This window comes from Rhipicephalus sanguineus, chromosome 4, assembly GCF_013339695.2.
Source record: "Rhipicephalus sanguineus isolate Rsan-2018 chromosome 4, BIME_Rsan_1.4, whole genome shotgun sequence".
NCBI lineage: Eukaryota > Metazoa > Arthropoda > Arachnida > Ixodida > Ixodidae > Rhipicephalus > Rhipicephalus sanguineus.
This window is the reverse complement of record NC_051179.1, coordinates 18,916,696-19,060,405: the sequence shown is the minus strand read 5'-3', so window position 1 is coordinate 19,060,405 and position 143,710 is coordinate 18,916,696. Positions and strand designations below refer to the sequence as shown.

Genomic DNA, 143,710 nt, shown 5'->3' with positions numbered 1-143,710 from the left:
AACGTGTTGCTCCAAACGATGTTTCAGGGAACAAAAGTAAACATGGGAAACGTTAAGCGGAGAACTAATACTGTTTGCTCCTTTACGCGGGATGAACGTTACTTGAGGGCAAAAAAGGAGGAGGAGGCGGGCTTCTGTACAAACTATAGAAGCAGCTCATATATACTAGACAAGTAAACAAGCATCGCGGTCACCGTGAATAAGGAAACTTTTGCAGGATCACTGTTGTCTTTCGGGTTAGGTGATGGAAAGTTAGGGAACCGGCCATCTCCAGACCTAATCAAGAGCGCATAACATTAGAGGCACTCGTTAGGGGAGCAAGAAGAAAAGAGAAAGAAAGCAAAAATAAAAAAAACCGGGGGCGATTAGGTATAAGTGCAACTCTCATCGAGCGCCAGACTACAGCTTGCCGGGTCATTCTGTGGCAGCGATTAGCAGCGCGGAGGCGCCAGAGGATTCGCACCTCTCTGTCTCTCCCCTCTCTCTCTCTCTTTCTCGCCCTCTTACATCCCTGTGTCACTCGGACACTCGCTCGATCCTTTCACGTGAGGCGGCGGCTGCAGCATTGCATCTGCTGCTCTGCACCCATCAATCAGTGTGTGTGTGCGCGTATGTTTGTATGCGTGTGTGTGTGGCGGGGGGGGGGGGCAGCTGTCTCTCTTTTTCTGCACCAAATCATTCTTGTCTTTCTATAGTGCGCGAAGATGCGAGCCACGAAGGAAGGCAGTGCTGCCATTGTTTGACGCGACGGCGCGATGGCCCGCATCGCTGACGCCGCGATGTAACTCGCCGCCTCCCTCTACAAAGGCACGACGTCGCGGCGTGCCCTAAACACGAGCGCCCGACGAAGCACGCCAGCGGAGCAGGCATGCATGTGACACTGACGGAATGCCAGCCACGGAGAGAGCGGCATACCCCACACAGCCTCGATGAAGAGATATTTAGTGCAACAATTGCCTCCGCCGCGGAGTGATATATAGATGGATCGCCCTTACAACGCGCTTGGCGAAGGTTGCGAAAGAGCTCTATAAGCGGCTTTTCGTGCATTTCGCGTGAAAAGTTCGCGCTGTTGTGTGTCGTTTCGAGAGTCTGCCGTAAATACCCTGCTTAGAGTTCTGCGGGGAATTGGGTGGTTGATACAAATTCATAGAATACGGGATGAATTCAAGAGGCAGCAGACAGTCGCAGTAGCGGGAAAGCTATGCTGAGACAGTTTAAGGAGGCAAAGGGTGAGTACGGTTTTCTTCAAGCACTTCATATAGAATGATTTTTTGAATAATACCATACAATATTTTTTTCAAATTCGTCCAAGCATAAACGTAAGTCGATATCCAAGATATAAGCTGCCAGCAAAAGCGCCTATTTGCCATATTCCTTTGGGAAATTGTATTTTAGAACAAAATTTTAATGCAGTGCCTCAGCAGAAATTACGTAAGATAGTGGATACAATACTTAAAACATGCTGTCAACGCGAGTGTGTTCGCGTGATGTCATAGAGTCTACTTTTTTATGTGCGCATCTGAAAACACACGTGGAGGCATTCGGATAAGTGGATCGTTATAACGTACAGCCTTGCACCGTATTACTTGAGCAACAAACTGGTGGCAGTGATGACGTAAGCGTATGTCTGCAAGAGACGAAGGCCTTCGCGGAACGCAGTCTGATCGTTGCACTGCCATTTCGACCGTCATTCACAGGAAGCCTAAACCTGGGTACAGAGTCACTGTCATGCACGATTACAGGAGCAAATCCGCACTATTTTGGTTAACGTAAAGATCTTTCCCACGAACAGAATGGCATTCACCTGATTACTAGGAAGGGCGCAGCTTAGGAAAGACGATCTTAGATCCGAGCTTACGCTGCATTCCAAGTAACGAATGCAAATCCCCTTTGCCAGGAAAAGAAGCGCTAGCGTTTCGAGCTGTTCCGATTCGAAAGTGAATCTCGCAACAAGAATTTCCGTCTCATCTCGTAAAGCGAAGCAGGTCGCTTCCCAGAAGGAGTCAAAGGTGTTACGCGCAGCGCTCCACGTGTGTGACACAACGGAATTCTCGCCAATCAGCGGATGTCACTGTGGAATCAAATCGCTTGATCTTTCTAGTAGCCTGCGTGGCAGTATTACCGATAATGTCCTGTCACATAGGAGATAACACACGTCTTAGAAAAAAAGAGAGATAGACGAATCGTCGCAGCCTGAAGCGCAGTTAGGTAGACGTCAGAAGACCAAATCGATATTTCCAATAACACCGAGAAAGCTGCTCCATCGTTTTCAGCACAGCTGTTCTGTCATGCGGAACGTAGGCAAGGTCTCACCCGGCTATATCAACATACCACACGAAACTGAGTGTTCCGACGGACGCAGCCTGCGTCAATCTATATATTCTTGCGCTATCAACCATAGAAGAAGTTAGCTCTCCAAACTAGTGAGGGCGTCCGACCATACCCCGTTATGAAGGGCGCGTGGCAGAGGCCAAGGAAAATACGCTCGAGTCGTGCGCATGCGCGCTCGGGTGTCAAGCTTTTCAAGGATTGGTCCACCAGCGTTTAATATACTCACCCCTCTCTTGGCTGTTTCTATATGTATACACATAACATATTGTAGAGAGAAAACGGTAACACACACAATTTATAGTATATATAGGTGCTCAGGTGAAGCGGACGAACAAACGAAAAGCGATGTATATTGCCATCGTTTAGGCCGGGGTCCGGCCTTCCCTTCATCAGTGAATACTTACATGTGACAGTGATGCGCACTTCTTAAATGAGAAAATGGTATAGGGGGGCCCCCGAATGTGAATATTCTCTGTTAGTAGAATTCCCAAGATATAGTATATACAGACACGCCGACATGCCAAGCATTCTACATGGTGATAGCAGTGATAGCCGTAAAAAATCGCTTTTCGTTTGTTCGTCCGCTTCACTTGAGCACCTATAACACTACCGAATTAGGGAAGAGCTTCTAGAAAAATAACTCAACGGAGTTATTCTCCGTTGAGTCAATTTGCTGACCATTGAGGGCGACGCTTTATTCGGGGCCCGAAACATTGTGTATAAATTGTATACAGCGCGCGTACTCGGGTGCATTCGGTAGATCTCAAGCTCTAGCCCAGAGCCAACATAACGCAACAAAGCAAAACAAAATAAAGAAGGAAAGCTTCTAGAAGCGGGCCCTCCTTGGTGGTCTGGCACAGGAGCTTGCCTTCCAGGGTTATAAAGGAAGGGGCGATGAGGAGGCGGTGGGCAATGATGGGGTCCGCGTGTATGGCAGTGCGAAGATTGGCGCGCGGCGCACTTCGAGACGAGGTGGTGCCCTTCGTCTAGAGAGTGTGTGTGTGTGTGTACTGCGTCGGCGGCGGAATAATGCATGAGGGCCCCTAATTGATTCCACGCGTGGACCAGGCAGGCTGACTGCGCACGCACGGCGGGTTCGGCGAAGAACAACAGAGGCAGGTAATTAGATATCGCCGCTCTTAATTGAAAGCGATCGAACTGCTTGGCCGAGGAGCGCCGTTCCCCCGGCCGATGGGCGCCAATGAAGCCCCATAGTCGAGCCGATTTCCTTTATACACTCTCCGGAAGAAGAGTCGTCGACGTGTCCACGGAGGCCGCGAATAAGAGAAGCAAACTGCGGCTCCCGAGAATCGCATCTCACTGTTTTTTCTCTTTGTTTTTGTTTTGTTTTCGTGTATTCGATACCCTCCATGAATGCTTCGGCGCTGTATTTCTGCCGCCGTGGAAGAAAATGCTGTATACAAACCGTGACTTGATTTCCGCACGTGGAATCAATTTGGTTGCAGTCGTGGGATGAGGACCACTAGTGTTACGACCGGAATCCTGAAAGCCCGAAAGCCTCTACTCAGTGCATTCAGGGTCACACCCCTTAAAGATGCACTAAATTGAAACAATGAATCTGTTTTGGTCGATCATTTGTACTGTGAGAACTTTATTATCTTATTTCAGCATTATAGGTTTGTCAGTAGAGGAGAAAATCAAGGTCACAGTATCATTTTTAAATTTCGCGCCGAAATTTCCGCGCGCGACGTCACGGATTTCAAAGCGTATTTTTTGTATTTTGGCAACATTTGCTCAACAAAATCTCCCGAAACTTGGTATGTTAAGTTTATGGCCCCCTCAGAGGACAATGTACTTTATTTTGCTGGTTAGTAACTACGTAGGGACTAGTAGATGCCGCCAGAATATATGACGTCACGAAGTTTTGCGCGGGAATTTGAAGATGGCGTCGCCACTCGCATTTTCTTGTTGCGTGTTTTCTCGCTTATCAAGCGTCTTCTCGCGTCAAGTGTGGTGATTTTGGAATTGTGAAAGAGTAATTTACTGATATGAGCAAATTCGTTCTTCCCTTTAGCGTCGCTTTAAGTCACTTGACATAGAACTTGAAAAAATGATCTTGAAATCCTTGGTGGCATCGTGTGTTGAACGACGTGATGTCTTTAGAGATCCTTTTTGTCACGAAACACGGAACCGCAATTCTTCAATTGTTCGGTTAAGGAAAACTTGTATGATAGGTCGCGTAATAATTCTAGGGGATTTGCCACGGGTGTACTCCGTTTCATTGAAACTAAGCAGCCTGGAGGCTGCTAAGCAGTAGCAGTGACCCTGAGTAACCAGCTGGCGGGCTACTCCATACACGTTTAAACCTCTCAGAAATCGTTGTAAAGGGCACTTGACATTTTACAACCTTCAATAGACTTTGTTGAGGAATGGCACAATATTGTCGCATATTTTTCAAAGGCAGAATCTTGGCCCTTGTAATAACGATGTCTTGCCACTCGGGCCACGAAGGCACCTTTACTCGACCTCAGAGGCCGCTTGTCTCGTTGACGTAGTTTGTTGAGTTAGGGCTACTTTTCGCGTATGTTATCGCACTGTGCGTATAATCTCATTTTTCAAGGAAGAAGGAAAACAGGACACAGAGGAAAGGCAGGGATGTTAACCAGTATAGCATAACCGGTGTGCTACCCTGCACAGGGGAAAGGGATGGGGGTGATTTAAAGAAGAATAAAGAAAGAGAGGGGAGGACACACACACACAGAACGTCACAGAGCAGAGTGGCGGCTTTGTGCGGCATACGGCATCGTAACGAGTCTACAGCAGCTCGTACCAGTCTGTTGTCCTTAGAAATTTTAACGCCTTGATTGCTGGAATCCTCAATGACTTCTGAGGATTACATTCGAGGATAATTGCTAGCGACGTCAGTCTGTGGTCAAGGCAAGAGAGGGCGATTGCGAGTGATCGTCTCTGCACAGCGTAGCGAGGACAGCCGCAGAAGATATGCTGCAAAGACGTCGCAAAGAGTGTGGTCGGCCATCCATATATACGAAACGAAAATGACTTTGTGAAAGCCACTCTTAGCCATAACCGGCATAACAGAGTGGCCTCTCTTCGACGGAGTGCAGTTGGTATTTGAAACTGTATAGCAACACGTGCAGGTGGTGTTGCCGATGGTTTTGGCTGCTTGTTGAAAAGACCGATCTGAAGTATACAATCCGCTACGCGCGACACCGGACAAGCCTATCCAGTATTTGTTAGAATACATCTACCTCTCGAAGCAGTGGCGTAGCCAGAAATTTTTTTTCAGAGGGCGAGGGAGAGGGGGTTCAACCCCCCTTTCATGCGTTTTTGTGCGTGCGTTTGTATTTGTGCACGTGTACATACACATGCGAAATTGAAAAATTTCGGGCGTTTGAACCTCCCAACACCCCCTCCCCCCACCTCCCCTGGCTACGCCAGGGGGTCGAAGTTATAGGACTTCTTTTTTAGATTTACGCCTTTTCTTTTCTAACTGTTCTTTCTCATTTTCCATCGCTACCGCAGAGAATAAAATAACCAACGATATCCTTCGTAATCAAAACGTAACGCGATGCGAGCCGGAATCGAAAGAATGATAAACATAAAGTGCAATTGTTGCTTCGTTCGACGCGCCTTATAACGCACGCGAAATAATACGCTAACCACACAAAGGCCAACCCTGTCGCTGCTCGCCTCATTGACCTGACAAAGCGCGACCAAGGCACTGCGACGCCCGGCTTCCACGATAGCGGAGCTGCCGACTCGGCTAAGCGGCTTGCGCCGGCGCGCCAATCTGACAAGCTGCCGAAGTGGCGCGCGCGCGCGCCGCTCTCTCGGCCTTGTTACGCGGCCGTCGAATCAATCTGGAGCCCACACTTGAGTTGTTTACCCCCGCTTCCAAACCGAGGCACAACACACAAACAGGAAAACGAGGCGAAAGCTCCTTCCGGCGTCAGGAATTCCAAGGCCCGCGTCACTTAGGCCGTCAAGCTTGGCAGCCGTTGTATCGCTTGGTCCCGGGCAGCAGCGGTATGTAGTTCCCTCCGCTGTCTCTCTTGGAATGCGAGTTTACTGGCGACTGGGGTCTTAACATCATCGAAGGTATGTTATAAACGAAGGCGCCTGTGACCACGTTTATAAAATCACAGCATATCCACGGAGTGAATGATGATGAGTGGGCGAAGCTGCGGAGGTTCATCGGTAAACCGTGAATCTTCCGTGAATTCTGCCCAGTACATCATCACCGACGTGAGATCGGGCGCGTTTATACTAAAGGTTCGATGAGTTATGACGACTTGCAGCTCACTTTAATTTTACATGTACGCTGTGAATTTTCATTGTTTAGAAAACCATTGCTCTTGCGTCTTTCGTTAAGCAGCTGGCGTCTTTTTCGTTTTGCTTTAGAAACAGTTTACAAACATCTGGCGTCTTTCGTTGGTTTATTTCATCTCAACGGCGTTTTGGTTTAATCACGCACTCTACTACCATCATGGCTGCTAATGGGAATATAGTTACATAGAATTCGGCTTTTAGTTAACGCGCACGCTGCTGTACCACTTGTTACTTACTATATAAACGCTTGACACCTATTCGAAAGAGAAGAAATCAGCCTTTAAATGAGAACTATGTGACTTCGGCACTCGCGCTTTTCACGCGTGAAACATAACACATGTATGTGCGCTGCAAATTCGCTAACTTTTATAGATATCTAACTCGCTAAATACTTTACCTCGACTGGTGCTGTATACGTTCTGTTTGCGGCACACAAAACCCATAAAATTGTCCATTCGAACAAGAACCCGTTAGACTGTAAAGTGTGCGGGATCTCGTAATGTCTCGCAAAATGTCGTTTGCGAATTGTCGTTAAGTAGCAAAGAAAAGCGAAATAGACTGATTTAAATGCTGTCCAAAACCGCCAACAAACTTGGGGCTCTTCGATTACGAAAGCGTTGCTCTCTCCTAAATATGTGGGCTACATGATTTTTTTATTTTATTTTATCATCGCGATACCAATTATATGGTCATTCCCGTAGTGTTCTTGCTGTCATCACCGGCGCCGTCGTAAACGTCCGTATAAAGTTCAAATCAATAACATCGCTCCGCGCATCGTATGTTCGATGTGCGAGTATATTCAATACATCGACTGAAAAAAAAAAAAAGATTACTTTCACATTCGAGTCGTCATAGGCGAATACATAAGGGACCCTGTGAGCTTTTATCACAAGCAAAATGTGCGAACCCTGCTTGAAAATTGGGATATATTGGTCAACCTAACTTGACCTAGTTTCTTTAACGTCCCTCTGCGCACAATACTTGCGCTTTATCTCACGTAAGTACATGGAGCTGCTGTGCCCTTTCCTTTCCCGCTACGTTCTCGCGCGGTTAAAGACCGACGACCGCGAAAACCAGAGGCGTCGAGCGAGACCTTTCCGACGGAGTCCGAACGAAACATGTTGCTTGATGTGCAGTTGGCGTTTCTCAAGTGTGAAAGCGGATGATAAAAATGAGGAGGAAAACGACGCAGCTGCCGTGAGACGCGATTGCCAGCTGCTCTTATACATCGCGCTACTGGAACGTGCGCTCACAAGATGCGTCGTTGGTCACCACCGCGTGAGAAAAACATGGAAGGCAGACACCAAGGCGTCTCAACGCGCTGTCGTTATAAAGTACTGCAGTTTCAACGACTTAGGCTTCAACCACACCAGTATCGAAACAAGAGATTCGCATTAACACATGAACATCTCATTATATAAACCGTATGTTCCTTTACATCATTGTTTGACTGATCTTAGCGCACGCAGACGAAGACGAAAAAGGGGAAGACAACAGTCAAACCATGCATTTCAACCAACTAGCCCAGTTGTCGATTGTCTTGCCTTTACATCATACTGGAAACCCTCTCCAATATTCTCTTCTCTCGCACTCTCTGACTTCAATGATTGAAAAAAATCTAAAAAGCAGACCTGTGCAACACTGCAGAACCGCTGAACAATTTCCAGGGAAGCTTTTTAACAGCCAAGCTACTTATGCCGAGCATTGGTCTGTGACGAGTGAACAGAAATGGTCACCATCATGCACCGGCACGCGCTCTCTCATTGTCCAACCTCTTCGTCCACTTCTTCATCGTCTTCTGCTTAGTTCCCAGAACAGGTGCGCCGATTTGACCGGCGTGGGATGCAATAACTCTGATGGGCGAGAGAACGTGTACAGAAAGAAAGAAAGAAAGAAAGAAAGAAAGAAAGAAAGAAAGAAAGAAAGAAAGAAAGAAAGAAAGAAAGAAAGAAAGAAAGAAAGAAAGAAAGAAAGAAAGAAAGAAAGAAAGAAAGAAAGAAAGAAATTTTTGGTTAAAAAAATTTCTTGGCGAGGCGGAATTCAAACCTGCGTACCACGATCCGAAGGATAGCGTCTTAAGCACTCGGTTATCCAGGCACGCCAGCAGACCATAGCATAGCCTTGTATAGTACAGCATAGCAAGGGAGGGGAAAGGGAAGCGATGGCGAGGAGGAGGGAAAGGATGAGGCGAGAGAGTAAAGCATAGCATATAAACAATAAGAGAGAAAGAGAGAATCACAGAAATACAAAGAAAGAAATGAAGAGCGAGAGAGACAAAAAAAAAAGACAGAAAAAGCAGAGAGACTAGAGAAAAAGAAAGAACGAGAGGAAGAGAGAGGGAAAAATCTAACGAGAAACAAAGAAGGCCGCCCAGTTCCGCTGTTCAGGCTTGACGCCATTTGTGCGAAGCTGCGTAAAGTTTTTTTTTCTTTTTAGAGTCTTTTTCGAGCGCTGTATTAAGAACTTCAGTAACCTGTATTTAATCCGTACAACTAAAAAAAAAACAATTTTTGAAGACGACCCTAATCCTTCACTTGGATGCCTGGTGCATAGTGTCATTCGCACGTCGGCGTTCGTGCGCGACGGTGTATTTGGGTTAACTTCGTGCCAAAACCACGATATAATTACGAGAGACGCCGTAGTTGAGGGCTCAAAAAATTTTGACCACCTGGGGTTCTCTAACCTGCACATAAATTTGAGCACACAGGCCCTCCGGCATAACCACAATGGTTAACTCAACAAACAGTTGAGGTTAGCAAGCACGAAGTTCCCGTGCTGAACATGCTTTAACAAACGTTTATTTTAATTGGTCAATCTCGAACCTCGATTTACTTCGCAGGCGTTGTCCGCCTCTTCCAGTAATGCAGCTCAAGGACTGCGTAGAAATGTGTCATTTACCGCGTTATTTGAATTTATCGGTTGCATAAATACCGCGTTTCTCTTTGTCCATAAATGTGTACATGTTTGTACATAAATATATGTCCATAACAACAAAATATAACAGCGTTACAACAGGCGGCGTTCTTATTTTCGTATTGAAGGAACGAAAACGAAGAAGAATGAGAAAAACGACGAGAAAAAAGTGTTTAAGCCGTCTATAGCCCTTTTCGTTTGCCAACAACCACCCGATCCCGCAGCGCAGCCGATGGTAAACGGGGGCAGCGTTGTATTGCTTGCACCGACGTGCAACATTGATTCTGTTACTCGAAGCCGGGACCTCCACAAAGCGTGCTGCGGAACAGGCTGTCGCTCCGAACACGAAGGAAACGAACTATTGCCGTCGGGGAACAGGAAAAAAAATAGAAAAAAGTTCTTCCCACGGCATCTGAGCGCCCGAGCTTTACGACTGAAAAGAGCAAAGCGCCTTAATAGAAAGCAGCCAAGATGGAGTGTATGGAAGGACGAAATACTCTACCACGAAGACGCCACTCTTTCCATCTTTCTTTTTGTTTCTTTCCTCCTTTCTTAAGTGAAACTTTTAAGTTTGTGTGCGGGATAGGGTTTTTCACTTTATTTCTTTCTTTCTTTCTTTCTCTTTCTTCCTTTCTTTCCTTCTTTCTTTCTTTCTTTCTTTCTTTCTTTCTTTTTTTTTTTTGTCTTTCTGTCTTCTTTGGCTTCTAAGTCAGGTTTTCGTGCCTAGGGGTCGCTGATTGCCGGCATACTACCGCGTCTTCTTGTCTCGAGATTTTAAACTGTTTTCGTTGTTTTTGTCAGCGCCCTCACTTTTTGTTTGTCTCTGCGACGGCCGCCCCCTCTAGCGGCGGCGAGATCATTTCTGAGCCGTGTCTCGCGGTCGGTGCTCGCAGATTCCGGTGCGCCCCGGTTGACAAAAGCTTGAGAGGATTCAATAATTGGTTTTTCAGGCTCGATCCGCTTTCGTAGTGATCCTCTCCCTGTCCCCTCTGACTTAATTCTTTTTTTTCTCTTATTTTGTCATCAAGTTGCCTTCTGGGGGATTAAATACCAGATTTACTTCCTCTGCTTCTACTATTTTTCTACACGCTCGTCCCAATTCCACCGTCCTCTTAAGCAGAATACTTTTTTTCTCCCCTTCGTCGACCGCAGGCTTCGTTTGTTCGTTTGTATCGTTTTGGAGATTGACTCCAACCGCGCAAGAACCTGCCGGCGCGACACAGTACTAGAGTACAGCACCTCAGCCGATGTAATATAGATCGCAAACGTGAGAACCTTTTTGCGTTTAAGTTTAGTTTCCAATTTTTAGTTTCCCATAAGTTTACAGTTTCCAATAGCGCACGCCCACGACAGTGTACGAGGCAATCACTCAAACCACTCGGACACTCTGACTGAAAGTTTAATGACTACCTTTGAAGACACCGCCAGCGTGTATAAGTTCTGAATAGCGGTGAGTCTGTATAACGAAATAAACCGTGGGTAAATTTGAACTAGTTCTTTTTGGTTCTATTCAGCCAGCTACTAAGGTGGGTGTTCTTCACACGACAATAACGGTATGCGTGATCCTGCTCACTGGCAAAATCAGAAAGAGCACGGAAACTTTCGCATGATTGTAGTGCCTCTCATTTTGACCACACAAAAAGTCGTGAGATTGGGCCGCGTGATCAATCCTTCTGGTATCGGCCGCAATCATTACCGATGCACCGGGCAAATTACAAGCGGTCCTATCGAAAGGACACATCTTGCAATGGAATCGTCTATGTGCTCACTCCTCGAAGTGATACCTCGAACAATGAATGAGGGATTCATTGAGAGGTGCGCTAGGGCTTGCGTCACTGTTCGCAGTTAATATACTTATCCAATTTGTTCTTTATTTATCCCTTCACCGTACAGTATCGTGGCAGCTTCTCCTCGCTTGTAGGCCCAGTTCAATGTAAGATCAATATTATCGGCACGTTGTCGAGGCTTTCCGGGATAACGGGATTATCTGTTTAAGATAAGGTAGTTGTTGAGCCCTAAAGCTCATCATTCACAAGCACGGCCATCTGAGGGATGTATAAAATGGCTTTGAATCGAATTTCCGTTGCCGTTCGTGGTGTCTTTTTTTTTACCTACATATAGCCGTCATTACCAGAGAAGCAAGTGTGAAGTTAACATGAATGACATAGAACAAGATGGACTTGCTTAGATATCCACTCAACTTTCAGCAGGTAGACGTAACGTGGAGTACGTTGTTTATGTGAAAGCGGGCCCGGTGTCCAACACTTCAGTTTCTACAGGCAACAACGACGGTCATGAGTTCATATCCAGGCAACAATGAAACGTGGGAACGTTAACTGACAAGTGACCTCGATAAAAGGTCGGATTGCCGCATCAGAAACGGCTGATCGCCAAGAAGCCCCCGATCGAGAGAGCATCAGTTATTGGAAAACGGCGCATACAAATACGCCTGTGATTGGCGCACCTTCGAGGGCCGCATTTCTGCGCGCTCGTTGGCGCCGTGTTTCTCGCGTACGACGCCGCCACCGAAATCTGTGTCTCAAAGAAGTGTACGGTTATGAGAGGGTGGCGGAGGGTGTCATTAGTCAAACGGAGAGACAGTGCTGTGATCTGCACAATGAGTAACGACCGCCTATCACCCGTCAAATAAAGTGCCTCGGTGTGTCGCATCGAGTTTTTCACGCGTATAAGCGGTCTGTCACGTCGCGTTCTCATATGTGCGGGTCGAACAATGACAGATGGTCGGTGACAGATCGAGAATGGCTGTCTCTAGCGCAACACCACTTATCTACCATCGCACTGACAGCATCTCGACGTCGGCTCAGAGATCAACACAGAATACTGCAACATACTTCAGGTGGGGTACTTATATCTGTTGCCATATGGAAACAAGGGCTTCGAGCTCTGTGTACGATTGCATCGATTACATTTATAGTTACTGTTATTTTATTGATTGCACTACTTTTTATTTATCATGTATTGCTATTTGCAGACCTTTGCTACTGCATGCACCGGCGGTTATAGACTGATGGCGACATTGTGACTAGTTTTTACTTATCGTATATTGTCTATTTGTAAACTCTGCTATTTCCTGCACCGGCGGTTATAGACTAATGACGATATTGCTATTAGTTTTTACTTATCGTGCATTGCCTATTTGTAAATCTGTGCTACTTCTTGCACCAGCGGTTATAGAGTAATGGCGACATTGTGACTGTGAAGAGTGTGACTTTGTGCGTATGTGCTCGCCCCTATCTCCATCTTTCTCTCTATCTTTTACTTTCTAACTCCAGTATCTCTTTTCCCAGTGTATAGGATAGCATACCGGTTTTCCTAGACAGGCTAACATCCCTGCTTTTCTCTCTCTCTCTCTCCTTTTCCTTCCTTCCTTTCTTCGCTATTTCTATGTTGACCTTCTGTTATGCCCACCTATGATCTCGTTTAATAGCAGCACCATTCAAAATAATAAGGCTGCAAAATTCATGTGGCAAAGGAAATATTACTATTTAGTTTAAAAACATATGTTCAATGGACAAAGAGGGAGATGAGGGAAGAAGCAGGTTGGAAAGTTCAAATTAATATATTATTTACCTTAAGGTGTCTCGCGGTGTTACCCTTTAGATCCTAATGGAAAAATCCACTCACTACTTGGCCGATCCCTGTATTGGGTATGAGCCATCTTCTGAGGTTAAGAAGTGCCGTACAAAGAGGCACTACGCTTGCCAACATTACTATTCAGAAAGGAGGGCAGGAACAAAAAAGTTTAAATAGGGGAGAGTAACAGTAAATAGGTAATGCAGGAAAAAAATGACAGGTCACAAAGACTTGAGAAAAAGATAACGACGAAATGATATCATTATGAGGAGTGAAACGCTCACGTTAAAACGACTGAAAGCGTTCGCGTAGCAACAGCTGTTTCCAGAGCCAACGTTTTGACAAGAGAATGACGTAGACAAGAAGCACGGTTTCGCACCTCGGGCTTTGCGTGTTCTTCAGGCTAAAAAACGAGTCAAGGTCCAGTGCTCGTTTGGCTACCGCGACAAACAGTTCAAGGCCGAGTAGCTGCGGCAACCTAAAGAGCTTCTCCTTTTGGTTGTCCGCTGCTCTTTGAGCCTTCTCAGTGAACAGTTGGTCAGGGAACGCAATGAACGCAATAGTGGATAGATAGCTAGATTGAAAACGCGCATTGAGTAATGTATGATTATCAGTACGGACAGGAGAGGAAGATAAAGCGCAAACATAGTGGGCATCTATCTATCTATCTATCTATCTATCTATCTATCTATCTATCTATCTATCTATCTATCTATCTATCTATCTATCTATCTATCTATCTATCTATCTATCTATCTATCTATCTATCTATCTATCTATCTATCTATCTATCTATCTATCTATCTATCTATCTATCTATCTATCTGTCTGTCTGTCTGTCTGTCTGTGTGATGAGTGGAGTGCGCGTTCGAATTGTGCACCTTTGAAAAGTGAGAGCCATAAAGACAAAGACGACAAGGTGTGCGCGTGCGGAGATGAGCACGGCGCCGAAAGGTAGACGACAACGACGACGAGAACCTTCACGAGGGCGCGAGGATTCGACGGACAAGTGACCCAATAAGAAGACAGCACGGAGCATGTCAGGAGCCAATCACCTGTCAACGCGGTGATCGAGCAGTGTCCAATGAAAAGTAGACAGGTGGACCGGAGAGCGAGAAAAGCCTTGTGCACGGAATTCCAAGGGGGAGTTCGAGGATACGTGGCGAAGAGAAGGTGTCACCGGACCGGGCGCTGAAGACGGGCAGTCGGGTTGCGGACCCGAGCCTCCAGGGCTTCAACCGGCCGGAGCATCCTGCCGCCTCGCTCCTGTGCGACGAGACCTTAACTATGGTACTCGCACACTACCTCAAGGCCTGCGGAGTTGGGTTCCGACAGGCAAGCAACAGCAGTTGGGCTACGGGCCCGAGCTGTGCACCCCAGTGCCTGGGCCTGCTCCTCCGGGCATCTCAAGGGGTCGCCCAGTAGCCACTTTTCCACGTCGCAGCAGCCAGACCCGTCAACTCCACCTGTCAAGTCTCCGCGATGTGGTGAGACCGAACTCTTATTATTCCCCGCTTTGCCGCCCAGCTGCGTCCGAACCAGACTGTCTACTTTAGGTCTTTGAACTGAGTTTTGTTTGTTGTTAAGAGTGTGCTACCGTGTGCAGTGAACTTTTTATTAAGTGTTTACTTATGTATAGTTATCTCGCCTTCAGTGTATAATTAAATGTTGTGTGTGTTCTTTGTTAAACCAACGGCTTTGTCCTTATTAAAGCTCTCCGACGCTCAGTCATAGAGAGCTATCGTAAACAGAAAAAGAACCTGCATAACAGTCTGTCTGTCTGTCTGTCTGTCTGTCTGTCTGTCTGTCTGTCTGTCTGTCTGTCTGTCTGTCTGTCTGTCTGTCTGTCTGTCTGTCTGTGTCTGTCTGTCTGTCTGTCTGTCTGTCTGTCTGTCTGTCTGTCTGTCTGTCTGTCTGTCTGTCTGTCTGTCTGTCTGTCTGTCTGTCTGTCTGTCTGTCTGTCTAATTATTTATTTACTTACTTATTTATATCATGAGTCACTTAGTGCATTCAACAAATGTGCGAACATTAAACCACTACTTTTCATGCATTTGTAAGCGTCCTCAAGGCGATGGCGAATCAGGGCTCTTCGGAGGCAGCTCTTGGACTTCACGCTGTCATTCTAACGGACGAGGACACAGAAAGAAAGACGACAGACCGTTGGTGTGTCTTTCACTCTCGGTGTTCGTCAGCGCGTTTGGCTGGAAACCCTCCTGACTATGCGTAACGAACCCTAGTGTAACTAACGAGCTCGGGCAAGCGTTTTTTTTTTAAGTTCTTACATTTTATTTAATATCTTCACAACTGCGCCTCTGTAACAACAACAGTATATACTTTCTGTCCTCATTATGACCGCTGAAAGGGGAGAAACATGAACCCAGCGAAATATGATATTTGTTTATGTATTTAGATATATTACACTAGAAAAGAAAAAAACGTGACTTCAAAATAAAAAAGCTCGAAGAAAATCGGGGGACTCTTAAGCTTCGCCTCGAAGATCATATCTGGAGTTTAACGTCCCAAAACCTTGAAGCCTTGACGAGTGGAACGCCAAAGTGTTATCTTACGCTCCGTCACAGTAGCGAAGTTCCCACTACATTTATGTAAGTCAACACGCGCAGCTGCATAGAGGCAGGCTTGATTCAATTGAATTGAATTTATTTGCAATTTAATTGCGAGGATGAACATGCAATAAAAGCTGCAATTAGCGACTTGGCCACCACATACACAGGGCAGCTCCACAGCAGGCAAATAAAAGAGGCTAACGCATTACAGTACGCACAAGCAGTTATGGTTCAAACAACGTACAGCATTAAAAAGAGAAACATTCCGTACAAGCGTAACAAACAAGGTTAATCAAATGAACATGAACCTCTTACACGAGTGCTTTCAATCATACAAATATATGGCGTAGATCCTTCAAAGGCAGAACAGATATACTTAGGTTATATTCTTTTTGTATCTGATTTAATAGACTCAGTAAAAAAAAAAACTTGGAGGACACTTGATCTTCGCCTGCAAGAGTAGAAAGCGATAGCGTAATCGGGCTCCGTGCGCATCGCCTTCTCAACTGCTAGCCTAGCTTCGGTTTTCGGTGCATGCCTCAACCGTGCTGTAAGGAAACGCACGACTGTGCGCGTAGCATTGGCCGCTTCAAACTATCCTAGAATGCCTAATGCAAGTACTGTTGTTAAGTGCCCACTACGCCATAATTCTTCCTTTTGCGAATCAGCGAAGGGCCCACTGCGCGTCCGTAAGGCAACATGCGAACCTACGCAGCTGCAGGCTTTGTTGACGCAATTGCTGCTGATGATGATTAAATATGTCTGAGCGACTTGGAATGGGTGGGTCTTTAAAACACCCACTCGTTGCACAATTCATGTATTTTGACGCCTGGCGCGATTCTACGCTGCTGTCACGCAATATTACATGCGTTAAGGAGACTCCTTCCACTTCATGACATTCATATAGTGTTTTTTTTTTTCGAAGAAGTTTCAAGCAGTAGTGTAGCTCTCTACAAGAGTACACTAAGCGTTGCACAGAAAAAGAAGTTTCAAATGTAGAGGCGTCCTTGAGTATTTTTGTTCGCTATGTATGTACATTACGCACATTTGTAATAAATACACGTGAAAAGACAAAAAAAAAGCAATATCGTAGATCAGTGGTAGAGTATCTGCTTGCCACGCAGACGTCCTGGGGTTCGATTCTCGCTCGCACCGAAGATTTATTATTATTTATTTTCTTTACATCTTTCTTGATTTTTCGGTCACGGACAAGATGACGATTTTTCGTTCACAACCAACGACACCGACGCAGGAATTTCTGCGAAATTAGCTCTCTCACGCTATCGCGTTAATAAAACTGCAGCATCTTATCGCCGTAGGCAGTTCTACCAGCGTTAACGTTCCAGCTTTCTGGTTCACGTACGTTATAAATGGAGATATGATGCTGTAAGATAGCCAGTTTGGTTATTGTGTTCTCATTCTTCATTTCTGCCAATTCTGTATAAGCGACAAAGAATATATTGGTACAAAGGTTATATTTTTATAATTTCGAGATTTGGAAACAAAGGACCTGTGTGACAAAGATACGGTGCCTCGGATACGAGGCGTATTGCCCTTTTTTTCTATGTCTCATGATGATTGTGATGTGTTATTGCTGAGCCCTTTGTAATGAGTGAGCAGCTTTAAATCACCCACTAGTTACGCAATTCACATGGTGTGACTCGTGATGTGCAGAAACGTTTTTACACATCAAAATTCTGCACATCAGTCGTCACACCACGTGAACTGCGCAACGCATGCCGGCTTTACATCTTGTCCTAGAAAGGACTTTATGCAACTACAACAAAACTGAGCGAATCCTTCGTAGAAAGCGTTCTCTTTCTTCGTTTGTTTTGCACCGCGGTTATGACGTATTCATGTGGTTCAGATTTATTCACGTCAGGCAAGCATGGTTGTGTAGCACAGTGGCCAAGACACTCGCCTTGGGGGCGTGGAGTCGCTGATTCAAATCCAGCCAGGCGAAAAAAAAATATTTTGTTTTATTCATTCATTTCTTTATGGCGACGATTGTCTTACGTGACAGAGCGACAGACAGACGGACGGAGGGCCGGACAGTGTCTTCATTGAATCGGCTTAGAAATGCTTACTCATTTATTAAAGTATGCATTGCATGTGGTCGCTAGCCGAAGAAAAGGAAGAGCGAGTCCGATTCGACGGCGAATAACGAAATGGACGGACTGTCAGCATTTGAAATTTCCATGGAAACCTCACTGGAGTCAATCTAGACGATCGGAAGTTGTGATAACCAGATTTCGATGCCGTGTCCCCCCATTAAACTTATATTTACACAGGGCTGGTCTGGCGATATCGCCTCTCTGTTATTTCTGTCAAGAAATATAAACTGTTGAACATTATTTTTTGTCATGTCGAAGGTATTCATTATTAGGAAACGACTTCTAGTTATTCCATTTTCGAAAATAGATTTAAGTTTATCTGCAGAAACAGTACTAAGCTTCGGTGCCTCCGTTTTGGGACACTGCAGCAAGGATGTATTCGATGCGGTGTGTAATTTTATTCAAGCTACGAAACGTATCCCATTTTAATCTCTACTTCAATAAATATTCTTACAGTAATTAAAAATGTGTTGAAATCTAACAATCTAAATTGAAATCAATTCCAAATTGTTCGGGTCAGAGGAATAGAGCTGTCTGGTCTGCTCAAAACTGCACAATTTTTTTTTAAATACCTTAGCTATCATTTGCTTTACTTATTTTTCGATCTTCTTCTTTAATTTAGTTTTATATTATTGCGATAGCAATTATATGGACAGTCTCGGCTGGATTTTGCCGTCGCCGTCGCCGCCGTCATGCACCGTATATGTATAAGTATGTATATATATATATATAAAGGCCCCAAAGAAAAATAACTCAGAAAAATGCTTCCGAAGCGCGGAATCGAACCAGGGACCTCTTGCTCCGCAGCGAGCGGCGCTATCCACTACGCCACGAAACGCAGATCCTCCACGTAGCTAACGGCGAGCGTTATATACACACCATTTAGCGCTGGACGGACTCAGAGACAGCAGGCGATAATAAGCGTTTCTTCATTACCAGCGAGGTGGCGCTAGGAGCCCGACGGGCGCATTTAAAAGTCGTCGGCGCTTCTTCTTATATTTGCGCATGGGAGAAGCTTGCCCTTCCGCTGTCTGCTCGCGCGGTTTTCTCGTGGCGAGGGGTAGAGGAATGTTTCACGCTTTCACCGTGATGTCCGCGCTCATGTTACGGCGCGTACGAATGTCACTCGAGCTCAGGGACGCCGCCAAACGAACAAACAGAAGATGAGCGCGAACTATCAAGTGTCACAGCTCGACACTTGAAGCACGCTAGTTTCCTTCGCTGCTTCGGCCGCCTTTGCAACAGAAGCGCTGTTCAAAATGGGAGTATCCATTGGCGAGCCTCACTTCGTATAGCATTAGTTCCTTGCTATCGCATTCATTGCTTCGCCCTTGCGGCGAAACTGTGACTTTTTGTTATTACTAATAATACGCATTCTTGAATTTATCAGAGAGAAGCTACGATACGCAGTCTTGGCCAATCCCCCAGAGTGGGTAAGTGCCATAATTTTAAGGAAACAAACAAACAAAACAAACAAAGCGAGAACTCATGCCAACAGCGCAGTTTCTTCTCCTAACCTGTCTAATAATGTGCTCCGGGCACGTCGCGAACGGCCACGCACGTAACAGTGCTACGCAGCGTTCCTAAAAAAGACTTGATCAGGGCAGCTTTAAAAGAAATCGGGTGATGTACAGATGATTTTATAATTGGACGAGATAAGCTCCAAAAGGGCATGGAAAATTGTTAGACACCAATCGCCACGTGGCCGGCTTTGACAAAGAGATAGGTGCACCTAACGAAACGTCGCCTAATGTGTTTCAGGCATTTGGGTTCATGTGATTGTAGTATTTTCAATATATCGTGAACGCGATATATACAAACGCATCACGCATACACAGCCGTAAGTACTTCCCGCTTCATTGTCTGTTATGAAAAGAAGGGGGTAACTCCCGGCCACATTTTGTCGATGGCCGAGCCATTGAGTATTGTCGTGTCTGAATGCATGGCGGTACGTGCAGTATGACAGCACAAGGGACTCGAAACTCGGCAAATGGGAAGTCGTGGCCAGATGAAATGGCAGGCCGCGCAAAGCGAGTGAATTGAATGCTGGCGCTGTGCACGACAGTTGCGTCGGCTGAATGAACTATAGTGATGATGACGTATTATTATTATTATTATTATTATTATTATTATTATTATTATTATTATTATTATTATTATTATTATTATTATTATTATTATTATTATTATTATTATTATATTAGTAGTAGCAGCAGTAGTAGTAGTAGTAATGATGATGACGATGACCATCCTCATCATCATCATGTTCACTTCTAGCGGTGGTGGTCGCCTCATTGGCTTGGTTGGCTCAGAATAGCTATTGTGCCCTGTTAGTGACGAAGTCGTGGGTTCGATATCTGGAAGTGGTCTCTCAATTATTACGAATGAGAAGGGAAAGGCGCTCGTGCGCAAAGGCACCATAAATACATCAATATTTTGTGAAGGTGCTTCGATCTCTCTCTTGCAATGCGTGGGTTGCTTTCAGAAGTTAAATCCCACGAATAACTTATTTTTGCTTTAGTAGTAGTAACAGTGGCTGTAGTGTAGTAGTAGTAGTAGTAGTAGTAGTAGTAATAGTAGTAGTAGCAGCAGCAGCAGCAGTAGTAGTAGCAGTAGTAGCAGTAGTAGTAGTAGTAGTAGTAGTAGTAGTAGTAGTAGTAGTAGTAGTAGTAGTAGTAGCGGTAGTAGTAGCAGCAGCAGCAGCAGTAGTAGTAGTAGTAGTAGTAGTAGTAGTAGTAGTAGTAGTAGTAGTAGTAGTAGTAGTAATATCAGTAGCAATTGCAGGGTGGCTCCAAATTTTAGTAGAGTGGCTTTGTACATCACGTATGTTGATCATTGAATGCGTTCCGCCCTTACTCCAAGTAGCTCGCGCAGCTGAACCTAATGCAACGATCTTTTTGATGGCCATGAGTCCATTCACGCGCGAAGTGGGGGAGATCATAATGCACAATGCTCGCAGCCACACAATGGCGTGTTCGCATTCCAAACCAACATCCATATTTACATAAATTTTAAAATACCGAACACTAACAAACAGATTACAGTGTAACGCGTCAACGCGCCCTGTGTTGGTAGAGAGAGGGAGATAAGAGGGAGAGGGAAGCTTCAAGGAAGAGGCAGATAGATTATCCAGGCTGAGCCCGATTGTCTGTCGAGAACTGTATGTAGGAAGGGCACTGAAGAAGTTGAAGAGTATCAAATGTGTAATGCTCCTATTCTACAACCTCCCTTATTCTAAAGTGCTATAACAGTATATAAAACCACTCAATTCTTGGCCAATCCCACACAGTGGGTGTGAGCCACAGTTGAAGGTGAACAAGAACAAGAAGTTCGCCTGTTTCATGGACGCTATCACACAAAAAAGGCATCTGCATGCCTTAGGAGATTGCACATGAAGATGTTCGAGCCCTCCTCAAAGCTGTTATGTGTACTGAACGTTATAAGCAATTCAGGAGGCGTTCTGATCAGGCCGCCAGAAAGGAAGAATCACAATTTTTTTTTGTTCCTCTGCGTTCCGTACTGTCAGCATAAATCGAGACGGGAACAATTCCCAAACTACTCTAGCGGATCATTCCGTTTCTAGGTTCGGTTGCTTTCGTTACACCGGCTTAATTGAAACAACGGCTATGCAAGACAATACTCAGAGCTTCGCAATAGGTCACAAATCGATTGCACGACCCACTTGCATATATAATTACACGCAACACGCGTTTCTCTGCTGTAAACGTCTTAATTTATGCCGTTACTTTTACCGCTCTCGACAGGAAAAAACTTGCGTTGAAATATTTCGAAACGTCGCCGACGTGACCCCTTTTCTCGACGCCGCAGAACAAGAAGAATATGAAATCATGGGCTCGGCTTCCGGCAGTGGTGGTCGCATTTTAATTAATGGGGGCTCTCCAACGCGAGGTAAGTGATATAAATATATAGTAAAAATTTCTCGGGCAACCGCCACTACATCGCTTAACCCCACGAGTCAATCAAAAGAAAGACGACGCGCTCTCTGTATTCACGCGCAAGGCCTAAGTTTTTCATCATCACTCATGCGGCCGGTGTCGGCGCGTGGCGATAAAAGCAAAGCGGGCTGAAGGAGCGTGTGAAGAATGGCGCGAGTGATTAATGCGTCACTGTCCTGGTGGCACGCAGCGGCTGCGCTAGATGCATCCGCACCACCGTCGTCGTCGTCCCTTTGTTATCTCTGCTTCGTCACCTTTCTGTGGCTCACAATGATGCAAGCTTTGTGAGCCGACTGTATACCGAGTGCGGTGCATGAATTCAAGCTCGAATTCGCAGCGCTGAATCAGACCTTGTACAGCGATGAGCACTGTTAGGGTGAACACGCGAGCGCGTTGCCGATGGCACTGTCAGCGCCGCGTAACAGCCATCGTTGGAAACATTGCAGGTGCGCAGCATGTGCTTTTCGATACACTCTTTCCACCGCGCCCACCGCGTCATGGATACGCTTGTTGTGAATACGCTTGTGCGCGCGCGATGGAAATATTTTAGTTCGTAGAACGCATGATGCGCAATGCGCAATGTTTAAGCGATGACTGTTACGCGGTGCTTACAGTGCCGTCGGCCACGCGCTATTCTAGCCACCCAGGGGCGTAGCCAGAAATTTTTTTCGGGGGGGGGGGGGGGGGGTTCAACCATACTTTATGTATGTTCGTGCGTGCGTTTGTATGTGTGCGTGCCTATATACGCAAGCAAAACTGAAAAATTTCGGGGGGGGTTTGAACCCCCCCAACCCCCCCCCCCCTTGGCTACGCCCCTGTAGCCACCATAAACGCGCTCGCGTGTTCACCCTAACTACCCTAACTAGAGTGTACTGGAACAGGGGAGTGAGTGCTCGGAACGGCCGCAGCCCCAACGTACAGAAAGTGAAGCCCAAATAGGGTCAATCCACCTGTGGCGCTGCGATCGGTAGCCTGCAATGTATCGTCGTTTAAGAGTTGCGCGCGGCTCCGCCAAAGTGGTACAGGGGTGGAATGCCCGCTTCCCACTCAAAAGGCCCGGGTTCGAATCGCAGCTATAGATGGTGGGTTTTTTTTTCTTAGTGTTACCTTTTATGGCTGTATTGGTTTTCCTTTATTTCTTAAACCTAGGTTCAGTTGCTACGTGTTACTTCAAAAAGTAACGCAAAATATGAAGTAAGATAGAACGATAGATAAGACAGTGAGCGTAGTTATTTGCAGCGCCACCACCCGGGATTCGACAAAAACGTCAAGTATGGCCTCCGAGATTATGCGACTACGAGACTCGAAACGAGATGTCACATTTTACGTCCCTTTTTGTAGCAATACGTGGCATCAGAAGCTAGTTTTAAGAATCAAAGGAAAACCCACACAGCTATAAAAGGTGACACTAAAAATAAAAACCCACCATCTACAGCTGCAGTTCGAACCCGGGCCTTTTGAGTGGGAAGCGGGGATCCTACCCCTGCACCACTTCGGCGGAGCCGCGCGCAACTATTAAACGACGACACATTGCAGACTACCGATAGCAGCTCTGCAAGCGGATTGACCCTGTTTGGGCTTCACTTTTCGAAGCTCGTCAAGAAGAACACCCATGTTCTAGTACACTCTACCCTAACAGTGCTCATCCCTGTACATTAGTGACGGAGAGTTACGTGTGTCTTTATTAGACGTTTAACATTTCCCGTAACCCTGAATTGTGCCGGTATTTTGCGTAAAACGTTTGGGCGCCGCCACCTTGGGCTATTAAACGAATGTTTTCTTATTTCTGCATATCGCGACGTGAATTGTCATGAAGCATCGAATGCACCAGCCCAACCATTTTCATCCGTATATACGTCCACAGTTGCACTGCTGACCAAAGCTGGTCCACAGAGAGGAGGACCAGTTTATTTTATTCGCGCTGCGGCTCATGGGCCGAAAGCACAGCGCTTGCTCAGTGTGGCAATGGCGACTTTCAACGAGGTTGTAGTCGCTCCTTGCGAAAGAACCGTGCAACGCTTATTTATTATCTCTGTGTTTTATTTGAAGGCTTCGTCAGGAGCGAGGCATACTTGATCCTACAACGAAGATGTATACAGCCAGCAGTTCTCGTATGCAGATTTCTGCTAGCGCGCTGCCACGGCCGGTAAGGGGGTGCGCGCATCTCTGCAACAGTTTTACTCCGGTAAGCATGGCGTCTGAATGAAGCTTTTTCAAGAACACTGGGCCATATATTTCAGTAGCATCCTGCCCGCGAACAAGGCAAGAATGAGCGGCGCCGATAGCGCGGCACATCTGGAATGGCCCGGCTTGTTCGCAGACGGTCGCCAGCAGACGAAACTTGTGGACAACATCCGACGCGATTCGGCGTACGAAGGTCTACGCAACTCGGAGGTTCGCGCCAATTAGCAGGTGGCGACCGGGGAAAGGTCCACGTCTGCCGCCAGGGTTTCCGAAGACGGCAAGGTTAGACTGGACTCACCCTGAGGCGCGGTGAGCAGCACGGCGATCCACAGCAGGTTGGCGCAGAAGCCTAGCTGCAGCGGCGACAGTCCTCCGTTGCCGGGGCGCATGGTCCGCGTCGTGGTGCGCCGCGAGTGGTGGGCCTGCTGGCCTCTTCCAGCTGCTGCTGCCGCCGAGAAGCAACAGGCGGCCGCGGCGGCGCGTGAGCGCGGCGTCAGCACAGCAGCCGGCGGTGGCCGGCAGCGGCGACAACAGGTGCCGCCGCCGCCTCCGTCTTCGCCGCGGCGGGTGAGGGTCGAAGCAGCGCGGGGGGCCCGGCTCCAGAGCAGGGCCCCGGGCTCGAGCCGCCGCCGCTCATCGGCCCCGCGTTGGGCGGCCTTGTCGCGTCGTCGTCTTGGTCGTCTCAACGCTAGGCGCCGCCGACGCCGCCGCCGCCGCCTCCTCGCGTGGCTTCGCCGCTCGAGAGCGCCGCGACGCTGCCGCGTCCGGCTCGCGCGCTCGTTCGCCGGGAACCGCGGCGCGGCGCTCGACTGCGGGCGCATGCGCTCCGGGCCGCAAGGTGCGCGCACGCCGGCGCGATCTCCGACGAGGGCGGGCCCTAACCTTGTGCACTGGTCTAGTTTCGACAGGCGAGGTTCACGGGGCACTGGGTCGAACTTCGTCAGCAACGTACAGCTGCCTCCAACAAAACCTCCGAGCAAGACTGGAGTTCGGGCGAAGATGGAGGATCAAGGTGATGAGCGAAGTTGCTGCTCAGACGAAGACAACTTGTCGAAACGATCGCTCCGGCGATATTCCTTGATAAATGGCTTCTCATAAATCCAACAAGACGCTGCGACAAAAGTAGATGGCGCAGTGATGATAACGTGTCCTGTGAGCACCAATAGACACGCGCCACTGTCTTTGAGTCAGAACACCATGCACGAATTAATGAAGCGTACAATAAAACGATTCCGGCAGACCCCACGCCTTGCGGCAATAAATTTCGTGTGAAGCAGTCAGCGATGAACAGCCTATGCCACATTTTTTTTTTTTTTTTGCTGTGAACCCAGCGTTAGGAGAAGTGAATCGACGCCTTTGTGTAAATTGAGGTTTCTTTTTATTGGTATGATGTAAAAGGAGATGTTGGTGCACAAATAAAACGCCGGCTACTCCTTAGCTCTTGAGTGGACAGGCGTTACTAATTCAACAGGCGTTACTAATTCAATTCGGATTTGTTTTGGTAAATCAGGTAAGTTAGTCAGTTGCGAGCTACAAAGGGACTTCTTGGCTCACCTTCGCACTGAACTACGCTTCTGAGAAATGCGAAGTGCGACTTTGTTCTGGCTTCTAATTAACATTTCAGCTGAGACAATGCCCGGAAATGAAGCTTTTAGTGACTGCTACAGTATACAAGAGGCCTTTCGTGCTTTTTTAATGAAGTCCAAACACACCAACAGTGATTCCTTCAGCTAACTGAACCGGCACTGTATGTTTGCATACTTTCCTTCTGAACCCGCGACCTTCGAAGGTCGCGGGTTCGATCCCGGCCGCGGCGGTCGCATTGTGACGGAAGCGCAATGCCATAAGCCCGCTTACCGCGATGTCAGTGCACGTTGAGAGCCCCAGGTTGTCGAAATTTCCGGAGCATTCAACTACGGTGTGCCTCATAATCATGCCATTGTTTTGGCACGTTAAACGCCAGAAATTATTACTGTCTCTTCAGCTGTCATTTGCATCAGCGGCTTTCGTGAAACCATGGCGGTAAATCAACGCCGCTCAGCGCTGTATAACAAAACCAAGATGCGGGCAGAAAACGTTTTGTAAATAACCATATCTTGTGAGCAAACATAAATCATTCTGACTGCCGTATAACTGAGTTTTATGAATACTCAGCTTCCTGATGCCGCGTTGTTTTCTGTCTTTTTTTTTTTTAGGTTTCTGCAGATTGACGTCGGTGTCTATAGATTTATGCTGTTACGTAGATGGGTCGCGTAATTATGTGTTCTGTTATGTAGCTACCTGTTGATACGTCAGCCGCCTCGTCTGCGAAACTATCAACTTTATTGAGTGGGCATTTTCGGATTCCTGCCTACTTTCCTTTATTTACGAATCTGTCCATGTATCTGAGTGTCATTTTACCATTCCCTGTGCTTTTCTTTGGTCCTGGGAGGAACTGCGCAAATTTTCGGGATATATCACAGTATTCATTGAATGAAAGAAGGGGAATGAATCGAGAGGCACGTATCTTTGCAAGACACAACGTAATGAATCAAACATATAATGCAACAAATGAAAGCATAGGGGGGCTTATTTGTAGTTTTTTAATTGAAGAGCAGTAATTATGATAATGCGGGTGATGGGAAGTCGTTGAACAAATAATGACGCTGGAGTCGGCGTTTCGACATTACTTGATAACTTATCATCGCATCAAGCCTCCGTCTTCCTCTAAGCTTCTGCCTCGTTTGTATGAGTGTCTTGGATGTTCAGTGTTATCAGTGCCTTCTATCTACGTCTTATTTTTGTTTGCGCTGTATCAAGAAATAACCGATGGTACTGAAGGAACGAACATCTTTAAATTATTGTCGGCGTAAATAAAAGAGAGAAAACTGTTCTTCCTATATTAGTCTCGTGTACACTAATTCTCTCTTTCTCTCTTTCGTTTCCTGAAATCCCGAGACCATCACTTGTCCTATAAGAAATCTCCATTTTCATCAAATTCGGTGCGGCAAGTTTTTGAGTAAAGCGACTTCTTCCTACCAGCGTATACAGATTGGAGCCCTTTAGCTAAAGCTTCTTTTTCTCTGGCTCATCAGTAGAACAACGTTTGAGTAAAAAAGAGGGAGAGAGAGAGAGAGAGAACAGCAGTACCGGTCATACACACAGTAAGCGTTGCGCAGTGTATCCGTCCATAGTCGGGCACTTGTCTGTCACGTATACATTTAAAGAGCTCATACAGTTCTCTGACCTGATGAGCTGTGAGGCCAGGCTACTAAGACATTTGCTTATGTAGAAGGCCGATCGCCCAGTCTACTCAAGGCACACTGGAGAGTCTGGCAATGTTTATCGAAGCGGGCAGCAAAAGCACAGTATATGATCGATGCCCCCTTACCACCAGCACTCGTAGCACCTATACGGGCGAGTCAGCTAGTCCAGTGCTGTAGCTGTATGTGTTGCAACTCCGGCCGATATGAGAAACAGCAGTGTTGCGTCACGTCTTGAACGTTTTGTTGGTAAGTGCAGCTTCAGTGACGGATCGGAGCTGTATAATCGACGTATGCAGGAAGAACGCGAGAAAACATCGCACTCCATTTCGCACTAGGTAAAGCCTTGTCTGGACTTCTATAGCCATTCCGTGCACTGTCGATTATACCAGATATGCTTTTATCTATCTATCTATCTATCTATCTATCTATCTATCTATCTATCTATCTATCTATCTATCTATCTATCTATCTATCTATCTATCTATCTATCTATCTATCTATCTATCTATCTATCTATCTATCTATCTATCTATCTATCTATCTATCTATCTATCTATCTATCTATCTATCTATCTATCTATCTATCTATCTATCTATCTATCTATCTATCTATCTATCTATCTATCTATCTATGTAGCTGCCTGCCCGCCTGCCTGCCTGCTACTTCTTTTTCTATCTGCCTTACACAAACCAGGCTGGGCGGTATGGTTTTGCGCTGGTCATTTAAGACTCCCTGACATTGTTTTAGAAAAAGAGAGGGGTTCCCACTCTTCAAGGTTCTGCAACGTCTCGCCGAATCGTTTCGTCACCACTTACCCGATGGCAAAGCGAAACAGTACACTCTAGCAAAACGAAGGGAAATATTGATCTAGCCCAGTGCCATTTTAGTCGGTGAGGTACGCGCTGTATCGACGATATGATGATAACGTCGGAATGCGCTCGTGCTGCTTGCGAAATGCAACGTGCATGGTCTCTCAGCGGAATATTTACGTTGAAGTGGCAGTAACCGATAATAAACAAGAAATGGGCCGCAGTTACGCAGCAATTCCTTTATATCGATTCTATTCCATTTTATTATTACTAATAATTGTAGTAGTAGCAGTAGTTCAGGAGAAGATGGAAAAAGAGGTGAAACATTTTTGAACACGGGATGCCGCTGGAGCCAACGTTTTGACAAGCGGTCTTGTCTTCTTCAGCCTTGAAGAAGACAAGATCGCTTGTCAAAACGTACTTGGCTTCAGCGACATTCCGTGTTCAAAAATTTTTCCTTTCTAGTAGTAGTAGTAGTAGTTGTTGTTGTTGTTGTTGTTGTTGTTGTTGTTGTTGTTGTTGTATGTGCCCGTGCCGATTGGTATATGACGCAGGCACAGTTCTGCGCAGATCGCTGACGTATACAGCAGAAAGGACGAGAATTGTGTTAGAATTGTCTTTTTATTTCTTCCGTTGTGTCGCCAATTGTCACCACAAACGTGTGTTCAAGAGATAAAAGAAAAACTTAACCTCCATTAGAATGACACACGTCTGGCTTTGGCGTCAGCCGATAAATTTATGGGCTAGTGGATGGGTGCACTCCCCTGCACTCCCCATTCGCCGAGCCGTCCGGCACAACTGCTCATGTGTTATCGGGTTTTCGGAAACCGCCGGTTTTCCGCTTGCGTTTGACGGCTTTCTTTATTCTATGGTGGCCTCCAAGTCGGCCCACGAATGGCCCGCCTCGCATCCTAACAGCATGGAAACGAGGGTTCAGTTAGACCTAGTATCGGTGTTGGACAGTTGAATATGCGTTTCATACTTAAAGCACTTAAAGACAGCTAAAAGCAGACGACTCGGCGCTTGAGTCGTCTGCTCACTCGTCCGCCACGTACTTTCCGAACTCGCCTTTGTTATGACTCACAGATTTCGGTGGCGGTGTCGTACTCGAAAAAACCCGGTGCCGGCCAGCGTAAAGAAGTGCGGCCCTCGAAGTCACATCTGTATTAAATGCCAAGCATTTCTTAGCGAACCTTTGGCACTTTGAGCCTTTCTATCTATCTATCTATCTATCTATCTATCTATCTATCTATCTATCTATCTATCTATCTATCTATCTATCTATCTATCTATCTATCTATCTATCTATCTATCTATCTATCTATCTATCTATCTATCTATCTATCTATCTATCTATCTATCTATCTATCTATCTATCTATCTATCTATCTATCTATCTATCTATCTATCTATCTATCTATCTATCTATCTATCTATCTATCTATGTAGCCGCCTGAGTCTGGGTGTTCTCGTGATCGCCTCCTCAACTTGGTGTAGACCAAAATTGGCATGGGAGGGTAAGATGATCATACAAATGTGACTGTCGGGTAATGACATGGAAACGTCACAGTTTCCCCTCAAGGGCGAAGCAATGAATGCGATAGCAAGAAATTGGAATGCGACAGGAAGAACGGCAAGCAGCTAGAAACTTGCTGCGCTCTGCTCAAGCACAAATGAGGCGGCACGAAAAGAACGCACAGCTATACATAGGACGGGCGCGAACTGTCACAGTTGTTACTTCAACTAAGCCCTACTTTGGCCCTTCTAGCTATAGCAGATCACTCCTTTCACAAACGCGGCCGCTGCAGCGAGCAAAGTAACCTCCGTGTGTTCCACAGCTTCAACGCAAACTTTGCGGTGAAAGCACAAGGCGTACAAATCTCCTCCTCAAGAGATATTCGCGCGAGCAAGGTCGACCACGCCCTGTATGTCAAGGTACACGTCGAAAGCGCACATCCCAACTACGGCGAAACACTGGACAAGACGCATGCGCAGAACGCAAGCCACTCTCGGACTCTTGCGCTCGTATTATTCCAAGACCCTGCAGCGCCTTCATTTGGGCGGCAAACAAAACCGCAAAGCGCGCAACCTCAAGAAAAGAAAATAAAGCCGGCGCTTGGCAGTGCCACGTGAAGCCACGGCTCGCGTTCCCTGCGGGCGCCGATTCTGGTCACTAAGATAAAACTTCATTTGGCTCTGGTTGGTACATATTCCTGAGGCTAAAATTATAACGCAAATGCTCTTCTTTGTCCCTCTTACTTCTTCTTTACTTCTTTGACCCTGCACCCATCTGAATATGATTAGATGCCTTCGCGTATCTAATACACTATCATCCTTGTTACACGTTTTGGTTTAGAGCTATTGTTGTGTGCGAATATGCGGTAAGTTTGCCTTGGGCTTTATTGTCGCATGAAGGAATGCAGCAGTTGTTAGTCAGCGCTTGTGTCGTACGCTTCTTTTCTTCGTGAGTGTCCTGTGCGTTTGCTCTGTAACTTCAGCCTCGTGATTCTGGTCGCGGTGCAACATATATACTGTGATTCTGGTTCAGCCGTCTCGTTTCTTCCCTCCTGTAGCATAAAACTACAAGAGCCAAAGCGTTCCCACTAGCTCGCGCCACCACGAACCACGGGACGCTCTTTTTTTTTCCCTGGCCGACTACCCACGAGTGGCGTGGCGCTACAACTCCAAAATGGAAAAATAGTGTGGGTCGCCAGCGATACGGCGCAAACGCAGCGCGGGCAACGATGCAGCGTGGCCCGCGTCTCGCATAATTTTAATTTCGCTCCGTGTGGCGTCTCATGCGTTTCACCCAACGCCGCGTGCGTTTGTATTCTGCCGTTAGTATCCTGGAGAACGAATGAGGCATGGCTCTTTAATAATACACCGTATGATTTATTTATGTTAGGACTTTATGCGCTATGGAAAAGTCGCATGATCGACAGGCACGCCGAGCCACCACGATCGACGAGGTCTGTCTTCCGAGAAGAAGCTGCTCAAGTGCGCAGTGTTGTTGAGACTTTTGAGCCCGTTCCGGAGTGGCTTGCACTTCTGGACGCTTGTGTGTGTTTGCCTGACTTTTGAAATGCCTCCTATTATAGGGAACAATGTGGGTGTTGTGTATGTTAAGGTAATTCTAATGTGACGAAGTATGTAGTTCGCGGTTCACAGCAATAACAGATCATCTTTCCATGAATTAAAGAAAAGCAAATGAGGCATGGCGTAATTGTTTAAGGCTGCGAGCAGTGGAGCGAGAGGTCGCAGGTTTGAAACCCCGGTCGAGGGCTTTGGAATTTTTTTTTTCATTTGTGGCTTTTATTTATATATACATACATATACATATCCGGGACATGACAGTGACGGCGACAGCAAAAATGCGCCGAGAGTGTCCATATAATTGCTATCGCAATAATAACGTGAAAATCCTTTCGAGCTGACTTGTCATTTCACGTCACCACATTTCTTTGCTATCTGGATGTGAACGCATGACCGTCGTTGTTGCCTGTCGCAACTGAAGTGTTGCGCTGCTGAGCACGTGGATGGAGGTCCGATTCCCGTCATAGGAAACAGTTAGGAGGGAGCATTGCGCAATGCGATATAAAGAAAGAAAGAAAGAAAGAAAGAAAGAAAGAAAGAAAGAAAGAAAGAAAGAAAGAAAGAAAGAAAGAAAGAAAGAAAGAAAGAAAGAAAGAAAGAAAGAAAGAAAGAAAGAAAGAAAGAAACGCAGACGCAAAAGCTTCGCTTGCGCCCATTTTGCCGACAGGGCAAGGACTCCTGAATTTTTTCTAAACTATGCAAGTCGATTTCAACGCTCGGAAGTCGGCGACACGAAACACAAGCTGAATGACCGTGCCGTGTGGAAACTGCACGTCTGCTCGGTCCTTGCGAAAGTGTAGTACACGTACAAGAAGCCGGGCGCTCAGTCATGTAACCGCACATGCAATTAGGCTTGGGCCTTCGACTTTCCGACGTGACCGCCACTGACCCTGTCTGCCATGTATGGCAACTTCCGCCCGTGTCTCAAGCGCAGGATGTCTGTCATTTTGGATGTTGCGTTAGCACTCCTGGAAGGGACCAGCAGTGTCGGCGAAGAAAAAAACAGGAGGCACTCCCGTTCGACATGAAGTTACATGTCAAGTTAGATGAAGGAACTCGGTGGCTTAGGAGAACGGGCCGATTTTGCAGTTTTGTGTTTCTGTTGTGTGATTTTCATTTTTATCACAATGCGGCGCATCCGGGAACGTTGATTGAAGACTTGAAGAAATTGCAAAGTGCGGTAAGAGTATACGCACGGCCGCTGGATTTTCATCCAGCGGCCGTGGTATACGTTTGCCCCGTAGTACGGTTTAGCACGCAGCTGTGACACACTCCTCTAAACCGCTATAGCGCTCGGGGTGCGGTGAGTGCCATATCCGTAAACATTTGATGTTGCTTCTGTTATTTTGTAGTAGTAGTAGTAGTAGTAGTAGTAGTAGTAGTAGTAGTAGTAGTAGTAGTAGTAGTAGTAGTAGTAGTAGTAGTAGTAGTAGTAGTAGTAGTAGTAGTAGTAGAAGTTGTAGTAGTAGGATGAGGAGGAGGAGGAGGAAGAGGGGTGGTGGTAGTGGTAGTAGTATATAGTAGGAGGAAGTGTAGCAGTTTCAGTAAGGGCAAGTACATTAATCGTCCCTTTCACAGTAATATATAATAAATGTCTGGTTGTTTTCATTGAGTACAATGTTAGTTTTTGTCGCAGTATTAAAAATGGTTTAGTATGCTCGGCAGCGAATTTATTTACGCGATAAAATATATAAACCTATGTCATCTGAACTAGTGAAAGCACTCTTCTTTGTTTCGTATAGCTCAAATATATACCAAACTACCTAACCATGTCAAAATTGTGTATTTTTTTATAGCTAATAGTTATACCAAGCTATATTTTACGGAACTACCAAGCCACATCCAGGATATGTGTTTGTTTGGCACGTGTAACGTTTGTAGAAAATGAATTAAATTATGTTTGTTAAGTATGGAATCCCCGTTGGCGTTCGTTGATTACACGCCTGTTCACATCTCCGGGTTTTTATTAATTCTTGCTGTGCTTTTTTATTATGCCAGCTTTGCAACTGCAAGGCTTGTAGAGGTCCCTATAGTAATTTTCCCCCAAGCTTTTCCTACTGTTATATGTTACTAACCACGCAAAAATAGCCACACCTATCTTTTTGAAACGGAGTTGGTTTGCTGTAGTTGCAGTACCTGTTTCTGTGTTATTTCCAGTTCGCGGTATAGCAGAGTTGCATCGTGATGATATAAGAATCAGACAGGGACGCGCGCGAAGATTCTATGGCTAAGGCTCTATAGAATTGCATTAAAGCTCCCTTGGGGACCAGCGGTATCGCTTTCGGGGTGTCAACGGCCGCGTCGTGCCCTCCCCCCTACCCCCGCCTGCCTCCCTCGCCCCCTCCCTTTCATGCGGTCTCGCCCCAAGCGCATGCGATGCCCACGGCGGTCTGCGAAACCGAGAAACCCGAAGAATAGAGCGTAACAAGGTGTCCTCGCGCGTAAGCCTTCTCGAATGCCACGGCCTCCGAAGAATGCCCAATGAAGGAGACTGCACAGAGGTTGCTCACAGCAGTGTACTCGCACAAGTTGAGTCTATTCGGAGTCTCTTATGCAGTAGCGGTAATTCCGTTTACGAGAATGCCCGGTACCCGCCGCGGGCTATACAGCCCGTCGCGTATATACCGACCTGAAAGCAGCGGATTCGCATCACGTTTCTAGGATCCTTATTCGGCCGAGTGGATACGTCGAAAGGCAGCCGCGGGTCATCGGTATTGAGAATACCGCGCGAGGCTTCCTGTATACCGACCCGGACCGGGTTCTTATTCAGCGATGCTTGTTTCACTGTTTACCGTGTTAACCTAGTTGGCGTCTCGTTTCCGGTCTGGTACGAGAATTTTCATTTCTTTTCTTTCTGATATCATACTCTCTTTCTCTCTAATCTTTGTGTTTATGCTTCGGTACAGCTTCAAAAAAGTTCCCAGCGCTTACGCTGTAGTCCCTGCATGCTTATGCTATTCGTCTTCTCAAGTTTGGATCTTGTTATTGCTAACAATATTCCGAATTTGTTTTTTCAGGCTGCGTTTTGTTTTAAACGCTTTCGGGTATGAACTGCTTTGCATCACCGACACGGATGCGTTTGGCAAAGGAGATGCGACGGCTCAACGTTTTTCTATTGCCGCAACCGGAAAAGGCGATGAAGCCAGATGGCATGCAAAAGAAGAATAACTCCACTGCCTCTCTCGTGCCCGGATGTGTGTTATGGAGTAAGGCATTTTATTGGGTCTAAGGATGTATATTAGGGGTAAAGCACCGAATATTATTTACTCCCCAACGCTTCACGCGGATGACTATGCGAAACGTCATAAGAAGGTGCATACAACTTTTGGCGCACGCACGTGTCCCAAATAATCAAAATTTACTGCCAACTCTTCCCTGCTACGATGTCTGGCATAGTCGCTGTTCCTGTGTAGCGATAAAAATTTTTTCATGGTATCCGGGGGCTGTGAACAAAAGTGAACGCTTTTGTTTTGAATATTTAAGGTGAGAGTTTATTTATCTACCGGCGTCGACGGAGAAAAAAGGTTTGTCGTGTAACATGCCTTTCATAAACAACGCTCATGCGACCCAGTTCTCAACACGGTGTCCTTGGTACATAAAGATCGCTGTGCACAAAAGCACATTAACTTCTCCATAAACCTACATTACGGAAGGAATGAAACGCTGCTCTAATAAAAAAAAGACACGCTGTACGTGGAGACAACGTTTTGTGGAAGCTGCTTCCATGGCAACGTGTTCACGTTTAAAAGCGACAGCCGTGGTCGTTTGGATGTTTTCTTAATTTTTCAGCAGCTACAAAGTCGATATCAATTTAAGTAAAATTTACAGGAACGGTTTGTTTATAGAACACTGTGGAAATAGGCGCCATGGGTGTCGTGTACTTACGTGTGCAACGCATTGTCCAGCGCCGCAGTTACATATACACTGTAATAAAAAAAAGAGTCATTTGACACTTTTTTAGTGAATCCTGACTTGTCACGTATATGACTCTAAAGATACAATTGAACTATCTTTGGAGGTCACTATACTCTCGTCGGAGAGTCATGAGTCACAAGAGAGAGCGGACGTGTCTCTTTAATATACGTGGCAAATAAGGACTCCACAAAAACAGTAACACGCACTCTTTCTTTTTTTCCTTAGAGTGTATCTCCTGCAAGTTTAATTACTTCTCTTGATGTTAGCTTAAGATCCAACACGAATTAATCAAAGCAAGGAAACCGAAACGAGGTTGTCTTAAGAGCAACTTCATAGCTGTTACGTATAAGTGTGAAGGCGTGCACATTTTAAAACATATCTGCCGGTGACTCAGTGTCCTATTAAATATACTTTGCAAGAGCTACATTAGCTGAGGTAGTCTGTATAGGAGTTAAAACATTTGTATTTGTCTTCAGCGTACAAAATGAGGTCCTAGAAAAGTCGGAAACGCACAAATTTCCATGTCCTTCCTTCCGAATTCGCAAATTGTATTGTTTGTATGAGTAGCCTGCTTACCATTGGCCGGCCGCCGTTGACTGATATCATCTACATTACTATAGTGAACATAGCTATTGCTCTCATGAACAGTTTTAGCGTAAGCACAATTTTATTAAAACGGACCCTGGGGAAACATTTGCTATCTATGTCGATTGCAAGGGATGTTTGTGACTGGCTGGTCGCATTCGCTATGCCCAACACAACCTACAGGAGAAGAAGAAGGCGGCCAAAAAAGGTAACACGGACAAAATGAATAAAAGAACTAGCCCATCGCGGCCACTGCATTAAAATAAACAACGTTACTTACCCGTACTGATAAGCCAATCAAACTACATTAATTAGGTAGACTCACTGATTAACCAATCAACTACTGCTTTGCCTGTCAGGCGCGGTCACTCGCCCGGTAAGGAGAACAACGATTGCGTTCACTTCAACGACAAACTCTCAGCTTCAGTTTATCTTCATTCGTACAATATATAGCAATAAATTATATACAGACAAGGGTCCTAAAGTCACTGACAGCGCCGGGACCTTTGTTTAACTGGAAAAAGAAGTATGATAACGAGAAGAAAATAAATTGAAATAAGTGAAATAGAAAGCAAAAAAACTGAGCGTAGACACACATAAAATGCAAAGGAAAAAGGTTAAATACACAATCAGGGCTAAATTACACATCTACAAATTTTAAAAAAGACATCATATATATAAAGTTAAGCAGACAGTAAATAATTATTTAGTTCGTATTTAAATGAGTACAATGTAGACGACAATTTAGTTACTTACCAATCAACACCATTCACTTACAAACGATATTGAGAAAATACATCCATGTATTTAATAGTTGCGATTTCTTACGACATTCGGCGATGCCAAATTGTGATCATGTTTGCTTCCAGAGCAGGCTAAAGAAAAAGAAGAAAAAACTCTTCATGCCGAATGTATAATTACTTGTTTTACCATGTTTCCACGACATCAGCTCGAAATGCGCGGTGCAGAGAGCAGCAAATATTGCGCCTGGCGTGGAAACCAACGACGACATCGATTTCGTCGTGAGTAAATAAAGAGTCGCTCTTTTTTTTTTTTTTGAAAAGCGAAGTTCACGCACTAAACAAACGCGCCGATGTTGTCGCTTCTATCGTCGCGTATAAATGTTTGGCAGTAAATGTACACAAACGGCGCTTCCGCTGGAGCTCGCGCGAGAAGACAGCGATAATTCTGGCGGGCATTTGAAGTATGGGGCGTTTTAAAAGGAATAAGCGTACTTGTATATAGGCTTGTAGCGCGGTATTTCCATTCGTTAAGGCTGAAGCTTTAACTTCATTTGCACTGAGTGAAAATGTTCTCTTCTTGTGAACATTACACGCATTAATTGTTATAGCACCCAGCCAGATCTGCGATATAGTGAACTCAAAAAGATACCCGATTAATTACGCATGTCACTATACAGGTGAATCGAAAGAAACGGCAGGAAGGGGAAGGGGGAAGCGTGCGATGAAAAAATGCGTAAACAGAGGGTGGGTGCTCGAGCTGACATTTGGACAAGTGGACTTGTCTTCTTCAAGGCTGGAAGTTCACAGCTTGAAAGAGAGAGAGAATCAAGGAGAGGCAGCGAGGTTAACCGTCCAGAAAGGGTAAAGGGACGAAAAGAGAGACAGAAGAAAAGAAGAGGGGTGGAGAGAGAAAAGGTTTATTATGGCAGAAAAGCTGAGAGGTCGGCCTGAATCAATGTTCTGGCCTGCTACTCAGCAGTAGGAAAGGGGAGAGTGGTAGTATAGAGAGTCGAGAGAAGATGCGGATTATGATGATGGAAAAAAGTGGCGACGAAGTAAGTCCTCGAATGTCCAAAAACTATTTACAGTCTCTCGTGGAGCTCTGTATCGCGCAAAAACATGTTCAGCGCTTTCAGAATATCGCGCTGATGACATGGTGGTGGTCCCAGCAGAACTTTTTCTGAAACTTGTTGCTTCGATGACAACAAGACGGCCGCCATTGAATTTCTTTGCGTGAGGTATCGTGGGCAGACGCACAGGAGGTGTTCGATAGTCTCAGGAGTGCCACACATCTCGCAATTGGGACTGTCGGCACGGCCGATAAGGTGTAGGTAACGGCGAGTGAATACCGCACCTAGTCGTAGTCGGTGAAATAAGCTTGTAATACGCCTTTTCATGGTTGGTGGGATTCTAACACTCATATTTGGGTCAAGTTCGTGAAGCCGGCGGTGACGATGGCTTGGTAAAGACCAATATGCTGCTGTAGTCTCACTCAGGAGTGTGTACACTACGGTGTTAGTATCCGGTCGGGAAAAGGGGATAGCTAGTACTCTGGCGCTATCATGGGCCATCTTTGCCTCCGCATCGGCTTGCTCATTGCCCTGCAGACCGCAGTGCCCTGGAACCCACTGACACATGATACGATGGCCAGTTTTCAGGGCGACATCGTGTAATTCGGCCACTTCGTGAGCAAGCATGTAATAAGGCCCTCGTTTAAGTGCTGAATCTATCACTTGGAGTGCTGGTTTACAGTCACAAAATATAGTCCATTGGTGAGGAGGTTGCGTCGATATGTAACGAATTACCTCGCGGATGGCTACAATCTCTGCCGCCGTCGATGTTGTTCGGTGGTCCAGACGGAAGCGTATATATATATATGGGTGGAGAGAATCACAAGCACACTTGGGAGAGCACATCGTCTACAGGCGGTCGCGGAGACCTGTTCGCTTTAAGTACTTCATCAGTATTTTCTGCAGCCAGTATTCTAGGGCCATAGACATGCGCCTCGAAGACGCAGAAGGCAACTATACAAATGAAAAATTCAGTAACATTTAGGACCTTACAAGCCAAAATCACAACCCGGTTACGGGATATGCTATAACGGAACACTTTTCGACCACGTGCGGTTTTGTTGTGGACACAAACCTATGTAAACAAAGGTTTTTGCATTTTGTCGTCACCAAAATTCAGCTGCCACAGAAAGTATTGAACACGGCATGCATCAAGCTCAGCATCACAAATACTCATTTAACTCAAGCATGTTTATTGTCTGCTAGGTTTTTATTTTGTTACTCGTATAAACTACTTTGCACGCATTACATGCCAAGCCTTAGTTGCAATTTCACCCCATATTCTTAGATAAATAGCAATTTTGAATGATAACCCAGGACATAAATGTCAGCCTTGTTATCGCCAGGCTCGCTACTCAAGGTGTCGAGGGATGACTGCGAAGATTGATTGATTGATTGATTGATTGATTGATTGATTGATTGATTGATTGATTGATTGATTGATTGATTGATTGATTGATTGATTGATTGATTGATTGATTGATTGATTGATTGATTGATTGATTGAAAAATATGTTGCCACATCGTGCAGATTCTGTATACTCATTGCTCCAATTTGCGATAACTAGTAAAGTGATTGCGTAATGTATTGAATAATACATCGATTGATCGCAACGTTTCAAAAGCACTGTGAGGCAATTAGAGGAGGGAAAGTCCAAGTCTACGGAATAACTATGGCTGTGTGGATGCAGAGGAGGGAGGACCACTCCTTTAACTTTTCATCCCCTAAGTTAACGCGACCGCTACTGGGAATCGAAACCGCGTCGTCACGCTAAACAGTAGAATGGGGCAGCCGGGAAGATGATCTAGTCGAGACTACACGCGTTGTCATGAGCAGGCGAGCAATTCATCCCGCAGAGCTGCCCACCCATTAAATCAACGACGCTATCAATTACGAGGCCCGTAAATAAAGACTCGCCTATTGGTGGGCAGAAAGTGAATAAGCGGCGCAACCGTTCTCGTCCCAGTTGACGGGATAAAAAAATACATAGAATGGCGAAAAACAGAAAGCAGGAGCTGGCACGAGCATAGCGAGCTGCGGCCGTAACGAGACAGCGAGAAGCTTGGAGCACCTCTGGCGAGTCCAGCTCACTCGCTGGGCAAAGCGTGCTCGCTTGTCAGACGCAGTGAGCGAATGTTGGCGTCTCTTCTTCGGTGGCCGATATGCTAATGGCGCTCGGCACCTCTCTTCGCGCACTCTGGCCACGCTGCCGTTCATATGCGGGGCGTCGCTATCGCGGCCACCGTGCTATGCTGGTCGCGAGCATCCTGATTGATGCTGAACGACGACTAACGACTGGCGCGTGCATCATCCAAGGCCCTCCATCAGAGGCCCCTCCTCTCTCGTGCCGAAAGAGGGATCCGTTCGTCCCACGGTGCTATACGTGCAAACACCACGTGCAGACTTCTTATTAGTAGGGGCTTGAGAGTTTTAGCCGAGCGCTCGTGGGAGCTCGGCTCCGCAGGTACCCGATCGTGCTTCGGGGTTGATCAATCATAAGTCAGTCCGCGAACACAAACTGCGCCGACAGTATGAGGGATTGGAAAGTAAGCCACGCCTCGCTTCCAAACCGCATCTCGCCCTAACGTAATCAGTATTTCGCTCACCGCTACATGAACATCGTTGCTAACTTAAGCATAAGTTCCCGTGAGCACAAGTATAGTACTATATTTCTGTAGCCTGTGGGACCTTTGCTGAGAGAGAGCTAGAGTAAACATTTAATTTGGGATTAGCGTGAAATATGTCTTTTTTTACCTGGAAGAGTTAGGATGTAGTCCAGTTGGTGATTCGTGATTAGGAAAAATAACCGCAAAAGCCACACGGGATACTGAAAGAGACAACACGAAGTGGTAATGACAAGTGATTCATTTACTAACCAAAGGAGGCGGCTCCTTTAGTACAGAAAGCACAAAGCAGAAAATCATGGGAGGCTTCGCTCGCAGCCTCAAACCTGGAAGATCAGCGTAAGCTGGAGGACCAAGCACGAAAAGCAACGTTCGTCAACGGCCTGCTGGAAGCAGGAGCATAGATACGCTTAATTTTTATCACTGAATATATATTCATTATACACCACACCGAATTGCTCATTGCACCACCTGAACCCGTCTTGAGCTGCTTGTCTGTAACCATTTATTAATATTATTCAATGCATGTAAGGGGATATTTGCACTTCGAAGAGGCACCGCTACTCATCTGCTGTGACGTGAGATGTGTAGAGAAACAATTTCAGAAGAGCGAAGCCAAAGCAAGTCCATAGTTCTCCGGCGTATACCTCAAGCATAGCTGTAGCTTCTATCTATCTATCTATCTATCTATCTATCTATCTATCTATCTATCTATCTATCTATCTATCTATCTATCTATCTATCTATCTATCTATCTATCTATCTATCTATCTATCTATCTATCTATCTATCTATCTATCTATCTATCAGGGGCGTAGCCAGAAATTTTTTTCGGGGGGGGGGGGGGTTCAACCATACTTTATGTATGTTCGTGCGTGCGTTTGTATGTGTGCGTGTATATATACACAAGCAAAACTGAAAAATTTCGGGGGGGGGGTTGAAACCCCCCAACCCCCCCCCTTGGCTACGCTCCTGCTATCTATCTATCTATCTATCTATCTATCTATCTATCTATCTATCTATCTATCTATCTATCTATCTATCTATCTATCTATCTATCTATCTATCTATCTATGTTACAACACCTGCAGAGTTTGGCGAGTGCACACGGCGTGTGAAAGTTGTGTTGGCGCATGCCAAACGAAGAAAGTTGCACGATTGAGGCTTCCTTGTGATGACACGATCCAATCCCGCGCGGCCATCTTCCGTCGTGCCGGCCCCCGTCGAACGCGGAGCGAAAACGTCTGGCTCCTTGCGTTAATACGTCCATCAAAATGACGTTAACACGTTTGGGAAGAGTAATGGCCGCGCTGCTGACCGCTTCCTTTGACGGCCGCTTGTGGTCGTATAAGGCCGTATATGGGGCAACGCAGAAGCCGCTCGCGAAGTAAAACCAGGACACGCGTGTAAAGCACCGCAAACTGCGGTTCGTCCCTCCTATTGGCCAACTTTGCGCCTGTTGTTGTGTGCGGTCGTATACAAGCCAAGTCTATTTTACGATGGGTTTTCCGGGTCTGCTTCAACGCTGCGGGTGACAGCCGCGTGCGCCATGGAGCTAAGTGCTCCTATCGGATCTCGGACGGCGCGCCGGGAAAATTACGAGCCATGCTTGAAGAGCGGCTATGCGAATCGATCGCCCCCTTGCCCGTGTCACTAAACTTCTTTTGCATCTGCGCATTCGCTTCCAACCATCTTTTTCTTCTTTGCAAGTGAGGAGGCGCCATTTCGTCATCGGTTCGACGGTTTGTCACTTCGCTGCGTCGGTAATCCGTCACTCCTCTGTCCTTTGCGATCAACGTAACGCTCGCCAGCTTGAGTACCACTGCAGTTCTTGCAAGAGAACGCGCACGATCACCGTTTGATTCTGAAAAGCATTTTTTTTTTCTTTTTGCATTCGTCTTAGATACGTTGTTCTGTAATGGCCATGGCACTGAGCGGGCTCTGGAGTTTCTTGCTGTTCATGCAGTTCGAGAACAAAAGTTCGAGTTTCAGGCTACGTCGACGGGATTTCGACACGGCCAGAACGCAGTGGTGGTTATGTAACAAAACAGGGGCTTGGCCAGAAATCTTTTTTTTTTCTGTAGGGGAGGCGGGTTCAGGCAACCTTTATGCAAGTTCGTGCGTGTGGTTGTATGTGCACATGTATACATACAGATGCAAAATTGAAAAATTACAAGAGTCAAGGGGTAACCTCCCGTGGCTACGCTAGTGTAACAAAAGTTCCGTACAGTTGAAATAAAGTAATCTCTGCTCGGTGACCAAACTGTAACCAAGAATTGAGTACAGGCTCTACTATATGAAACCGCACCGCACGTTCATACCCCCTCTGCCTCTACCCATCAAGGGATAGTTTCCCAGAAAATGTGATACTAAACTGGAAACTTTGCTCCCCCTAATGCAGAACCTTGCGCACATGTATCCTTAAACCAAGCAGTACTTGCACTCGAAGTAGTAGCAGGTCGGGCAAATCACGTGCATCGAGGACGAATGGAATTGGTGCTTCGACCCAAGAACTTCAACGTGTCTGCTGTAACACAGGAGCCTCGGTAATCGCCTAGTTCACAACCTAAGTTCACTTACTTTCGGTTCCTCTTTTCACGACGTCAATCTCAGGTGTCCTTGTGTAAACAAATCGAAATGCATCTCACTTTGGAATCTCGACACAGTCCAGCCTTGACCGGGTAGCCGAAAGTGGATCGGAGGGGATGACCGGTAAGCAATGGCTAACGGGTCCTGCACCTGATGATTTTCTGCCGAGTGGTCGGCGCTTCCGCCCTTTTATTCAGCTCCTTCCAGTCCGGTGCTCTTTCTTGGTTCCAGGCAGAGAGAGACGCACTGTAGCAAGCACACACACACACACACACACACACACACACACACACACACACACACACACACACACACACACACACACACACACACACACACACACACACACACACACACACACACACACACACATGCACGAACACACGTACACAAATAAGCAAACACATAAAAAAGTTGCAGGACATAAAAAAAGTTGCCGGACTTCGACGGCGGAGCATATTGCCTGCGCAGGCAGGGGGTGGGGGGTGCAGGGGGGCGGCCGCCTTTCCTAGTCACCTAAGAGGGGGGGGGGGGGGCGCAAGGTCGGCCCCATACATTCACATAATAGGGAGGGGGGCGCTGCGATGAACCTTCGCCCGCCTTCTCCTCTCCTGAAGGGGAACCCTGCTCACGCCTATGTGGCGGAGGATTGATCGATTGGGGAGGAGGGCGAAATGAGTGCGCTCAAGTGCGCACAGTAGGAAAAAGGCATAATCAGCGCTGTAAATCGCTCTGGGCGTGCTTACTATGACGGATAGTTGAAACCTTTGTATGTTGTAATAAATGACATCTGTGGCACTTAACCATTGTACTTCCGAATCGTCTGTAGAATATATATATATATATATATATATATATATATATATATATATATATATATATATATATATATATATATATATATATATATATATATATATATATATATATATATATATATATATATATATATATATATATATATATATATATATATATATATATATATATGTGTGTGTGTGTGTGTGTGTGTGTATATATAGTACGTAGCGTAGATTATGAAGAGTCTGTCTTCGGTTTCCGTTGCCGTAAAATAATTAGGAAAAAGGTATACGCTTCTAAAAAACTGTTTATTTGTCGACGTTTCGATCGGAGACCGATCTTCATCCTGATGAGATATATATATATATATTGATCCCCGTCAGCTGTGATGACTGCCCAGCCTTTCACTAGATACATTGTGCTTCTCTTTACTGTTACATTGCTTCATGCTCCGTCATAAGCGTGTGCAGTGTTCTCCATGAAAGGAGAGGGGGAGGGGTCCCCATCCCTCCTCCACGTTGGTCAAGTCCGAACAGTTCTTGGAATGCAGCATCAGAAGTTCTCGGCCGCCATTATCGTCAAGAACCCGCGTGGCTAAAACCATATATATATATATATAGGGTTTCCTAATAATGCACTTGGGGGAACTCTGGCGCTAGTGTCTATGGGAGCTGCAACGCATGGCGCTTCAGCCAGCATGGGAATGATGGGTAGTACACGGATTTGTCTAATCTTCGTTCTTTCGGCCCCGTTTGGCTCCGTGTCGCCTGCAGCCGCTTTGTCGCGAGACGAAGTTCAGCAAATGTTCAGCAGTTCCACTTTCACTTATAGGTTCACCAATTCAAATCTAGTCACGAAGTTCACAAAGATCCATGCTTTTATCCGAAACAAACGCCAAAACACAACAATAAGCAAAGCCACAAGCGCGTTCAAAGCCGCAAGTACGAATATTAGGCTAATCCGTGTGCTACCCATCATTCCCATGGTGGCTGAACGATCGCAGCGCCTGAGTAAATATTATAGGAAACTTTATTGCCATAACCGTACCGTAACCGTAACCGTACACATTAAACAATGACAGGACAGGTATGACAGAGGAAAGGCAGGGGGCAGACTTGGCGCCCCCCTCAGGTGAATGGGGGGTGGTCGCCGCACCCCCCACCCCCAGTGCCCCCTATGTGCACGCCTATAGACCGTTTTCACGGAGAGGAGGAGCGTAGCCTCGAACCGGTGTATTTTCACCGCTTTCTCTCTCTCCACCTCGGCCGACCGCTGCCGCTGGTGTGTGCGGATTCCCGAGTTTTGCACTACGTGGTGCGTGAGAGGTCAGCGTGTTTCCATTTTTCGACGCGCTGAAACAATTGTGCGGCCGCAAATCGAAATGTCGGACGAGAACAGGTCGACAAGCTACCACTGCGCTGTGTTTGGCTGCGGCAACAGCTACGGAAGCCTGAAAGACTGGCAGCCAAGGCATGCGAAGTGCACTATGTTTTTAAATGACTTCGCTTCTCCAGGTCGCACGCCTTCTCCGACAAATAGTATATTATTATATAGGGTGTCTGCACTTATGGCCATTTCTCCAAGTCACCACACCAGCTTGTGATTGTGCTTGGGTGCTGGTACACTTTATCATCTGCATCAAAGAGAACCAATGTCAAGGCTGACGATTAATACACAAAATGTTTGGCCAAGAGTTGTTCTCATGAACCTCTCTGATTTCTATGCTACAGCACATGATTTACAATGGCTGCGGCTAGAAAATGTTCCATCTTAGTGCGTGCAATTTCGAGATTATTGAATGGGCACTTTTCAATCTACATGACAGAAAGGCCTGCATGACATGTGTTCTTTGGCGTAGGTACGCGTTTCTAACGTTTCGTCGAGAGCACGTTCTTTCTCGACTTGTCAATTTTGTGACGATAACTGGGGTAGCGTTATGACAACCGCACTTTTTTTTTTCGCGCGGCAGTCTGGGTGTCGTGTATAATCGGCCCACGTTCGTTAAAGCCAGGTCGTTACCTGGACACGTGCGCTTGTCGTAATGCTTCTGAAATACTCGCCAGAAAACAAATTGACAGTAATGTTACCAAAAACGAGCGCCCTTTCGGCGTATCGCTAGTGGCGGCGGCTCACGCCGAAGCGAACTCACGCCATGCCACGCTTCCAGATGTGCAACAGGCTTATTTTTATTTTATCATCGGCGTTGTTTCTACGCCGAACTTTGAGCTCACCCGTCGTACTTCGGTTCCTTATCCTGTGCAGCGATCAGAGGCCACAAGCTACGACGGCGACACGAATAAACACAGGCATCGGTGTTTGTGCTCCTGTCGTTCCGTGAACATTGTATTGCAACGTGCCAAGCGGAACCAAAATGGTCTGTTAGGGATTAGAGTTACGTTGAACTTGAATAATCACGGCACGGAAACCCGGGAGCCACCTTAAACACTAATCCGCGCACCTAGCGCGCAGCCAGACAATGGCCTACGTGTTCGCTCGTCTCCATTTACGTTTCTCCGATTATACTTCGACAGTTGTCCTAAGTGTTAACGCTCTTTTATAGTGATTATTCCAAGAACCTCACCCGGCCAGCTATAACAAAACATACAAAGCAATTACCAATTTACACATGCTGCTTAGGAACTGCATGGCATTATTCTCATCGTTGGCGCTGCTGCGGGAACGTCTCGTGGGCCGCCGCTGCTTGCTGTTTCAGCCATTTTGAAGCTGCAAGCTTAGCGATTATTTATCAGCGCCTTTACACTCGAAAAGCGTTGCCCTGTTTTGCCCGTGTACCGCGAAGAACAGCAATACCTTGTGAACCGAGCGCATACGCTGCATACACCGCCGCGGAACCCCACACACCGGAAGGGCGGCGAAACGTCGCAGACGATAGACGGCGCTGCGGCGGTGGAGTGCTTTAAAAATGGCAGCCTCCTTGTGAAATTTGTGTATATATGGGCTCCGTGCTTTGCGCCAAGAACAGCCTGATTTGTAATGCTGTACTTCTGAATCGTATATCGAATGCTTCTCTTCCGTTTAATTTCCCTCTTGTCATTTCCATTTCAGTTTTCTTCCTGCCCAGTCTTATTTATCTTTTCCTTTTATCCTACAAACCAAATACTGAGAAAGTTTGAAAATAGTGACTCTTATGTGTTCTTTTATCTATCATTCATGTTTTCAGCACCACCGTGAAAAAAAAATACTATTTGGCGTACGTGTGTCGCTACAGCGCTCGTTTCGCTGTCGAAGCCAGTCACTTTTTCCGACGAGATTCTATTAATGGGCTGGGCCGCGCGCCAAGCTAAAACGAGTAATTCCCCGAGATCAGCCTGTGGTGTTATAACTCACTAAAAAAATCACAAGTCTAAATCATAGTTTTATTTCAAACTACCTGTCCGTGTCGCTGATTTAATATACTTCTTCCTACACAGCTGAAACGGCGAAAGGAAGTGAATTCCGAATTACGAAACCTACGCCCGGTAATAATAAGGTTCAAACGCCCTTCTTTTTCCTTTTACGTTTCTCACAGATCCAAATTTCCAATACCGAGGTGAATCGAAATTCGAAGTTAATAAATTAAGTTCACGTCGAGTCCGGCGTGTGGGTTGAAGGCTCTGCTCCAAAAAGGACTCCTTTCTCGCGCGGGGGCTGCCCAGGAGAAACTTCAAGAACATTAAAACGTCACATTTGAAGCGAACAGTTCATAACCGAAGTGCTAAGGTGTACAGGCATGCCGGGCAAAACGGGGTATATACTATTCCATATGTGTTCGTTTATCCCTCAAATCCCTACACGTTCTTGCCGTTTCGCCCAGCAAGCATCAACAAGGAGCTACGCAGCGGGAACACACTTGTACAGTACGTGTTCCTTCTTTTTCTTTTTTTTCTTTATTGAAATTGCAGTCTTTCGCGCCTGTCAAGACTCATATTAAAGCACGCGCCACCGTAAGCCCGCGCCCCGCTGAGGGGAACGCTCTGTCGCAATCCTAGTCGCCGTTCAAATCTTGCTCGTTTCATTTTGTTTTTCCTTTTTTTTCTTCAGTGGTTTGGCATTAGATGGGACAAGTTTCCAATTTGCTTCCGCCGTCAGTATGCTCGCTGGTGCCATGCGTGTACACTCCGCTTCGGGCGTTTCTCCGAAGAGCAGCAGCAGCAAGTAAAACAGAGCGAGTAATTAGTCTCACGCCTTGATGCGCATGGTTAGCGTCCGTGAGCCTGCAGGCGTTCTATCGTACGGGCAACACGGCGCGATAACGGTTATAACACGAAGGAATGTACTACGTACAAAATGAGGGCAAAAAAGAAGGAAATGATGACATGCGTCGCAGAGCCCGCGAAATAACTCCACCGAAGTAACACCAGAAGCAAACGGGCGTATTTATCGTATTTAAACACGCTACATTTATGCATTAGCGTGCCTGTTGAGCGTGGTTGCCGTTTGGATATGCGCGAGGAACTTACGTTGCGGATGTTTCCGATAGTTGTGCAGGTGCGCTGCTCTCTGTGATCCGTACACGTCAAATGCCTCGAGAGCATACGTTAGCGTACTCCCTCACGAGTACCCTTGATCAAGACTCATTTGACAGGCGTTAATCTTATGGAGGCACGAAAGGGTGCGAACGGACGTGCATACGGACGGGAGCGAGTGCCGGTTAACGTGAGTTCGAAAAGTTAGTGACGGATGTTTCGATTCGCGGCAGAAGTTAGGTGCCTAACTTTTTCTACGTTCAATCTCTACCGACTGTTTGAGCTTTCTGGGCTGTTCTGAGTGAACATTAGTGACTTGGCGAGTGTGAGTGAGAGTGAATATGCGTGTGAGTTGGCAGTGAGTGGAAGCGGCCGTACGAATTGAGTGTGAGTGTCGGTGAGGTCTGAGCGGTCGCGTGTAAGAACGTGTGTGAGTACAGGTGAATTTGAATGTTCACATAGCCCGTAAAAAATTGCTGAAATCATATTTAGAGACTTTTACCAACCAGTAATGGTTGGTAAAAGGCGTTTAATTGTTCATGTCACAGTCACGTCGTATCACTGGAGTTTTGGCTGGGGATTTCAGAAATTGGATTTTCGCTTCCGCTTTCTCTTTACCAGAACTAAACTATGACCATAACCTACGGCTATAAACTAGACTAAAATAATAGCTTCAATAGCGTGCTTGATAAACATAAAAATATTTAGTGTTTCTTCGTAGAAACTTCTCTGAAACGAAGAACCCAAGCCATCGTGGCTTGGTATACCTCCGAAGCGACGGCGGAATTCTCACTTGGTCTAGTAAAGTTCGCGCGGCTGCAGCATCCACACAAAGAACGCGTTCAGCACCGTGCAGGCCAATCCGGATTAAAACCATCCCCTTGACTTTTGCAGGGAGCAAAGCTCGCCCCGAGTACATCACGACATCTATATGTAAGCAGCGCCAAATCGGATTTGCACGACTCAAAGCCGGTCCGTTTCAAAACGACGTTGGCAGGTTTTCGCTGAACAACGCCTTTTGCAAGTATAAACGTCGGCTTGTCTTGGTGACTTCTGCCGGCTTTCTTTTCTCTCTTTTTGTATTTATTCGGCGCAAGCAACATCACTTTTGTGATACGAGCCCCGAGCGACACTTCCTTTTTGCGTAGCACAATACGGTGGCCTACCTTCGGTCTTTGTGACTAAAATCTGCGAAAAATAAAACTGTACAGAAAGGGTGTTGTAGTTAAGGTTCATGATAGATATGATGTCAGAGCTTAAACTGAAACCAATGCTGAAAAAAACTCACAGGTTGCCTTGCGCATGCACCTCAGTCGACTCGAAGGCGTAAGCCATCTTCTTTTTCTTCTAAGTCGATCTATTGAACCTCGGTGCCCTCCTCCGAAAGCTTTCTGCAACTGACGTGGTTTTGCAATGCCACCAGGATCGGAGGCATTGTAAGCTTTCTGCACCTCAGCTTGCTTTGCCCTGCCTCCGGGATCGGCCCACCTTTGACCAAGCAATGATGTCCTGTGACGACGTCACGGTGACGTCATGATTACGTCACAAATTTCGGCCATCTGTGACGTCGTGATGACGTCATGTGGTGACGTCATCACGTGATTATGCTTGTTTCCATCACTCGTGTTGACGCCACCAACGTGGAACGCCGAAGCGGGACGCTGGTCAACTTTCGCGTTTTATGAGGCATCTAAGGCTTTCGCCTTTAACATCAAGCCAGCTCCACGTCTGTGAAATCTGAGTAAACAGCGGAGCTTGCAAGCTAGCGCCACCAAATGGCAAACGCAGATCGAATTCCTTCTTCACCTTCATCTTTCTTTCTTCTTTCTTACTTTATCTCTTTCTACATTGCCCTCTATCCTCCTTTCCCTCCTTCTAACACTCATCCTCACCTCTCTTTCCAACCCCTAGCTATGCTATGCTGTACATGGTTATGTTATGGCTTACCTTCTCACCTCCTCCTTTCCTTCCTCCTCACCTTCACGTCACTCGTTCTCATGCTCACTTCCCTTTCCCACCCCCTTGCTATACTATAATACGCATCGCTATGCTATACTAGGTGCTGCTTGGCACATACCCACTGTTTGTGGCGCATAAACTATACATACGAGGCTATGCCATGCTTTACCCTCTCCACACCTCCTTTCCTTCCTCCTCACAGTCACTTCCCTTTCCCTTGCTATACTATGCATGGCTATGCTGTGCTTGGAGCTGCTTGGCACATACCCGCTTTCTGTGGCGCATACCCACCGAGTTTCCCGTCTACGACGCCGGCCTTAATATAAGCTCAAACAGCTCAGCTGTTTAAACGATGCATTAGTTGAGGTAATATCAGCATATCTTTCTATGAGATCAAGGCTTCGACGGATGCCCGTCTGGTCGGGAAGAGTCATTTAATGAATCTTGTGGTCGGCGTCTTCGTCTTTTTATTCAATCTTTCTATGAGAATCGATGGTGTAAGCTCAAAATCTGCACAAGTGCAATCAGGGGCTCCGCAGAAACCTATTTTAGGGCCTCTGTTTTTCCAATTATTCATTAACGACATCGTACTAAATTTACCTGTAAAAATAAAGCTTTTGGCGGACGACTGTAGGTTACTTCATGAAATTCGAAGTCCGAGTGATCAAGAATCTTTTCAAACTTGCAAGCTCTGCAATAGCAGTGACGAACAAGGACAACTGGCTTCCTTTATAACGGGACAATGCAGAAAAATCTCGTCCTTTCATGTTCGGAGCGCCCACGCAAGCGCAATTGGCTTCCATTATCAACGAACGCATCATCTGGAACTGTCCTGGCGCACGTCTTTATGATGTGGTTTATTTGCGAGTCTAGCACGAGTTTTACAACGAGCGTACGGTCGTATGAATTGGGCTTTCATTCCCAGGATTGGAGAACATCTGTACGAGGCGCCATCGTTCGGCGGTAGCATTGGCGTCCTGTCATAAGTGAATGGGAAATACGCGAGAAAAAAAAATACATGGCTGATCCCTCCGTCATAGGGATCGGTAGAATCGGTATAACACGAAAGTGAAGCGTGTCTTCACAGAAGTAGTGCTTATTGTTTAGTGGTATATGAGAGCTTGTACAGTGTATATTCGTGTTTGGCAGCTATAACACCGTTTGACGTGGATGCACCCATGTTGACGCCTAGTGGCATGTCTCCATCGCGACGACTAACGCCCGTGATCATGTTTAAACCGTTGTGGTAACTGAAGTTGTGAACATATATTTGGACACAGCGAATCGTGAATCCCGCGTAAAGATGACATCAACAAGCTCATAATCAACACTAGTACCCGATAGAGAAACGGCACGGTGTGCGCTCTCTAGTAATGGGTAACCGACGCCTATGCTCATGCATACACTACCACACTGCGCTTCAGCAACACGGGAGGTAGGGGTTCGTAGCTTGAGCCGCAAACGCGTGCGTCCCGCTGGCCTCTGTCTCGCTCCACCAAGGCACGACATTCGCCCGTCGAAATCGTGTCCTTTCTACAACGTGTATTGCAGCAGTTTTTTTAGTCGGTGCTCTCACAATCGAAGCAGTCGGCAGCGGAGAAATCCAGTTGGTGCATGTGGAAGGTGCACTACTATGATGAGCCGGCGCACGCTAACACGAAACGAAAGGCATCTAGGGTGCCTCGGCGACGCCAGCGCGGCGAGTGTTCCTCGCTGGTATCGAGACGCTTTAACCATGACCTCCGATATCGCACGCGATATCGGAGTAAGCGCTAGTAAGTGTCAATCGTAACGCATTACTTCTTTTCACCTCTCACAGACGGCGGCACCACCCCGCTCCGCCCCGCCTACCTACACCGCCAACAGAGAGCACCGTGCGAGAGATAACGTGTGAAAGATATAAGGCGTGTTCGTGAAGTGTCCAGCATCTGCCAAGGTAGCTTAATCGGTTGAGCATCGGTCGCTTCCCAACGGCGAACTCCCAACGGCGGATCTTTTTCTTGGATTTTTTTCTTTCTCACCCGTTGGCGTCCATTTTATCGACGTCATATTCGTAACAGAAGTACTTGGTGGACCCCGGCATAAAACACTTTCGTGTTAAAAATCATGCCTGACGAAAAAAGCCCCTTACCAAAAGAGAGAGAGAAGAAATAATAGAGAAGGAAAGGCAGGGAGGTTAAATGGGTCATGAACCACTTTTCCAAGTAATGATCTAATGACCTCAGTATCGGAGTTTACTGCCTCCCGAATCGATTGCCGCAAAAATTTCTCGAATCCGTCAAGAATGAGCGGAGTTACGGGGGTTTGGCGCACGCTCTCAGCGCTTTCTCTCTTTTCTCGTTCCAACGAGCGCACTGGAAGCTACACGGGGAGGGATGGCACGGGGGAAAGAAGTTACGTCAGCGCGCGTCATGAAACGCGATCGCTCCCCCGCTGTGATTCGCCTGCGCGAGTGCGGCTACCGTGTACTGAGGAGTGCGCGGCGCCGGCAAGTGGCGGCACCCCGTGGCAAGAAGCGCATCTGATTCGAACTCCGCTCTCGATTTATGTCGGCTATCGGCCAATGAGGATGCTCTGTCTTTTGCGACGCGGCGATGCAGATCGCGACGTCAATCGGCAGACGCCCCGCCCACCGACGAGAGTGAGAACCGGCCTCTGTTTGAAAAGAGGGCGCCTGAGAAAACAGCAACTTCGCGTTCCGCTTGTAGCCTTTACGCGGCGCGCACGACTGCAATATTTGGCTGAGCAGTTCATAGCCGTGTCAGCTTTCCGCAGGATGTGTTTTTTCAACAAGCCCAAGGGGTGCTTCATGACCCCTTTAACCAGTATAGGACAACCGGTTTGCTACCCTACACATGGGGACAGGGTGGGGGAGATTAAAGATGGAGAGGAAAGAGAGAGAGAAAGATAGAGAGATAACACATGGCACTGCACACACAGAATCAGTCGGTCACTCTTGCGTGGTACGCGACATTTCTGTCACAGCCGCTTGTCCAAGTTCGTCTCTCTTAAAAACCTCAGCAGTGCCTTCGTCGCCCTCAGCTGTGATGTCTTCTGTTGACGGCATGCAAAAACTGTTTCAACAGACATTTGTCTACTGTCAAGGCGCGCTAGAACGGACGCCAGTGACTGTCTCTGAACATTATATGCCGGACGGACGCACAGGACGTGGTGCAGCGTCTCCTCGCAACGACAGGCATCGCAAAGAGCGTTGTCGGCCATTCCAATCCGAAAGGAATAGGACTTCGTAAATGCCACGCCTAGCCATAAGCGATAAAGCACTGTGGCCTCTCTTCGGCGGAGTCCAGTTGGCATACAGAGATGCATCAAAGTTAAAAGGGGAAGGCGTCCCCCTACCCGGCGCCCGGTTGTGCACGGGGTGCGTGAACGCCTGGGGAGTGAATCAGGCTGAGCCCTTACGAAAAAAGGACTTCCGTTTCTATACAGCAGAGGCCTATTTGAACATTCTGGTAAAATTGCAATATCGCACTACAAAGCGTGTGGTTTCCCAGGACAATTGAACATCACCCATTAGAAACACATGGGGCCGCAATGTAAAATATTAAGCACTCTGGGAAATCATGCGATTTATAGTGCGACACTGCAATTCTACCAGAATGTTGAAATAGGTCTCTGCTGTATAGAAACCGGAGTCCTTTTTGGTAACTAGCTTTTTTTCGTCAGACTGACTTTTTTTTGCCTGTTTCCCATACAGTTACGGCAGGCCGCCGCTGCCACCGGCGAGAGATGGCGCAACGTGCACATGTCCGAAAATCCTGGTCATGTGGGTCCCTCTAGCCACCAGCTTGACGACGAGTGTATGGTCATATAAATGGGGTTGGTCCTAGTGTGCACCCTTGACTGGTGCCCCCAGGTGCGAAGCCGATTCGAGAATGAGCTTGACCACTTCGTCCACGCCAACTCCGTGCTTGGCCTGGCAGAACAGCGTGGGGCCCCCTTGACGCATGCGCGCCGCGTCGCGCTCCATGACGGCGAGGTCTGCGCCCACGGCTTCGGACAGGTCGGTCTTGTTGACGACGAGCAGGTCGCTCTGCGTGATTCCCGGGCCGCCCTTGCGCGGGATCTTGTCCCCGCCGGCGACGTCGATGACGTAGATAATGTAGTCGGCCAGCTCGCGGCTAAAGTTGGCCGCCAGGTTGTCGCCGCCGCTCTCGAGGAGCACCAGCTCGGGCCGGAAGCGGCGCGTCAACTCCCGCACGGAGTCCATGTTGGCCGAGTAGTCCTGCGTTGTGTATACGTGGGCAGTCTCTTTTGTAAAAGCGAAAAAATAGCAAAAGAAAGGAATTGACAGGACAGACGCTGAACTTACAACTCAACTTACGACACTGCTTACAACTCTTACAACTTAACCTACAACACACACCTCTTAGAACTAACAGACAAAATCGACACAAAGACTAGCTCAACACAAAGGCAAGCTTCCATACGAGCCGCCAACTAATTAATGTTGTGTCTAGCAAAGAAAAACGAGCCCTTAAAATCCCCCTTCTTTCGTTAACTCACAACTGTTACAACTTACGACTCAACGTACAACACAGCTCAACTCAGTTGTAACTGTTCTGTCAATTTCTTTTGGTTCTTGCTGTGTTGCAACATATTTTTACAATATGTTGCTCCGACTGGCCCAGCAGACCGCCATCTCGAGCCTCTTTTGTGCACTCTGCAACACCATGCATACTTCTTTTGTTATATTTGATCTGCTCATTTGGCCTACTCCGTTGTTTGGTCGATTGGTGAGTGCGTATACGGAATCGAGCATGCAGGCGGCAGTGGTTCCACGCAAGGGATATCGAGACTACATTTATTCAAAAAGAGCAACAGGAAAGACGTTCCAATTAGAGGTGTTCACACAGGCCGGCGTGTGTGCGTGTCCTCTTTCCTCAACCCAAGTCTATGAGAGCAAACTGGAAACTCGCATATCATTAACCTCTCTGCTTTTCCTCTCTCTCTCTTCCTCTCCCCCTCTCTCTGTATCTCCTCTCCTAAATGTATTTACATGTGTATTGCACACGCCTCCTAGTCGCTATTCTTTAGTCGACAAACATTAAAACGTCAAATTCGTCCTTCCGACGACATCGCTGCTTCAAAGTCTCCCACTGTGCATCCGCACGAACAGGTCTTCTCATTTCGTCGTATATGCCTTGTCAACGGTGCAGTGCGTAAATATCGTATGACATTATACAGTAGTGACATGTGCGGAGCAGAAGCATAAACAAGCGGGGGATTAAGCGTGGCGTGGGATGAAAACAAAGGCAATTGTATGCATCAGATTTAGATGAATAGCGCATGTAGTTAATCATTTCACGAAAGCTTTGTGTAACATTCCGGCACGAATGGGGGATTTGCATACATTTTTAACCGTATGCCTGTTGTTCTAGCAACGTCTCTGCAATTTATAAAGATAGAGAATTCTACTCTAAATTATAATTAATGATGTTGAATTTCATGGATGTGGCTTTGTCACCAGAAAGAAGTATTTACTCTCGATTCTTCTTATTTTTAACATTAGTGAACACAGCGCATAGGTAGCTCGATGCAGTAAGGGTGGTGGTGGTGAAGAAATTTATTTGTGCGAAGGACAAAAGGTAAAAATATATGTATATATATAAAATATGCTTGACACAAAGGCAACCTTCTAACGAGCCGCCGACGTACCTCCCGAATGGCAGCGTGCGGACAGCCTCCGGTCTCGATAGCGCGCATGCGCTCTTCAGGCAGAGCCTCATTACGGCAGAGGAACTCCCAGTCCTCCCTGCATAAACACCAAGAAGCCAACGATTCGCGCGGACAGTCTGTGAGAAAAACACGCAAAATTGAAATTTAATAAACGACGTGATCTCCTTTTTTTTTTATGTGCGCGAGGCTATCGTACAGCGGAACCTTGTTGATAGGATCCTAACGGGAACCAGAATACAAAACGTATCCGAAAATCATACTATTCGATATAAGCTCCAAAAATTTTTTGTCTTCCCTTTGCCATGGGTGAACGAAACTTGGGGGCTACAACCTTGCAGTCTTTCGCAGAACTTATCCATTTACCACAGTCTTTGTTCATATACCTATTTTCAAGTATCGATTAGACTGTGCTGTACGATCGGCAACCCGCCTTATACAGTCAGATCGCAGAGCGGATACTCCAGAAATGCGTTCAACACAGGTTCAATCCCTGTTCCGATTTTTTTTCCTTTTTTTTTAGCATCGTAGGGGCTTTCTGTCTCGGAAACTCTTACGGACTTGGTAACGCTATAGCTTCGCGCTATTCTAAAGCGGTTCACATAGTTCACATTATGACAAAGCTCCCTCTATCGAGTCAGCTTTCTCGGAATTTGATTTGCATCGATGTATCGCATACGAGAAGCCAATTCGGTGGCACGTCGGTTATTATTATTATTATTATTATTATTATTATTATTATTATTATTATTATTATTATTATTATTATTATTATTATTATATTATTATTATTATTATTATTATTATTATTATTATGAACCATCTAGCCCAAGCCAAAGTACTTGTCGTTGCATTCTACAGTTGGGCAAGCAGACTGACTTCGTGAAGATGTCGTTGGTGACGGCGCAGACGCTGTGCTTCTCGCGCAGCTTTCGGCACAGCGCCAGCATGAGCGCCGTCTTTCCCGAGCCCACGGGTCCCCCTACGCCGACGGTGAAGGCGCGCTGGTCCCAGTCGTCTCTCACACGCAGTGCCTCGCGCTCGACGTAGCTGCCAGGCCCGTCCATCAGCTCGTGCGTGTGGCCACCGGGACCACCGTGGCTGTGACCATGTCCGGGACCCTGACCGCCCAGCGCACCGGCAGCTGCCAAGCCATGTTGTCCAAGGAGAGACATCATTGGGAACCGAGATAAAGAGCAAAGAACAAAACACGTTTTTCATGCATTTGTAACGAAGATAATGTAACACATGCATTTATTTGGATTTCCTTGTATTTCCTTGTATTTATAATTTATATCCAACAATTTATTATATTAAACAATCTGAGTTTGAGTTTTTATGTACATTTATTTATTTTTGCAACTGTGCATGACCAGACTTAATATACCTCTGTTTCCTGTGTTCATCCAGTGCGGTAGTTTTCAGTGCTTCACGTTGAATTTATATGATCTTGTGTCGTTGTATTTTTTTCACGAATCTACAGCTATGTTTTGTCCCTTTTCAACTCACTATGCAACCACTATGATAATATTATATCCTCGTATAAACATGACTAGATCAGCGGTTATTGCGCAAGTTATAGAGTAAGGCGGTTTCAGTCTCAGCCTGCCGTAGCAGAAACGTGCGCTGCAAACTAAGTGTTACACTCATACCTGAGAAAAGTGACATCTGCTCTTACCACAAGATTATTTTCTTACTGGTTATCCGTCCGTGGTAATCGACAGGGTGTCATTATATATATTAAAAAAAATGAACCGGCATGTCGTAATATAGAAGATTAACAGAAATGCCGCACTTTCTTGAGACCAGATGAAAGCGCCAAAAATGCCAGCATTGTTTCTTTGTTTTGTTTTTTAATGTGGATAGTGACTATGTTTTGAGTTAAAAAAGGAACTGAAAAGGAATGACGTCAGATAGTATGGGCTGGGAAAGCTTTGTAATTTGGCGAGATAAAGTAGAAAAAAGAACTGAAGCTTATGACCGTTGGTTCACGTCGATTTCTAAAATTACCGTCCTGTTTTAATTAATTTTTTGCTTGGTTGTATAGTGAATTACAGCGCCTAAAAAAATGTTTTCAGGTGCAATTTAAACGTTCTCATTTTCGTGAGTCGTGCCTGGTTTATGCGATTACGTATCTATTTTATGTTTTTACCCGTTATTCTAGTAGACTATAGAAATATAGTAAAGCTACGCCGTTGTGTTATTCTATGAAAAACAGCGCAGCAATTTTTTCTTCTTCTTTATTGGCGTGATTATAAATGGACGTGTCATCGCAAGAGAACAGAGTCGACTGTGGCTTATATAGGGTTGATAAAGTATACGGTTATATGAGAGAAGCTTATTATCAGGTTTACAAGATGCAGAACATTATAGCAAACAGTGTCAAAGACAAGAAAAGCTCGTACAACAGCGTAAGCTTGCAGCACGCCAAACAAGCTTGGCGTTCATCATCATAATATATAAAAAAAAACGCATGATAAAGTTGCAAACGAAAAACGTCGCAAGAAAAAAAAAAGAAACGAAGCATGACACTGTCATGCTTCGTAGTACGATTGTAGTTCAGTTTCGAATAATAATAATAATAATAATAAATAATAATAATAATAATAATAATAATAATAATAATAATAATAATCATAATAATAATAATAACAATAAGAAGAAGAAGCAGAAGAAGAAGCACAGTGAAGTAAAGGAATTGCTTATCTTTTGTCTTTAATCATTAGTTATAACTAACCATATTTAAAACTTCATATCAACAACTCTTGGCCAATCCCGCAGTGTGGGTATGAGCCATGCGTAGAGGCACATCATCATCATCATCAATAAAGGAAAGCGATCGCAGCAAGCTATATTAGTAAGATCGGATAATACGTTATATTGATCAACACTTGCAATGCAACTGTCCTCCACTGCAAAAGCTCAATTGCGCAAAAGGCTTTTTCCTAATTGTTTATCGGAGACGGTCCCAACGGGTTGCTTATATTCAAAGATTACTCATAATGCTTCAGTGGTTTCGAAATGGCTTGATCCACGACCATCCGCAGAACAATGAACACCGACTGACCTTGAAGGAAGGTGCAGGACTCCTGAGACATGTTCACTCCAAGACGCACCGGGGGCTCGGGTGACGGTGTCTCTTAGAGGAGTGCGGCTCCTCTGTAACCGCACGATGCCGATAGCGGTCATCGAGTAGATAAGCAGCGCGTCTCTTCTGTCGCGCCAAAGATAGCGTGCTAGCTTGGCGTATATTGCTGTCCCCCTGCTGACGCGAGACATGTGTATATACCTCTCAAGATCTCCCGTGTTAGTATCGTTCAGACAAGGGTAGTGACCGTATTAGGGAGATTGTCAAAGATGCGTATATAAGTGAACCTTTCTTAGCCACTTCCCAAGCCTTGGTGCCAGTTTACAACCGCTATCGCGGGGTTCTCCGTTAAGTAGGGGGGGGGGGGGGGAGTGCCGCAGCCCCTCCCCCTTTCCTTAGTCGAGACTGAAAGAAAACAAGCTTTGCAATGGATGAAGTGCAAATGAAGTGATGACGTGTTTCTCACGACAGCCTGCCTTTTGTCCCCTGGTTTCCGGGGGTACAGAATGGAACATTTCTCGGAATGCGATATCACAGGTCTTCGGCTGTCATTACGGTCAAGAACCTGCATGGCCATAACCCTGAACATTAAACAATGACGGGCAGGTCTTACTGAGTACAGGTAGGGGACAGAAAGGTGCGCCCCATGTGATAATTAGGGGGGTTGGGGGGGTCTTCCGTGTAGCTATCGCCTTACTTGAACTGGTATAGCGCAATACGGGGAAAGAACTTAACAAAACACGTTGCGGGACTAGTTGGTGATACATTCTTATTTAAAACTTGTAGCGCTACATTAGACGAGGATAAGAAGAAAGGTATACAGCGCTCGTCCTGTCATGTATACCTTTCTTCTTGTCCTCGTCTAATGTAGCGCTACAAGTTTTAAATAAGAACGGGGAAAGAAGAAACGGCCGAGCAGACCGACACAGTTAAGAAGACAGAGCGCTAACTTCCAAATAAGCTTTATTGTGAAATGCATCAAATATGTAGACTTGCGCAAGCATACAAAAAACACCCTAACGTAACGCCAAGCTCTTGGCGTTACGTTAGACACACAAGACACGCGCCTTCTTCCCTGTGGTGTCGTCTCGCGCTATGAACGTAGAAGTTAAAAGCCAACTCGTCCAACATATTGTTTTGTGGGACTCAAAGCTGTTGCTCAATACTAAAGACGACATGTCTGATAGCTTAACCTGGTGCCCTCAGCATCCTATGATATATTAAGAAAAAACATTACACAATAACCATTACATAATGATAACGACAAAATGTGTCGCAGAAGCGTGTTTAAAGGGGCTAAAAAATTGATTTACAAGTTTAATTATTTGTGCAAACCGTTGGGGGTACGGAAGGTTAAAAGCTGACGGAATTAATCCAGGTCCTCATTATGCAATTTTCGAAGAGCGTTGCATGTTCTTCGACAAGTCAGGGCATAGGCGGACAGTACGGGGACGGGGGGGCTGCCCCCCCCCCCACCCCCGGACGGTTTCATGAAGGGCGTTTACATTTGTGAAACAAACATAAACGCACCTGTTTGTAGTCAGTGCTGGTCGTGTTTTGGTCTTGTCTTGTTTTTATCGCGCTTTTTTTTTTTATGCTACAACCCGAAATTACTGTTCTGGTTTCACTGGCGGCCAAAACGCGGGGTTTTTTTTTTTTTTTTTGGTTCGACAGCCTGCTTGAAGCAATTTTAAATATACATTATTAGGGTTGCCACCTTTTACCGAAAAAAAGAACTGGCCCTTCGACGGGGGGGAGGGTGGGGATTTAACAGGAGATTAAAATGTTGAACAATAGACGCTATGTCAATTCTTCGGCATGCAGTGCCATTTAATGCAACATTGCTTTCATTGAGCCAAATGAACCCAATGCACAAACAAAAGCAGCACACACAGCTAACCAACTAGCCTAATTGCTGACATAAAAGTACCCGTGATTGGAATGACGCTTCGCTTATTACTCTGAATGTGCTGCACTGAAAAGGAACCACAATGCTTCGTCCGTAAAAAAAGCTCTTCTTTGCGCCTGAATCCAACAGGCCAGTGGCATTATAGACACAAAGGAACGTTAAAATGTGCATATGCCACAAAAATGTCGGATATTCATGTACCATACACGCGCAATAATATGCTCTATTCCAATGATCGCTAGACTTGAAGGGATCCCAGAAAGTGGTTGACTAATAGCGTAAGAGTTTTGGTGATTGACGATAAATATTTACCGTCGTAGTTCTTGAACTGACGCTTATAAAACACCCAAAAAATAAATAATCGCGATATTATGACAAAAAAAAAGAACCTGCCAATGGCGGCCGGTGCGCACCGGCAACCGGCCCGCCATCTGAAAAACCGGCCTGGCCGGTCTAAAACCGGACAGGTGGCAACTTTATAATAAAATTACTTTTACTTATAATGCAGCTCTGCAAAGTTGAAACAAACACAATGACGAAAACTGCGCAGATGAAGCTTCAACTTTCCAGCTTTGCTTTACAAAAACAAGCATGATATTTCAAATAGCCTCAATGCAAGCCTAAACCAGTGATTATAAGGCCCGAATTATCACATAATAATTACAACATTCTAGTGTTATCAAAAATATGGGTATTTTAACATCAGAGAAAAGGATAGGATTTGTTCGGTTGCCCGGAAGAACGACTGGTCTAGGTAGTTGTTTCAAGCGCGCATGGATGTTCGAAATGAAAGCAGCGACGATATCTGTTCTGTAAGTTACAAGGACTTGCCGATCTTGCGTCATGGGCGGTGACGTTTGAAACAAAATGACTGAACCAACGTACTGTTATTAATATTTAATTCTGCATCTCCAGTTCACCTGCATCTTTTCTTTTCTTTTTATGAAATCGAAACAGCATACGTAAGTCAAAGCAACATTTGGGAGCCTACGATTGCGCCGCTCAGTCGCTCCCTGTCTCGAGCGTTGTTTCAAAACAGATGCCACAAAGAGCGCAACTAGAAGATTTTAGCACTTCAGATAAAGCACACAACGTGGTGTAGCTGCACATGTGTATAAATGTGCATTTGTGCAAAGTGTTGCCTCAAAATGCGCGCCGTCGCGACGCCTGAATCAACGGAAACTGTGGACCGAAACTACCGAAACTGCTGCTTCAGTGCCGCCATCTCGTGGCATGCTCATAAAGTGCTGCACACAAGCGACACAAGTAAAATATGTAATATGTATTGCTAATAAAAGCAATGTTATAACATTTTATGTATTATGGGATAATAATTGAATGTTTATTTTTTACAAGAACGCTCAAGTTAAAGTATCATCATCGTCAAGTTATTACGCTTCTCAACAATATGGCTGCCTCCTCTCGATGTGGAAACGTATGAGCATCAGTTGAAACTAGTACACTGTAGTTGAAACGCAATGGAAACTTCAAGACATAAATCTTCCGAAAGATCAAAGCACAAACACCGGTCACGATCGAGTTCTCGATCGAGGCATCGGAGTCAACACAAGAAAGAGAAACAGTAAGTATATTCATGCTTATTCTCTTTGATCGTTAGTAATGTGCCGCACAATCGGGTCAGTGTCACTGATGTTTACAAATACATCGAGCGAGTTACACTGAACCTCCGATAGAAGTGTAACGAGAGACGAAATGCGAGAACGCGTTAACGGTTCCTTGTCATAAAGCGTTGTCGGACCGGTAACCGCGGCTTTGTTTCCCAGCAACGGGAATGTCTGAAAAATCGTAACGCGTCGTGTGTGTCCGCTGCGCACTTCCTAATTTCTTTAAACACTGTTTATAACTGTGCATGTCGCGATGCAACTGCGTTTATCACAGCAGTGCTGGTTACTGTAATCGGCGCGGAAATATCAGCAGTGTCTCTGACTTTCGCGCAACTTTTTGAACTTGGGCAGTGCTTTCGCATCGGTAGTTCTGTGCATTGACAAACGTAAAGATCGATTAACGTTGCGTCGCGTTATCTTTCGTCGTTTTCGAAACCAGCCGGTCACCTACCCCGCCTAAAAAAACGAAGGACAAGAGGCGCGCACGGCGCAGCCGGAGTGACGAGCGTCGAAGTCGTAAACACAAGGATCGGCGTCGTTCTTCAAGCGGGAGCAGTACGTCGAGCCTGTCGAGCAGCAGAGAGGACAAGTCCAGGAAGAGCACAGTCATGCCTCTCATCGAGGAACTAGAGAAGGAGCGGCAACGCCTCAAGATTGAAAAAAGGTAACTATTCTCCACCTGCACAGATTGTGCTAGTAGCATGATCACTGACGGCAGCTCCGTCATTCGAAATCGCATAGGCACATCCATGTCCTGTACTTTGTACGCCTGATTTAAAAAAGAAAGAAAGAGTGTTGTCAGCGAACGTCACGACTCAAACTAAAGGAAACACGTGTTTTGGGTTACATGTGGGGTTCTTGCACTCACTGAGATAGTCCGCGAAGACGCCTGTATAACATAACATTTTTTGTTGGGTTTCTCCACAAGCTTCTTCACATCTCAACACTTAATTTTATGACGTGACCTTTTCATGCAGTACCACAGTTACTGAAGTGAAACTGAAACTGTTTTCGAAAGCTCCTTAGTTACTGAAACAACAGCACTTGACATCATCCACAAGAAGCGCAAACATTGTTCACGGCTGTCATCATATTTCCAGTTGCAAATTCATGTGTTCGCGACATTTTGTATGTACATAAGCAGCTGTCGAAATGTATGTACAGTTATTCTCTCATTGGTCACAGTCTCTTTTTACTCTCAGCTGGTGTTTGCCTTGTGCGTGCACACAGAATTTGAATTAATCCGAAAAATTGTGTTATGAAGAAAAAGTTCACTTGTGCAGCGGCATCTACCCGCTTGAATTGAACAGAGTGCATATATTCCATGCACTTCATATACACTTCACGTATATGAAATGGTGAAGTATTGAATAAATATCATTAACAAGATTGTTATTGAAATTGAGCGCAGTTTCAGAGATGTATGAGTTTTCTTTTTTGTCACACAGCGCAGAAAATCTGCAAAATATTTCTCACTGTATCTTATTTTGCATGCTCCAGGAAAGCTAAGGAGGCCATGAAAGCAACTGAAACACCTGAACAGAAGCGCTTGCGCCGGCTTGCTAAAAAGGTATGTTTTTCTCTGAACTGTTGCCGTTTTCTGGCATGCAAACACTGGTGCATCCATCTGTATATCTTCATAAAGCAACCTGCTGGGGTAGCTGAGCAGTTAAGGTGTCACGCTTCTAAGCTTGAAGACGTGGGTTCGAATCTCAGTCACGGCGGCCTTCTTCCAATGAGGGTGAAGTGTAAGAACTGCATCTTTGCTGCAGCAGTAGGACGTCATCTCATTTGTTGTCTTTGAAGCATATTATGTGATGTTTGAAATTCTGGAAACAGACTTTCTGTTGCTCCAGGCTTGCTCTTATTGTTATGGCTAACCTCTAGCTGGTTTGGACTAGTACTTTTGTTGTGGCATAGTGATTACAACTTTCATACGATCGGTGGTCTGTTAGAATAGCAGGACTGGCACAAATGGTTGTAATTCATAGCCAGTGGTGGGGGACAGTCGTGTGTTGTGATGAGACCAGCATATTTAGGGGTGTATGATAGTGCCAGCTAATTGGCGATAATGGTGATGATGATCAATAGTGCCCTGGTATTTCTCGCATTGTTGAGAGACATTCATGTGGTTGAAGCTTACTGCAGAGTAACTTAGCAGAGTGGGTAATTAGTGATTCATTAGTAAATGCAGCATCATTTGGTGAAATGCGGTAATATATGCAAATCTTGCAGTACAAACTTAGATTTAGCTGCTTGGAAGTCACTAATGACGGTTGTTTTCATAATCTTCTTTTCTAGGAGGCCAAAGAGCGCAAGCGAAAAGCAGAAATGGGCTGGGATGAAGAATACCTGGTAAGGGCTTCAAAATAATGTCGCAGACATTCAACAAAGCATCCTCCTTAATTTTTTCTAAAAGCCAAACCTGCTGTACTCAGTTCAGGTCAATTCAAACTACGGGTATCTCAGACGAAAGATATGTGGTTCATAAGGATTTGAATTTGTGTAATTAGACCATACGCAATTCACGTGCACTGTTTCCAAATCTGGGATTAAGAGCAACTGAGACGACATTTTTTACCTTGTGGGGGACCGGTTCTTCAGAATTTTTTGCCTGCTGGTTTTAGCCAGGTAGATACGTCTAGTACAAGTATACAGAAATAATTTCAGATCTGCAAAAGTGAAACACACTCCACCAGAGTCAATAGTGAATAAGGCATCCCAGAGGGCTGTTTCTAAAAACATTTGTGTTCACACTGGAAACAAGAGCACTAGAAGTGACATACGAAAACGATTGTTAAACTACAAAGGACTATAAACATTCTTTCATTGTACTGTTGGGCTTGGCAGAAAAGATAAAGAAAGTTGCTGGAGAAGTTTGACTGTTTAATACTGACTGGTTTTCTATTTCAGGGTTACACTAACACTGACAATCCCTTTGGTGATGCCAACCTGCTCAAATCGTTCAAGTGGGAGAAGAAGTACGAACGTGAGGGGCTCAAGAACGTCTCCGAGGAAGAGATTGAGCGCAGGAATCGGCTCAAACTGGAAGAGAACAGGGTGAGAGTTGTTGTGACGCATTACCAGAATGAATGGCAACTTATAGAGGGGTGAAAGCAAAAGAGAGAGCATTTTTTGCATGCTCACCTAATGTGCATATGTAGTTCATTTGTTTTTGCATACAGCAGAACCTGAAAGATAATGCTGTAACAAGTTATCAGATTTAACCAAATAAATTTAAAATATTTAGGGTCAATACTCAGCATGTAAGGCTTCATTACATTGCAATGCTCCCTCCTAGCTTTTTCCTTCCTCCATGCCAGGAATTGGACCTTCATCCACATGATTAGCTGTATAACGCTTCAGTTGCTGTGGGCAACAATGACAGTCATCGCCAGGCAACAATGAAATGTGGCAACATGAAATGACAAGCGATCATAATAAAAGATCAGATTGCCATATCAAAAAATCGATGATCGTCGACGAGCCCATGATCAAGAGAGCATGAATTATTGGCATACGGCACATACAAATACTCATGTAACCGGCACGCCTTCGATGGCTGCATTTGTGTACATTCGCTGGCACCGGGTATCAGTGCCGCCAGCGCCGCCACTGAAATATGTAACTCATAACAAACTTTGCTTGACAAATATAAAGGAACTGGTACTTGCATATGCTGGTTATCGGTGTGACATGTGCCTTACGCGTAAACCGAAATGTACTTAATGATGCTGGTCTCTGAGCATATGTAATCAACTGGATCTTTGTCATTACAAATCACTTGTAGTCTATGAACACAAAAGTATGTACTAATATAGGTACTAGTAGTTGTAGAAGGATTCAGTGATGTGGCTTGTACATTTGCATTTGGTCAAGTGCTTGATTCCTCTTCCATTCCACTTTGTGTTCTGTTTGCGTTTGTGTCGTAAAATGTGATTGTCTGAAAGTACCAGCTACTATAGCAGCCTGTGTCACATCTTCTGTGGATGCTTGTACATGCAGCGAGAGCTGGAGAAAGTGAAGCAGAGGCGGCTGGAGCGGGAGAGGGAGCAGGAAGAGCGTGAGGAGGAAATGGTGAGTCTTGGGGAATGCTCCTCTTTATGCAGTGTGTTCGAGCCCACTTTCTAGCAAGGGCATCTGCTTCGGTTATGGCTAGTTGGATGGTTCAAAACTCACCAGGGATAATATCGCTCTAGGTACAAGTACACCAAATGTAATGCCACTAATATCTCGCAAGGTACAATGAGCTACAACCCTAGTAGCACACGATGTTGCCACAACATTGAAGCAACTTTCTCAATGTGGCGGCAACGTTGTGTCAACATTTGGTGCTACAGTGCAGTCCACTTATAACGATACCACATATAACGATATATCGGTTATAACGATGGGTCGAGTTATGTGTGTCATTTTATGCATTAAGTCTATGAGGAAAAAAACCATATATAACGATATGTTATTGGCCACATATCGGATATAACGATCGAAATTTGCCGTCTGGCCGGCATTTTCTGTGTATAATAATCGTTACATATGCGTTTCCAAGTTCCCCTGAAACGAACGATGCCGAGACGGGGCGAAACGTTCACCTACGCGAGTTCGTATCTGCCGCCATTTCCGCGCTGCGTGCGCCCGCCCGCGGAGCCCACGCCGAGTGCCATCGCGAGCTTGCGCAGCGCACCACAAGATGGCGCTAGCCGCTTCACGTTGTTAAAGTACATGTTGTGCCTCGCCGCTCGCGCGTGGCCCACAATCGCACCGAAAGGAGAGGAAGAAAAGAAAAAAAAAAGGCGAAAAGCAAGTTGGCGCGCCGCTCCGGCGTCCCAAAGAATTACGTCACCGACACCATCTTGAATAATTTGCTAGTTTAGCGGCCGCTTGAAAGGGGCGGTAACTGTCGATTACAGTGTTCTGTCGATGGAGATTCAAAGTTAAAGCAGCCAATGGCAGCCTGCCGGGCCCGCCTCCGTGCCGACAAAGCTGTGCGCCCCGCGCCGGCCGCGGAGGCGGCGCGCGCGCCGCGATGCTAGGTTTGAATTCCTCGAAAGTTCCGTTGTAGCACGAAGCGAGTGTTGAGCGCAGGCACCAGGCTGGCCGTGCAGGCACACTATGCTTGGCGGACAGCTGCAAGTCTCCCGTTGTGGTTGGCGGGTCATTGTTCGCTCTTGAGACTTATCGGAGTGGTCGTTATGTCAGCCGTGCTCCGCCGCCGCCGTACAGGAGCCCGTCCTAGTCGCCGGCCTTGATATGAAGTTTCGTGATGTTCCGTTACATGAACCGAGCTTTGGCCGGCGTGTGCAGTTTTTGTGGTGCTTGCGTGTTATGCGCTCTTGCCGCCGCGGTGGTTAACGCCACGCACCATTCGTACATCATGCAATGGCGCACGGATACTTCAAGACTCTTTAGACCATGTTGAGATTATTTAGGTGCGCCTAAAGCTTGACACTCTCGTTGGAGCTTCAAATAAAACTTTGTTTTTGACATCCTGCTTTCTAGAACATGTATTCTTTAGTGCAAGTGGTAAATTCGGGATCGGAGCTACAGAGATACGTCCGCGCTTTTTTTTTTTTGACGGCAGTCCAGATATAGCGATCACCGGTTATAACGATCATATTTTTCGTTTTTCTCGATATCGTTATAAGTGGACTGCACTGTACTAGAGAAGCATCTGTGGGCATGAAGACAGATTGATTGTCTTCTGGAGTGCTTGCTTTTAGGATAGGCTCCAGATATAGGTATTACTGGATCCTTTGGGATACTATTAGTTACGAAGGATTACTAGTTAGGAAGGTTACATTCTGGCATGGTCAGCTCAGGTTGAACTATGCCCTTGTGTGCTGTGTGTGTGCATTCTTGCACGCTGGTGCTGCAACACTTCTGCACTGCAACACACCACAGCAAGGTATCGAACGCACAACTGACTCCAGGTGCTTAACGTCCAGCAGGTTATGCAATCACACTGGGACGTGGGACAAAATTTGACAGCACCTACACCTGGTGCAGATGATGACAGGTTTACAGTCAACATGCAGAAATTGAACTTTCACCATGTTTTTTTTCCAGATAGTTATAAAAATTAGAATTATATTATCACTGCACAAGAGTGGACAGAATTCTCACAAGTAACTTGCTAGTAGCCGTTACATGACTAAATTTTTATTCCTACCGTATGGTGGTAGTATTACACTAAGCGGGTTATTTTGTTAGTGGATGAATGTGTTAGTGCCTTTGTTTTTGTTTTATGGTACTGTTTGAACTGTTATACTTTTGTAAAATGGTTAGGCTAATTGTTTTTTGCCCTTTTGCAGACACGCATTCAGAGAGACAAGGAGGCTGCTCAGTTTCAGGAGTGGGAGAAGCAAGAAGACAATGTGAGTTGCTTTTGTGTGATGTTAACATTGATAATTAAACGCAGCTGCAGAAAAAAAACACCACAATCACTGCATTCACTTTGCATTGTGTGCACTATATTTGCACCACGAGGTGACTCTCAGTGTGTCTCACATGAATGAACCCCTAGAGCCTTAATGGCTTTGTGCGGGCTAAAAGTGTAAATTAAGTGCCTTGCTTCAAAATTGCCCTGAAAGACTTTTTTTTTAATCTGAGAACCATTTTGGTAGCACGAAAATGCCTTCTGGAAATACATGCAGGGATTTTTAACAAAAACCTAGTAGTAGAGCAGATATTACAAGCTTTATGTTTCTCCTTCTCATCCGCCTTCAAGTTACTCTATTCTAGTGAGGTAGAACGGCACCCCGCTTGTGATATTGCATTTCATTCCTGTTGCACAGGTGCGCCTGTGCGCGAGCTGTTGACGCTCAGCTTCTCTCAGAAATGTGCTGTTCTGATAAACTTCAAAACTATGATATTTGGCTACTAGAATCTGTTTGGTTAACTAATGAAATAATAGAGACATTAACATTAAGATAGGAAGCAGCACAGTGATTCGGACATCCTTACTGAGACTTGATGTTTATCCACCAATGGCACCTCTCTATGGGAACATGCCAGCTTACATGAGTCAGAGTACAGCCACTGGCAAGGATGGCTGACTGGGCATGTTGGCGCAGCATATTTTGAAGTTTATGGTGTGGCAACAACAATGGACAGAGGGAAATAGATACACATACACATACACACCATGATAAATGGATGAGATTAATCATTGAAGTTAAGAGAATCATAGAAGCAGGCGATAAGTGTGTTAGCGTGGTATCCATTTCATTATCAGCAACAGAGTTGTTCAACTTGAATGTGACTGCACATTGATGATCTGTGGTAGCACGTGGTGTATATATACTGCAGTCTTTTCTGAATAACATTGTTGTGAGTGGCACTCTGTGTGTGTAGGAAAAAAGATGACTTCTAAGGCCTTGTTTTTTCTTTGTTAGACACAATATTAATGAGAACTAACAGACAGTAATACCAAGGAAAGTATAGGGGGAAAGTATAACACCCTCTATACTTTCCTTGGCATTGTCGGTTAGTTCTCATTAACTCTGTTTAACTCTGTGTGTGTGCATCTCGCTCTGTCCGTTGTCGTCGCCACGCCTTACACTTCAAAATACTAAGCCACTGGCAGCTGGCCTGCAACTCTCTGTGAAAGGACGGTGTTTCAACTCTGCTCTCTACTCCTGAGCTGCGTGCTGTGTGCACACCAACAAAATTTGGCTGAGATTTTTGTACCGCCATCTATCCGTGGAATCTGTCTTCTTACTTAGGCCAAGGAATGACTCGGGGCCCCGTTATGTTATAGTAGCATAATAGGAAAAATTATAATCCACCCCTTAATGGCATGAAGCAAAGAAACCCAGGTGTGTTTCTCAGAAAGAAAGCCTTGCAGTTAAAAATTTGTCTTGGTCCAGAGTTTTAACCCTGAACAAGTGCCTTTCCCGTGTGTTCACCCTGCTGTTTGAACAAACTAGGCGGCTCTAGCTTATCACAAAGCAAGAAAAGATTTATCAGCTATAGGGATGGGCGAATAGTGAATTTGAGGTTCGAAACGAATCCGAAGTGAATAGTGATTTGGTCGAATAATTTCGAATCGAATAGTTCGAATGGTATTTACTGCATATTATTAAGAAAAATGAGCATTTTTGTCATGACCCTTGCATAATATTTTTAAGGATTGGAACTAGATATTAGTGAATGTCACTTTTTTGGTTTGAAATGAAGTGGAAGCAGCGTTGAATAGTATCAAGATTTGAATAGCAGTAGGGTGCAAGTTATAAGTGGCGCAATACGTTACAATTTAAAAATTACAATACTTAGTGCATATAAGCCCATATAACACGCTTTTAAACTTAAAATCTGTACATTTAACCTTGAAGTGTGGCTTCGCGGCAGTGCAGATATCCCCTGGATGGGTTGTTTCACGGCACAGCAAACAGACGTTGCAGTGAAACCACGTTTACAGGGAGTTATGTGCTGTCAAATGTATACATATATTCGTTCATTTCGAATACTTTGAAATTTCGAATAATCTAAATTCGTATCGAAGCGAATTCGAATACTGTAATATTCGTTTGAATATTCGAAACTCCCGAATATTCGCCCATCCCTAGACTACCCAAAGCACTGGGACATTGTATTATATGGCATGAACTTTCCTGTACTTTGCATGCTTCCGCAGAACTGATTTGCCATGCTTTACCAAATGTGCTGATACTCAAATTGTCACCGACTCCAAATATCACCATTCTATCATTTGTCTCCCCATTTAAAACCATTAATTTGTACCCAGTAACCACAAAAATATTTAGCATTAATGTTTATTTCTGAGCATAGAAACCTGAAGATTTTTCAACCCTCCTGGTCACAATGCTAGAACAGTCACATGATGAATGCTGTGGTTCCTGACTTGTGCACTCTCCTTCCAGTTTCATTTGCAGCAAGCCATTCTCAGGTCCAAGATACGTATTGAGGATGGGAGAGGTGAGTGGCCTTTTAGAGGAGTTATCGTGATCATTGGTTACAACTGTGTCCCTTTGAACTGCCCCTGTCAGCCAAGCCCATCGATTTGCTGGCCCGCTACATCAGCGCCGAGGGAGAGGATTTTGGCGTGGAGATGCTTGAGCCTTATATCTACCTGAATGTGAGTTTTCTGCATTTTCGCTTCTCTCTCTACTATTTCCAAGGGTATGCATTGTGTGCCAACCGGTATTTTAAACTGCACTCAATGTAGTCACCAAAAGATTTTTATGATTTACTCAAGTCATTTGCACTTGCCTGCGGCACTGCTACCTACAGAGTCTGTTCGTAGAGTAATGAGACTGGGTCTGTTATAAATATTTTATTGATCCAATCAGTACATATTTAAATTCTTCAAAATGGTTTCCTTGGGGGCCGATACCCTAATAACAATGCAATTACCACACTGCAAAGGTCTCTGAAAGTCAGCAGCCGTGACCTCTTTCAGAGACTCCGTGACAGCCCGTTGGATGGCGGGAACGTTGTCGAAACAGTGACTTTTCTGGCTCCTCTTGAGCTTTGGGAACAAGACGAAGTCTGCTGGGCTTACATCAGGGCTTCAGCAGCCCTGATACAGCCCAGATGTGAACCCGGCAGACTTCTTCCTGTTCCCAAATCTGAAGAGACGCCAGAAAGGTCAACGTTTCGACTGTGTTCCCGCCATCCAATGAGCTGTCACAGAGTTTCAGAAAGAGGTCATGGCAGCTAACTTTCAGCGGGCCTTTGCAGCTAGGAATTGCATTGGAATAGGTGTAGTGATGCCCAAGGAAACTATTTTGAAGAACTTAAATAATATGTACCATTCGGATCAGTGAATTCTGTTTAGCAGACCCAGTCTCATTACTTTACGCACAGACCCTGTACTCTAGTGTAGTCAGTGTATAATGGCGAGCAGTATTTTGAATGCCGCTTAGGGTGTCTCTTAATGTTGCCCACTGACGAGCATGCAAAATGCCAGGAACGTGGCAGTCGCAAACAAAGTTGTTGCCATTCCCGTGCTGGCCATTCTCCTGTATTTTGTTATACTATATGGGTGGTTCATCAAGCTTCCGAGTGCCGCATGGCTGATACAAAAATAGCTTTGTCGAGCTCATACCACCGTAATTTGTTCCACTGACTCTTGACAAAGCAATCTTATTATGCCTAGGTTCTGGCTGTTTATAATGGCAAGTTGTCATTGCGGTTGGAAGCTCCTAGTGTCAGCTGATGACATTGTACAGTAGACTCTCATTTAACGGAACCTGAAGGGACCAGGAAAATGTGTTCCATTTAACAGGAGTTCCGTTTACTGAGAGAGGAGCAGGGCCGCAGAATTCAAGCATGAAACCGATCATACCACAGGCAGTTGTTCCATTTAAGCAGCAATTCCGTTTAAAAGATTTCCATTTACTGAGAGTCTACTGTATATGAAGCATTTGATTGTGTGCATGGGCTGTACTAATGGCCACACATGAGGGGAACTTTGCTGCTATAGGCCAAAGAGGTCTCAAACTCACCTCAGCTAGCAGGCCACAGTCACGAAATTTAGTCCCACAAGGGCCGGAACAGTGACGATGGTTCATAATAGGTCATGGTACTAGTGAAATAGGAGACAGGGACGAGATGAAGAAACACGAGACCACGCTGCGGGGTCCCGTGGTCCCGTATTTTTTCATCTCGTCCCCGTCTCCTATTTCGCTAGTACCATGACCTATTATTCTCATTACCAACTAGCCCAACTTTCCCCCTTGACGATGGGGGAAGCGGGGGAGAGGGGGCCCTGCTATAGGCAATGAGCCTGCCGTGTTCGAGACCCCTGCTATAGGCGATGAGCCTGCCTTGCAGCTAACAAGGCTACTTATGATGTTTGCACACACTTACTGGATGAATTTGTTTAAGGGGGTAGTGGACACCAATCTTTGAAGCTGAGTTTACTTTGCCATACGAATCTCCTATATACAGAGATGGCTCTGAACAAGGGTGAAGCTCAGAAAGTGCTGATAACATGTTTTATTTTGACATTAAACTTTAATTTTCGTGAGGCGCTCCTACTGACATCTTTACTAGCGTGGCTTCACACACGACAGTGTCAGTTCAGGTGACTTCACACACCAGTGTGGCTAGTTGGGATAACGTCAGGTACCAAAACATGCAAAATGGACATTTGTTTGTCACCAATAGAGCCACGTAGTAGAGCAGCAGTGGAACCGTCATGACATCTTGTGCGAGCACGTGACAAGAATCTCATACTGTGTGTGACGTCAGGGTACAGTAGGAACTGAAACATGTTGTAGTTGATTTTTCAAGGCACACTCACACTTACCAGTACATTTTCTAGGCTCTTGAGGGCTTGGCCTTTCATTTGATTGAAAAAAAAAAAACGACAACTGAAAATTTTTGTGTCAGTACCCATTTAAAGTTGGTGCATGGACACAGTGCTATTAAATGAACTTGCATAACACATCGAGGGGGTTTCTGTTTTCTGATCCTGTAACTCCGGTGTGTGTTAAATTAGAGGACACATTATAAAATTGATCTAATACTGTACAGTAGGTTTCCAAACGAAATCGTAATGCCGATTGCCTCCATTTATGGTGCTCAGGACTACTTCACTGATGACCCTTCCACTCTGCTTATTGTCTGTTTGACAGGGTCTGACCATGGAGGACTTGGAAGACCTGCAGGAGGACATCAAGGTGTACATGGAGCTGGAGAACAGCCGCAACCTCAGCTACTGGCGAGATGTCCAGATAATTGTCGAGGAAGAACTACGCAAGCTCCGACGTCTGGACGCCTCATCTGGTGATTGCCGAGAAAGGCCTTGTGCTTCCTCTTTCGACTTGCCCTTCACTTCGAAGCTGGCATTAGCTGCTGCTGTTGCAATGTGACACAACGTTAATATTGAATGTTCACTGTCTTTCCAAGCAGCTTTGCACACTATAGCGCAAATCTGTGTGATATCATATATAATGTGTGTAACGTCTAAGTTACAGCTAAGCTTTTGTGAACGAGAGAAAGGGAGTTTCTTTCGGGAGGCTCGTTTCTTTGTTAGGCAGAACCAAATGAATCCAACAGACAATTAGGCCAAGGAAAGCATAGGGGGACATTAATTGTTGTCATTCGCTGTAGTGTAGTAATTTTGAAGTAAGTTGAAATGAACTAAAGTGGACAAAAAGTCACCCTTTTTGTTGGTGGGATTCAAACCCACAACATTCAAGTTACGTGCCAAGTAAAATTTCTGTAGTCAAGCTTCTGTATTGCATACAAACGCAGATAATAATATTAAGCAAATTCAAAATAGGCAGAAGTTCGGAGGAAGATGGAAGCTTGAAGGGATGAAAATTTCGTCGACACAGGGTGTCGCGACGTTTCGACAAGTGGACTTCTCTTTTTGTTGCAGCCTTGAACATCAGCTCTAGCGACACCCTGTGTTGACGAATTTTTCATCCATGTTTAGCAAATTGTGTGATATAACCGATCCACATAAAAAGGATATGATAAAGTAATCCTAAAAGCTTCCTTGCTGATAAGTGCATGTATAACAGATATATGCTGATAGCTAATATCGGATCGCAAAGGTATTTCATTTTACTTCATTCTAATCCTCTCCCAGATGGAAACGCGTGCTAGTTGGCTTGAATTCATTTTTGATCTAAATTCGCTCACCAAACGATGACAAAACGAAGTGCCGGCCCTTGTGCCTTCTTTGTTTTGTCGCCGTTTAGTGTGCACATTTAGACCTCCACCAGAAATGTAATCTCATCATTGACGTCCAGCCTAATCCTGATTACGCAATGTGTGTGCTAACAGTGGATGCCCTGGTCGGGGAACGGCGAGAAGGCATCAACGCCGCGGTCAGCCAGGACGTGGTGGAAGTGTTCAAGGGCAAGACCCCTGGCCAGCTTCAGGCCTTATACCAGCAGATTGACCAGCGAATCCGTTCAAAGGAGGAAGGCCTGGATGTCCGTGAGTGTGCACACGTGCGCGAGAAAATTTAAGAAGATCATTCAAATTCATAAACACTGAAGCGATACATTAAATCAGTTTGGAGAGCTATAAAGTCCCGTGTGCTTCGTTTGTGTAACGTGTCCTTCGCGCTTGAAAATATGAAGAGCTATAGACCAGATTTTTCTTAGCCTTTTAGCGTTAGTGTCAGCCGCGCCGCTACTCTCGACACCAGGCGCCACCTAGTGGTGCAGACGACAGCCGGGGTTGCTGATGGCGGGAGGTAATGGTCATGCTTCCATCGCGTGTTCACTTGTGTCAGTGCTTTCCGAGCTGTTAGAAAGTAACGGTCTCAGCTGCTTGCTTGCCCCATACTCAGAACGGCAGTGCAACGTATAAGAATTCGTCCAGGTGGCACTGTACCGTTGTTGGGTGCCCGAACAACCAGCGAAAAAGGAAGCGGCTGATGCAACAGACCTGCGACGTTCACGGGAATACGAGCGGCTTGTGTTTGGGCAGCATGTATTTTAGAGGGTTTCAAGGCCCTTGATTGCAATAAGTAATAAGTGAGCTGGTGCTCTTGCATAGGAGGCCACATTTTCTACCCACTCAAACGGCTGTGCTGCAAGTGCATGCGATAAAACACGACCACCTGCTGGGTGAAAAAAATAAACTGAATTATTAAAACGGGAACGACGAATTTTGAAGTGAGAAAGACAGTCTCCATGCACCTCACCACATATTTTCTCAAACTGCGAAGCCAAGTAACAGATGTTTCTCAATTTTGCCTGAAAACATACAGGCGCCGCTGCAGCTGCAGACTGGAGGCAAGCTTCAGTTATTAACATGAACGGAAATTTCAACACGTGGGTGTAAGCTTGTTGCCAAAATCTAGAATGTGGCTAGCTTGGCTATACATTTGTTCAAAAAGGCACAGGTAAACCTCAATGTAACAAACTGTTTCACATTTTACAACTTCATACCTACAGAACATATGTATCTCGAACCTCACAGCTGTGAGGTGTGTCTACCTGTGTTTTCATAACAACAAAGTTTTACTGTGAGAGTAAAGAAAGGCCGAGGCTATAAATCCTGATTCAGCTCAATAGCGATTGAAAGCGCCCATGTGACAGGGATCTCGCGATTGCAGATTAAGTACATCCTGACCGAGGCATGTCACGATAGAAAGTGCACACGTGTGCTCCGCTGTTTCAGGGTAGAACTTAATTAATATTGGACTCAAATGTAATCTTCGTCGGTTTTGGTCGTGATACAAAGCACCTGTGCGACGGGGTGTTTTTTGCAGACTGCTCTTTAACAACACAGAGGATTGGGGCCGGCATGCGTGCTGCGTCTAGCTTTGCTGCAAGAGGCTTCGGACACTATGCCAGGCCATGCTTTCGCAGTAATCTCGCTTAGAAACCGCACGTATTCTCAGCTACAGCGATCTGCGTTAAAAACTGACATAATTAGCTAATTCAACTCATCCCATTGAATTTTGCGAGAGAACACAAAACAGCCATCATTCAGCACAAAGTTGGACAGTAGCGCGGCACTAAAATATCTATCACTGCTGCCTTTCAGAAAAAAAAAAAAAAAGAAGATACAGCTTACTAGGTTTCATCTGGCCATTAGCATACGCAAATGCATAAATGCATAACTTTAAAGTATTTCTTGATATCATACAGTTCTAAAAGAAAAAAGGAAAGAATAGATACACGGTGTTGCAACTATTCAAACCTTTGTGTCCATGTTGCTGAACGTTCTCGCGATCTTTGACAAGCTCCCTGGCACAATTCCACTGTTTCGAAAATGTGTAGTCACATGAAAGAACATGCGCGTTCCGACATTCAGAGAAGACTGAGCGGCTGCAGTGCTTGCGAATCTGCCATCACCCGCTACTGAGAGCCACAAACGTGATGCAACGTGTTGTGCGCCAGCACGTTTCAGCAGCCCCCAAGCAAATGCTCGCACCGCGGCGCCTCAGTCGGCCAAACATGGCAGCCGCCTACAAGTGCGGGAAATTCTGGTCTATACTGTCCTATAGAAACTTGCTTCTCCATTAATTTCACAATGATAGGTTGATTATACTAAAAGAGAAAACTCAGGTCGAAGTTATGTTTCTTTAATTTCGTGCCAAAGCACCAGCACTGTGATGTCTGTGTGACGTCAAATTCAAAATATTTCGTATCAGGGCCATTATGGGTCAGTGATAGTTATTGATAAGCTTTGAACCAGCTATAGTTGTTGACCAGCTTTGATAATAAAAAGGCACAGATTTATTTATTTATAGACAGTATGCTAAAAGTGCTGGTATATACTTGTGTCAGTGAGTGCAAATGTACGTTATCAGCTTTTGAGAAGTTGGTTTAAGTGTCCCCTAGCTGCATAAGTTGCCGACTACTGTAGTTATGCTTGAACCATTCCAGCCTACTGGGAAACGCTTCTGTCCCGTCTAAAGGCCTACATGGCACGAGCGCGGCTACGTGAACGCCACCAAGAGAACCTGAGGCGCAAACTGTTCCAGCTTAAACAGGAGGTGAGGACATGCCAGCAGCCCGCAGAAGTTACGTTCGTGCTAGAGTAAGCCGGGTGTTTTGAGGACCGAGGTAACCGTGCGACATTTGTGGTTGCAGCAAGGAGTGGAAAGTGAGCCGCTCTTCCCATGCGTCAAGGCTGAGCCAGAGGAAGCCAAGACGGAACCTGCCACTGAGCCGCAGCCCAGCACATCTATGCAAGATGGCAGCACATCGGTGAAGGAAGCAGAGCAGGAAGATTCTGCAGATGCCGACGAAGAGCAGCCTGCAGAGGAGCCTGTGCCTGAGTAAGGCATTTCCACTGATTGTCCACAACCACACAAAACACTATTATATATGCCACCCGTCGAGGTAGCTTAGCATGTGGGGTGTCGCGCTGCGAAGCTCGAGGGCATGGGTTCGATTCCCATCCACGGCGGCCGCATTTCGGTGGAGGCGAAATGCAAAGATCCACCCGTGTACTTAGATTTAGATGCACGTTAAAGAACCCCAGGTGGTTGAAATTTCCGGAGGCTCCCAGTACGGCGTCTCTCATAATCATGTCATGGTTTTGGGACGTAAAACCCCAGCAATTAAATTAATTATTATTACTATTATTTGCCTGCTTTAATGGAACAGTTGACTTCTCTTAAGTCCACCTCTGTGGGACTGAAAATTGATCAAATTATCCAGCTTGTTGAATTGAAAGGGCCAGCAGAAGGGCACTAACACACCATTACTTCACATGCCACTATTTACCAGATTCTGCTTTAATGTGGCTGTCTCCCAACAGGGACCCATTGGTTAAATGTGAAGAAGAGTATCGGGCGGGAGGCTACAGCCCTCGGCTTATTCAGCCAGACGAAGTCGAGCCAGGCACGCTGCTGGTCGATGGGGATGAGGATGAGCAACGCCTGGAGTTTTCCCGACAGCAGCTGCTGGGCACCGGGCGCATCCAGGTAAGCGAGTGGTTCTCAACTAGGCATCTTTTGGGAAGGCACTGCCATGACTCAAATTGGCCAACAGCTTTGCTTGTTCAGCACAGAGCTGGCAGGCCAACGTATGCTGATCCTCTGCGATTACTCCAGTTGTACGATTTTATATTAATGATTGTGCAAGGTGCATTAAAAATACGGTAGCATTGTCATGTGCCATGCAATCAGCACAGCTTGAAGTTGCTGATTATTCATTAGATTTAACTGGATGCCCTTTGCTGGCCTTTTGAGGGAGTTTGGTTTTGTTTTCCTAGAACCAATTGCAAATTTTCTTTCACTGATATTGGTGCTTATGCTTAAAACAAATAAAAGTCACAGGGTCCCTGATGCATTTGCCTCACATGACTCAAAGGCGAAAGCCATCTTCTCTTTATTCTCAGTTGATTGTATTGATCCCCCGCCTCCAATGCTTTTGCACCTAGTGTGGTTTTGCACTGCCTCTGGGATTGGCCCACCTATGGCCAAGCGATGTTATGTGATGATGTCACTGTGACGTCATAATGATGTCGCAAATTTTGGCGTTCTGTGATGTTATGATGACGTCATCACATGATGATGATTTTTTGCATCACTCGTGTCGACACCAACACGAACGGTCACTTTTCGAATTTCATGAGGCATCTGAGGCTTTTGCCTAATATAAAGTAAATCGGAAGTGTGCGTGCGTGCTTGTAGGTCGGTTGTGAGTAGCAGAACCGCACTATCACACTAACGTCCTTACATTATTACATTATGTCTTGCAGAATCTGGGTGGGACGGAGGCTGAGCAAGCGTTTGAGCAAGAGGCTCGCCGAGGCATGAATCCAGATGAGGCCTCGTTCAGCGTCGAGTCCCCTCTCCAGGACAAAACCTACCTCTGGTCAGACAAGTACCGGCCACGGAAGCCTCGCTACTTCAACCGCGTTCACACGGTGAGTGTGCTACTGCCTGTCCATGTCGAGTGCAACGGCTCTTGATCATCTGCTGCGCCAAAGCATGTTGCAAGCCTCACACAGCTTGTGTAGAAGGCAGTGTATAGAATGGTGCAGAAGGCGTTTGTGCAAAAAATTCAGTATCTGTCACAACATGCCTCATAGCTTTTCTGTAACCATATTGAGAAATCAACTTTCTGCTGGTTGCACCAGGCAATTTGCATGCCTCATAGCTTTCCTGTAACTGTATTGAAAAATCGACTTTCTGTTGGCTGCACCAGAACAGACGAATGTTGAAAGCTTCTAGCACTATGGAAAATCTTGTCAATAAACATCACGTGGTGGCATCACACCATGTTGTGATCTCCAACTTACGCTGCCAAGACAGTAGTACAGTAAACCCTCGTTATAACGAAGTCAACGGGACGGCAAAAAATTTCGATATAAGCGGTAATTCGATATACGCGACTGCCCCATAAAAGCTCGGCAAGTACAGCTAAATTAGCCATGACAACTTCGCAGAAGTGGTATTCATTGAAACAAACCTTTATTCACGCACAAAGAAGTCAGTCAGCTGGCTTTGTCGGGTGCTTCGGCTGGGCGCGAGGAGTGCCCGCTCCAGTTTGTTCAGGCAAATTATGAGGTCGTGGTCGCCGCCCGCGCACTCCACTCTATTTCGCAACAGACGGAGGATCTCCTGCGTTTGTTCCACTGTTGGTATTTCGCGAGGCTGTTCGTCTAGCGGCTCTTCTTCCTCATCAGGGCCTCCAAGCAAGTCGACTATTTCGGCATCCGTAGCTGGGGCAACGACGGGTACATCTGCGTCAGCCATCGCAAATGATTCAAAGTTGCCTTCCAGATCTCCGCCAACGATGCTGTTCACAGCTTCGTAGAGATCGTCGCAGTCCTCGCAGTCGTCATTGGTGTCTTCTGCATGCGACCGGGAAAATCCGGCATGTGCAAAGCAGTTTGCAATCTTTGCAGGTGCCAGTTCTTTCCATGAATGGCATAGTAAATGCACTGCTCCAAGTAAGTCGATGCTCCCTTGTTGGCATCGTACGCAACGAGCATCCGTTGTAAAAGACTCTTCCGGTATAACTTTCGTGTTGTCTCAATAATGCCTTGGTCCATGGGTTGCAATATCGCGGTCGTATTCGCTGGTAGAAATTCCAAAGTGATCGCTTGCAGATTTTCAATCTTGCCATGGCTAGGGCAATTGTCGATAACAAAAAGCACACGCCTTTGCTTTGCCCTAAACTTTCGATCGAGCAGGCGCACATACTCTTCGAAAACGGCTGCGGTCATCCAAGCTCGTCTGTTGCTTCTGTATATGCAATCTTTGGGTATCGTTGCGTTGCGGAAGCACCGGGGCTTTGCCGCCTTCCCTAGTATCAGCAAAGGAAGCTTGTCCTCCCCCGTCGCGTTAGCACCGAACAGCACTGTAACGCGTTCTTTGCTTTGTTTGCATCCTGATGAGGTTCCGCCCGGTGTAGTGTACGTGCGCTTTGGCAATATTTTGTAAAAGAATGCCGCCTCGTCCAAGTTGTAAATGTCTCTGTCTTCATACTGCTGAAGTAGGGCGCTCAGCCGATGCTTGCGCCATCCGTCCACGACGTCGCGGTCCACGGCTGCACTCTCACCAACGATCGATTTTGAAGACACGCCGTGCCGTCTCTTGAAACGTTCAAGCCAGCCGTTGCTGCACTTAAAATCTTGCTTGCCCATTTGGGCGGCTAGGGCTTCGGCTTTTGCGGTCAATGCAGGCCCATTTACAGGAAGGTTTGCACTTCTAGCGTTTTTCAGCCATTCGAGAAGCGCTCTTTCCACTTCAGGATACATAGAATCACGGTTGCGCTTTCGTTTGGCTGAGAAACTCTTCTCGAAGCCGTCCAGTACTGCATCCTTATTCTTCAGAACAGTTGATAATGTTGACGGCGGTATTCCGAATTGTCTTGCGATTTCAGACTTCTGCCGGCCTCCTTTTTCCACCTCACGTATCAGCTGAACTTTCTGCTCCAATGTCAGACACTTCCGTGCGGGCACCGGCGGTGTCATTTTCACTTGACGGTCACTAAAAGCACACACGATGCATACACACAACGCCACGGGTTCACACAGACCTCGCACAACACACGTGCACGAGTGCGTTCCAAACACGGATGGAAAAAACCCAGGGAGCACGCCAAGGCATTGGCTCTGTACTGGTCACGTGACACCACCGGCGTAGCCAGTGGCATAGCAGGGATGGCAGGGAGCAGCCAGCATGTTTACAAAGAGCGAGTGCCTCCGGCGGTCGCCTCCGTACCGGAGTAGGGCGCGGAGGAGGAGGGTAAGATCCGCGCCGCGGAGACCGGCGCCGCGGCCGTCTGCACTGGCGCGCTTTAGCCCGGCAACGCTAGCGCGAACATTGCTCGCTCAGCGCAGAAAAGGCCGCTTGGCGCGGGTCATGGACGAAAAAAGCGCGCAGGCACTTCGGCGGCCTGGGCGGTCGCTCGCCCGCTCTTAGCAGCGCCGTGAATACGCATCCGCAACTTGTTACTTCGCATTAAGCAGAGCAAGCTATCGACATGCTTCGAGTAATCCGGTCTAAAATACACGCATTTGGGTCGGGACTACGTGACACTTCGATAAAAGCGATAATTCGAATAAAGCGACTTCGTTGTAACGAGGGTTTACTGTACATAGTGTAAAAAAGAAAACATCAATGTTTTTGTGTCTTCACTGCTTCACGGCAAAGCACGAGCGTGACGAAGCTCTTGCAGTGGCATCACTAACAGACCCCTGGATGTCATCTGGCAACAGCAAAGGAAATAAAGAATCGTAATTGTAATTGTGCACATAGGTGTTCTCAGTGCTGCATTAATGTAGTGGTTTGAATTATCAAACAGTTTTTAACATCACAGCTTTCTCACTCCTCATCGAAGTAAAGGTAAAAAAGGTTACGATTTCATGTTCTTCTGTGAAAGCTGCATAATTTGACATGCAAGTCGTCAGCACTGGGGATAAATGTAATGTTTCTCTCACCGAGAGTTCGTCATCAAATCTTACATTGCCAAGAGGTCAGCAGTGTGTGGCAGTGTCTTGGCAACCGAGAGCACTTGTATGGACTGTTTTTGTCTGGACAGACACTTCGCATTTGCGCTGGTTTCTTTTTTTGGGGGGCATTGTCACTAATCTTAATGCCTTCTTACACCGTTGTTGCCAGGGCTTCGAGTGGAACAAGTACAATCAGACCCATTATGACATGGACAACCCACCTCCGAAGATAGTCCAGGGATACAAGTTCAATGTAAGATTGCATGCTGTCTTCTGGTTGTACCAAGTAGAGATTTGGGCGTGTGTATACTATGCTCCTTTTCATACATCACGTGCAGTGCTGTGGAAGCTTGCGAGACTTCTTGTAGTAGTACAGTCGAACACGGATATATCGAACTCGAAGGGGATCGCGAATTAGTTCGATATATGAAAAATTTGATATAAAAAAATACAGGCCCAGAGACTTTACCAGTGGCGGACGATCACCTACAATCGGCGCATTCAAGAATGACAACAAATTCCATACACACGATGCAACAGAATGTTTTATTTGCACGAAAAAAAATCACTTATCTTGGCCTGCTTCTTCGTCTTCGAAATGATGTTGAAGACGCTGGCCTCTATCTTATCGAGGCTGTCCAGGTGTGACAGCCCGGTTCACGCCATGTCGCCGCAAAAACGGCGGATCGAGCCGAACGCTGCCGCCACTTCAGCGGCGGAGTACGCGCGTGTAGCCGCCGCCTCGTCCAGACGATCTTCGTCGCCACTTGAGCTGTCGGCCTGGGCATCCTGGGTCCCTGCGACCGCAGCTACAATGTCCTCGTCAGCGAGGCTCACAACAGCCTGAACATTGCAGTCCGCTTCCTCAAAATCGTCCGCAGACACTTCGGGTGGAATGGCAGCCGGGAAGAGGGACGACAACTCGTGAAATGCGTCTATGCGTGTGTCGTCGCCATCTTCACTGGTTTCCACTAGTTCCGCCGTCACGAAGCCTGCCTTTCGGAAGCAGTTGGCCACTGTGTCCATCTTCACGTCTCGCCAGGCGCCCGTCACCATTTGAATGGCACCAAGCAGGTCAACCTTCAGCCCACCTTGAAGGACTTGATGATGCCCTGGTCGAGCAGTTGCAGCTTCGCTGTCGTGTTGGCCAGCAGAAACTTCAGTTTGATGTTTTTGAGCTCGCAGGGGAGCACGCACGCAAAAGAGGAATGCAGTGGTATGCAACAACTCACGGAAGTGAACTCCGCCAATAAAGTGCTCGCGATCAGTCGCGATGGCGGCGATGGCTACCCGGGCTCACGGGCTACTTGCGAGGGCAGCAGTGATGTACGAAAGGCGCGAGCTGTGGTTGGCTGAGCAAATACGAAAGGAGCGGGCTGTGGTTGGCTGATCAAAACTCACAAAACAGCAACACAAAAAAAAAGAAAGAAAAGGCGAAAGGAGGAGGCCGTCGACTCCTTCGTCCCTGCTCTCCGAGCCGACGGTAACGTGGAGAGTGTAGGAAAAGAGAGAAAAAAAAAAGAAAAAAAAAAGCCATTCCACAAGTGGGAGAACGCGCCCAGCAGGAGTACTGTCTGAGCCCTCTCGCCCTCATGTTTTTCTAGCGTTTCGGGTGTTGGCTGAGGTGCAGTGCGCGAAGGTCGCGGGGCTGAGCGAGTGCCGAAGCGCGCCTTCCAGCTCGCGCGGCGTTCGATACATCCGATGGTGGGTAAAAATACCGTTCGATATAGACGTGCGAATTTCTATACTTTTACAAAGGATTTTCAAGGAGATAATTTACGAGTTCGATATAGCCGAAAATTCGATATATGTGGGTTCGATATATCCGTGTTCGACTGTAGAGGCATTTGCACCGAAAAATACTTCAATGATTTTACCACCCGTAACGTGTTCTTTCTTTTTTTTCGTTTTTACACTGAGTAATAAATGAAGGTACTTTGTGCCTTAGAAGTAAACAAACCCCGTTATTTATACGGTTCTCAATAGGTTGTTCTGGATCGCTTATCATCTCTTTCGTTTTGTATCATAGCCTTCGTGATCAGTTCCGGTAGCTCGTAGCCGGAGCCAGTCACGGAGGCAACGTTTGCAACTACGAAATCCAAGCGTGAGACGCGCGGCTTTGCATAGTTTGCTGACTGAATGTCTTGCATAGCTTCCACAGCGTTGCACCTGATGTATGAAACAAAGTATAGCAATATGTAAAAACTTGCCCAGTAGTTCCCAAGCAACAGCAAAAAGAAAAGTAATGTAAACTACATATGTATTAAACGTCTCAAACAAGTAACGAAAAGCACACAATCGTGAAAGTAAGCACCCATTTTTCTAAAAATCAGATGTAATCAAATTTGTATTCATTGCAAATCTGATATGTTCGTCTTTCCTTTTCCTCTTCTTACTTTGCTTGTGCCTGTTTTTTTGCCCACAAGTTCTGCTGCAAAATCTGCATCCCAGAGTTGTTGAAGTCCTGCTGTGCAACATTGGCACTGCCTTGTCTTTGCTGTGATTTTTCTTTTGCTGTGCTTCTGTCAGTGTGTACTTACCCACCCATTGGTGAAGTACATTTATAATGTTCATTAGATATTTCTGCATCTAGCTTGCAATGCCACTTATGGAACCTGCCTTTGTGTCAACACTCTTGCATGCACACTGCCTTCTTTTACAGATTTTCTACCCTGACTTGATAGACAAGAACCAGACACCAGAATATTTTTTGGTAAGTGCTCTCCCAGGTGCAGTCACAAACCTAAAATCCGGTCTTTAGTTATTACAGTGGCTTTGAGGCAGTGTTGCCAGCAGCCTTTAATTATTGCATCTCTTCTGGTTTATCTGTCATTTTCTCATGCTGAGAGTATTTAACATCTGTTGCACTTAATGTTGGAGCTTAAATATTTAATCATTCTCAGATGTTTTTATAGTACCAAAGTCACACCTGACACAGAAATACCTTTGTTATAAGCATATGCCATTTTCCTGCACACTGATATCAGTGAGAGAGAGACCTGTCAGATTTAGCTTGTCATATCAAACAATTCATTACATTCATCTTCATCACACTGAAGTTCAGTTGTGTTTCTTACACAGCTGTTCTCTCAAAGCAAGCGACGTCACACGAAGAGCAACACACTGCCCTATCAGTTTCATGATCGAGTGTGCACGTAGTATAATCAAAAAGTAGTTATTAGTATTTCAGAGTTATCATTTTGGTGAGATGGTTACATAACCATGTCATCTGCATTGCCAATTTCAGACCCCTATCGAAGGCAACAAAGACTTCTCCATTCTACGGTTCCATGCAGGGCCCCCGTACGAGGCAAGCCAAATTTTGTTTCACCTGCCGGAACGCTCTTTCGAGAGAGCATAGCTTGCACGCATGTTCTTTTGTTCGGGACATCCAAAGATGCAGAGACAGCTGCAACATCCTGTTTACACCATAATAGCGCAGTGTAGGACCTTTTGTTGAAGCAGAACTCTTTGGAGTTAAGGAATCGCAAACATACAAAAGAAAAGATTTATCAGTCATCCTTCTGAAAATATAGGTCTTCAGTGCAAGGTTTTGTTTAGCTAGATTCAATGCACGAAGTGGTTGACATTGACAAGAAGGAGTTGTATGAATGTTGCGAACATTACTACATTCAAATGGCAAGAAAATTGTGGTTTACTTACTCTATCACTTTTAATCAGCACAATTCATTAGTGTTTCTCTCTGTATCTGTTACTTTTTGTCTGTTTGGATTTTTTTCTGCTCATGTTGTGCTACAATATGGTGTGTACATCCACTGTTTTTGGTAAAGGTACTAACTGTGTGACATTCAAAGTTTATGGCACTATCTAAATCTGACCGTTTCTTGTTTCGTCTTTTCCAGGACATAGCCTTCAAGATTGTCAACCGTGAATGGGAGTACTCGTACAAGCGTGGATTTCGTTGCCAATTCCACAATAACATATTTCAGTTGTGGTTTCATTTCAAGCGTTATCGTTACAGACGATGACAGGCCACCACATTGGGAACAGTTGCTTTTGTCTATAAGATTGTATGTATAAATGTATTATGACCAATCGCCTGTCTCTTGGTGACCATGCATGAGCACATGCATAAGCACAACTCTATGTCGAAAATGTTGAGAAGAGCTTTTGGTTGAAACAAGACAGGGATAGTAGTTCACAGATTGGTTGCCACGTGCCGCTGAAATATCATGGAACTAAAGTCATGCTGGAGACAAGAAAACAACTTACTGTTACCATTTGAGATTAAACTTGTCCCGCTGTGTTGTAAGAAGCTGGAAATCAAGTCTGCTAACCACCACAGCGCAAGTTGCTTTCAGAATTTAGTGTGGGGTTTGCAGCACACACGATACTGTGAAAGAGTTTGGTGGTATACATATATACGGTGTTTAAGAAGCAACAGTAGGCACTACACTTCTATGGCATAGCTTTTACGTGTAACTCTGAAGCTCGTGATGTAAAATTGTGATATATATGCGGTGCAGCACATGACTGAAAGTTACATTGTGAAACAATAGGGAAACATGGCTACCATAGGAGACGGAGTGAATATTTAGTTATGAAAAGTTGTGTGTTTTAACCAGATGGCCCAAGGAGTAGGAGTTGCAGATGTATTTAGAGATAAACCAGTAGCAATCTGCCAGAAAAGTCGGCTCTTAGCAGGTGCAGGTTTCAGTTATTGCAAAATTGAAATGGAGAGCTCCCCAAATGTTTTATCAAACACTTTCATAAATCTCTTCACACCTCTCGATCAACCTGACCAGAGGAGTCGCATTGAAGGGCAGAAGGTTGTGCTTCTGAGTCATCTTCTCTAACTTGAGACGTGTCCTCACAAGAGTCGCCATGGTCAGGTCAAGATGGGCAGCCATTTCTTGGCCAGATGTGTCGTGTTTGCTGACCGACAGCTCACTGTGGCACTTCACAAAATTATCCCAGTCGGAAAGCAACAGTTTGAGGTATCGTACAAAGTAAAGCAAGGCACAGGTTTCCTGGGATGTCAAAAAGTCTATCAAGGTGACATGGTCGTTTCCCATAGAGCCGAGGAACTTCAGAAACATCCTGTGTGGATCTGCAATCGGTGCGGTTGCCGTCCAGACAGAAGGCCTGAAACGCAGATACATTAGATGAAATTTAAGAAGTGGTGCATAAAACAAACAACTGTTTAGTTGTTACATGAGGCAGCCACAAATGAACTAGACATAAAGTACTCGCGGATTAAAATGCGACACAATTTTTTTTTAGTATGACGACTGCTATCAGTAATTGCTCGTGATAACCGCGTCATGTCACTGTGAATCTGGCTGCTAAAGGTAATGTTGGCTATGATGTAAGTGTCTGAGTCAAAATTATGCTGATATGACACAAACTGTAGACACTGGAACCAAAGTATGTGCATTGCTTAGCCCTAAATTTTTGCTTTTCAATCTGTCCGCTTTGTACATCTCATACGTCTTGTGATTCAGTTCACAGTTCACCATAACTACATGCAGTACTTACTAACTGGCTTGGAATCAGCTAGTGTGAATAATGTGCTGTCACGACTATAAGTAGCACGTCTACAGTTTCCCATGTTCTTAATAGCATTGCGCGAGCGCCGACCACTTGGCAAGAGTGGCATGTGCAGATAACTCTGACGGGGTACAAGTCTTCCCAAAGTGAACAACACTGACAGTGCAATGTACTTTTAGCCCATGTGCATACCATCGCTGCTAAGAGGCATCGACAAACAGTATGATCAATGTTCATTAGGGGTGTGCGAATATTCGAAGTTTCGAATATTTTTCGAATAGTGTTTGCTATTCGATTCGATTCGCACTGAAATTTTACTATTCAAACTATTCGAACTTCCCAAAGACAAATGCAGTCAACGTCCGATTGAAAATGGCCGCTTCAGATTTTCAATATGCTTCACCTCAATACACTCTCGTATTGCGGCAAAGCTGCCTTTCAAGCTCCGTTACGGTAGAACTTAGCCAAGAGACAAAGTCCGGTTGGAAGTGGTCCCTAGATTTTCAATATGCTTCACCTCATCACACCCCCGTATTGCGGCAAAGCTGCCTTTCAAGCTCCGTTGCGGTCGAACTTAGGCAAGAGACAGTCAACGTCTGATTGGAATTGGTCCCTAGATTTTCAATATGCTTCACCTCCTCACACCCCCGTATTGCGGCAAAGCTGCCTTTCAAGCTCCGTTACGGTAGAACTTAGCCAAGACACAGTCAACGTCCGATTGGAAGTTATCCTTAGATTTTCGATATGCCTCACCTCATCACGCTCCGGTATTGCGGCAAAGCTGCCTTTCAAGCTCTGCTACGGTCGTAAATGTATTAACTCAAGAAAACGCTGGTTCCAATATGGAGATGAAAGATGTGGCAGAGTTGGGGGCTCAATTGATGCTGTTTTGGACCTGAAATTTGGGCAGGAAGTCCGAAAAATCGGACGCCGAAGCTTTTTAGCATCCAAAATTTCAGATGTTCTTATATATCGACGTCTACGAGGCAGATTTGGAACTCTGGACTTGAAGGGAGCACACCCTTGTCCGCCACATCAGTTGGCCTTCCACAGCAGTTGAAAGAGGAGGAGAGGCTGAGGAAATGGCATCTCTGCCTATCACGTGTAAAGTGTTGTCGGCAACACTTTGGTTGCACAAAATCATGTACATAAATACAATTCGGCCTCTACATTGCCTCACTCTTGATAAGAAAGACAACTATGAAATATGACCCCACCAGCGCTTCATCAACCTAGCGAAAAGAAACACTTTCATGTTGCTATGTCACAAGAACATACTTAGGGATTCTCTGCAACTTTTTCTGTAATTTCACTTCGAATTATTCGAAAAATGTTTGAGAAATATTAGAAAATTATTCGATTTGATTCGCACTCAATCTTTATTATTCGAATTCGCTTCGCACCCAAAATTTTGCTATTCGCTCAGCTCTAATGTTCATGCAATGTTATTAAAAAATGCAGGAGGCTATACACAAGTACTCAAGAAAGTGGAAATTCTCTGCTGCGTTCATGTTGTTCTTAGATGTGAAGCAGCGTATGGCGGGGGCTTTGTCCCTCACTCCCGCATCCCGCGGCGTCCACCCCCACTGCGCATGCGCGTCCCCTCCCCCACCCCCCTCTCTTCTAGGAATCCTCTACTCTACGGAGCAGCGCACACGACAGGTGGTGCAACAGCTGCATACTCCGCTGGGGGTGCCACAGTAGTTTCGTGGTATGAAAACAACGGAGCGCGTGCGCCTCATTCTCTCTCCTGTGCAGCGCCGCGATGAGCGCTCGCGCCGCTGCCGCGAAACAGGAGCAGCGACGAAGCCGAAAGGAAACGTGAACGGCAGACCTCGAGGCAGCGCGAAGCCAAATCGAAACGTCAACATGGAGCGGCGTTGTCTCTCTTCTCTTACACATTCTCATTCGTCCTCTCAATAAAATTACACCAGCTCCCGCTCAAGCTAACCATCTCCACGCTGCTGCGCATCCACACGTTTTTTAGGATGTTTTATGAATTCAAATAAATTGACGAAAATAATAAAATTTTAGTTTCACATGCTGCCGGATGCTGTGAAAACTTGCATTTATAGTTAAACTGCGATACACCACACTTCTGCTTTTTCCAAGTGGTTATTAATATACCGTATTTATGTGATTGTAACTCAACTCGAATGTAGGTCGATTACCCAAATAAGACGGCAAAAAATACAAAAGAATGCGTGACCGCATTTCATGAAGGAAATTTAGAATCTGTGTATTAACTGCATGCTGGCTGCCTCCATAGTTAAAAGAGTTATGCACTTCTATCTCCTGTCCTCGTACAAAGTAGTACTGGAATATTTTGAGTAGGAATGTGTCACCACCTAGCCCCGTAACATGTTTTGTAAAGTCAAGACAAAAAACGCGGATTCCGGTGTGCAGAGGTGGCTTTACGGCAGCGCTTAACAGCTATGCAGGGAAGCTAGCTTCACAACAATATGTGGGGAGCATTTTTAAAAAATTTTCTACGAATCGTTGCAGAGGTAGCGTCTTATACATGAGAAAATACAGGTACAGCCGGAATGCAAACGTAATGTCGTAACCATGCGACAGTGTCCCTGATTTCTCGTTTGTCCCGCCGTCACTGGCGCTACTAGTTTTTATTTCTATTGTAAGTCAACCCCCCAACTTAGGATTTCAAATTTAGATAAAATGGGTCGACCTACAATTGTGTAAATACAGTAAGTCAAGGCAGTTCAATACAGCCAGGTGTGAGGTACTCCATGTAACATCTTCAGCAGCTCTGATATATTTTAGAAGCTTTGCTTAGGGGTATTCAGCACAAACGATACAGTCACCAAGGTCTACTTCAAAAGAGAAGAAAAGCGGCTACACACTTGAAACTCCTTATGTTGCCGCCATAATTTGGTCGGTATACTTCGTAAACCACTTTACGGTTGCACATCAAATTGCTACATCGAATGAAGCCATTTGATGTCGCCACTCACTTGTGTAAGTGTAACAGAAGCTCGCTGAGGAGGCACTCCATTAGCTGATCGTCTTGGTCGAGGAATAGCTGCACGAGACAGTCTGCATCAGACACACTGGCCACTGCCGCCGTTTTCGACCGAAGCCAAGCAAGACCAACTTCCAAGGCTTCTGGTAGGCCCTCCTGCATGCCTGCATTTAACAAAGGGTCAAATTGTGAAATCAAATCATTAGGCTAACTGCACTGTGGGTTACGAGGTGCACTGGATTAATTTCAACTGCCTGAGGTTCTCAGTAGTAGTGTACCTAAACGTAAGTTTTGTATTCTACCCCTATTGAGCACACAATGCAGCACACAATGCAGCCACAAATTGAACCTGCATGCCCTTGCTCAGCAGTATAATGCCACAGCCAAAAAACCACCATGGCATCCATGTTCAATCAAGCTATTAAACCTGGACTGGCGCTTTGCGGGGCAGTTGCTCTACCATTGAACCTAACCAGGTCAGCAGGAGGCAAGTCTGTTCTGTGAAAATCTGAAAGATGTATTAGCACACCCAGACCTGGGTGTGCTAACAGTTGCAACTAGTACAGAAACGGTATTTTGCAACACAACTAGCCAAAGGTAAAGAAAGTATGGTGTGCACGAAGAAATTTTCCGAGTACCAGTTGTAGTGGGTTTATTGGGAGTAAAAGCAAAAACAAGCACACAGTAAAATTCGGAACTGACCTTGCATCAGACATGCTGTGGATGACTTCAAGAGGACAAGCATTGCCAGTCGAATCACCCTGCCGTCTCCCTGAGACAGGGCCAGGTCTTGCCTGAGAGGTAAGCCAAAATGTTGCAGAAAAATAAATTCACAGAGGGACACTGATTCGCATTGCCTATGCGTGCTGTTGCTGTGCATAGGTTGGTTGCCTGAACTTGAATCTACACAGAACTCACTCTGGGTACTTGCAGCTAGGCTCCCTGCTAGTTCCTGCAAAGCCACAAAATCCTGTTCGACAGTGCAGCCGGTCAAGCCATCCTCCATGCACGGCCTCAATCACTTGCTGGCCAATAAGAGGCACCCATGGTGGAACTTTGGAAAACTTGGCTTCCTCGATCACGGGCTGTAGACCCTGAAAGGCAGTTGATGCAAGATCACCTATGAGCACCTCTGCTACTGACTCCACTGCAGAAAATGTTGTCTGACTTTACCATTTATAGGCGAAAGTGAAGGTTGAAAAGCTGCTAAATTATGAAGCCTTGTTTAATGATAACGTGCTCTATTGTGCATAGTAGACTTGCTGATATAACAACTGAATACAGAACGCTTTCAGAGACAAAGATCCAGGGTCTGTGATAAGATAATTGAGCCAATAGCACAAGAAGCGACTTACATGCTATAACACCAGCCTCACTGGCAATCTGTAGTCATCCTACTGTATTTGTGCAGTGCTCATTCTCCGCCTCTTTCGACCCCCTTTCTTATCACACCTTCATGTAAGCTAGGAAGGGGCGATTAATCTCGGTAACTTCCTACTGTCCCTAATTTTACTGGCAATGGCAGTTAAAAAAAGCTTGAAATTGTGTTTTTTCTATCTGTGCACATTGTATTATCATCATGAAACCACTTCATACTGTGCATAAGAAGAACGGAACTTTGCCCACCACTACCACCACCGTAGGAATCCAAACTTATGTCCTCATGTGCACGACAACATGAAGTTCAGAGCTGGAAGCACTAATCACTTCATTAGCACATAAATTCTTTGATAATTTGCGTGGGGTGAAACAGTCTAAAACCTGTTCTGACAATAAAATGATTTGAAAGCTGAAGGAATCAGTGAAGAGTCTTTCCTTTTCTGAGCCCATGGTGTGTTCCCATTCCATTGAAGTAGCTGGTGATGTTAAAGTAAAGAAGGTCAATGACCAAAACATTCACGTATCATGGTAGTGGGCAGAATGAGAGAAGGCATGCATGACACAGCCGACCTGGAATTCCCTACCCTGTCCAGTATTTCCAGTACTGTTCTTGCCACAAGTGGATCCTCTCCGGCAGACCACTTGACAAAATGCTGAGGTAGCAAGCCACCTAACACATCCATAGTGGCATGACTTTGCACCAGTTTGAGCCACAGGGATAGTGTGTGGTACAAGGTGTCGTGTGGTACTTCATTCTGAAGGCACGGCAACATGCCATGCAGACACTTCTCAGCTGCAGATGATATGCCGGATGAGAAATCTGAAATTGTAGTACCAGCTGTTAGTAAAGTTGCCACGTTACTGGCATTAGTGTGAAATGAGTATGCTTAAAGGAAATGTACAGAAAACAGTAGCCAAAGAAGGCCCTCTTGAAGGAGTAAATTTATATAAGAGAACAGGAAAATTTACGCTCAGCTGGGAATGTAGTCTCATACTAAAATTACTAGAAGAAATCCTGGCTCTGCAATGCACCAGCGACCATTGGAGTAATGGGTAGCAGCTAGATCTGTCTAATCCTTATGCTTCTGGCTTGATACATTCTCGTGGTATATTTATTTATTAAAGTCAAGTAAAGTAAAGCTAGCATTCACATGCTGGCTTTACTACCATATCCATAGAGCCTGTAGACACATTAGTGTTATGCTTCATTAATAATAATATCTGGGGTTTAATGTCCCAATGTTATGCTTCATTGTGTGAACTTTTCCAGCAAATTTCATTGGATGAAGTCATTCCCTGTTCTCTACCATAATGTTGTCAGAAGCACCCCCTATACATGGACATTCACTGTTCTTCCTACGATATATACAAAAAAGACTTGTCCTGCCTTCACATATTCACTTACTGTCTTGTTCAATGAACCTGTAGTCTTACTCTTTACCAAGGACACCTACAGTAGCTGAAAAAGGCTGAACTGCTTGCCTTGACATAGGTGGCCATAGGGACAAATATTCTGCTGCTTCACCATTAATCTGTGTTGAACTCTGATTTAGTTTTATAACTATGTCTTGCAAGGAAGTACCGTTATGGCTGTAATTGCTGAATACTTTGAATGAGAACGACAGAAAATATTTATAGCAATCTCTTCGGTTACTTCATTCATAAATAAATTTGTGGAAATTTTTAAAAGCTACAGTAGCTATTACATGTTGAACATGTAGTTGATGCACGTTATATGAAAGCAGTAGAAAGGCCTGCTCATGTTAAAAGACGTGCAAACACGGACACAAGAGAGAAGTCAAGACAACACTTGCGCCTGTGTTTGCACACTCAGTCTTTTAACGTGAATACCTATCAGATAGCTTAGCCCTTTGTTATTCTAAGACAGGCCTGCTATTCACAATGGCTTAAAACCCAGACAACGTGATTATGTGTGCTGCTTCAATCGCATAACCTAAAACTAATTTTAAAAATTATGAGACGTGACTGAACAAGCGTAATACCATCTAGATTGGCTGCTTGCATGGTAATCGCCGCCGGTGCAGGGCAGCTTGTGTCGATTGCTTCTTCTGGATGGGTGCTCCTCGCGTCTGCAGCTAATAGGAACGTGATGAGCTGGCAGAAGCGTGTTTTCTCATTAACTGGAACAGTTGCCAGAATGTCGAGGCGCTTGCCAAGCACGTTAAATAGAGCTTCCTGTAGATCTCTGCAGCATCTTGCTAAGAAGTTGAGCGCAAGCAGGCTGCAATGGGCGACAAATTTGTCTGGAGATAGCATCTGCAGACTCACCTGCACGACATAGTTGTGGCAAGACAATGTAGATGTATTTCTGAAGGCTACATGTGTTCAATTTAAGAGAAGTTGAGGTAGCATTCATGCTCTCTGCTTTGACAATATACTTAGCGAGAAAGAGGCGACGTGATTTTGTGTATGCTTAACATTTTCACATAACTATGTAAGCAACCACGCACTGCAGACATGCTAATCACCCTAACTTTTGCGAACATTCAAAGTAGGGTCGTACTCGCTTTCTACTCTGTCAGTTTTCGTGCCGATTGCCGTGAAGGAAAAGTTAATGTAACAAAACAGGAAAAGTACAAATGGGCAACTGCGCTACTTGCCAGTAGTGCATCTCTTTCCTAGAGGGCAGCCGCGAGAATCCTTACCAAGTTCCCCACGACTTCCTTTTGCACAAGTGCGACTAACGCATCCTGGATGATCGGACATGTTGCTTTCGTTTTCGAGGCCTTCAGTGCGGCTTCGGACATCGCATGCAAGACAGTCAGCCCAAGCAGAGTGTCTCCCTGCGGCAGCTTGCCTCCTGTGAAGATGATGATTTAGGTGCGCAACGTAAGTACGACAGCGTTTATTTTGGATAAACGTTAACGTGCTCGAGTCTATGATTCCTACCTAGTAAATCTACAAATTCGTTGTCCACCAATGAATTCAGTTCTTGCTTTATTTCACAGGCGCATCCCAGTAGTAGCCGTTCGTGCGCATCTTGGAACCGCACGGCCATGTCAGTTCGCTTCACTTAGTGACATTCTCCGTGCGGTATGTGAAGCATGCCATGCTATGCGATCGACGCTTCATTTACTGGCAGTTCCGGAAGATTCGCCACTTTTCCAATAACTAAACGAAGCATTCTAACTTTGTCGGCTTCGATCACCGTAGTTTTCAGTCATTTTCGACTGCTTAAACATGGGCGCGGCCATATTGGTTCCTCGTTGTTGCCAGGTCACTTGTTCAACTATGCCAAGTACGACGCCAGATGAAAAACAGTCGTAGTGGCGGCATTCGTCACTACCGTGAAGGCGGCGATTACGCAAGGAAAGGCACGCGAGATATATGACTGTTATGTGACAGAAAAACCAGATGGCTGATATCTTGCGCGGTGGCCCTTGATGGTCCAGTAACGTCCATTGTGCCTAATGCAGCTTTTATTTATGAGCTTACTTCAAGGTTCCATGAAAATGAAATTACAAATTCAAGAATATGGTCATATTTCTTTTGTTTGGGATAGTAAATGGTGTGGAAGTCTCTATTACAAAATTTATACAGGCCTGGTCTGGCGCCATGTCCTCTATGCTGTTAGTGTCAAGAGCCCGAAAAACTGACCATTTTTCACTTACCTGCCGTCGTTTCAGACTTCGTTGATACGATCCCGCTTAATTCGTTTTTCAGCATAATACGTTTTCTTTCTTTTTTTTCCTGTTCCAGGCCGGTACCCCATAAAGGTAATGCATTTTCATACGGCTAATACGATCGTATTTCCGCGTGGGCTTGGATAATACGATCGCGAAAATGTCTGAAAGCCTCGCGTGATTTCAGTTTTCGTGCCAAGAATTTCGCGTCGATTTTCGCGGTACTGGCCCATTGAGGAACCCCAGCGCATGCGGTAGTGCGATAAAGACAAAGAAGAGGCGGGAGGTTGCACCGGCGGTCGTCGGCCAGTGACTACTGCCGCACTCGAAGCTTTCCATGCGTTTCGTAGCCTTGTCGTAGGTGAGGATTTCAGTCATGAAACTGCCACTCTTTTCTACGAGTTCAAAAAATGCTGGACATCGAAAAACAAAAAGTTCAGCGCAACGTGATTAACTATTTTAAAGTTCTTTAATAAAAGCAAGTTCACCGTCAAGTGTGTACTGTTCGTGATTTTTTTGGCCCTGTTTTGGATAATGCGATATTCCGATAATACGTTACTATTTTTAATGCCCGTGAGAATCGTATCAACGAGATTCCACTGCACCAGGCACTACCGGGCGCGCGGCGATAACCATAGGCGTGCGCAGGGTTCCCCTTCAGGGGGGGCGAAGGTTCGTCGAAGCGCCCCCCTCCCAATTATGTCAATGTATGGCGCTGACATTGCGCCCCCCCCCCTCCCAATTATGTCAATGTGTGGGGCTGACTTTGCGCCCCCCCCCCCCCCCCCTGTGCGCACGCCTATGGCGATAACGCAAGGAAAGGCGCGCGAGATAGATGATGATCGTTAATTGTTGTGTGACAGAAAGGCTCCCTAAATACGCCTTTTTAAGTGTGGTGTGGTCCACGTGCAGCCTGTTGGGCCTGAGATGATAAAGCGCTGCTATCCGTGCTATCATACATATTTGCCTTCTGATTTCTTTTTATGCCGCTCTTGTAAACCTCCTTGGTCTTTGTAGTTCCCATCCAAAAGAATTTACAAAAGACGGCCACATTCAAAAAGAACTTAGAAATTTGGCCGTCTTGCTGCCTCCATTTCGCGACGTTAGCAGTACCTCGATCCACAACAATGTGATGGGCGTTTTTTTCCCCCCTTTCGTGACACCTGCAGCTACACGCTAAAGGTTAGACTACAGTAATGTGCCCTTTAGCGTTGAAGCACCTGCTATCTCCTGCAGATCCATTTTCACTTGCAGCGTCTCCAACTCGACGCTTCTGCACGCTGCTATGTATCACTCGCAACTTATTCCTCCGAATTCTGTTCTTACCCATCGCTTTAAGCACACCACTAATGATATTAAATGTCACTGTCAAGAAATTAGCCGATCGCTACAGGCTTTGACTGGATCCTACCTTGAGCAGCTGTTCATTAACCGCGCCCTTCTTATTTCAAATTAAGGCAGGGAAAGCGAGAAACCTAGGTTTGCTTGCAGTTGACCGGTTAAGTAGCTTGAGCCTCAAACACAAGTGGATGGACGATGGCGGTATAAAATATTGGCAAGTATTCCTGCGGTCTTTTTTATATCACTATTTTTGTTCTCTCAATCGATCGCCCGAAACTGCTTTTAACAAATATAGTCTAATTACGTGTGCTAACTTATATAAGATGATGAAACATTCGTACTGGTATCGATATTTAGTGGCAAGAACACAGTGTAGAGCACGCTTGATGATTGCGAAACTTCAAAAATAATGTTGCATACAAACCGCTTGTCACTGAAATCGTTGCGTTTTCTTTTGTTTTCTTTTCTTTCTTTCTTTTTTTTTGTCAGCAAAATTTTTATGCACACTGCGCCGTGTGACTACAATTACGAGCGAAATGTAAAAATGCGATCAGCTAAAATTTTGCTCATTGGAGATGCGATGCATGTTTTCTGAATAAGCCCTAAGGTCGTTCTTAATTCTATAGTTTCGTATAGACTCCCGTTCACGGTCTTGCGCAAGATGTTTCAAGACGATTACGTTCGGTCGACACGTCGCGCAACTGGAAGAAGCCCTCGTCGCTCCGATTCCTCCATTTTTATTCCTCCATGCCTCCATGCTCCGATCGGCTCGAGACCGATTTTCGTTGCCGGAAGAAAAGCATCGCTTGTCGCAAGCCAATCAAAACGCGAAATTACGAGAGAACGGAGGGCAGTGCGTGTGCCATGGACGGCGCGGAAGCTTGGAACGCTGCCAGCGTGGCCGTGGCTGTCATGCATCACAGCAGCGCTGAAACGCTGCTGGCGTTCCAGTACGACCGTGGAACATACAACAATGACTGGACAAGAGGAGAGACGCGACGCGAGCGCTTGCGTCTCCCTTCATTCTCCGGCCACGATAAAGCACTTTTCGGGAGAGCTGGCAGTCGCAATGAGCATACCGTCGCGCGACCGAGAGCTGTGCAGTACGAACGCGGCTGTTTTGTCGCCGATGCGATCCTGCCTACACGCGCAATAAAGAACTTCTCGATGTGAACGGGGCTTTAGAGCAACGAGCTACATTGCTGAGTCAAGATCATGTTGCTAAGCGTGATGGCTGTGCATACGAAGAACGTACGTTAAATATAAACATTTGTCGACCTTCTAATTCTAGCATCTATAAAACATAACACTCGCGGCTATCTGCCACAGCCCGTAAGCATATCGAGAACCGTCGGCTACAACCTAAAAATAAATGCAAGCAGCGCCCCCAGTACTGCGGCGCGCTTTCATTAATCTGTGCAGAGAGATCGTGCTTCGTGTACGAGGGGTATTCAAAAAGTAAGGGCCGTTTGTTAATATTTAAATATTTACACGTCAGAATAAAGATTTATTTGTGCAGCACCAACAGTTAATTTTTCGCGAAGCTACTGAAGTTATTGTTCTGACTCAGTAATCGTCTGCTTTTCGTGGAATGCAAACGACAGTGACCGCGAAAATCGTTGCTGCCGCCTATTTTGAAGTGCGAGATGTAATTCGATTTTTTGCAGGCAAAAGGATCATCAGCTTCTCAAATTTGTGGGGAGTTGTGCCTAGTTTATGTGCCTGAAGTTATGAGCGAAGTAAAGGTCAGAAAACTGTGTTGAGACTTCACAAATAGCCGCACACATGTGCACGACGAAGAGCGGGGTGGAATGGCCCAGAATCCAGGCCAATGAAACTGTTCAACAAGTGGATTGGGAATTGCGATTAGATCGACGACTGCCAGTTAGTGGTCTGTCGAATTAATTTCCTCTTGTCCGCCGCACTATATACAATTTACATGATTGTAAATGAAGAGCTCAGATATCACAAAGTATGTGCAAGGTGGCCAACAAAAATGCTTACCGACCAACTCAAACAGCAAAGAATTCCCAGGAGGCGAACTTCTATGCAGAGGGACTAAAGAAACTGCTGCAGTGGTACGAAAAGTGCTTAGAAGTTAACGGTGATTATGTAGAAAAGTTAAGTAGGTTTGTATACTACAACCGCCAATAAAAACTTTTACTAACGAATATCTATTTTTGGGAACTAAACGGCCCTTACTTTGTGAATAACCCTCGTACTATTTAGCAGTTAATGTAAATACCACGCACATTATAAGTTAAAAGCTCATCGCCCCTTCTTAATAGGCTACGTTTGGCTGAGCAGTAAAACGGAATCTTTGCTGAACTTTGCCTGAAAGCTCAAGCTATCGGCCGAGAACTCTCGACACGAAGGTGTCCCTGTATGGGAAAGTCACATACCTCACATACGCGAGATGTGTTTGACATCACGTAAATAAGCAATTTCAATTGGGTGGGGCATTTATGTAAATTCTCTCTGAGTGGGAAAGCGACGGCTTTGGGCGGAGCTTACAGTTATTCTTTGGTTGTAGCCGACTATACACGTGATACCAACCGCTTACATCACGTGATCATCACGATGCTGCGGGTATGACTTACCTTTCACTCATGAGTCGGTGCACCGTTGCGCATGCGTGGCCAGGGTCGAGAGGAAGAGATGTCATAAGGAAAATACATGCAGGGATGTCAGCCAGGCTGAGCTCGCTTTACTACCCGGGTTTAAGAAAAGGAAATGAGACTTAAAGATGAGGAGGAGGAGGAGAGAAGGTCGCACTTTGTACCGACACATTCATCAGACTGGAGGCGCCTCGTTCCGTTCAACAACAAGAAAGCATGTGCACAGTGGTTTAAAACAAACACCAGTGATTTATTTGCTTCAACGTTAGGTTAGCGCACTTTCATGCCACCCAAAACTACCCGTCGACAAAACAGAGCAGCAGGAGCATTTTCCACCGGTCGCATTCATTCGCGCACAAAGTGACAGTGCGTACCGCACTTGAAAACCCCATGCGGCACATTTTCAAAATCGAAGAGGACACACACAGAGGTGAAGAAAGAAACCAACTACATGAGTACTCTACGTTGTCTGTTTCATATTTCGACCGCGTTTCGTATGTGTCTTTGAACATCAGTCATGGTTTACCTAATGAAGTTAAATGGAAATGCGAATGACTAAAGAATGCACTGAGGTCACCATCAAATGCGCAGTCTATTGCTGACTTGAAATAGGTTAATTGTGTTAAACCTTAATTGTGCTTAAACCAACGTTTACATATTCCACCACACCCAAGTCACTAATAATTTGAAGGGGAAAATATCATCGGAAAAAGGAAGCGGTATACATCAAGGGCGGCTTAGTCAGACGATAATCATCACTCAGTTAGTTATAGATGGCGACATTTTTTTTAACGATTTGAAGAATTTGACCAACCTGGCAACCTGACTGGCAAAAGGAACCGGTCACTGAAGTGGAACTTCACTTTCCTAGTTTATTACGGCTAGTAGAGGGGCTGACAACTGCAGAATGACATGCCATAACCCTGACAATATAGTTAAATGTTAGCTACCTGCATGTAGTAAACGCGTGCGCCTCCTGTTCTGCCCTCACATGCCGCATGTGAATGCGCACGTGGTTGTCACGTTGCGACGTTCTCGAGAGAACGCGATAACAGTGCCTGTACATATAAATTAAATGAGCAACATGGGGAGCATCGTGCGTGAGAGTGTGGGTTCGAGCTATTCTAAGCAACGCGTCACGCGGGACCTTTTTCTTGAGCTATCAAAAATGAGAAGTTATAACGATCAGAGTTCGAAATCTCGGGAAAAAAAAAATGCTTTGGTACGACAAGAGAAGCAGTTTAGGTGAGTTGGTATCCCATTATGTTCTGAGTGTTTAGCGCAGCTCAGAACAACTCAGACGGCAGCGCTCACGTTGTCGCCCCGTCCTTCCTTTTACGCCTACCTGTGTTTCGTTTTACTCTGAGTTGCGCTTAACACGCAGAACGTCTCTGGTACGACGACACATCGCGGTTAGCGCCGAATAAAAGCCCAGTTATATAGAGAGACGGCCTAGCTCTACGGGATTTGATGACGCGCCTGAAGTGAACTTGCCTCTACGTGAAACATACTGGCGAACAAGGACATGGACAGATAGGAAGAAACACACAACGCCAGACACACAACTGGGCTTGTGTGTCTCTTCCTATGCTGTCCGTGTCCTTGTATGTTTCACAGTAGCAGAACCAACTAGCACAGCTGTAAACGCTTGTCTGTACAGCCGCGTCTGTCCAGTTGGCCTGATGATCAAACTCGACTCGTGACGCACTCTCGTTTTCTTAGGTGCCAAACTCTGAATAAAGCGTATACACTTGAGTGTGAGACTCTGGTGCTCACAACGCAGTCGCGTGACTTGTTATGTCGGCCAGGAACCGGACCGCTGGGTTCTCCTTCGATGCGATGCGCGGGAGCACACGCTGACGTCACGGTCTTGCGCTCGACCACCGCTGCAGCGATCGGCAGGTCGCAGTCCATCATCGTTGCAGCTCTGTCGCGATGAAGTCTTGTGCGAGGCCCTCCCCGTCACTCCGCCTTGTAGCTGCACTCGGCGCAGTGCCTGGCGCCCAGCATCTTGCACGCGAGGTGCTGCATCGTGTCGTGCGTGTCTGCGGAACGCGGGAGAAGACGGGCTGTCAACGGGCGCCTGGTTTCGGCTCGCGGGCGCAAGCTGCATTGCCAGCTCCACTGCTTACCGGCAATGATGCTTCGCTGCTGCATCTGCTGGTAGTGCAGGGAAAGCTCTGTGCGGGGGAAGAAAACAAACAAGAAAACGAGGCTGTTTACTGACCTCACGGTAGACTGGTGTAATGTGATTTTGCTCGTGTATATTGTTTCCTTGTCGCCGACCACTGAGGATCGATGGATCCTTAGGGGACGTCTATCGGCCCACGGACAAAGAAAGCTAAGAATGAAAGGATTATAAATAGAATAGAAACGGTTGTATTATCCCTGCATAGACCTTTGAGCAGCCATATTTGTGGCGTCACAAGATTCGCGGGTAATTTTTTGAAGATACAGCTTACCACCTTCCTAAGTAGAATGCATAGTACTGTAAATAATCTTCCATATTTATAAGCACATGTGATGCAATATACTGCGTGTGGCTTGTTTCTCGGGAGTCCAACGATGACACACTTTCACGACGTTAAGTACCTAAGGCGATTCCTGGCTTAAACTCATCTGTCCGTTCCTCTCTGACCACTTGATGAATGCTTGAGCATAATCCTGGGCGCTTTGAATTGTTTTGTAATTGAAATTTGCTCGTGAGCACCGAATTCACAGGTCGTCAAGCGATGACAACTTCACGTGCCGCTCTTTACCTTTCAGCTTAGCTTGAACAGCGAATCTAGCCTTCCGTTCTTGGTCCAGTTCCTGGCATAGGGCGTCTAAAAGAAATGAAAGGTATACAATCGTGAGGAACGTGGGTTCATCTCCCGTAGTTCGGCTGACGCTAAAGGTCAAACTGGGGTTTTACGTGCAAAAACCACGATATGAATATGAGGCACGCCGTAGGAGGGCTCCGGAAATTTCGACCATCCGGTGTTCTTTAACGTGCAGTGACATCCCACAGTACACGGGCCTCTAGCATATCGCCACCGTCGAAATGCGACCGCCACGGCCGGGATCGAACCCGCGACTTTCGGTCAAGCAGCCGAGCACCTTGACCACTGTGCCACCGCGGCGGACACTAAAATTCGATAGAGCTTCGTTGTCCCTGCATTATGTTTCTCGGTATTAATGAAATCATTATGGCCGACAGAGAAAGAAGAAGAGAGAGAAAAGTTTGTACTTGTTTGCTAGCCGGGACTGGTGTATACCAAAATAGAGTGAGAGAAGAAGAGATCGAGAGTTTCTCACTCACCTCGCACGACTTGCAACTGCTTTGTGAGTTCTTCGCGGTACGCGACCTCTTTCTGCACTTGCTCCTCGAAGGTTTCTGCGAGGAGAGCATGATTGTGAATAGAGTATGATGGCAACCTTTTTCATATCTCCTCTGAACTTATACTTTAGCAGGTTTCTCAATAGCATATGGCCGTGTAGGGAGTATTGTAGGAGCACACACGCCGCCACATTGTTGGCTTGTTCGCGTATTCTACAGCACTGCTGGAAGCTTCCGTTTCGACATAATACGCAGCTTCGTAACTATGGCGGCCTCGGTGACGTCACTGCATACGTATACCTTAGTCCCGATTGATGGCTTTCAGACATATCGCTTTCAGAGTTAAGTCAGTGGGGCATAACTATCGTTGCTCCATTGTAGTGTTGTTCCGCGCGCTACGTCATTGAAGAGCTAGTGTGAAAATATTCGTAAGTGGTCAATAAGGATTGTGCAGTTTCTTCTTTCTTTTTTTTTCCAATGAACAGAAGTGGAGAGTATAGTATCTCGCAGGAACTCCACTGCTTCTGGCCAGTTTTGTGCTGTGGAAAGGGTATATAATAAAAAAAATCTAACGTGACTTAACTCCAGTCTGAGTCGGATATCACGGGCCTGCTGCGACCTCTTTATCTGTCAAGATGATTACCTCTCTTGTTTTCAGTACACTAGACATCATTAAATAAAATGTTTTGCGTTTGACTTCGTACTGGATAAGACAGCTAACCAACCTTGCCGAACAGTTGGGTTGCTTGTTGCTAAGATTACAAATTGTGAGTTGCTCAAGCATGTCAACCTTGTGAGACAGTAGGGCTCATAACAAAAGACGACTTGAGTTGCTCAATGCAGCGAACAGCGTTGAGTGGGTTCCGTTCACGTAGCGCGCAAATACTGTGTTTAAGGCGACGCTCAAGTTAGTCGACGAAAGTTAGTCAACGACTGTGTGTACTTTGAATCAAAATCTCGTTCTGAGTGGTCCTTGAAATGTTTCATCATCCAAAGCTCATTAAATCGCGTCTACTGGGAATTCAAAAGGTCTGTTCATTAGGTCTGGTATAAAAGCGAAGACTTTCGCAAGAAATAAATTGTTGGCAGTTCAGCGCTCTGTCTCCTCTCTTCTATCCTCTCCTGTTGTTTGCGCTGTTAAGCCCTCTTTATCATGTTGTACCAACACGCCCAATCCTACTGTTTTTGGTCATTAGCTTCTTCCAGTCTCATCGTAAGTAGCTAAAGTCAATCTGAAGTTGCGATTACGGCACCGCTGATCCATCCAAGCTTTCCTACTTGAAACCCCGATCTATTGCTAAAGGGTCCCAAACCACTCCAAGTTCAAAGACAAGAGAGCAGGCACGTCCCCCCCCCCCCCCGAAATTCGTCCAACCTTCTATATTCCCGGGCAACTTTTTTTTTTATTGTTGCCATGGAAAGACTTCCTTTCGAACAATTAGGCCTTGACCCCCACCCCAGAAAAAAATCCTGGCTACGTGCCTGCAAGAGAGTGGTTTCTTTCTCGCCTTCACTACCCTTCCTACAGCAGCTATCTCCTCCTCGCCACTTGTTTCTTCATAAAACACGTGGACAATGTCTGCGCGAAGCGTCGAGCTATAGGATCTCGCGCTTTTCGGGTACACACTGTTATCTCCTCTCGCGCGCTCGAAACCGCATAAAACGAAGTGAAATCAGTTATTCGTGCATGAACGCCATGCAAGACAAGGCAGATAGAGAGAGATAATCTTTAATGAAGTTCCCGGAGAGGTTAGACACGGCAGAACGGGCATGCGACTGCACGTCAAAGCATGGTAGGAAACGATTCACAACTGATATCCCTCGTATATGGACCAATCGAGAGCTTATTTCCTCATGACGTCACGTGAACAGACCGCGTGCGTCCTGAATTGTACCGAAAAGATTGCAAACGCTATTGTAATGTAGATGCGCTGAGCGCAATGCACAAACGAGAAACGTAAACGTAACAAGAGGACAGTACTAGTGGTGGGCACCACTAGTCCTGTCCTCTTGTAACGTTTCGCGTTCGTGCATTTCGCTCAGCGCGTCTACATTACAATGCCGTACCAACTAGCCCAAATTGAAGCTTTGCAAACGGTAGGAGAGAATGACGTGCTCGTTCTCTGCAATATCAGAGGTCACTCAGAGGCTTTAATTGTTATAGTGCTTTCACGTCATCTATTCATTTCTTTCAATAGCGTGAGACGGCGCTTACACGGCGAAGCTGAAGTGTCAGATGAGGGAACGTAACGACACGGCGAATAACCTATATATAGTTGTCAATGCAGAGCTGCGGACAGCCAGTGTACGTTTCTGTGCCAACTGCACTCTGTGTACGGTAGCCGTGCGCGCGCTCAACACCGAGTGATGCAAAACTCGCCTGCACGCGTCGTCGCAACCGCGTGGTGGTCCCGTGTACACCACGCCTGGGGAGCGAAGAAAACACTCCGGCTAATGAGTGCCGCGTGAGGACTACGGCGCGGTTGTCGCGTGTTTAACAGTGTGCGGCACGCGAGCTGAATATCGGACCGAGCGTACTGCCCCTTTTCTATGTGCTTGTATGTTCTGACGACGCGCGAAACCCCCTTCGCGTACACAACCACGTCGGCGGTGTGTTTGTGTGTGCAGAGCGTACGGAGCCGATAGCATACACCTAGAGGCGAGCACCCTGCGGCGTCGACGGCCGCAACCCTCGGTTTGGTGCTCTTTAGTTGCTGCCACCCAGCACAGCCACCCTATACATATTCGAGCGGCTTCGAGAGTTGCCGCGATTAAAGGCAGTTCGTTGAATAGGTAGATAAACCGGTAGGCGATGCAGTCTAGCGGGCACAGTTTCATGGTTCGCCGACTACGTTGTTTTTACTCCTTCTCGCCCTTTTCTCCGGTTTTGAGCACCTTACACATCTTTTCGTTGTTTTTGGTTGACTTGGTTCCTTTTGTATTCGGTAAGCAACGATGGTTCAGGTTAACGAGGTTTCGATTATTGTTTAAATTATAATGGTGAAACTGTCCCGAATGTACAAAAAAGTGCGCGTATATATGTGTATCACGCTCGCAATTTTTGGAGTTCCGCGTGAAGGAGCTTCCTTTCTTTCTTTCTTTTTTTTCTTTCTTTTCATTGCTTCTCTGCACGCCAGTTCTCCATATCTACGAGCAATAAAACATTTGACGTATAGTTGTAAACATAGAAAAAAAAAGTGAAAACACGAGTTACCTCGCATAAGGCGAAACTCTCTTTCCACTTTTTTCCTGGCTTGTGCTTCTCTAAGCAGTACGTCCCGCAGTTCATCTGCGGGAAAAAAAGCAAAACGATAGACAACATTCTTAATTCAAGCGCTGTTCTCGTTTCGCTTGTCACGCGCATCAGGCCACTTCATTATCATTTGCGCTCTCATTTTCCAACAATTGTTTGCTTGATTCAAGAAATATATTGTATGCATTTCGTACATTATTATTTTTTTAAAAACACGTGTCTTCAAGCAGGCCATTTTGCTTGAAAGTAGTACGCTGATATAGATTCAACTTCAATAAATTTTAGAAAAAACAAAAAAAAATGATTGTGATGCGTGGACTCCAAACTTTTGAATATAAACGTAAATATATTGCGTTTAAAATCGGTAAAATAAAATATAACTAAAAAAACCTTTACGCTTCCCTGTCACCCATGCAAACTTTTATTGAAGCCTGAAACTGATTCAATCAATTAAGCAGATACCTAAAAAGTCAGTGAATTTCAAACCATCCGTTTCTTTATATCTAAATTACAATATTCGCACTGAATACTTAATAACTTTTCATACAGTATAGCCTAAGGCAACATTGTTGTCCTAGACCGACACAAAGGTGACCGCTACAAAGTTAAAATCACGCCTCCATTTTTGGTCGCTCTTTCTATTAAAGCGGCAGTCGTCGTACGAGAAACAGCTAGAAGGGATCGTTTAATAAAGAGCAACGTGCGGCACTGCCTACCTTTGCTAAGTGTGAATACACTCGAAGGATCCAAAGAGTGGTCGAAGGTTTGCGTTTCTGAAACGACAGGCAGACAAATGAATTGCAGTAGGCCGGCAGATAAAGGGCTCGCGAGTTTCGAGGCTTACGTCTTGACTGCAGTAGCAAAACCACGTTATTATAATATACACGTAATTACAGAGGACGTAGGGCGGGCACTTAATTTTTCCTTTCAGCGGTTGTGCATAAATCTTATTTATACAAGCTCGCCCCGTATTTTCAGAGTTGGGACTAGGTGAAGAAGAATATAGTTAAGTGTATTCTCGACCGATGCCTGTATCAAGGTGCCTCGTTCTAATCGCCGATTCAGTGTGAGCTTAGATCTTCACCCTTTGTAACTCCGCTTCAATTTCCGGGCACGCTGTAGAGCATCTCTCCGTCGTAGAGGATTAATAGAATAACACGCCACCATTGAACAGTAACACGAAACTCATTGTCTCCAACAGACAGCTAGTAGGTGCTTAAAGTGTCTAATCTCACTTTAAAAACAGAACAAAAAGGTGCTGATTGAAAACGTTGTTTACGCCGCCAAAGTACGTGCCAACACCTTATATTTTGTTGTGCTCAAAAAGTGACACTTTGTTTAGTTTCGCTCTCGGTAGGTGACACAAGCTCCTACGCTGTTCGAAATTCACTGTGCTCGGGTTTCGAAACACGGTGCTTATGGTGTGGTTGGAAGGGATCCTTGAACAGGCGTATAGGCAGACGCGATGAAAGAAACCTGTGTGCAGGCGCAATGCTCATTAGCGTTTTTATTCCGTCGTGAGGGTTTAGATTAAACTGAGTGGGCGATCGGGAGGACCAGTACATCTCTCGTCTCCGCATTTGATTGGACAAACGTGCTCCACACGAACCCGAATATGGCGACGCCTCGAGGGCGTCTCGCTTTCGGCACTCTTCCTTGATCAGTTGCACCACGGACGTCACGGCGTTCTCTGCGCACAAGAAGACAACATTCGGGAATTCAGCACGGCGAGTGTGCGACACACTGTATACACTGTGCAGTACGAGAGGCCATGGGCAGCGCAGACCTCTCTAAATACAATGAGTAAAAAGCTTCAGTGTTACAATGGCTGTGCCTCACAAATCAAGGGTTCTTAGTTCGGCCGCACAGATTCCGCCGTTGTTCGGGTTGCAAGATGGACTTCGGTATACAAATCGCCCCGTAAATCAAAGTACTGGTTCTGAACGAAGAAACAGCGCTGTAACGAGACGAAGACGAGAGGACAAAAACACGTCTTGTTTTAGCGCTGTTTGTTCGTTCAAAATCAGTATGTACGTACCAAGCAGCCCAAATCAAGACGCTAATACAAAATACTGGTACTACTTTTTCTTTGGCAACAAGAGAGAAGGAAGAAATACCGGCTTTAATAAGAAGTTGGAACGTGAGAAAATTTTGCTCAACAGACTATGGTTGTTTGGGCAGATCGCTGCAGAAACAGCATGCATCAGATGCCTATGCTTACGCGTTTAGGCGTCGCGCAGTTATGGGATAATCGCCTCGATTCCCCCAGTGCAGCACAATGAATCGGGGGAGGGGGGGGGAGTGAACGGGTACTCTGTTTATAAACTGACTTGTATTGAAGCTGGACCATTTACTTCACAATCCCCAGTAGGCCAGTTGAATCACGTACTCTATATTCTTTTGAGAGCGGCTAACATCGTCGTCGCCAATACTGCGCTTCTTCATCCTTGATTGCAAAACGCTCGACTGATGAGCTAGTTCGTATGGCGTCATGTACAATACAGTCTAATAGAACACACGTACGACAACAGGGGAGGACAGGACACGGCGCTCCACAGGCCGCTGGAAAATCGGCAGGCCGTGCTCGTTGATCTGAACGCAACTATTTTTTTCCTAAATGTCACTTCCTCGTCTCTAAGAAAGCTGTCAGATGAATAGATTCATAAAGCGGTAGAGGAGGAATGATTGTGTTGTCGTATTGCGGCAGTAACTTAACAATAAAGGCATGCGCCACTAGCCCATTTCTAACTGCTTCCTCTCACCATCAGCGCCTTCATCACCGATCGTATAAATCTACGACAAAAACTCTCTCTATATAACTTTCTCCAAGCGACATTTAGTAGAGCAATAAGAGGGGCTATTTGATGCACGCTGAGTTTTTATACCGAAACTATCACAGAAAAAGGAAGTGAGTAGGAAAGGGTAAGGTAATGTCAAGTAATGTGCCAAAGTTCTATCCAGAAATTAACCACGGTATTCGCTCGCACTCATTCTGTCCAGCAAGCTCGGATTTCTACTTCTCCGAATCTGACGGATGGAGTGTTTACACTCTTATTCTTTTTTTTATTTATTGCCAGGACTTTTCACATCTATTTTCCCCTTTTTCGTTTGTTTGTTTTTCCAATAACCTTGGTCGTGTAAAGCAGAGGCGAACATTTTCGCTGTTTACAGTGGACAGCCGAGCTCCTGGGCCGTTGGTAGCTGACACACATACGCGTGTTCTTCTAATCTGTCGTTTAGACAAATTTTTAACGTGATAGCGTCAAAGAGCTTGTTTCGCAGAAATTTCGGCGTCGGCATCGGCGTCATTGGTTGTTAGCGAAAAATCAGCGTTGTCCGTGACCGAAGAAAATCGGGAGAGATGGAAATAAAATAAATAATAAAAATTGGGGGACGCTTAAGCTTCGCCTTTAAGAGTTGACCGCGATAGAGATATCCGGCCCCATCTTCATCGTGGTCTGTTTCGTCGTTCAGTCGCCCGGTCACACACACGCACACGCACACACACACTCGACATACATATATAGTAAAGGTAAAAGGTTTCCGCACTCTTCAACAGCACTTTTATGACAACAGTGTACCCACTACGCGTGTGTAAGAGAATGCGCGCACTAATGTGTATGCCCTTTGTAATGGGTGGCATGCTTTAAACCAGCAGCAATTACGCGCGTGATACTTTTTCGAAGTTGCGATGCACGCACTGCGTGTTCGTAAGGAAATACGCGCCGTAATGCGTGTGCCTTTTGTAATGGATGGCCGGCTTGAAACCACCAACTCGTTATGCAGTTCACATGGTGTGACGCCGATGGCAATATGCGCGTGTACCTCGTTTTACTGCGATATTACATCTCGTACTGCTACACCTGTACACAGGACGCGTATGTTTGTGAAGCATTAAAGTTAACTTCAGCGCAGTCCGAAGCAATGGAGTGGGCTTTGTGGTAGAACACCTGCGTGCCACGCAGACGGCCTGGGTTCGATTCTCGCTCAAACCTAAGATTTTTTTATTATTTATTTTATACAAGATGATGATTTTTCGCTCACAACCAACGACATCGACGCCGACACCGGAATTTCTGCGGAACGAGCTCTTTAACGCTTTCGCGTTAAGATCTTTGGTTCGAATGAGAAACGAACCCGGGCCTCCTGCGTGGCAAGCAGGTGTTCTACCACATGACCACGCCAGTGCTTGAAACTGTTTCTAAAAAAAAAAAAGCTATATACGAATTTGATGTAGCGCTAGGAGTATCCTTAACGCATCTAATATTGTGTGGCAGAAGCGTATAATTTCACCAGGCGTCAAAACATGTGAATTGCGTAACGAGTGGGTGGTTTAAAGGACTAACCATTACAAAACTCTGAGGCATATTTATCATCATCAGAAGCAGCAAAAGCATCAACAAAGTGGGGAGGTGGTACGTGCTGCCTTACGGAAGCGTAGTGGGTATTTTGCCAATTGGAAAAAGGAATAATTATGGCGCAGTGGACACTTTCAATAAAGAAACCGTAAACACAACTAATATTTTCGCTTGCCCACAAATTATTTTTTCAGGATTCCCTTTTTATTATTTTTTTGTCACAAATCCTCCTGCCGAACTATTCATGGCCGATCCCCCGCAGTGGGTTGAGCCATTCCTCTGGGAACCAACCAACCAACCAACCCAACTGTACTTGCAGTAGGCATTATATTATAGTTTGAAACGGCCAATTTACACGCGCACAGATGTTCCTTTCCCGGCAGCACAGTTGAGGTGTCTACCGAGAAGCTGGCGAGAAGCTAGGCTAGCGATTGCTAAAGCAATGTGAACGGGGCCCGATTTCGCTATCACGTTCCACTCTTGAAGATGAAACTCAAGACTTCCCCTCAAATGTTTTATTAGTTTTTGATGTAAAACTCAGCATAGCGTAATCACGAATCTCCAAGTGACATTTACGCGCATGCAATATATGAGCAGAATACACGTAAGAAGTCTTACCGGGCTCAGCGTCGCGCTTGTTCGTCTCTTCATCCTGTAAATGAAACAGACATGTATTTTCAAGTTGGGTGATCCGTACTGCGTTATATAACGCAGCATTATTGGTTAGCCAATAATACGTTATTAATATGAAATTATTCATGAAATCAACGTGTGTCTAAAGCTCGAAGACTGCTAGCAAAAGCATGCTGCGCCGCTGCTTTCATTCGAACACCCATCATCGCGTCTAAGCTCAGGCTTAACGTATACCGCTGTTTGTTTAATTATTTTTAAAAAATAATTGCTGTCGCAACTGTTGGTCCCTCAGAACAGCTGTCAACGTATAGTTGTTAGCACACTGCGTTGTTAGCCAGACAAATGTTCTAATGTTACTTTTCGAAAGTTTTAACATAATTTTTGTCACAACTGTAGCCAGGCACAGCATGCCTGACGCAGCCATAAAACGAGTTTATGTTATCGATGGCTGCTGCCTTCGCATGCGGCCTGGAGTTGCGTAGCTCTGAGAAATCCACGATGTCTCAGAGCTACGTTTCTGCCTATCCGCCTCGTGCATCGGTATGGTGGCGCCACCGCTAGGCTCCCCTGGTGACTAGCGACGAGAAAGGAGGATGTGCCCTCTCCCAACCCCCCATAGGATCCCATGCATTTTGAATGAAGTTTGCAATTCCGTTGCGCAGAAACAAACTAGCGCCATCTGTTGACAACACGCCACACCGACGATGCAACACCTCTTCTTGCTTCCACCGCTCTGCAATGTCGTTAGTTAACCTCTCTCTGCTTTTTTATATTGTTTTTTCGTTAGCGTAGCAGCGCGCAGGGCTGTTCGCGGAGCGCTGAGACGAGCTGCGAGCGCAGCGTTGCGCTGGTGGGACCCTTGCTGTGGGCGTTTTTGCGGTTGTGTTTCAGTGCTCTCTAAATGTAGGACCGCGAGCCTTAATTCGTTTATTTTCGCGGTTAAACGCCGTTGTTGTGGTGACGCCTCGTGCATCGGTATGGTGGCGCCACCGCTCGGCTCAGGCGGTTGTACACAAACCCCCATAGGATCACATGCATTTTCAATGAAGTTTGCGGTTCCGTTGCGCAAAAACAAACTAGCGCCATCTCTCGACAATACGCCACACCGACGACGCAACACGTCCTCTTGCTTCCACCGACTGGCCATGCTCCAAGCTAACTCCTCTCTCCACTTTCTTTTATTTCTTTCGGTGGCCGTGAGAGCGCGCGCTCTGCACTGTGCAGTTTGTGCAGTAGCGCACCCGAAAAGGCCGGCTGGGCTCGTCGCTTTCGTCGCGTCTTCCTTGAACGTTGCGACGTTAATATTGTGTTAAGGCGGTGGCCACACGTCGGACGATGAGCCCTGATTTCGTTCAGCTGCCATCTCATCAACAGCAATGTTTCAGACGCCTCAGCTGTGTACTTTTGTCCGTTGGTTGCTGGACAAGATGGCCTCCTGCAAGACCGCGTTTTTCCAAGTCAGCTGTGTGTGTAGTTCTCGGCGTCGTAGCAGTTTGATGACGCGAGGACGTCAACTGGTGCTACATCGTGGGAACCGCTGAAGTGACTGCAAGCTTGACGACATTGTGCCAGAATATTCTAGCGTACTGTACGCGCACGATTGTGCTACACTTAAAATACCGCGCTTGGCCTCGCGCTTCAACCTGGTACGCCTGTGTGCAACAAGTGTGTTGTTATCGTTGTTGCGTCGGTTAATATTGAATTGCAATTGGAATACCGTTTTTGCAAAGGTAAGTGAAGCTGTAAGTAGTTGCCCTTCTATATGCTCGCTACTCCACGAGCACTACTTCCAGAATAGCATTTTATGTTGAGCTGCACGTACCAAAGGAGAATCTAGCATACGAGATACATTACACGCGTGCGCATTTCCTGTATAAATCTGAGTAATGCCACGCGTGCGCATTTCCTATATACGTCTGAGTAATGCCATGCTCAATTTAAAGCGCATGTGTTAGAGGATTGTGGCTTCAATGGTGAAAGTGATTAGATATTCCGAAATATGTGGTTGCAATGCAGTTAGAACTTTCTCATATGTTAACGCGGTCTGTGAACAAAAAAAAAAAAACGCTGTGTGAATGTTTGTTGGTCATTTGCTAAAGTACTTTCACGCATTATTATGCAGCTGTGTGACGGCTGTTAAAACGTTGAGCAAGTTAGATTTTGGTTTTCTTGGCCTAGTTGAGTGCTACGAGTGTTGGGCGAAGATAAAAACGCGTGTCTTATGTGCGTTTCTTAAGCAGGCATACAGCCGTAATAGTCATTGTTGTACTGTTTGGGGTGTTCAATAAAACAAGAATGCTGTTTTGTACTGCAACAGTTTTTATTTCATCTGTGTTAACAGATCACGCAAACAACTTGGACACATGCACGTAAGAAACGTACGCAGTGCATCGCGCGCACGCATAAAAAGCGGGCATGTCATTTTAAAACAAATAATATAGAACAATCGACGCAACAGACGGCATGGTTGTCCAGTGGAGCAGCGTCGGCAGTACAAATATAAAACCAGAATGAAAAATGAATAAAAAAACGGCGAGTAACGGGCGCTTTGCCCACGGCTTCTATGAGCCGCGCGTATCCACCTTTCGCCACCGTTCGCCGTTGGTGGCGCCACCAGTACAACTGAAAGCAGCAGCGCACGAGGCGGATAGAAATTTGCAAAAACCGTCTTTTGACGACGTTCTTTTGTTTGATTTTTCCGCGATTATACTGCGCCTTGTTGAAGTATATAAAAGTCGTTGTGACGCATATTTCTTTAGATCGAACTGCATTCGCTCGTTGGTATGAAACGAGGGCACTGTCGTAGAAATCCACCGAAAATAAAAAGCCAGCAGACTAAAAATTAAAAAGAAAATAAGAAGAAGATAGAAAATAAAAGAACCGAAACAACAGTTTAGGTTGGCGAGACAGTGTGGGTGCACGTATGAATAGGGAGTCGTGTTCTTGAAATAGGGATGCGCGGGTGTCTAACTAAAAGAAAGCAGAGAGAGAAAGATTACCCGTAGGCAGCACTGGGCGCCGTCGATGCGTGATTCAAATTGCTTACTGTGCACAAGAGACCTGCACCGCGGTGCGACGATATTTAAATGCGCTCGGGGAAATTCGGGAAAGAAAAGCGCAGATAGCGACACACTGCTGAAAGAATTACTTCGCGAGCGCGTTCGCTATAATGCTGCGAATCACCTATAGGTGCGACCTGTGTTTTTTTATTATTATTTTTGTTCTCTGTTTCTTTTCACGTGTCACCGTGCTCAAACACGTTTCGAAAGCTTCCGCCTGTCTTGCTGTCTTTAAAACGTATGTATTGAAGATACACGTTCGCGAAAATTATTTTAGACGGAGCGCAAATACATACTCAATGAGGTTTATACATCCCTAGTCTCTCTTAAGAGTAGGCTTAATACTAACCTTCTCTTCTGGCTCGCTGGTTGTCTTTAGGAAGCAGGCGTTGGTATTACAGGTTCAGGAGAATTATTTTACATTCAGTGCGAATGTACACACTGGTTTAGACATTCCTGTAGTCTTCCAAAAGGGGAAAAAGGTGCCGATAGTTAAATTCAGGTAGGTACGTGAGTCGGAGAGGAAATTGATGAAACGTATGGAGAAAAGGAAAAGCGCGCGTACAATTCCGGGAGGCTTCCGGACTTATATGTAGCTAAGTATATGTACGAATATTTGCGGGGGCGTCTTTGTTGGGACGAAACGAATGGCTGGGCGAGTACAAAAAGTAGCGCCGAGGAAACTTTAATGCATATGCCTTGAATTGTGGCGGGGAAATGTGTACAAGTAGGATTCAAAGCTCGGCGGTAATAATATCTGAGCTGAAGCCCATTACAAAATTTTTGCTTACGTTCACGCTTGCACTCGCCGTCAAGCAGCGTTCGAGCTGATAATCATTACTTTGCGTACGGTGCCTTCTCTCATTTCTTCGGCAAAGGAAAGGCGAATAAAAACAAACTCTAGTCGTGTTCCTTTTCCATTACGTGATATAGCTTGTTTTTATTCAGATAAATGCTGCTAAAGATTATTTGGGTAATGTTAACTTGATAGGACTAGTCCAAAGCAACAAAAGTGCTGGGCCCGTATTCACAAAACGTCTCACAATAAAAAAATTCGTAAGACAGTACTTCAGACAGTCACGATGCGGGACATATCATTAGTGAAGCCAGCCGACGAATGCGAAAACGCACTTACCAAAAAGAAGTTTTGTGAATTCAGCCCCTGCTCCGGTTTACTTTATTAACTGAAACGGCAGCTTCTCCGCAGAAAATGTGCTCATGTGGCGAAGCACGCTTTACAGTTGCAGAATGCATGTTTCGTACGCGAATTATGGTTGGCAATGCAGAGTTTCTTTCTTCAAGACACTGGGCTGACCAATGCGTGGTGATCAACTAAGCCCCGCTATAAACGCATGACGTGCCCTGTCGGAACACTGGCCGGCTATATATGCAACGCGGCTGCCGCAACACCGTGAATAAGGCACAGCACGATACGTAGACGGCAAAGGCAACGACGCCACTTCCTGGTTTGCGCTCGCTTGTGTCATGTCCTTTGTGACGCTTAGTATTACAGCATGCGCGGATCTGGTAGGACATTCTTTCTTGCGGCCCAGTTAGTTCTGGGGTTAAAACTGCGCAAGAAAAACTAGGACATGCGGAAGGAACGAATAAGCTGCGCCAGCAGTGTCTTGTTCGTTCCTTCCACGGATCTAGGATCGTGTCTTACTAGGATACTAGGGGCGTAACTTACGCTTACGCTGCATTTTTCGTAAACGTTCTGCCTGTGGTAGGACGAAGTCTACCGCTAGCTGTCGAGTACAGAACTTGGTTCGCGACTGTACTGAACCTAGTGGTTCACATAAGTGCGACCAAATGACGCAGGTGAAGACGACAGGAGGGTGCGCGCTCCCAGCAAGGTCTTCTTTTGTCCTCGGTGCAGCGAAGCGTGTCGTATGACGGTGCGGCGCGCAGCGCTCCCTCGCAGGGGCATCGCGGTAATCACTGGGCCGCTCCGTAGGGTGATCAAGCCGAGGGCAGATCGCACAGCGGTGCACTGGGCGCTATACATTCTTGACGAGCGGGGAGCCCGATGATCCGCGGTCACACCAGCTGGCGGGCGTTGGCTCGAGCTGACACAACGGTGCGCCTCGCCAATGTCCCGGTCCCTGCGCGCGCGCCTTTCTGCCGGGGGCGGGAGGATGTTCTCTTTCACGAAGATAAACGGCGGGAATCCGACGCCTTTGAGGGACGGGCGCGGCGCCATTAAGGATTTGCTTAAGGGCTAACTGAAAAACGACGCGGCACGGCTCAGTGCCGCCCAGCATTCGCGCTCCCTACATAGTGTTTTCTAGTTTCAACGTGCTTCGCGTTCTTTTTGCAGACTCGCCTTTAGGACAGTGCCGAGATGAGAGGATGATATGCTTGAGACTTTTCTGCGCGTCTTTTCTTTTGCAAGGAAAAAAGAGTTTTTTTTCTTTAAGAGCGCAGCTGCTTAGCTCGAGGTTCGGCGCTTAATGTGTGCGCAAGAAACTATCATCATCATCATGACCGGCCTCGGCATTCGAAAGCACGGCTGCGTCTAGCGCGTGCAACGCGATAACTCGGCCGGCGCGCGTTCTCTTCGTCCTCTCCTTCATCTTCTGCTTCGCGAACTCGAGCGCCGTGTGACGCTTCTGTGACGTGTTCTTCCGCTGAGCCAGTTTGTCGGAATGCGATGCAATTACTAGGATGGGCGAGACACCGAGTACAGAGAGAGATAAAGAAAATGATAGAAAGAAAGATAAATAAAGAACTAGAGAGAAAGAAATGGAAGGAAGAGAAAAAGACACAGAAAGAGAGAAATAAAGGATGGCTGATCCCTCCGTCATAGGAATCGGTATAACACGAAAGTAAAACGTGTCGTCACAAAAGTAGTTGATTGTTCATAGTACATTGGTATATGAGAGCTTGTACAATGTCTATCGTTGTTGGCAGGTGTAGCACCGCTTGATGGGGACGCACCCACGTTGACACCTAGTGGTACATCTCCGTACCGAGGACTAACGCCCATGATCATGATTTAACCCTTGTGGTAGCTGAAGTTGTCAAGATATACCTGGACACCGCATGTGGTGAATCCCGTGCAAAGATGGCATCAACAAGCGCATAGTAAACACTGATACTCGATATGCACTCCTTTAAAGCGTCGTGAAACGTGAAGACAAACGCGAAGAGCGTCGTGTCTTCCCTCTAGCCTGGCCTTTAATTCTCACATGGCGAGCGAGGAACGCGGTGCGACAGCCAGGCGAGAGCCGGAGAGCTATTTTTTCGATATGGATGAATGTTATGAGTGAGACTTGGGCTAAAGCCGCCACCTCGCGGTTTGTTAAAGTGTTGACGAAATTACAATTCTCCTATTGGAAATGCTCCGAATGGGACGGTTGTAGCAACGGCGCGTTTGTTTTTTTTTTGTTGTTTTGTTTTTTCGAGGCTGGTGGCATACATGTCATCGCCCCGTAATAAAGGGACGCTTAGCATCCATCCATCCATCTATGGATGTATGGATGGTTGCCCAACAGCCATCGTCGCTGACTTCGGGAGTTAGTAGGTTCGACTCCTGTCACCGGAACTTTATCTTATAAATAGTTTTTTTCTTTGCCATGTGATGGCGCTCATTTTGCTGACGTATTTCCGTGACGGAAATACGTCATGCATGTCTTGGTTCACCCCGGCATAAATCACTTGCGTGTTAAAAGAAATACAGAAAGAGATAGAAAGAAACAGACACAAGAAAGAGGTTGTAAAAAAAATAGTGCAGCTTGCACAAAGTCGCGCAAAGCTGGGTCACAACAGAGCTGGTGGACTAGAAGCAGAAGAGGAAGAAGATTACGAGTATTAAGAAGGTAGCGAAGGGTGCGCATGTCAGTTCATGAAAATGATAGTTTTGCTACGCCACACACAAACTATACTTGCTATGCTGTACTATAATGGCTATGCTTTCTCTCTATTTTTTTTTAACACTGGTCGCCGGCATGTGAATTGATGCGTCGCGCTACGCGCGCCTTCGTGCTCGTCTGCCTGCGCTTCGCTCCTAAAAATGATGTTTTCCGCAGGATTTGAAAGGATGAAATCGGGTGGTGAAATTGCCTGCATATTTCGCAAGGCTAAATCCGCCTGCAACCCGGAATCTTGTCCTTCTTCTCCAATACATCAGATGGAAAGTGGAAACGGGCATGACCGGCGCAGTGAAGTAAACAGGTTGGAAACAGAGTATTGTGCAATGATGTGAATAACGCCTGGAGTGATAATTAATACGTCTCACATGCTCTCGTTGTGTTTAGCACACGACATCAGAAGACATGCACCGCAAGTGTGGCAAGCATTACTAGCTTGTACCTGCGTTCTCAACGACATAGCATGCTTATTCGGAAGACCGTAGGTCCCTAATTGAGAGGACGTGGGTTCTAGTCTGATATTTGGGCGATGGTGCAGTTATTTCTCTTTAGTTCGTCTCTGTTATCGGACAGGCACACTTAACATGTCTTAAATACTGGATAGGGCGTATTTAACACAGGACAGAGAAAGAACACTGATGCACAGGACGAGCACATCAGTGTTCTTCCTCTGTCTTGTGTTGAATTCGCGCTATCCATTATACTATAAGATTATGAACCAACTAGCCCAGTAACAAAGTTTGTTAAGTTAATATGTCTTGCCCAAAGTGTATACCTGGTGAAAACATACTGGCGGATGAGTGAGGTGTGTGACAACATAGGACGATTGTGAAGCAGAGCAGTCTGTTCCTGGATGCAGCACAATTGTTCTCATGCACGCTATAAAATTGACACGGGAATTATATAGTTGCAGAGGATAATAGCAAACATACGTAGCGAGTGATTGCGAAAGCTAGCATTGTTTTGCACTACACAGGGCGCTTTGACGTCATCATTGATACAGTCGTCGTCTCGATCGAAACAGCCAAGTTCCATCCTTCGTGAGTTTCTCATATAGTTCTTTCATTTACCGCTGAATGAAATATGTTGATACACTGTGCTCGTCATCGTCTCTTTCATCACTTCCTGTAAGTTGTGTTTGCTTTCACTGTTTATTTTTGCGTCGCTTCCAAGTCCAAATAATGAACACCAGCCAGCTAACTTTTGCAACGCGTTACCGGATTCGCGTGCTTGTGCGTCTGCACTCGGTCGCAAATACAAGAACGCTCGCCAATCGATATATACGCGCTGAGTTCGCTGCAAACGGTAACCACTTTCCAAGCTAGCACGAGTAACCTGTACGCAACTCCATCTATATACCCGTTCACACACCCCGCGTGCATTTGCCCCGGGGTTCTGGCCTAAAGCGCGCCGGGCGTGTAAACGCTTTGGCGAGGTTCGCACGAACGGGAAATTAGAGAACTCGTCGAAGATGGCGTGATCCACGGAAGCACGACTGATTACTTTCCGCGACATGCTATGCGTGAACAGCAGCAACAGAGCAGGTGACTCGCGCCCGTTCTTGTTTTTCTTTTTTTTTCGCTTCTGTGTATAGTTTTCTATTCACATGGTAATGGAATGACGACGAATGCGCAGCATCGGATAGCTTCTCGCCCTCCCGTCAGCCACCTGCATACGCTCTCCCGCTTGCCCCTCCCAACGACGTACAAGCTCGGCGAGCATCGTTTGCAAGCACGGTGATTTTGCTCTCGGCTTCAGAGCTGGACTCTCTTCTCCCCACCATCACTTCACCCTCTCGTCTTTCCCCAACCTTAGCGTCTGCGCCTCGTCGCACCTGAAAGGAATCCCCGGCGCGTTTTCTGTTCATTAACGAACTGCCGCCCCATCGTTACATACTCCGGGCAAACGCAGGCGCGCCGGGCAGCTCGTCGCAAAGCGTCGCACACCTTTTGTTTCCGGACTTGGCTCGCATGATCGAGCCTTCGTCGCCCGCGGCGCCGAACGAAGCGCTAGCTCACCAGTGTCAACAGCGCGCTTAAATAAAGGCGCTCTGATTTCATGCGCCAGAGCGCGTTGAAGCACCTCGACGAGCGCCGAACAAAGATGGCGTTAGGAAAAACGTATCATTTCCCACCGCTGGAAGACGCGAAAAAAAATTACGTAAACTAAACCGAGAGATAAAGTAAAACTGCATTGATAGGGCGTTGAATTGAAAACTGCGCTGCTGAGTTTCGGGTCTGTCGCTACGTCTATGCATCTAGCTAACACTTCCCGTTTTTTTTTTCTTCTTTTTTTCAGCAGTGACTGCGTGTGTGGGTTCGTATTATACGCGCGATCCTCCGAATGGGCGCTTCGACGTTGTCGGCGCAGAGCCGGATCGTCCGCTTCAAAACGACCGGTAAAAAATGCGCACTTGGAGCGAAGCTCGGGAATACGCCAGCACACTGCAGCACCGAAAGGGGAGAAGAAGAAGAGGAGGACGGTGCGACGCACGGCCCGGGGAACGGCGTACCGGGCTCTGTTTACCTTTGCCGCCGGCTTGCGATTTTAATCAGTGCTCAAGTACCCGTTTGGGGCGCGCCATTCGGACGGGCGAAAAGAGTTGCAACGCCTCGTAGCACGATCCTCTCTGCCAAGTCTCTCTCTTTCTCTCTCTCCTTCTAACTCGACTACACCGGCGGTCAAGCTGCTACGCTCGCGCTGTACCGTTCTAGCGCTACTACTGGCGTCGACAATGCGCGAGTGTCGCGCTTCGATTAGCGCCGTCGCGTCGCCGGCCGAGTTGACACAGCGCTCCTTTTGTGCCGCGTCGGGGCAGCTGGCAGGCGAGCACGACGACAAGTGGTGTCGCGTTTCCGCCGCCTCCTCATCCTTTGTCGCACACGGCCGCTTTCCAATTTGCGCTTGGGCTGCCCGTGTGTGTGTATATATTCCTGCCTGCCTGGCCGTTCGACGGCGAGCTGTAACCCTCTCTCCTTAGGCGATAGGGTTTGACTGCTACCGCTCCTCGGTGCGTTTCCCGCTTGCGTGCACCACGTTTACACATTCTCGACGGCTCTGTCGCGCGCGCTCGCTTGTTTGACAAGAGGAGCCGAGATTGGATTCGGATGGGATCCAGTTGAGGAACCTCAGCGCGGGCGGTACACTCGTTCTTCCTTTCTTTTTTCTTTTTTTTTATGCAAACGCCGACGAAAACTGAGAAGGAGAGGTGGACTTCGTTCAACACCTTCTTCTCTTTAGACGTTCTCTATCTCTCCCTCTCTCGCTTCTTTCTTTCAGCAACTTTACATCTTACCGTTTCTTTTTTGTTTCCCGCGTGCGATCGCTATCATTACGAATGACGAAACGCTTCCCTCCCTTCGTCCTTATTTCTACACCCGGCGTAATGTATAAGGCACACCGGAAATTATCAGCTTTACCAGTTCTCCGACACAGCTAATACGCGGTAGACGCGGAGCAAATATAAGACCCGAAGCAGTTAATGTTTGTCGTGCGCGATTGAAAAGGCGGCTGCCAGACCAACAACTTCCTTGATGCACGAGAAGGGTATGCAGAGTCGCGGAGATGCTCGCAACAGGAAGCCAGGGACCTTATTCGCAAGGAAACGTCTTACGCTATTAGAACGTCAGAGGAAACTTTAGCCAATTGTGATGCTGGACGTATTATTAGCAAGGCTCGTCGGCCAATGGCAGAAGCACTTACTATGTGAAATGTGAGTGGATTCGGTCTCATAATGCCACAACGAGAAATCATTTCTGTGCGGCCTTGTAGCGCATCTAGCCTTCTCACGCATTTACTTATACGAAGACTATGATCCCTACTTGCCGGTCTAAATATTTGTAAATATTTGCAATTTGCGGAGTCTGTGCGTTAAAATGCACTACGTGATACTACATATTGCGTAGTCAATGTGTAGTCTACAAATTTGAGCCTGTTAAAGATAAGTTAACTAACGCAGAGCAAATTTAGGTTGAGCACTCCCAGCACATTTAAGCGCATTACCAGCAGGCATGTATGGATGTATAGGCGTGCTTGATTTTGAAGTGACATATATAGTTAGCTCAGCTAGGTGACTTTTTTCTCTTTGTACATTTGCGTGATGTCTGTTGTACCCCCGGTTTCCTCTGTAACCGTAAATGATGGATGGCAGCATCTCAATCTCTATACTTTATACTAGGGGCCTTTCGAAACAGGCCATGCCATACAATACCGCCATGTTTGCTTCTTGCGCCACGTGGAGATGGTATAAACAAGCTTTAGCCGATCGAGGCAATAGAAATTACGATTTGGACTAAAAGGGCGTAATACATCTTTGTGAAAGATGTTAAGTTGGGCTCTCTCGCGTAGTTACATGTAGTGTCCATCACAGAATAGATGGTTAGGTATTAAACAGAGAATGCTTGTTACGTTGTGAGTGCTATTGTGACCCGCCGCTGGGCTCAAGTATAGTTATGGGACTCGACTGCTGACCTGAAGGTCGCAGGATCGAATCTCGGCCGCGGCGGCCGCATTTCAAAGGAGGCAAAATGCTAGAGGCCCATTTGCTTAGAATTAGGTGCAGGTTAACGAACCCCATGTGGTCGAAATCTCCGGAGCCCTTCACTACGGCGTCCCTCATAATCATATCATGGTTTAGGGACGTAAAACCCCTACAATTATTATTAGCTAAGTGGTTTGTTTGCATTTAACATGCACATTTTACAAAGCAAACGGCTCTAGCAACCACAGATGCTATCAATATAATCTTGAGTTCTCTACAGCTGTATTTTGGCGCGAGAAGCAGCATAGGAAGGTCAACCCGTCATAGAATCCTGTGGTATTTCATTTGTCTGCAGCCGATAAAACGTCCATAGACACAAACTGCACGAAATCGTTCGCGTTGCTTATTTAGCTTTATCGCGATGGCAATCACACTGACCTGCTTGTTGGCGATGCCAGCGTCGCTGGTGTCCGGCACTGGCGTGCGGCCACCGTCCGCTCGGCTCTCGGGCGCTGCCTCCGAAGCCGCTGGGCTTGGCGGCGGCGACGCTGCGAACACACATTGTGTAAGAATGACACATGCGGTGTATTATATGCGCGTTGTGCCGTCAAGAGGGGAGGAAAAAATATTTACGGGCTCTCATCTCCGAGGACTTGAGTGAGGCATGGGGATTCAGCGGCGCTGTAGAAGTGTGCTTGACTGGGCTGGTTGGTGCATTATGAAAGAAAACAAAACAGCGCTTTGGAAAGGACGAAGTGAAGACGACATAGAAGGAGCTTCACTTCGTCCTGTCGAAAGAGCTGTTTTGTTCTCTTTCATAATGCGACAACCAGCCCAATCAAGTAGCGTGCTGAAGTTCATTTATAGTTCATTGGTGTCGTAAACTGCACTTCCTTGCTTGTTTACTTTTCAACCAACGTTGTTGAATAAAAGTGGTGCGTTAAAGTAGAGAACTCCGCAAACCACACACCTTACAGGTGCGGGCAGCTTGCTCGCGTCCCTGGCCTGAAGTTATACTCTTCAAGGTCTCCTCAGTCAGCTATATCTGCATCAATTCCAAAATACGCGTCCGTGTTTTCGAACCTTAGAATCTAGTCAGTAACAAACTGAAATGTGGGATAGACGCAGAAGTGCTTTATATTACACACGGCTACCCGCAATAATCGTTCTTTCTTGGTTGCTGCTCCGTGGAAGTACTTGGTCGTTTCAGTATTGATTAAGGCGAAAACCTTAGATGCATCGCCAAGCGCGAGAAGTGACCGTCGGCGTTAACACGAGTGACACAAAAAATCATCATCACGAGATGACTTCACCATATGACGTCATGATAACGTTACATGTAGTAAAAAATTGTGAAGTCATCGTGACGTCCCATGATGACGTCAACACATGACATGGTCGTTTGTTCAAATTTGGGCAGATCACGGAGGCATGACAAAACCACGTGAGGTGCAGAAAGGTTCCAATTCCCCGGATCCCGGAGGCTGTGCAAAGCCACGCTGGATGCGGAAAGGTTTTGGGCGGAATCATACAATCGAATGAGAAGAAAAATAAGATGGCTTTCGCCTTCGAGTCGTCTTAGGCGAATGCATTAGGGACCTCGTGACTTTTTTTATTTTAAGGGGCACTGCCACGGCCCCTTTGTCACTCTCTGTAACACGGGATCAGGGAGGCTTGTACTTACAGCTGGTGTGCGCCGGCGCGGCGGCGGCCACCAGCGTGCGTCCGTCGTCGCTGCTGGTGTCGGTGACGTCCACCTCGCCGTGAAAGCTGTCCGAGTCCTCGTCCTCGGAACGCGCCCCGTCGCTCGCCTCGGACCCCGCAGCCGCACCCGTCGCGCCCGAAGCAGCGCGGCTCGGATCCGTGGTCGTGTCGCAGGCGGGCGTAGAAGACCGCAGCCTGCAACCAGTCGAATTCGTTAATAGGATCAAGCCCTATGGCTCGAAGCCAACTCCCATCACCCAAGTCAATCACACAAAGTGAAGGTTGTGTTTCATATAGCGTCAAAAAATGGTAACAATAGCAACAGGCCACCTTGAAAAATCGAATTTTTTTTCACGAGGTCGATTTTTAGTTTTTTGTTTTTTATGAATGCCCAAAGATTCAAAAATATGTTCCAACAAAAAGTATCCTCCTATCGTCATTAGTTTGCAAGTTACACCAAGTTTTACATAGCCCATGCTTGTATAGCGAAACCGAAATCACATTGTGTTTTTTTTTCGAAAGCAAGTGTTGTTTCGTGTATATTAATGATATTCAAATATTTTATAATTTTTAATGTGACTGTTACATATGAGGATGTCAATAAATATAACTTTGTGTTTCTAATTGTTATTAAATCTCTAAAAACGGCCACAGGGGGACGCACACCTCTTGCAAGCTCAGAAATCTTTCTTTGCGTTTTTCTCAAAATGAGAATTTGCTCCAAGTCATGTGACGCCAACATTCATAACTTTTTTTTAAGTGTGTACTTCTAACTGAAATTTTGTATAATAGTTTACAATGTATATATCTGTGCAATGAACTAGAATAAATGAAATTGATGGAATATGTTTAAATTCACAGCCAATTTTGCAAAAATGTTCTGTCTAAACTGGCTCTTTTTTCCCATCTTTTTTGTTTTTTTAACAGTACTTCCTTGATATTTGCTGCATAATATTTATCCTAGTTCATTGCATAGCTCTAACATTTAGTTACACAAATACCAAAGCTTCAGTGAATTAAGCCACCCATTAGTCACTTATCACTGCTGGCGTGACTACCACTTTTAAGGCAATTTTTGACAAAGATCACCTCCCAAAAAATAAATAATCAATATTTTGCATCATAAATGGCTGGGTAAGTTAAATAAGACATGCTTGTTTTGAATAAAATGTTATTTCAACGCTGGCTGCTCCTGAAAAAAAAATTTTTTTCTGAGTGGCCTACCACCTTAAAGCAATAGTAGGCCTGATTGGTCACCCTGGCGAACAGCTGCCACGACGCACGCCTCGGCCGTGGAACTGCAGACGCAAAAGAGAGGGAGGCTTTCGTTTAGGGAGGGAAGCGGCGGGTGTATCGTGGAAGCGGCGGGCGTATCCTCCTTCACTTCGACGAAGGCGCCAATGAGGCGAGGGGAAACCGGAACGTAATTGGTGCGGCATGCGGCCCGCTAACAGAGTCATCAACGCAAAGTGGCGGTTTGCCACCGCGAACGCCTAGCAATCGTTGCCACTGATGCCAGGAAGATAGCGAAGGTACAAATTGCGCGTGTTCAAGATGGTGTGCTGTTCGCGTTAAACAAGGACTCAGAAGTTAAAGCTTTATACTGTTGCAATTACAGAGTGATTAACGTCGCTTCTTGGTAAGACTAACACCTCGAGGAAACCACAGACATTTTTTAAAAAATTATTTTCTTCAGTGATCCAAAGTACAAGGTTTGGTTAGCCTTAAACGTGAGTATATGAGGGGTAGGGGCGAAGAACAAGGCAAGATGTAGCTTTTGTTTTCCTTTCCTTTTTTTATTACTTTTCTTTTTGCTGTAGCTTTAAACAATTGTGCTTTCACTGAAGACAGGGTGTTGCTATAAGCGCTTGCCTTCTGCGAGCCCATGTCCTGGCAAGCGCGGGAGCATCATACCCAACGGATCACGAAGGCTCAATTTACACGGCAGCTGCGGTTTTCTTCCGGGCACAGCTTTCTCCCTGCGGCACGGAGTGGTCACGGCTAGTGAATCGAGCCACGCTACGTGGAATGTCGACGAATGCGGTGACGTTTATGAAACACCGACAAAAAGACAACAGCGATCGATCATGTGTATTGTCTACAATCTCGACTTCAGCGCGACAACTAATATACTCGGAAAAGGCCTGGACCTGTTCAAAGGCTGGAACCGGAACTAACTCAGTGACATTGTGACAAGTATACAACGCGCGGACTACGTGCATGCCCTGCTAATGCGTTTTATCATGCTTTGCCCGCACTACGCGCGCATCAAGCAAAACGCTCGCAGGTGCATTTGTATACACGCACATACACACGCACACGCGAGTGAGTTATAGGGGAGGCCGCTTGGCTGCATCGCTTGGCTGTAATCCTCTCAAATCGAGGCTTCCCGTCAACGACAGCGGCACTCCACCGCCGTTCGGTGGCGCGTGGCGCGCCTGCGCGGTTTCGATGCCACCGGATTATCCCGCGGTCGACCGCAATTTCGCGGTTGCTCGGTCGCTTCGGCTAATCCGCGCAAAAGGGTCCTCGCTGAAAGAAGAGAGCGCGCCGTTCCCTTTCTTCGCCGCCGGCAAAGGCAACCCTGTGTCACGCTGCCTTTGTCGTCAAAAGGCCGCCGTTAATGAAACATCCTCAAGAGCTGGCACCGCCGCCCTGATATTTTTTGTTTTTTTTTGCTTGTCTTTGCTCGACGCAGACACTATTAATTTGCGGTCGAAATGGGCTTACCACGGCGGTTTAAGAAGAGAGTGATGCGCTTCGCTGTTTCCGGGCAGAGAAACGACTGACTGGGTGTGTGTCGCTGCGCTAATTGTGGTAAGAACCCGGTCGTGGAGAAAAGAAGGCTCCTTTTAATTGCGGGCGACTCAGTCGTGGAACTTGCTCCTTTTTTGCGACGGGCGCGGACGCTTTGAAGGATTTCGCGACTGGGAACGCGCGTGCGGAGTTTCACCAGCGCGCATGAAAGCATTCGGCTAATGTGGTTAGTAAAGTTCGGAATCGTTACGGGACTCCCTCTTAGCTGTTAGTCGCGTCGGTCGTGCTTCTAAGTTAGCTGCTTTAGGAGCTTTGAAGCGCAAGGATTTGGTGTTTCGCTGGCGGTAAGCTCAAAATCGCGGAAGCATTTCTTATTTTTTTCGCAAATCCGTTATTCGTAGCGCAAAGTTTCAAAGTGGTTCGTGGTGTCCTCGAGAGCGGTGCTTCAGGGAATTTGAGAGTTGGTATGGACAGTACAGACGATTGCAATGTATGCATATAGAATGATTCCGAAGACTAGGAAAGGAGAGCCGAGATAGTAATATACTACAGTGCATGCGGCGAGCACGATCTCCTTCTTTCCATTCGACCGGTGGACCTGTGGACCTGTGGAGTCGTACTGCCGTACAAAATAAATCTGTCATTAATGGCTCTTTAATAACAAGTTCCGCTGTTACATAAAGTGTGTGCTGGCGTAGACAACTAGCTAACGCCTGTGAGTGAGAGAAAGGCATTGGGAACGCCGTACACAATGTATCCGTGTGGAACAATGGAGACAGTTTATCCTCTTCGTCACTAATATTAATAGCGTGTATAAGAGTGTCTCAGTGCCATTTCACCCATCCTTGGTAAAGAGTTAAGTTGTCGCTCTGAAGGGCCCTTAGAACGCATCTCAAATACAAAGAACGAGTGCGTTATTCTCTCCTGGCGTTTTCCGTCTTTTCGGTGCAATTCGTGACGCCAGCTGTCTGTTTGAGTGACGTCATGAGGAAATAAGGGGGGCGTTCGGAGATCTCTGTTCTGCGCCTTTCGTTCTGCGCCCGTTCTGGCGGCGCACGCGATTGGCCGAAGCCGGAGAAACCACGTCTCTGATGGGCGTAGCCATTTCTTTTTTTTGCTTGATCTTTTAGTTTTTGATGTCGTCGCACCGCGTCATAACGAGCATGTCGTCTGCTACAAACGAACGGAGCGCGAGACCGTTCGCACGCGTTCTCTCAAGCGAACAAGCGGCTTCGCACGGCATGATGCGGCGGTTGCGGCTGCCGCAACAACTGATTTTGAGAAAATGGCGCTTGCGACGGGTGCTTCTCTTGCTGCGTTTCTCGAAGCAGAGGCAGAGCGGTTGGAGGTGCGAGATGCGTTTGAAGACATGAGCGAGTGCGGCGTCGCTTTCGGTTCTCGAAACGAACGGTGCGAACGAAACGAACGGGCCTGCCACTCGGCTACGGTGTTACGCGCAGGGACTTCTTCGTTCAAAAGCGCCACCAGCTACTGCCACATGTCTTCCCGATCCTCACTCGTGAATGACGGCCCCAGCGAGCACGACGGCGTCGCGATCTGTGGGTGCTCTTTCATAAAAGCCAGCAGAAGCTCCCTTTGACGATCCGACACCCGGGGGCCAAGGCAGACGTTGCGGTGGGACGACATTTTGAAAAAACTGCGCCAACCGCTACTTTTCTCTCTCTCTCTTTTTTTTTTTTTTTTTCGCGTGCTCGACACCACATAGCGACCACGTTAGAAAAACTAACACTAATAAATATCAGTACTGAAAGCTATTGCTAATTCAGAAACTGCTTGAGCTTGAGAAGAAGAAAAAAACAATATCTTTTCGTATAGCAAATGTAGTTATTAGAAGGCGAGAAACACTTCGTTTTGAAGTATACGGTCCCCTTGCCGAGGACAAACGGTGCGCGTCTACTTCCGGAAAGCTCGCCGCTTGACGAATGGCTGTCCTCTTCCTCTCGGCGGGAGAGAGCTGCGGACCGCCCACTTTTGTGACGTAACATTACCTGATCGAACGCGGAACGAACAGAGGTCTCCGATCGCCCCCAAGCTCTCGTTTGGTACATATAAGAGGGATACATATCGTGAATTGTTTCCTACCCTGCTTTGCCATGCAGTCACACGCCCGTTCTGCCTTGTTTCGCATGGCTTTATCATGTGCGATCAACTGATTTCACTTCGTTTTGTGTGTTTCCGACTGCGCAATCGGAGATAGCAGCGTGTAGCCGAAAAGTGCGAAATCCTGATAGGCTCAACGCTTAGTGCTAACAATGCCCACGTGTTGTATGAAGAAATAAGTGGCGAGGAGGAGTAGCTCCTGTAGGAGGAGTAGCGAAAGCGAGAAAAACACCACTCTCTCATCTTTGAACTCGGAGTTGTTTAGTTGCCTTTAGGAGTCGATTCAATCTCGATCGCTTCAAAGTTTATCTGTATGATGGTAATGATAAGAATTGTTAGGGTTTAACGTCCAAAAGACGTGATATGATTATGAGGGACGCCGTAGGGGAGGGCTCTGGAAATTTCAACTTCCTGGGCTTCTTTAACGTGTATCTAAATCTAAGTACACGCATTTAACGTGCATCTAAATCTCAAGCATTTTCGCCTCCATCGGAAATGCGGCTCCCGTGGCCGGGATTCGATCCTTCAACCTTCGGGTCAGCTGTCGAGCACCATAGCCACTAGACCACCATGGCGAATGTGTACGATGATGATACATCAGTTCGGACTCACGTGGGCGACCTGGCGACGCGGCCCACGGCCGTGCCGGCCACGGGCCTGAAGGCGGACGCGTAGGACAGCGGCGCCGAGCCGCTTCCCAGGCCTCCCAGCAGTGCGGGCGGCGCATCGTCGGCCAGAGAAGACGCGAACGCCGGCTCGGCGGCCAGAAGCCTCGGCGGTCCGGGAGGCGGCGGCGGCGGAGGCCATAGGGCGCCGTACGGCTTGGCGCTGCCGCCGCTCATCCAGACGTAGTCGCCGAATACCGGTGTTCCGCCGCCAGACGCCTTGCTGCCGCTCAGGCACAGCAGCGGAGGTGGGAAGAGCGCCGCCGGCCCGCCGCTCGACAGAGGCAGCACCGGGAAGTAGGGCGCCGGCGGGGCGGTCACCGGCTGCGGCTGCGGCTTCGGCGGCTGCGTGCGCCGAGATCGCATACACATGTGCTCACCGGGGGTCATGAGCATAACGTACACACTGCAGCTTCCACTACTACCTGCAATGCGAGCCGTAAAACCAGTTCAGCTCTTTCTTAAGACAACTGTTTCCCATTAGACAGATATTGATTGCTGAAATAATTTGAATCAAGCGGCGTTAACAATCAAGTAGTTCCTGCTGATGGTGCCAGCAAACCCAGTGAGAGCAGGTAAGCACCGACGACAATCTGGGGTGACTGGGAGACCCACCTGGAGAGCGTCCCTGTCGCCTGCCGAGGAGCGCGCCCTCTTGGAGGCCGAGGAAGAGGACGATGAGGACGAAGAAGAAGAGACGGCCACGCGTCGCCTCGAGCCCCCGTTGAACATGGCCTTGACGTCCTCCCAGGCGTAGCTGACGTCCTCCGGAGGAGTCCCACTGAGCTTGATGTGCCTCCGCCAGGAGTTGAAGTTTGCTGCGTCCGGTTGCACGTACTTGGAGTCCGGCAGTCGGTGCGAGTGGAAGATGAACTTGTTGGGGCTGAAGAAGAGCGAGCAGTAGGCGCACTTGATGCACTTGGCGCGCGACGAGTTGTAGCGCGCCGGCACGAAGCTGCCCCGGCAGCCCCAGGCGCACTGGTGGCTCACGTCGAAGGCGAAGTTTTCGGGCAGCTTCGGGGGCGGCGTGTCCGTCAGGAAGGACTTGCAGAGCCGCTCGGCCTCGCGCTTGGTGATCATGCCGCAGCGCCGCGACGAGACCGGCATGGCGCCCGCTCGCCGCAGCAGCTCCAGCTGCACGGGCGTGCACTGGACGCAGGTGATGCCCAGGGCGACGCGCCGGTTGTGAATCTCGTTGTACGAGTAGTCCTTGAGCAGCGTGTTCGAGATCTGCGCCAGGCTGAGCCGCTCCTGGCCCTCGATCACCAGCGCCACGATGGGCACGCCGTACAGAAGCACGGTGCGCACCTCGTTGGCCGCGGCGGCGGCGGCTGCCTGTTGCTGCTGCTGCTGCTGTTGCGATGACGAGTGGCGGCTACCACCGCCGCTGCTGCGTGGTGCTGGGTGCGGCTGCTCCTGCGAACAGCGCGGGAAGGCTGCTGAGTGAAACGCTCTTCGGAAGTGTTTGTAGTTAGCGTATACCACAACCGCAAACTATACTCTTCTAACTTTCAAACACCCCTTTCCCCTGTGCAGGGTAGCATACTGGTTATCCTTGCCTTTCCTGCCTCTCCTGTTTTTCTTCCTTGCAGACTTTTTTACGATCATGTCTCTGATTATTATATCCGGTTCAGGAAGCGTGTTGATACATTTGTGAAATTGTCTTACGTAGTTGGTGGCTAGGAGGAATGTATATTGCGCTGATGGTGATAAGGTGATCAAACAACCCTTTTCCATTATTTCAAAATCTCAGTGTGCTTGCGTAATTCGCTGAGAAAACATTTATTGAGGTTGGCTTCTCCGCTGTATGACATCTTGTGTGGAGAAGTCCACTTCGCAGTCGTTTTTTAGTATAGCGCGATGCAATCATTTCAATGCGTGCGCGTACAAAAAAGAAAAAGAAACTATAAATTGCACGAAATGAATGAATTAATTAATGCGGTTAAATCAACTATTTATTTCCTTGTGTAAGCCTCCGTAATCAATCTGTAGCATTGCGCAACACCCAGCTCTCCAATTCACAGATCTCTAGAAAGTGGCTGGACACAAGCGACCAGCGAACGTTAGCGTGCCACTGCTGCCGCGTGCTCAGAACCTAATCTCTGCTTTTGCCTGTGTGTCTTCACCGGGTCGGTAGCGGCCGCTAATTTTGTGTATTTCTCTTTTCGAACTCACTAGTGCACATGTCATGTCAGTGCACATCCATATTGTCATCCTGAACCATTGCTTACATGCTTCACACTGTCTAGTTACGCTCGCATTTGATTGATGCATTTGACTAGTACAGTAATAATCAAATCCCGTACCTTCCATATTCGCCTGCTCACCTGCGCCGTGGTTCGGTTCCAGAAGAGGTCCCGTGGCTCTGGGCGCGTGGTGGACGGGGACGGGTGTTTCTGAAACAACGCGATTAAATCACCTTCTTGAGCGTGGTGGAAAAAAATCGCGAACATAAGGAGTACTCGTTCATACATATTTCAGAAGTTATAAAAATTACGCATCTCTATTGCACATAGGAAGTATGGCGAGCGGAAAAGCACTCGTACCATATTTGGATGTGACACTTAATGTCGCTGTTGAAATGCGAGAGCTTGCGCCATCGACGTTCTTGTGGCATCTTGACCCAAAGCAATGTTAGCTGAAGTTATGCAACAAATAAGAATCGATATGGTGACGGTGATAATAAAAACAAATTAGATAACAGTGTTGCGCGCGTCTCTATACTGTGCGCGTTTTTTAGCCGTAATTTCCCTGTCGCGATAGAGCAGTGTTCCGATCAAAATCAAAACAATGATCATGCAGCATGGAAGTTACGACTAAGTTCAGCAAGTGCGCGTGTTATTAGAAGGTACAAACTCGACATATTCAGCTGAAGCTTGTGGAAACTCAATGGATATGTTGAAGATTGTGCAATATTCAATTGCGCAAATCGTCACCTTCGTCTTGTATTTTGTTGCGTAACGCTTCTTCGCAATATAGAAAACAAAATACACACACACACAAACAGTTGGGAGTGTCGGAAGGTGGAAGTATACATGCATGTATTTTTCGGTAAATTCCACGAGTGATCGTAATATGTGAACAATACACGCATGACTCCGCTCACTATAAATCAAGTGTTCTGTAAACCTATATCTTTTATGATTTTTTATAGCGCCTGATCCTGCCGTGATAGAGATGCAATACGCAATACACAGGAACTTCTGAAAGCTACATCTTCCTCCAGTTACGCTTAAAACAATCTCCGTATACCTAATCGGGCGAACCGTTTCAAGACCGCGACAAGGACGAGATCGAAACACAGTTCTGACGAGACCCCAGCTCTATACATAGCTCCGCAATGTCTGTCCAGGGAAGCTCGTCTCCTCTCTATTTCCCCGAGTCATCCTCCGGAGACGATTTCTTTTGCCTCGGGCCCCGGCAGGCAACGCACTGACTGCATCGTTTCTCGCAACGCGTCTCGCCAATCGCTGCGCGTCGCAGGAGTAATCCGGAATCCCCCCGTCGCCCTTCTGGCCCACGCCCTGAGCTCGGCGGCGTCGAAACAGTCGCGCTTCTTTCCCGCAACGCTTCCAGTATCGCATCTTCGTCGATCGGGCTGCATTTCACGATCCACTGGCGACGCCCCAACGACGCACTCCCGGAGCATCGGCCGGTCTCGGCCAAAAAGAAACGAGGAAAAAAGGAACAGAGGATAACAAAGCCGCAGTGACTGCGGGAAGGGATGGAAAGATGCGCTTGTCGCTCGGATGGAAACAGTAGTCGGGGAGTTAAGCCGGTGGCGGTTTTGAAAGCCGCTGTTCGCGAAGGAGAGAGAGAGAGAGAGAGGCAAATGTTACTAGCGGTATGACGGTCGGGTCGGGGTCGCACAGACACACACGCCTCCTGTCGACGTGGCGGGTTCACCCATCTCGTGGTTCCTTTGTACCGTGAAATGTCATTACACCGATCGCTCGAGGTACAGGCTGCGCGGGAGAAAATCTGGTCACGGCGCAACAACACCAGATACAGAGGCCGCTAACAGCCGTGAGGTGGAGGGCTTTCCTTTGGTGGAGCCGCGCTCTGGCGCTTCTTGTCCCCATACAGGCGTAGAAGAGGATTGGGCTCTAACTCGTTTACTGCCGATCAGGGGTGCATTATCGGGGGTTTTTGTAAAGAGTTTACTTTGGCGGGATTTAATTGTTTCCCGGTGGTTGGTGGCCATGGCCGCGCCTGCTTCTTGTTGCCACGTCTTTAGCGCTGTTTGGACTCTCCGTTTTAAGCGCACGCGTCTGAGTAGAGATGTTTGAGGTCCTCTTTTTTCCGAAACGCATCTGTATTCTTTTTGTCTGTTCTTTGACGAACGTTTAAATGAATGAATTATATCCAGCGTAATAATATATAGTTGTATTACTACTAACAGGGTGCTTTAATAGAAGCAATAGTGAGAGAGAGAGAGAGAGAGAGAAACGAAAACTAAAGGCTGGGAGGCTAACCATGCTTTGACGCGGTTAGCTACCCTACACGTGGGGTGTGGGAAAGGGGGAATAATAAAATGGCCAGGGTAGGGGCTAGTTGGTTGTACGTAGTTGAACTTTACAACGCGCTACTAAGAAGCAGAAAGCGCGTAGGAAGAAGCACACTATTCACTTGCTCTTCTTGCTGCCTAATTTTTGTGTGTGTCTTAGTAGCGAGCTGCGAAGTTCACCTAAGGCCTCTATTCGACAACTCATACCTAATACCGCGGGTAACAGAGGCAAGTACTTTCTGCAGACTGTCATCCCTGCCTTTCTGTAAGTAAAATTATATCTCTCCATCTCCCTAAGATCCACTTTGTGCAATTGAGATGATTTTAGACTGCAACATGATTACCACACGTCGACGATACGCCATGGTCATGGTAATCAAGCTGGCGGTAACTTAACCGTGGCTGTAACACATTTGAGTTCTGCGTAATACAGGATACGACAAATTAGCCGATCACGCTAAACGTGTATTTTTTTTTTCGTTTCGAGAATAATTACATCACCGAAGTTATAAACAGTGATGTGAGTACATAACTGCCGCTCTATGAGGGTGAACGAGAATTGTACTTTTGTATTACAGATAAAAACATATCTTTGTACAGATGGCTGATGTATATCCGTAGTATTCAGCAAATGACACATTCGCGGAAGTATGGTATTACTGAGAAACGGTTTGCTGTTCAATGAAACTGGCTTCGGAAAAAAAAAGCATGCGCGCAATAACAGGAAAACCAGACGTATGTTTAAAAACGTCCACTTAAAGAAATAAAAAGTAATTTGACTCTTTTTTGCCACGTATATAATTCTCACATATATATAAACTTTCTTTTGAAGAGCCATCGTAATCATTGGACATCGCTAACACCACATAAAATACATGGCGCTTTTTGGCCACCCATGGCCCTTGCGCCACAAAACCCCACTAATCATCAATCATCATCTCTTTCGAAGAGCCGTGCGTCTCACGACTCTCCGAAAGAGAGTTAAGGTTACATGTGTGGGAGTTATATACGTCGAAAAAACGAGTCAAAGAACTTCTTAGAGTGTAGCAGGCAGTTTTCTAGACGCCCAAACCGTGCCCCAGAGCGTGAATTGCGCTCTGGCCTCGCTTCAACATTTGCGCAAGAAGATCAACCTCGTTGAGTTTTAATTTTTCGCTGCAACTGCTGTTGTTCATTCAACGACTATTAATTACTCACGTAGAGGACGAAGCTATAGAACTATACAGACGACCCGTATCATCGACGTCATCATACGAGCGCTCGGCTAGGTTCTTTTTCTTGGGCGGTATTCAATCGCGGCGCGCCATCTTCCAAACGCCGACAGCGTCACCAGCTACGTATCATATATCGTTTACCACGCCGTTCCGGAACTACGGAACTTCCGTCCGCCCTCTCTTCCTCTTCACAGAATCAGGCACGTTGATTGCTGCCTCTCTGCAACTCGCTTTTTGCCAGTGTTTGATGAGCGAAGTGGACGCGTTGTACAGACGACAACTTCTTTTTTGTCCGGATGTAGGACAACCACACAGAAAGAAGAGCACGTTACCCCGCTCGAACTATACCGACGAGAAACTGGGTGAAAAGAAACAGGGCCCCAGACTATTTAATTACCAATCACGCAGATAATTAAGCCCAGAGCTTCCTGATTAAGCGAACTGCATGGTGACAGTTTCTTCCTTCCTGGCCACCTTTTGTTTCTTCTTCTTCTTCTTCTTCTTCTTCTTCTTCTTCTTCTTCTTCTTCTTCTTCTTCTTCTTCTTCTTCTTCTTCTCGCTGTTACTGTGCTGCTGCGCTATTGAAGCATGTTGCGCCAGCGACTGAGTGAGCTGCAATTTTTTCTCACTCGTGTTGCTTGGGACGTCTTTATAAGTGACAGTGCCAAGAAACAGGCCACCGCTAGCCATTTCCTGACTTGTACACTATACAGAAAAAAAAAGTAGCCGATTAAAATTAAAAATGCTTCCTTGAAAATGTAATTGAATACACTTACCAATTACTGCCCCAAAAACTTGAGTAATTATTAAAGCGTGATCGATTACATTTGGGCTACTTTCCTCCCAACTGTTATTAATATTGTGCAAATACAGTAATTAGAAAAGCACGGTTATTTCTATGTTTTTATGTATATGAAATGGGAAGGTAGGCTACGTCAGAGCCGGCTATCTGATAAACAAGGTAGTAGTGTTGAAAAACACTAATAAAACAAGAAAGAATTTGAATAAAAAATAGGAAAAGAAAAAATAGTCAGAAGCACTATGTACAGGGTCGTCTACATCAAAGGTGAACACCTTATTAGCATTCAAGACACATAGAAGCTGATGTTTAATATATAATTCCGAAGAGTTTTATTGTGTTTGTCCATACCACGATTCGACGTCATATAACAGACATTTCCATCGTAGAGTAGAATAAATGTTCTAGTTTTGCCGACTAGCTGACCCGAAGGTCGCGGGCTCGGATGCCTGCCGCGGCGGGTGCATTTTCGATGGAGGCGAAAATGTTTGAGGCCCACGTACTTAGATTTAGGTGCACGTCAAAGAACCACAGGCGGTCGAAATTTCCGGAGCTCTCCACTAAGGCGTCTCTCATAATCATATCGTGGTTTTGGGACGTTATACCCGAGATATTATTAAATTATTATTATTAGTTTTACCGGCTTAAATACTAATGATGTGTTCACCCTAGATGCAGAGGACCCTGTACATATAAGATCTCTGGAGTGCAAAGAATCGGCAGAGTCAAAGGGCACAGTTCAATACAGGAAGGGTGGACACACAAATTACCGCGGATAGAGTCCGTACAGAAAGTTTTTTATGCACTTACATATAAGATGACTCTGAAATATGTTCATTAACAGCGCAATACTATGAAAGGGAGCAATAACGTCAATTACAAACAGTTGATTAAACTTGTGTCCATTTAAAAACGACAAAGAGCGGTCACTGCTCGTCTTTGATTGTCAGGGTGTGGCCACGGTCCAAGCAAGCACTTTGCTCATACTGAGTGGTCGTCTATTTCTATGTGTCCGCTACAACACTTCACGCCTTGTTTATCCTCACTAACAATAGCCTTCAAATTTTATGTCGGTAATCTTCCCTCCCCCCCTTTTTTTTTTCTTCTCTCTGAGAGCATCAGCAGCGACACTGAAAACTTGCTCAATGTGGGAGATGTGGAGGGACGGGCGTCGCTGTACCTGCACGAGCACTCATGCGCACAAGATTGTGGGAATATTGCCAAGGTACTCGAGCATGAGTCCACTAGAGAAGTGTAGAGCTTATCAGCTGCTTCCTTCTACTGCAGCAGGACTGACAGAGTCAGCGCTTGTTCTGTGTATCCCTTTCTTCGTCCCGTCCGTCTGCGCGCTGTTTTTTGCCCATTATTCCTTCTACTCCCTCAAAAAAGGTGTAGTACTCGTTGCAGGGACCATTAAAAAGTCACGAGTTTCAAAAGTCAAGGAAGACGGCCACCGCATTTCCTCGCCGCTTGAGCCACGATCGCCGGCTTCCCTCTCGCGCTCTTACTCGTACGTAGAACATACGACGCGAGGGCCGATGTTATCGTACGTGGACTTTATACAGATCCTCACGGCGACGGCGACACCGACAGCGCAAACTCGCCTGGAGCATTCATATAATTGCTATCGCAATAAAAGACGAGGCGGCCGTCGCTGTAGAGCCCTATTATACAGGCGGTTTAATTAGTCCATAAACATCTGGTGGAGCGTTAACATGAGGAAACAAATACAGAGTTTTGCTGGCCTTTAGCACATGACACCGCAAGGCCGTTCGCGCATGCTCCGCCAGCACTTGCCTCCATCCGACATGCTTATATTGCATGTCTATGACAGTGAGTGAAAAGACAGGATTTTTTTTGTTTTGTTTTCCTTTTTTTTCGTAGAAGACTTATAATCCATGGCTTGTTGGCAGCGTACACACAGAAAGTGTACCAACAATGGGCGTTTAGAGGGTTTTTTGCTTGTCTCATGGAAAATGCCCTCAGGTTTTAAGGGTCAACACCAAGTCGTAAATGGAACAAATGCAGTTCTCTTGATTAACGACTTATCATTCCAAGTAATATATTGATAGCGTCTGAGAACGGGCTCTGAAAAAGAGCAATAAATAACTTTTCCTAGCTCTCGCTGCCAAATATCGCGTCAAATATTTTTATGGACGTCATGTGATCAGAAGTACTATATGAAGATTTTAATGATGCCTTTTCTCGTTGTTCGTGTATTCAAGCTCGCTGCTGATTGTTATAAATTTTTCTTGCTGTAAAGATGATGTCGTTGCTCGTGGGATAAAGAAACACCGTTCAGAGTGCAGACTTTTTTTTAGATTGTGTACTTTGTTTTTAATTGTGGTAAACGTCTCCCAGCACGAAAAAAGAAAAGAAACTCTATCATTGATAAATTGCCAGATTTGACAACAACACGCTCATGGGCGTCACTAACCGTCAAAATAGCTATAAACGGCCATACCATTTCTTAGCTATAATTTACTGTTTAGCTATCTGGTGAATGTTATGTTTAAAAGAATGACTAGTCATTTGACTGGGATTTAATGCTTTAATATGTGGTATAACAGCTAGTGCACGAACAATGTCGGTGTCGCCGATAAGAAGAAGTAAATAGATAATAAAATGTTACTTTCGATGTTGAACGAGATTGCGTGCAATATGTACCCCACCCCACATGGTAATATTTAAAAATAGCGGTTGCTTTCAAATTTGCATTGTCAGCACATGCAAGTTCTTCTTGTAAAACACTGTTGGTCGTCACCTTTCACATTATACCGTTGTTCTGGCAAGTTGAGGCAGGCTTAAGTAGCGCTACATGAAGCTTCCACTTACACTATCGCATTCACTTATATAGCGTTCGCGATAGTGTAAGTGAATGCGTTGATATTATGTTCCCAGTGTTTTAATTGGTTATAATGCGTTGATATTATGTTCCCAGTGTTTTAATTGGTTATAGTGTCCTCTGTTTATAACCTTGAATGAAGGAGTTTGCTTATTGAAAAACTACTCTAATGGGTGTCATCTATAGTTGATCTTGTTGTTTTTGGTTATGACGTGTTATATATGGTCGATTTCTTTCTTTCTTTCTTTCTTTCTTTCTTTCTTTCTTTCTTTCTTTCTTTCTTTTCTTCTTCTTTATTTTCTTTCTTTCTTTCTTTCTTTCTTTCTTTCTTTCTTTCTTTCTTTCTTTCTTTCTTTGTGTTTTGAATATATGTTGAATTTTATTTCATGAGCAAAGAGTTGTGTCCCGCTATCTGCCGATTCTTCCGCTAACGCCTACACCTCTTGTGAGACACCAGTCAGCAGTGCGTACACGTTCCGTAGACTTCACCGCAACATCTTGCAATGCAAAGCTGCCCCTGTGTTACACATACGTGCACTTGTGGTGACCGACAGTCGCAGCCACCGTTTCTCAGGCAGCGTGCGCCGGCGTGCTCGTGCCATGCCGTGCACATGCAGCAACGACGTCACGTTGTCGCGGTTGCCTGCGGCGTGGACGGCGTTGAAGTGTCCCCCGTCGGGAATTGCGAAAAGCGATGCTTGTCACCGGACCCTGCAGGGTCGACCGAGCGGTCGCCTCCGGTGTGCAAGGAGATCCGGACACTAATTACAAGAGGTCCCCGCCTGCAAGACCTTGCCTCTTCGGAAGCTCCATTAATTAGAAAAGGGTTGCGACCCTCGCTCTCGCCACCAACATCTCGTGTCTCTGGTGTGAGTATCAACGTATACAGCTCGTGGCTGATTACTCGCGTGCGATACTTAGGTTGCCCTAGGCCTCGCATGACAACACTATACAAGCGTATATAGTTCACCACCGTTTGTTCGCAGTTTTGCCCCCCCCCCCCTACCTCTCCTTTCCCCCCACCTCAATTTCTTCATTCCCCCAAGGGCACTTTCGGCACGATGGTTTAGAGTTTCCAGGTTAGTTCATGGAGGAAGATGTGAGTGAGGTACTGTAGTTTTCTTTTCTTTCTTTCCTTTTTCTTTACTTTATACAAGCGACCTCGCAAAAGGGCTTGTTTTACAGCGTGTTTTACAACGTGCACTGGTATGTCTCCGCTGACTACTTCGCTCGTGCGTCGCCTCGTGATTCCGAAAGCGCGGAGCACGCGAGCAGGGTCAAGGTTCAATTGTAAAAGGTGTGTAACTCTTCAAGGCTGCTCCCGTAATAATTAATTAATTTATCGACGAATTTGGCGCAGCTGCCTCTGTGTATATGTGCAGAGCGCCAAAAGCGATGCCAGTGAAATATTTCAGCATAGCGTTACAGCGCCCTATATGCCGCCACCTTTACTCCTGTGTGCCTGTAGGCTGATAAAAGCCACTTACGGCTGTTCCCTGCATTCGAAGACACATTCATAGAGTACTCCAAGGAAGAAAATCAATGGAAAATATACCATGCAGAAAGTTAGCACGATGGGTAACTGAGAAGTCGTCAAACAAATCGCTCTAACTCGATGCTATATAGAATGCATTATGGTCTTCTTGTATAGCAATCTCTACGAGGAGGAAAGCATCGCGGCTTCGAAGTTGCACTCAGTTTGATGCTACACTCCAAGAAAAAAAAAGTCCTTGCATCTCTTTTTTGAGTCCTGAATTGCCACGTATAGGACTCTCTTCGGAGAGATACGTGAGCTCTGTTTGGAGATCTTTATACTCTGGTCAGAGAGTCGTGTGACCCACAAGAGAGTTAACGTGACTCTTTAAAGAGAGTCATATACGTAGAAAGTCAGGACTCACGTAAGAGAATCAAAGGACACTTTCTTAGAGTGTAAGTCTGCTCGTGTAGTGCATCCTGGATTGGCTTGCACACGCCTGGGAACCAGTGCTCGAAACAATTAACGTGCCCACGCTGCAGCGTCAACCACGTAATATGTGGAATTGAGCCTCGCAAAAAACGTGCATGCTATTCTCTTAAATGGCTTCTCACCGTACATCACTGCAAATTTTGGTTAATCACTGATAGTTATATGGTGCCATCGGGGGAGTGTTTTAACGAAGTAATTTCTAACTCATTTCATTATTGGACATGTTAGAATAAATTGAGCTCTCTGCTCGCTGTAAATATTGGACGATCTTTATTGCCATCAACTTTTCTAGTGTAGAGGGGGGGGGGGGGAGACAAACGAGGGAAATGCATGGGGGAGGGTAAACGGAAGAAAAACATTTAGGTTGCTATCCTACGCTCTGCGGGAGAAGAAAGAAGGAAAGAACAGCGGAGAAAAAATGCAGGTGCGCGGGAAAATTAATACAAGTCGCGCACAAGATAGTCAGTCCACTTTCCCTGATAGGCCACTGCTATATGTAGAAACTTCAATAACGCCTTGACAGACTTCCGGTGGGACGACTGTTCACAGGCCGACACTTCAGGATTGTCTGCTCCCAGGGGCGTAGCCAGAAATATTAGGGGCGAAGCTCCTTAAAGCGGCACCCGTTCGTCCCTCGTAGTTGTCGTAGTCGTAGTGCGTAACCAGTCGTAACGCTAGTACCAGATCTTGACCTCCAAGGTGGTGCCGGTGGGAGATTTTTCCTGTGCGTTGTTGAACAATAAAAAATTCGCAGCGTGCGCGTTAACTAAAAGCCGAATTCTTCTGTCTCTCATTCCCCATTAGCAGCCATTGGCATGTTCCAGTAGGAAACGTTAGTAGAAGTAGAAGTGTAAGTGTTAGCTAAAAGCCGACTTCTTCTGTGTCTCATTCCCATTAGCAGCCATTGTTTACCTCCAAGGTAGTGCCTGGTGAGATTTCTCCTGTGCGTGATTAAACAATAAAAATTTTGTTCAAAACGCCGTTGATTGATGAAATAAACCAACGGAAGACGCCAGATGTTTTCTAAAAGCAAAACGAAAGAACGCCAGATGTTTCTAAAGCAAAACGAAAAGACGCCAGCTGCTTAACGAAAGACGCCAGATGTTTTCTAAAGCAATGGTTTTCTAAACAATGAAAATTCACAGCGTACATGTAAAATTAAAGTGAGCTGCAAGTCGTCATAACTCATCGAACCTTTAGTATAAACGCGCCCGATCTCACGTCGGTGATGATGTACTGGGCAGAATTCACGGAAGATTCACGGTTTACCGATGAACCTCCGCAGTTTCGCCCACTCATCATCATTCACTCCGTGGATATGCTGTGATTTTTTTTCGAAAGGGGGGGGAGGGGGGAGGAGGAGGGTTCAACCATACTTTATGCATGTCCGTGCGTGCGTTTATATGTGTGCGTGTATTATACACATGCAAAAATGAAAAAATCCGGCAGAAGGGAGGGAGGGTTGAAAACCCCCCCCCCCCCTGGCTACGTCAGTGTGTGCTCCTAAAGCGGTCTGTAAGAACTTTTTGTGAATATATACCGGTCATGGTCTTTAAAGAAAAACGTCTTCAGGCGGCCGCCCATAAACCAAATACCAGAATGTAATACGTGGCTTCACGCATGCTAACGCCGCTGTCGGGGTCTATCGGTAAACTCTCCATGCTTAGCATTCATATCTGTATATTGGACGAGTGGCGCGGACGCTTTCCCACGGTCAGGACTTCTCGTCGCTCGTTACGTCCAGGACCGAGCGACAACTACGCCGCAAAAGGGATGCGTCCGACCCTCGGCAGCACTGTGCTTAAAATGCAGACGTCGTTGCTCGTGGCCGATCCGTATATAGCCATGCCGTAGCCACGTGCGCAGCCACGGCGCTTGTGGCGCAGATCGCACGTGCGACAAGCTGGCTCGCGCGAATCTCGCTCGTCGAGCAGCGTGCGTAAGCAACTTTGTGCTCAGCACCCTATCTGTTTATACCTGCTCGGTGCGGCAGGCCTCGAGCGGCGCTGGTTCGGAATGAAAATGCGTCCCGTGTGCACACACAGAAAACGCAGTGTGTGTACACCTGCGTGTTGCACGGTTCGCTGAGTGCCAAGATTCATTTCGCTCGAGCGTGTGCGAATGCCTGCGGCGAATGTTGCTTG

The 143,710-nt window shown here is 46.2% G+C and overlaps 5 protein-coding genes across 6 annotated transcripts in view; 1 reads left to right on the top strand and 4 right to left on the bottom strand.

The window, feature by feature from the left end:
• LOC119389535 (neuronal acetylcholine receptor subunit alpha-7) overlaps positions 1-24,969 on the bottom strand; it is a 264,755-nt gene extending 239,786 nt beyond the window's left edge. The window contains exon 1 of one of the 2 annotated variants that reach the window (XM_049414460.1): positions 24,267-24,969. In XM_049414460.1, coding sequence (XP_049270417.1) covers positions 24,267-24,789 — 523 coding nt within the window. In that variant the 5' untranslated portion in view covers positions 24,790-24,969. The remainder of the gene's footprint in view (positions 1-24,266) is intronic. The other variant, XM_037656852.2, reaches the window with a different exon arrangement.
• Positions 24,970-53,588: 28,619 nt separating this feature from the next.
• Positions 53,589-58,677, bottom strand: LOC119389534 (urease accessory protein UreG). The gene is made up of 4 exons (XM_037656851.2): positions 58,631-58,677; positions 56,443-56,707; positions 55,546-55,642; positions 53,589-54,112 (listed from the first exon to the last, which is right to left on the bottom strand). Exons 1-4 carry the CDS (start codon positions 58,659-58,661, stop codon positions 53,714-53,716), a joined length of 792 nt encoding a protein of 263 aa, XP_037512779.1. The 5' UTR covers positions 58,662-58,677; the 3' UTR covers positions 53,589-53,713.
• Positions 58,678-61,954: 3,277 nt separating this feature from the next.
• LOC119389532 (cactin) lies at positions 61,955-86,590 on the top strand. The gene is made up of 19 exons (XM_037656848.2): positions 61,955-62,142; positions 62,625-62,849; positions 63,686-63,755; positions 64,487-64,540; positions 65,099-65,245; positions 66,191-66,262; positions 68,497-68,559; positions 71,068-71,122; positions 71,194-71,282; positions 73,789-73,939; positions 74,948-75,103; positions 77,512-77,621; positions 77,719-77,906; positions 78,392-78,557; positions 79,337-79,504; positions 82,710-82,793; positions 85,203-85,253; positions 85,788-85,850; positions 86,404-86,590. Exons 1-19 carry the CDS (start codon positions 62,039-62,041, stop codon positions 86,527-86,529), a joined length of 2,142 nt encoding a protein of 713 aa, XP_037512776.1. The 5' UTR covers positions 61,955-62,038; the 3' UTR covers positions 86,530-86,590.
• A 659-nt stretch (positions 86,591-87,249) lies between these two features.
• Positions 87,250-95,631, bottom strand: LOC119389533 (uncharacterized). Its single transcript, XM_037656850.2, has 8 exons — positions 95,322-95,631; positions 95,078-95,232; positions 94,415-94,700; positions 92,996-93,231; positions 91,950-92,125; positions 91,734-91,825; positions 91,024-91,195; positions 87,250-87,646 (listed from the first exon to the last, which is right to left on the bottom strand). Exons 1-8 carry the CDS (start codon positions 95,428-95,430, stop codon positions 87,259-87,261), a joined length of 1,614 nt encoding a protein of 537 aa, XP_037512778.1. The 5' UTR covers positions 95,431-95,631; the 3' UTR covers positions 87,250-87,258.
• Positions 95,632-100,267: 4,636 nt separating this feature from the next.
• Positions 100,268-132,449, bottom strand: LOC119389230 (SKI family transcriptional corepressor 1). The gene is made up of 12 exons (XM_049415061.1): positions 132,411-132,449; positions 130,851-131,651; positions 130,183-130,580; positions 124,673-124,887; positions 123,427-123,536; positions 111,563-111,596; positions 108,196-108,276; positions 107,303-107,359; positions 106,548-106,622; positions 103,316-103,390; positions 102,774-102,839; positions 100,268-102,194 (listed from the first exon to the last, which is right to left on the bottom strand). The coding sequence occupies exons 1-12, from the start codon at positions 132,447-132,449 to the stop codon at positions 101,977-101,979; spliced, it is 2,169 nt and encodes a 722-aa protein (XP_049271018.1). The 3' UTR covers positions 100,268-101,976.
• Between the last annotated feature and the right edge of the window lie 11,261 nt (positions 132,450-143,710).

What these genes read in the sequence shown, in the direction of transcription:
- LOC119389534 (XM_037656851.2), bottom strand. Translation starts at nt 58,661, where the DNA reads ATGTCTCAGGAGTCCTGCACCTTCCTTCAAG. An exon ending in GTCCTGCACCTTCCTTCAAG is followed by an intron (nt 56,708 to 58,630) that starts GTCAGTCGGTGT and finishes ATGGCTTGGCAG; the next exon opens with CTGCCGGTGCGCTGGGCGGT. An exon ending in CGCACGCTGCCATTCGGGAG is followed by an intron (nt 54,113 to 55,545) that starts GTACGTCGGCGG and finishes TACACAACGCAG; the next exon opens with GACTACTCGGCCAACATGGA.
- LOC119389532 (XM_037656848.2), top strand. Translation starts at nt 62,039, where the DNA reads ATGGAAACTTCAAGACATAAATCTTCCGAAAGATCAAAGCACAAACAC. An exon ending in GCTGGGATGAAGAATACCTG is followed by an intron (nt 64,541 to 65,098) that starts GTAAGGGCTTCA and finishes TTTCTATTTCAG; the next exon opens with GGTTACACTAACACTGACAA. An exon ending in ACGTATTGAGGATGGGAGAG is followed by an intron (nt 71,123 to 71,193) that starts GTGAGTGGCCTT and finishes TGCCCCTGTCAG; the next exon opens with CCAAGCCCATCGATTTGCTG.
- LOC119389533 (XM_037656850.2), bottom strand. Translation starts at nt 95,430, where the DNA reads ATGGCCGTGCGGTTCCAAGATGCGCACGAACGGCTACTACTGGGATGC. An exon ending in GCAAGCAGCCAATCTAGATG is followed by an intron (nt 93,232 to 94,414) that starts GTATTACGCTTG and finishes CTACAATTTCAG; the next exon opens with ATTTCTCATCCGGCATATCA. An exon ending in CCTAGCTGCAAGTACCCAGA is followed by an intron (nt 91,826 to 91,949) that starts GTGAGTTCTGTG and finishes CTTACCTCTCAG; the next exon opens with GCAAGACCTGGCCCTGTCTC.
- LOC119389230 (XM_049415061.1), bottom strand. Translation starts at nt 132,449, where the DNA reads ATGACAATATGGATGTGCACTGACATGACATGTGCACTA. An exon ending in GCGACAGGGACGCTCTCCAG is followed by an intron (nt 130,581 to 130,850) that starts GTGGGTCTCCCA and finishes CGGCGCACGCAG; the next exon opens with CCGCCGAAGCCGCAGCCGCA. An exon ending in GCAGTTGCAAGTCGTGCGAG is followed by an intron (nt 102,840 to 103,315) that starts GTGAGTGAGAAA and finishes CATTTCTTTTAG; the next exon opens with ACGCCCTATGCCAGGAACTG.